General features: G+C 36.1%; 1 long non-coding RNA gene across 1 annotated transcript; it reads right to left on the bottom strand.

Moving 5' to 3' along the window:
- Nucleotides 1-34,942: 34,942 nt before the first annotated feature.
- Nucleotides 34,943-121,189, bottom strand: LOC129642302 (uncharacterized). The gene is made up of 4 exons (XR_008709605.1): nucleotides 121,006-121,189; nucleotides 38,950-39,049; nucleotides 36,096-36,219; nucleotides 34,943-35,063 (listed from the first exon to the last, which is right to left on the bottom strand). It is a non-coding gene; the product is annotated as an uncharacterized LOC129642302 (long non-coding RNA).
- Nucleotides 121,190-144,179: the final 22,990 nt, after the last annotated feature.

Here is a 144,179-nt window from a genome sequence, read left to right as displayed (position 1 = left end):
ATGTATCAGATCAGATCAGATCAGTTGCTCAGTCGTGTCCAACTCTTTGCAACCCCATGAATCGCAGCACGCCAGGCCTCCCTGTCCATCACCAACTCCCGGAGTTCACTCAGACTCACATCCATTGAGTCAATGATGCCATCCAGCCATCTCATCCTCTGTTGTTCCCTTCTCCTCTTGCCCTCAATCCCTCCCAGCGTCAGAGTCTTTTCCAATGAATCAACTCTTCTCATGAGGTGGCCAAAGGACTGGAGTTTCAGCTTTAGCATCATTCCTTCTAAAGAAATCCCAGGGCTGATCTCCTTCAGAATAGACTAGTTGGATCTCCTTGCAGTTCAAGGGAGTCTCAAGAGTCTTCTCCAACACCATAATTCAAAAGCATCAATTCTTCGGCACTCAGCCTTCTTCACAGTCCAACTTTCACATCAATACATGACCACAGGAAAAACCATAGCCTTGACTAGATGGACCTTTGTTGGCAAAGTAATATCTCTGCTTTTCAATATGCTATCTAGGTTGGTCATAACTTTCCTTCCAACGAGTAAGCGTCTTTTAATTTCATGGCTGCAGTCACCATCTGCAGTGATTTTGGAGCCCAGAAAAATAAAGTCTGACACTGTTTCCACTGTTTCCCCATCTATTTCCCATGAAGTGATGGGACTGGATGCCATGATCTTCGTTTTCTGAATGTTGAGCTTTAAGACAAATTTTTCGCTCTCCACTTTCACTTTCATCAAGAGCCTTTTGAGTTCCTCTTCACTTTCTGCCATAAGGGTGGTGTCATCTGCATATCTGAGGTTATTGATATTTCTCCTGGCAATCTTGATTCCAGCCTGTTTTTCTTCCAGTCTAGCGTTTCTCATGCTATACTCTGCATATAAGTTAAATAAACAGGGTGACAATATACAGCCTTGACATACTCCTTTTCCCATTTGGAACCAGTCTGTTGTTCCATGTCCAGTTCTAACTGTTGCTTCCTGACCTGCATACAAATTTCTCAAGAGGCAGATCAGGTGGTCTGGTATTTCCATCTCTTTCAGATTTTTCCACAGTTTATTGTGATCCACACAGTCAAAGGCTTTGGCATAGTCAATAAAGCAGAAATAGATGTTTTTCTGGAATTCTCTTACTTTTTCCATGATCCACCGGATGTTGGCAATTTGATCTCTGGTTCCTCTGCCTTTTCTAAAAGCAGCTTGAACATCAGGAAGTTCACGGTTCACGTATTGCTGAAGCCTGGCTTGGAGAATTTTGAGCATTACTTTACTAGAGTGTGAGATGAGTGCAATTGTGCGGTAGTTTGAGCATTCTTTGGCATTGCCTTTCTTTGGGACTGGAATGAAAATTGACTTTTTCCAGTCCTGTTGCCACTGCTGAGTGTTCCAAATTTGCTGGCATTTTGAGTGCAGCACTTTCACAGCATCATCTTTCAGGATTTGGAATAGTTCAACTGGAATTCTACCACCTCCAGTATATGTATATGTAAATAAATTATTTACAATACATAAAATGAGTGCACAATTTATAATCACACATGAAGTCTGACCTGTTCAAATAGGTTTAATCACTTTAGCAAATGTAAAGAACATCATGTAGGAATGTAGGCTCAAAATAGGAGGATGTAAAATGTGTTTATGTTATGTGAGTGTGGATATGTGAAAGTAGGTATTTATTTGCAAAGAAAGTTTTGAAGCGATAAATAATTTGTCTTGAGGAGCCAGATTTTTAAGTAAAAAGAAGATATTTCTCTCCTTTTTCAAACAACATCATGATGTCTAAAATTTATTTTAGAAAGCTGATGCATTTTAATACTCTTGGGTGATTTAAAATGGGCTGGTGAAGGGGCTAAACCATGAAGCATTTTATTCCAGACATGACAATCTCAGTCTTTTTAGTAGTAGATATCATAAAGATGAATAGGTAAAAAAAATTATATTTGAAACTTTGTTTCTTAAAATTTCATGGGGTAAATAAATCAGGCTAAACTTAAATATGCATTTTCAATATGTATTAGAAATCAGTCTTTTATTTTTTTACTGATAGTTAAATTTAGCTATCAGTTCATTTCAGTTCAGTTGCTCAGTCATGTCCGACTCTTTGCGACCCCATGAATTGCAGCACACCAGGCCTCCCTGTCCATCACCAACTCCCTAGTTCATCCGAACTCTTGTCCATAGAATTAGTGATGCCATTAAGCCATCTCATCCTCTGTCATCCCCTTCTCCTCCTGCCCCCAATCCCTCCCAGCATCAGAGTCTTTTCCAATGAGTCAACTCTTTCCATGAGGTGGCCAAAGTACTGGAGTTTCAGCTTCAGCATTATTCCTTCCAAAGAAATCCCAGGGCTGATCTCCTTCAGAATGGACTGGTTGGATCTCCTTGCAGTCCAAGGGACTCTCAAGAGTCTTCTCTAACACCACAGTTCAAAAGCATCAATTCTTCTGCGCTCAGCTTTCTTCACAGTCCAACTTTCACATCCATACATGACCACTGGAAAAACCATAGCCTTGACTAGACGGACCTTTGTTGGCAAAGTAATGTCTCTGCTTTTCAATATGCTATATAATTTGGTCATAACTTTTCTTCCAAGGAGAAAGCATCTTTTAATTTCATGGCTGCATTTAGCTATAGTAAGTGAAATTATAGTATATGCATGCATATATATATATATATATATATATATATATATATACACACACACACACTAATTTATACATATGGTGGCTTAGAGGTTAAAGCATCTACCTGGAATGAGGGTAGACCTGGGTTTGATCCCTGGGTGGGGAAGATCCCCTGGAGAAAGAAATGGCAACCCACTCCAGTATTCTTGCCTGGAGAATCCCATGGAGGGAGGAGCCTGGTAGGCTACAGTCCGCGGGGTCGCAAAGAGTCAGACAGGACTGAGGGACTTCACTTTCACTTTCATGTGTGTGTGTGTGTGTATGTGTGTGTATGAAAGTGAAGTCGCTCAGTTCTGTTCAACTCTTTGCGACCCGGCAGACTGTAGCCTACCAGGCTCCTCCCTCCATGGGATTCTCCAGGAAAGAATACTGGAGTGGGTTGCCATTTCCTTCTCCAGTGGATCTTCCCAACTCAGGGATTGAACCGGGGTCTCCCGCATTGGAGGCAGACGCTTTAACCTCTGAGCCACCAGGGAAGCCTTATATATATACTAATTTATACATGAACTTATGCGAGTGAAAGAAAATGTTAGTTGCTCAGTCTTGTCTGACTCTTTTTTACCCCTTGGACTGTAGCTCACCAGGCTTCTGGGCAAGAATACTGGAGTGGGTTGCCATTTCATTCTCCAGGGGATCTTCCTGACCCAGGGATTGAACCTGGGTCTCCTGCATTGCAGGCAGATTCTTTATTGTCTGAGCCACCTGGTAAGGCCACTATATATACTTATAGTACAGATTTATATTCATATTTATATTATCTGTGTGTGTGTTAGTAGCTTAGTTATGTCTTACTTTTTGTGACCCCATGAACTGTAGCTCACCAGGCTCCTCTGTCTATGAGATTCTCCAGGCAAGAATACTGGAGTGGGTAGCCATTCCCTTCACCAGGGGGGATCTTCCCAACCTAGGGGTCTCCTGCATTGCAGGAAGATTCTTTACTCTCTGAGTCACCAGGGAGGCCCTATCTTATCTAATATCTTCTATTAGAATATTTATGAATATCATTTACTAGACCCACATATCCTGTATTTTCCGTAGTACAGTACATTGACCCTAGAAGATAGACAATACCATCACAGGGAAGCATATGAATAAGTGAATTAGTGATCAAGCACGGTTACTTGTTGCAAAGAACTAAATGGTCTTGTTTACTTTACGTATATCTTTGTCAGCCAGGATGTATCTCTTAAGCTTACTGCACATATTACTGGGTATGACTAAGAGGGACATCTGTTTTTTAAAAGGGCATATTTAAGGTGAATTTTATTATGGGCAAAAGGTCTTCAACCCACTGAGAGGGCAGATGGGTAAATGCTTGGTTCAAGGTGCCAGAAGGAGATAGGCTTCTGAATTAGAGATTTCAGTTCGTTCTATCTTCAACTGGATAAAACTCCATATGCCTCAAGGTAACACCTTGAAAAGCTCTACTTAGCCTTGTCTTTCCTGCTCATTATTCAACATTGCGCTTCACAAGGTAAACATAGGTGCATCATTTTTGTTCAAGTGATGAATGCAGAAGGTGAATCTTTCATATTGTTACTTTATTTGAATTGCTTTTATTTTTTTTTTTTTTTTTTTTTTTTTTTTTTTATCAAATTAATGTATCTGTAATCATTCATAAAATTGGAATTGAGCTCAGAAATCTCATACATGTTTTACATCACTTAAGAGGTCAATATTATAATGCAGCCTCTAGTTTATAAGCAAGCCCAAGTTATGTAGAAAAAAATATATATATATATACACACGGCTTTAAGAAAACCAAGATAATATACCATGTTCAGATCCTAATAAGAATATTTTTAGACCACATTTTTTCTGAGTTCAAGATCAAAATTCACCCCATACCTTTTTTTGTTTTGTTTTGCTTTGCTTTTTTGTGACTACACACTTCATTGTGCAAAAAGTGAGCTAATACTCAATGAGATGGTGAAAATCTGGATTGTGTGATGTTCATATGGTTTACACAGCAGAGGCAGCTGTTGGTGCCAGTTATGTAGTAATAAGCTTGAGCATCTGCCAAAAGAATAAAACTAAATTTGACTTGATAGCAAGTAAGACGTGCTGCTCAAAAAATTATATCTCCCTGGACAAGTGGTGCCCATTTTCACTGTGTAGATAGAAATTGGAGCCAAACAGTCAAATGGAGAAGGACACACTGCATCACGATTATTTTAGGAATAACAAAATCGTAATCTTAAATTTCTAAATTTTCAAAAATTCTCTGAACTTTGCAAATGACTAGTAAATGATTTAGATGTATAGGTCCATTTATATCAAATCACCATGCTGAATATACACACACAAGAAATAAGCTAAACCTACAGATTGCCTCACTTATAATAAAATGTAGCTACCTCTTTAGGGGAAATTAAGCAGATGTTTAAAATTTTTCAACAAATTTAAAAAGTGACTTAAGGCAGGAAATGAGTAAAATTATATCCAATTTAAGCTCTAGGAAGTCTGTAGACAGACTATAATGAACCATTATTAATGCAACTGGTGTAAATGATACAAAACTTCTATCCAGAAAGATTTCTTCCACTGGCTGGTCCTTTTTAATATCAGCAAGATGAAAAATGATGAATCCTTTTATAGTCTATGGTCATCCATCTCCTTTTGAGCTCTGGTCCTTTCATTGATTAATTTATTTGTACAAATTTAAACTTTTTTTAGATACTGGGAAAAAATTCAGATAATTATCCAAGGAAAGGAGTCTGATTAATAGTTGGTAATCTAAGAAATATTTAGCCAATTGTGTCATATATTCTTATCTGTAAGTTATGAAAAATATTATAAATTTAAAATGTCAAATCCTACTGGATACTGAAGGAAGAGTTTTATGTGTGTGTTTTTTTATTAAATAGGATCTGTAAATTTCCACTTCTTTCATTATTGGGAGTGACAGCCATGTGATGACCTTTGAAATGCCCTTCCTCTTCAGAGATGGATGGCTTTGAGGGCTTGAGTTCTTTACTATTTTAGAATTTTAAAAGTGAAAAAAAAAATTGCTGCAAATATTGAAAAGAGCCTTTCCTCATAGTCTCTCAGAGGACTAACTTTTGGCCCAATGAGTTCTTCATGCTCTACACTTGTCTCCTAAACTGGGAAATCCAATCGTTGCCACTTAGAAGACTCGTTAGAGTTGAGTCTTCCACCTGCAACAGGTACTAACAGCTATTGACTAGTAAATCCACAGGAAAGAGAAATCAATCATCTTTACTATCTTTCAAGTTACCTAAGGATATAAAGCAATGATCAGGTCAAAAAATAAATTAGCAAATTAACATTAATAACAAATCCAAGAAGATACAATAGCAGTGTGCAAAATGCAGCCAAAGCATATGGATTAGGAAACTTCTCAAGACAGACAACAAATGGGGAGAAATATACACTTAAAAGAAAAATAATAAGAGCACTAAAGAAAATTGAACTGTAGCACAAATACAACTGAAACTGAGAAACAAGGACAACAATAATAGCAAGCTAAGATTTGGGAATAAATTCCATTTCAGTACTATGCTTCGCTGTCTGTTTTCAACTTGGATTCATCAATAACATCTAAAGTTTCTTCTGGGCATCCCAGGTGGCACTAGTGGTAAAGAACCTGCCTGTTAATGCAGGAGACATAAGAGATGAGGGTGCATTTCCTGGGTCCAGAAGATCCCCTGGAAGTGGAAATGGAACCCACTCCAGTATTCTTGCCTAGAGAACCCCATGCACAGAGGATGCTGGTGGGCTACAGTCCATAAGATTGCAAAGAGTTGGACATGACTGAAGCGACTTAGCATGCCTGCAGTTTCTTCTAGGTATAGAGGGAAGTTGAAAACTATTTTCCAGAATCCCCTTCCCTATGCAAGACTCAGAAGGGCATGAGATTTGGAAAGTATCAATAGAAGAGGAGAAGCTATGCTTTTTCAGAGGCATTTGCATCCTGAGGTGAAATTCACTTTGGCTTCCTGAACAGTTTCTTGACAACCTACTGCTTTGCTGCCACAGATTAAGGCTGTTGAATAGTCTTCTGTATTAGTTTGCTAGGCTTTCCATAAAGCTGAATGGCTTTGACTACAGAATTTATTTTTCTTATAGTTTTGGAGCCTGGGTGTCCAAGATCAAGGTACTAGGAGGACTGATGTCTTCCAAGGCTTCTCTCTTCTTGCTTTACAGATGACATCCTTCTCACTGAGTCCTAGATGAGAATAGAAGCGCCTGCCAATACCTTAATTTCAGTATACTGATATCTTAAGCAGATAACCCTGCTAACACAGACTGCTGACCAGGGAAAGTGTGATATAAATTTGTGGTGTTTTAAGCCAATAAACTTGTGGTGATCTGTTGCACAGTATTGAAAACTAAAACACTTCTTTTCAGACTAGACCATTTGGGCCATGTTTAGGTAGGTTTTGGATCGTCAAAATTTGAGGGAGGGTCCTGGAATGCTGCTAAGTATCTTACAATGCACAAGGCAGCCCTTCAAAGCACAGGCTTATACAGCCCTATAAATTAATAATGCCTGGCTTGTGAAGCCCTGGATTAGGCTATTAGAATCATCTCCAACTAGAAGAAGAAAACTGCATTTGAGTTAGAACTTTGAGCATATAAATAATTTTTTAAGAAATGCATTAGAGATTTTTAACTAGTTGCACATATTTTCTTGGGGATATCAAGATATCATTAAATACTGCCTAACAGTGACCATTATTTTTAGGGCTTCCAAACTGAATGTGACACTTCTTACAAATAAGGAATAAGTATTATTTTTATATTAATAAGAAATTACCACTTATATGAGAGCATCAAGAATCATATAGGCCTAGACCATTTTTCTCGGGATGTATAAAATGTTTGAACTTTTTATTTTCCTTTGTTGTTTACACTCTGGAAATATTATTGTACATTTTGCATGGTTTTCAGTAGAAGCATTTAATCGGTAGAGATAATTTAATATTTGGCTTCTGTACTCCCTTAGCATTTCATTCCTTTTCTCATCAAGAAAGATTCCTAGGTCCCTGACAGAATACCTAGTTTGAAAAGTCTAATGTATGCCACAGATTCCAAAGTATGTGGGTGGCATGAACCCACCAAGAAGAGATTAGCATATCTCTTATAATCCCAAAGCAAAACATTCTTTAGAAACTTAAAGACTTACATAATATAAAGATTTGTAATAGTAAGTATATAAATAGAAACTAGAGTTGGTGACATGCTTGAGCCACTGGCCACTTATATCCCTTGAACATGATAAATTAAACATTCATATGTTTGGAGTCCATTTTCTTCAGTACTGTCCTTAAGTTCTTGATACTCAGTAAGACTCTAGGATTACCACAGTTTTTTGAGGTGAATTTAAAATAATTTTAAAAGCCCCCAGGAAGCACAGCATTTCTGTAAGTTACTGTCAACTGTCAGTCAATGAGATTCCACAATACAGATCCTCTGTCACTTGGTATGAGTTCCAACACTCACTTTCTGACATGAACCATCAGAACATTTAATAGAGAACAGATAAGTGAGCATGAAGAAGTCATTGTGACAAGACTGCAAAAACATGTTGAATATCAAGGGGATAAAAACAATATAGAAATCCTGATCCTAGTTATTCATAAGTCTCTGTCTTGAATGAGACTCCACTATCAAATTAGTATTATAAAATAAGATCTCCCTTTCTTCTTAGTCATATTCTCAAATCTCTCCAAAGACAAATATCGTATGTTTTGTGGTTATTCTGTTCTATTTATAATTAGAGTGGCTTACAAGGAGAATAGAAAGGCAAATAGCAAAGAAATAAGTAAATGTGAAATTTTATCCAGAAGTGATTTATGATAAGCTCAGCCATCTCAAATTTACTAAGAACCTAAAGTATCAAAAGATTTACCAGAGCAACCAAAACAAATATTAGCATATCCATACATGAATAATATGAACAAGCACATGTAGCATTTATTGTAAGTCATATCCAGTTCAGAGTGCTGTCCTTAGACACTAACTCACTTAATCCTCATTGCAACCTTATAAAATAAGCATTATGTTTATCTTTGTTTGATAAATTAGAGAACAGAATCAGGAAGAGCTTTGGAAACTTTTTGGAGGAGTCCAGACAGCAAAGGGGTAGTAAATTTTCAAAATAGAGTCCTTATTTTTTAATAACTTCAAGTGGTTAATCTCCAAATCTTTATTTAGTCTTTATTCAAGCATGTATTTAGTGTTTAATGTTTATAGTACCCTCAGCTGATTGCTGTGGATAAAGAGAAATAAGACAGGTATATAAACTAATAAAAGCTTCCCTGGTGACTCAGATGGTAAAGAATTTGCCTGCATGCAGGAGACCCAGGTTCAAATCCCCAGGTTGGGAAGATCCCTTGGAGAAGAGAATGGCTACTCACTCTGGTATTCTTGCCCAGACAATTCCATGAACAGGGGAGCCTGAAGGGCTATAGTCCACAGAGTCGCAAGAGACATGACTGAGCAACTAAGACTTTCACTTTCCATAAATCAATAAATCTCAGTATGTGTTATATGAACACAGAGGGAATTATGAACATCTGACAGATAACAAGAGGAAAAACAAGAAGGAAATTAACAGTAAATGGTTCTATATGTTTCAATTTCACATTGTTTTATACCATTTGTTCTTATTTACATCATCAATTATATTCATAATGATGGCCTCAAGTTACCTAGGAAGATTTAATATATGTTTGCAAAGTTTTGGTTAAGAAAGAAGACAGTCCATTTATAAAAGTTTATTTTGTATAGCTTATTCATCCTTTGGCCCAAATACAATATTTATTTTTTTCTTATACTTTGGAATTGTTTTCTTTGTGGTTGCTCCAGGGCCAACCACATATATTTTACTTTATCAGAATCTTCATATTTATATTGTTTTATACTAAGTTCCACTGAGATGTAGAAATGCTACTCATATATAGCTTTATTTTTTCTTTCTACTTTAATCCTATTATCACTATATATATTGCATTTATATATGTTGCAAAATCAGCAATCCACTCATGAACTACTTTGCATAATTTCATGTCAATTATAAAAGCTGAGAAAGGAAACGAGAACAAGTACATATTTATAGATTTTATTTTATTTACCTCCTTAATTACCATTTACATTTCTCTCACATGTTCCTGTGGGTTTGAGTGATCATCTTGCTCTTACCCACCACCTTTGTGCTTCTTTGATAAACATATTACATTTCTATATAATATAAGCTAAACAGTGCAAATATATATATTATACAATATTATGCAATTACTTTTTTAATCCATTAAGAGAAAAAGGACAAAATATGAATTTACATTATATATTTTATAATTATATGGACTTCCCTGGTGGCTCAGACGGTAAAGTGTCTGTCTATAATGTGGGAGACCTGGGTTCGATCCTTGGGTGGGAAAGATTCCCTGGGGAAGGAAATGGCAACCCACTCCAGTGTTCTTGCCTGGAGAATCCCATGGGCGGAGGAGCCTGGTGTCCATGGGGTCGCGAAGAGTCGGACATGACTGAGCGACTTCACTTTCACTTTATAATTACATAATTACCTTCACCAGTACTCTTCATTTCCTCATGTGGATTTGAATTTCCATCTAGATTTTGCTTCCAACACACAAAAAACTTTAATTATTTCTTGCAATTTCTTTGCAATTACAAAAATGGTCTGTTTTATTTATCTGGGAATATATTTTATCTTCATATGTGAAAGGTAGTTTTACTGATTATAAAGGTCTTGGTTGGCAGTTGTACTCAACAGCACTTTGACTATACCTTCCCATATGAACACCATTGTTTCTGATTAGAAGTCAGGTGTTAATATCATTGTAATTGATGAGTGATTTTTCTCCTTCTGCTTTCAAATTTTTCCTCTGTCTTTCAGTATTTTTACTATCATGTATTTTAATATAGATCTCTTTACATTGATCCTATTTGGAATTGGTTGAGATTCTGGGATATATACTTTAGTGCTGCTGCTAAGTCGCTTCAGTCGTGTTCAACTCTGTGTGACCCCATAGATGGCAGCCCAGTAGGCTCCCCCGTCCTTGGGATTCTTCGGGCAAGAACACTGGAGTGGGTTGCCATTTCCTTTTCCAATGCATGAAAGTGAAAAGTGAAAGTGAAGTCGCTCCGTCGTGTCCGACTCTTAGCGACCCCATGGACTGCAGCCTACCAGGCTCCTCCATCCATGGGATTTGCCAGGCAAGAGTACTGGAGTGGGGTGCCATCACCTTCTTCGATATACTTTAGTACTTATCAGCAAATTCAGGAATATTAAGCAAGTTTTTTTTTTTTTAATTTTTCCATTCTTTTCTCCTTTTATTGTAGTACTTTCATTATACTAGGTTGGTCCTGTTAAAGGAGTCTAACATTTTCTCTGTGGCTCTGTTAATTTTTCTTCATTATATTTTCTCTTTATTCTTCAGATTGAATAACTTCCATAGATCTAACGTCAAGTTTGCTGATACTTTCTTCCATTTTAATTCTATTATTTTGTTCCTCTAAAGAATTTTGAATTTTAAAAATTGTACTTTTCAACTCTATAATTTCCCTTCGTTTTTAAAAATTAGCTCTAATTCTTTATTCATGTTTAATGTTTGATGAGGCATTGTCATATCTTTCTATTCTTCCTTAGGCATGGCTTCCTTTCATTCCTTGAATATACTTATAATGATTACTTTGAAGTTGACCCATTAAACCTGACAGGTTTCTGTTGTCTTGTTTTTTTAAGTGTTTGTTTGCTTTATCATAAGTCATAGCTCATGCTTCTTGCCTTTCTCATAATTTCTTGTTGAAAACAGGCCATTTTCAGAAATGTATTTCAGCCACCCTGGAGACTGGTTTCTTTCCTCTCCATGGCTTGATTTCTTGTTATTTGTTTGTGTGTTTTGAAGCTTGGCTATTTTGATAAAATTAATTCCTACTCTACTGTTCAGCTTTGGTGTCCTTGGAGGGTGCAGCCTTGAGAATGTACACAATCACCCTGAGATGGCAGTGTTCTGACACCAGCAGGCCTATTCACAGTTTTATTTTCCTTTTCTCTCTGCTGAACTAGATGGTCTGTGCTTTAATTTGTTGTTCTTAATTAAGCTATTGCTTTCAAGGTCCTTACAAGGGAGCTTCCCCAAACTTTGTTTCAAATAAAGTCATCAACCTTGGCGATGACCTTGGAGCTCTCTATTTCTGTGGATTTCCTCTAGTTTTGGGACGATTCCCTAAGCCACTGCTGAGTGTTGCATGTCACTGTAAACTCTGGTCCCTGCAGCCTGCCTCACCAGCATGGAACATCTCCCTACACAGCCAGCTGGGGTGAAGGCACTCAGCCCTAGTCATTCTGGCTGGCCATGCCTGGTGTAGAACCTCTATCCTATGTGTAGGGGTTTGGTAAAGGAAAGGAGCTCCTAGCTCACTCACCAAGCACTTGGCTCCTTCAACTTGGTGTTAAAGGAGATAAGAAATGTTGGTGACCAGACCTTCACAGATATGGTAACTCTCGACTTGAGAGGTGAGGACAGAAAAATCTGTCTTCTTGACCACCTACCCAAGTATTTGTGCATGTTAGCTGCTCAGTCGTGTCCAACTCCGTGTTGTGACTCCATGGACTGTAGCTTGCCAGGATCCTCTGTCCATAGAATTTTCTAGGCAAGAATACTAGAGTGGGTTGCCATTCCCTTCTCCAGGGGATCTTCCCAACCCAAGGATTAGACTCAGGTCTCATGCATTGCAGGCAGATTCTTTACCATCTGAGCCACCAGGGACTACCTAAGTATAGCCCCCATCAAGTTAACCTGGGTGATGGGAGGGAGGAAGAACGTTGTCACTCAAATGCATAGACTTCCAACTGTTCTTAGAGAATTTTAGGAGACTTTCTTAAATTAATACTTATTTCCTTTAATACAGTGCTCTTAGTGTTTCCCTAGGTCAGTTTTCAGAAAATTTATTTGTATCAATGGTTTTCACCAGATTTTCTTGTTTCTCTAGGAAGAAGTACTGCAGAGCTCTTCACAATGCCATCATTGTTTAAAGGATGCTTTCAGTTATCTGATTATTTCATTAATATGAATAATAATGTCCTTCCTCAAGAATGTGAGGTAAATGAGGTATAACCATAAATGCATAGAATCAATTTAAGAATATTCTAATTTTATTTCTCTTGATCAAAAGACAAAATAAAATGAAAGACATAATAGCTCTCTAATCCAGTTTGCTCTTGCCAGCAGTTGGGTTACATATTTACAATATCATTTATAAGTTCCACACCATATCCCTGAAAATTCATTCCTTATCTATTGTTATAATTTTCACATTACATTGCCTTTATCCCCAACTGCCCACCCCTATCCCTATCATCTCACCAGCCCACAGAGTTTGTTTCTTTCAGAGTACTTTGAGGCATTTTTTAATCATCACCAATATCATAAAAATAATTCTCTTTATCCCTGGAATTTCCTACTCTCAATTAATTTTTCCCCTGGGTTGGGCATGAAGAACATTCTTCCAACTTGTTTGATAAATGAATTAATAAATATTGGTTGGGAATTAATTTATTCTATAAACAGTGATGTTGTTGTTCAGTCACTCAGTCATGTCCTACTCTTCGTGACACCATAGACTGCAGCAGGCCAGGCTTCCCTGTCCTTCCCCATCTCCTGGAGTTTGCTCAAACTCATGTCCTTTGAGCCGGTGATCCCATTCAACTATCATATCCTCTCTGTCGTCCCCTTCTCCTCCTGCCTTCAATCTTTCCCAGCATCAGGGTTTCTCCAGTGACTCAGCTCTTCGCATCAGGTGGCCAAAGTATTGGTGTTTCAGCTTCAGCATCAGTCCTTCTAATGAATATTCCAGGTTGATTTTCTTTAGAATTGACTGTGTTTGATCTCCTTGCTGTCCAAGGGACACAGTTCAAAAGCATCAGTTCTTCAGCTCTCAGCCTCCTTTATGGTCCAGCTCTCACATCTGTACATGACTAATTGAAAAGCCTCAGCTTTGACTATATGGAACTTTGTTGGCAAAGTGACCTCTCTGCTTTTTAATACACTGTCTAGGTTTATCAAAGCTTTTCTGTCAAGGAGCAAGCATCTTTTAATTTTGTGGCTGCAGTCACTGTTCACAATGATTTTGGAACCAAGAGTGACAAACAGTGTATAATTTGGAACCCAAGAGCAGAAATAATAATAGACACTTGCTTCCAGTCAGTTATTATTCTAACCACAGGAATTGAGAAAACTCAATGGGAGATGAGGCATGATTCCAGCTTTCAATGAGCTAATTTTGTGGCCAAAAAAATTCAGATTCTATTATATATAAATGGAAAATTTTTGTAATGAAAAATAAAACATTTTCAAATTTTACAGTTGGTGCAAAAATGAGTGGTCAGTTTTATTTGAACTGGAAAGCTGCTTAAGAGCATAACAGGGTTGGTGGCTTCAGTACTCTAGACATAGTAGCAAAACAGAGGTAGCTTTTGGTGAACAAATAGTTCCATTTGACTGATATCTCAGGCTTATGGAAGTAGCATGTGAAGACAAGAACTCGAGAGTGTTCGGCAGGGACCAGATTTTGATGAACTCTTCATACTTTGCTAAGAATTCTTCACTTTACCTAGCAGGCAACAGGAAACAACTTAATTAATGATTTGAAGTTCACAGACAATGGGGGTCACATTTTTATTGTTGTGGTAAGTTTTAGAGGGGCTTCCAGGTGGTAAAGAATCCACCTGCAATGCAGGAGACCCCGGGTTGATTCCTGGGTCAGGAAGATTTACTGGAGAAAGGATAGACTTCTCTGTCAAATTCTGAGAGAAAATTCATCTAGACTAGTTAATAGACTAGAGTGAAAAATCTATGTAAGAGGTGTTTACCTGAAATAAGGCAGCATCAGCAGAGACAGAGGAGAAAGACATCAAAGTTGTTTAAAAGGTAGAGAAATAGGGCCGTGTTACCATTTATGTACAGACTGAGAGGAATAAAATATTTGAAGACAAATTCTAGGTTTATGATTGTGTAACCCGAATGATGATGGTATAATTAAAGAGTATTGATTTTTGGTGGAAAATTAATGCTTTTAGTTGTAGACACTGTGGTTTTGATATACCCATGGGACATCAGCTTTTCATTTCTGGAAGGCAGTTCAATGTATACGTTTATACTGCAAGGGCAAAGTCTGTGCTAGAGATATATATTTTAAAATATTCACATATAAGAATTCATGATGTTGTGAAAGTGAAGAAAATATCAGTTTAAAAATCTGAGGTCTGAAGAATAGAATGCTGAGGGAAAGCTACATTTAAAGAAAAGCCAAATGAGGACTCATTTGGAGCCTCAAATGAGTAGCCTACCATTCCTACATTAAAAATTATCTGTTTTTTTTTCCTTTAATTCAATAATTTATTAAATGATGACGATCAAGAGATCTAGCCCCTGGTTTATTCTAATGTCCAGAACTATGATGATACATGCTAATGCAAGCAAATAACTCAGAAAACATTTGTATGTAAACTATTCACATTTTATCAGAGAAAAAAATTAATACAAAGTATTATTTTTCAAAGTATAAGTACATGTATGTATCTGTGATTAAACAGTGGCTTCTGAAAGCCATACTTAAGTAAATTAACAGGTGTATCTAGTGCATTTGGAAAGACATCAATTCAAAATGTCTTATTAAATTCTCCTAGACAAATTAAAGCATATGCCAATCTTCATTTATGGCCATTTATTAATTCTTTGAAGACTTATATTCTATTACATTCTTATGAAAATTTTTATTTGTAAGGCAGTATGTATTCAGGAGATTAGATAAGTCATTATATGAGGTCATATAAGCAGACAAAAAATTCTTTTTAATTTTTTAAAATAATCATTTGAGAATCTTAAAGTAATTAAAGTGTTTTGCCTACAAACTAGGCCTTGTGGCATGTGATGTTCCATTCTTGACAATTTGCAGTTCTTTACCATTTACAATGCTTTATTATTATGTGAGCTAGCATTTTTTAACTCATCTAGACTTTGGAATTCATAGAATGCAACTGCTTTGTCTATATTTGACCCATAACAAGAGAGTAGAGGAAATTCTATCTAGTTGTGCTTGACTCCCAGTCCCATCTTTTTCTTCTCTAGTGTCCCAACATCAAACTGGGTGGTCTGGTTATAGATAAGACCAGAAGACACAAAGAGAATGTACCTAAACCATCCTCAAAAAATCCCTTGCGCTGCTCAAACGTTCATTATGTACGGTTTTTCCTTAATAGCATGGTTTCTGAATGATTCTGACATGGCCAAATATTTCTCCACTGTTTGAAGAGCTAGCAGGTCAAAATTTGATTTGTTCTCTGAGACTAGATAGGTAAATATGGGTGTGTACGTATGTGCTAAACCGCTTCAGTCGTATCTGACTCTGGTGTCTCAGATGAATGGAGAGGTGAGAGGGAGATTAATAAGGAGGGGATATATGTATCGACATAGCTGATTCACTTCTTGTACAGGAGAAACTAACAAACATTGTAAAGTAACATCTCAGTAAGTTAGAATATATATTATATAATATGTATGTTTATGTATATACATAAGCAGGTTTCCCTGGTACCTTAGATGGAAAAGAATCTGCCTGCAATGTGGGAGACCCAGGTTCCATCCCTGGGTCAGGGAGATCCCCTGAAGTAGGAGATGCCAACACACTCCAGCATTCCTGCTTGGAGAATTCTTTGGAAAGAGGAACATGGCGGGATACAGTCCATGGGGTCGCAAAGAGTCGAACACGACTGAGCGACTAACACACACGTATACATAAACATAGGCATAGAGGTTTAAAGAGTACCTTTGTTATAGTCTATGCTAAGTACAAATAATTAAATGCACAGAAGTTGACTCCATTATATACTCTGGCAGACTGCTTTTCCTCTGAAGAACTGAAGTTAATGTATTAAATGTTGTTAAAAGGAAGTAACACTCTGTAAAAAGAATTTCTAAGTATTACAATGTAGAAAGTGAATTAGAACAAGAAATGAGAGATAGAAGAGATTATTTTCTGCCAGGCCTATGCTAAAGTCCTTACTCGCCTTACAGCGACACTTTTAAGACTCTAGAGACGTAATCTTGGGACAGTTATTTTGAAAAGATTTATGTTAAAAAGAACACTACCCTTAGTGCATTCATTTTTAAATAAAAGTTTTACTTTCAGCACAAGAATTGGCAAAACTGGATTAGGATAAATTTTGTCCCAGTTATTCTCTTATAGAACTGACTGAATTAAATAGGACTAGACACATTAGGGGGAAAGTGTGTGTGAATGTGTGTGCCTATATGTGTGTTAAAGAAAGAGAGAGAAATACTATAATATATCAACTGTTCCAATACATTTTTAGTGTCTGCAGCTGTAAAAATATAGGTATGACTAATTACCTTTCAAATGTTTGAAATTTTGCTTTTGTATGTAGGTTGTACACTAGAATAATTTTTTAGTTAAAACAGAACTCATGACTGACTAAAGGAAGTGTCATGTTTTGATGAACATTCTGTTTGCACTAAAATACATGATATGATCAAGGATGAAAATTTGAAAGAGCTGAACTTTTAACGATAAAATAAATATACTTGAGTTACAAGACTTAACCTTCTTCCTTTTTGAGTTGGAAGATTTCCATAACTATGCTTGAATTTGAAGACCGCACAACTAGGAACCATTTTCTACAGAGACTTTCCCAGAAATTCTGCACGGAAGAAAAACACTGCATGCCATATAAGGTGATACAGCACATCGCCTATTTTTGAACCAGATAGAGTGGAGATAAAATGATGAAGTGCAATAGTTCTAGTATACTTAGCAATATGTCAAATAAAACTATTAGTATACTTTCATCCAATTATTTCGTGTGTTGAAAATTATTCTTGCTGGGACAAAAGGGTTTGAAAAATGGGACCTGACTATAGAGGTTTATGGAAAGGGAACATTTTTTATAACTAGTGTTATATCCTTTATCTCACCAATGTGAAATGATGACCCTGGGGATTGCAGGCTGCCAAAGTTTTCCCAAACAATAACTGGAAAGTAACGAACAAGGAGCAGCAGTGCTGTGCAGCCAGAAGTATTGTTTCCTCTTCCCAGCAAATGAAGTGTGTGTGTGTGTGTGTGTGTGTGTATGTGTGTGTGTGTTTCCCTCTTTGGAAAATATGACTGTCCTCCTTCACTATGCATATCATATAATTTTTAAAATTACAAGATGAAATAACAACTTTAAAATATCTTGAAAGCTTTGGTAGTATTCCCTTAAGGAGTTTAAAAAAATATATATGTATATTTTTTACTATTGATATGTCATATCTATATTTTCTGTATATAAGTATTCAGTTCAAGAGGACAGCCTGATTCTTTGCACCTAGAAATCCTATTTCATTTCTTGTCCTTCACTTACCCCTGTCGCCTTCAGTTGGTAAAATACTGCTATGATGTCTAAAAATTCATCCTCAGGTCCTCATGATTACTATGTTCATGCCAAATAATTTATGACCCCAGCGTTGTTGCCTGTTGACGCGCTCTAATGTTCCGTAGTTTGGGGCACTTTCACTGGTTATTTTCTTCGCTGAAGTTCTCCTGCTTTTCCTGTCAAGTATTTATCAAAAGCCATTTCCATTATGAGTGACCTCATGAATTGTAGCCCACCAGGCTCCTCTGTCCATGGAGTTTTCCAGACAAGAATGCTGGAGTGGGTAGCCATTCCCTTCTCCAAGGCATCTTCCCAACCCAGAGATTGAACCCAGGTCTCTTGCATTGCAGGTGGATTCTTTACCATCTGAGCCACCAAGTAAGCCCTCTAGTGTGAGGATTTCCAGATTTCCTAGGTGTTCCTCCTCCTGTGTGGTTTTGTAGTCCTTTACACATGCTTCTGTTTTAGCATTTTTATTCTGTGCCATCATTATGTGTCCAGGAGTGTCTAGAACACCTAAGCACCTAGAATGCACAGTCTATTCCAATCACTGAGTATAATTCTGGGTCCAAAACAGGTGGTAAAAACGCTCAGTGAGTGAACGAAAGAGAACAAGATACATGCAAAGAGATAGGATTGGTGTGCTAGGATGAAGACTTGGAGCGCGCTAGCAGAGGAACCACGCTTGAAAAGATGAAGCAAGGGACAACTGAGACCCAGGCCGCTATTGCTATTACCTCACTTGTCTATGGAGAAGAGGCTGCTGTAAAGTAGAAAACACTATTTCCTTCTTACACATGTTGCTTTCTTTACCTTGTGTTCTTTCTTTAATATAAGACAATTCAAGACATATTTCAATCAATGAATAATGTGTATAAGCAATTCATTGAGTTGAAAACATATTTCCCCTTAAAAAAAAGGAAATTAAAAACCTAGATTGGAATTAAAGTACATTTCTATGATAATTTCTAAAGACATAATTTATTAAGAATGAATCATAATTTAGATCCATATGTTTAAATGTGGAATTAAAATGGCATATATATTTTAAAGCCTCAAAACACTGTGCCAAATACACTGCTAACCTAATGGAATATTCAAGAAATATTAATTTAAATAAAAGTAATAAGATTTTGAAAAAACTCAGTGACCCCCAGAAAGACACAGGCTGCGTTTTTCTTTCATTTGGTTATCTAAGTATGCCTCCTGTGTTCTAAACTCTTTGAATACAATCTGACCTAAGCCTATAAAAGAAATAAGAATGCATATAAACAAACTTAATATAATTTGGTAGTTTCAATGCATAAAATCTAGAAAATATGTATTATGTATACCTATATATCTAGTTTCTATGGTGACCTGGTCACTTGGAATATAGTTTTGCATGAACAATAGTACACAGTCATCACTTTGAATTTCCTGACCGATCTTTTCTGCTTAAATGCTGCATTAGCAGATTTTAGTAGCTAGTGTTTAGCATATCTTATAAATTCTATTAATGTTGTCTGTCTGGAGCTCGACAGTTACTTCAAAAAATAAAAGAAGTTTTACTTTACTTGAAAAGTTTTACTTTACTTGAAAAGTTTTACTTTAGCTTTAAATAAACCATGAGACTGCAGAAAAATAAATATGAAAGATACTGTAAATTGCACATTTTATTTAATTGTCCTAGCTTTTAAACTAAAAATGAAGACAAAGCAAGTGTTTCTATACAGTATCGATGAAGTTATGGATTAAAAGGCATTTGAGGTATTCTTTAAAATTAACATGGTGTTTCTATAGCTAACCTTAAGCTTCCATATTTATAATGTCAATATAAAGTTTATAACGTCAGAAAGAACACTGGACCAGAAAACTGGAGTCCTAATGTCAGGCTTGTGCCACTTATATTTTATGCCACAAGACAATAAACTTTCCGAATTCTCAGCTATTTTATCTATAAAATGATGAGTAATAAAATCATAAAACTTTATTTTCTATCTCTCTAATTCTGTAAGTCTAAAGGCCTATATAAACTTCAAGTGAAAATATGTCATGTATTATTAAACATCTTAAAGATTGCATGTTTTAGAATACCAAAACTAGAGTAAAAATAAATATTCCTAGCAACTGATGAATGTTACATGATCTATGACATATGGTGTAATAAATATTTTGTTAGTAAGTGATAAATATGTGGATTGTGTATATAAAAAGAAATGTTTGTATAGAATAGCATGTTAAAATGCTACAAAGATTGATCACACTGAAGACATTTGTGTAAAAAATAAGAGCTCATATACTAAGGTTCAAAGATGTCGAGTTAAAAAAGTGTGTTAAAAGTGTCATTTGCTTTGTACTGCTGTTATCTGTTCTATTAATACTTGATGAATATGTAGTTTAAAACAGAAAGATATAACTGATGTCTTTTTTGCAATATTAATATAACAAGGAATTGAGGCAAAATAAATTGCCAGCAGTTCTTAATTGCTGAAAAAAAAGTACTGTGAGCTGAGTTTATCCTCGATTGGGGTACATGAGTAGGAAAATACAATATCTTTAAGATCATAAAGCAGTTAAGAGATATATGTCTGTGTCAGGCTACACGTCTGACTACATAGGTGAATCCAAACAATTTAGTTAATCACCATAAAGATTGGCTATGTCATATGGAAATGTGTAAAATAACATAAAATGTCCCTCCAAAATCGATTTGAACCTCATAAGTAAATGAATGTGATGTTTTTATCATGAAATAAAAAGTAAATACTAAATATCCAATTAGGCATGTATGCATTCTCGGTCACTAAGTTGTGTAAAACTCTTTGTGACCCCATGGACTGTAGACTGCCAGGCTCCTCCATCCATGGGCTTCTCCAGGCAAGAGTACTGGAGTGGTTGCCATTTCCTTCTCCGGGGATCTTCCTGATCCAGGAATTGAACTTGTGGCTCCTGCCTTGTCTCCTGCATTGCAGGTGGATTATTTACTGCTGAGCTACCCGGGTAGTCCAAATATTCTATATCATACTACAATTTATTGGATAGAAGATAGAGGATACGTGTTCTTGCTTCTAGAGATACAGCAACACAAAGTTTGTGATACCATCCTAATATTAAATAAATCATTCATTTTATTCAGTTTTAGTGGCTTTTGCTATGTAACTTTTAGAGAAGTGAGTGAAGTTAAAGGAGTGGGTGATGTATGTAATGATGTTACATACATCATTTAATGTATGTAACACACAATGAAATCTTCTTGGCTTGGTTTCTCTATATATTGCCAAGATGCATAATGTATTTGAAACTGAAAGTCGCTCGGTCGCGTCCTACTCTTTGCAACCCATGGACTATATACAGTTCAGCAATTCTCCAGGCCAAGATACTGAAGTAGGTAGACCTTCCCTTCTCCAGGAGATCTTCCCAACCCAGGGATCAAACCCAGGTCTCCTGCATTACAGGTAGATTCTTTATCAGCTGATCCACCAGGGAAGGCTTGATTTATGAAGCATTTGCTTCTCTAGTAGCTCAGATGGTATAGAGTCTGCTCACAATGCAAGAGACCTGGGTTCAATCCCTGAGTCTGGAAGATCCCTTGCAGAAGGCAACCCACTCCAGTATTCTTATCTGGAAAATTCCATGGATGGAGAAGCCTAGAGGGCAACAGTCCATGAGGTCACAAGGTATTGGACACAACTGAGCGACTAACACTCTATAATGTATTTATAAGTAGGAAAGTATGTGAATACATTTCTGCATCAGTTAGTCATAAAGAAAGATGCCAGTAACTCTCAGAATTTGAATGATTGCCTTAGGAATATTGGATGAAGTGAAATGGTTATAAATTTCAATAAAGGAGACTTAGTAACAAGAATTACTTGACACCAGAACTCTATAAAAATGTCATGCAGTCATTTAATCCTGAAGTTTTGTTGAAAGGAGTAAATGAAAATAGAAGATTGAGTGACTTAATTTGTTAATGCATTCATTATTCTGGAATGAGATGGTTTATGGGTAGGGAGGTGGAGATGGTTAGGAGAAATAAATAAGATAAACAAAGAATTTCTACCTATACCTGACATTAAACTCCAAGGGATCTAATATCTTTATATTTTTGTTATTTAAACCTTAATAATCAAGAGACATGTGTGTGCATGTGTCTGTGTGTGTGTTTGTAGAATAGAGTCAATTTATTAATTCCTGGAAACCAGCCACTTTGTAGAGGAGAATAGATAAGGTTACAATTTAGTACTTAAAAGTAATCTTCTTGGAAGCATGACTATAGTTTGGGCTCCATTCATCATTCTTTGTGTAAGAGAAGCAAAGGAAGAGAAATAAACACATTGGAGATAAAATGTATGTGATAAGCAGAAAAACAAGAGTGAAGAATTTTATATCTCCTTCCACATGATTCATCTGACAGAATGACATCATTAAATTTTCATCAGGAGTAAAATTTATAAAGCAATTAGGAAAGACAAAGTACATAAGTTAGGTATCTGTATTTTTTCCCCAAAGACAGGGTATTTAATACTTATTTGCTTTGATTCAAGGAAGAAAAAATTAGCTTAGGTAGACATTCCTTGCTTTGATTAATAGTATCTCAAACCTCTGGGGCTCTATATGTGTGCTCAGTCACTCAGCTGTGTCCAACTTCTTGTGACCCCATGGACTGTAGCCCGCCCAGCCTCCTCTGTCCATGGAATTTTCCAGGTGAGAAAAACTGGAGTGGGTTACCAATTCCTGCTCCAGGGGATCTTTCTGACCCAGGAATCAAACTCATGTCTCTTGCCTCTCCTGCACTGGCAGGTGGATTCTTTACCACCGTGGCCCCTGGGAAGACCTGCTGGGGCTCTATGGGTATCTCCAAATTCAGAAGTTACAAAAATGTCCTATTTCCTGTGTAGATAGTCAAAGAAGACATTGCACAGGTCTAAATTCCCATTGCTAACGATGTGTTAGAGTTAAGTGACAGTTTAGGTAATTCAAGTATGTATTATTATTTTTAGATCTTTGAAAATTGAAATTCCAAATCAGCACTGAGTGTTTGTACTCAAGTTAGAGCTATATGCCAACAGACTTAAGATCTCCATTGAAATATTCCTTTTATAAACAAGAGCCAAATCCCATTGATTTATTTGCCAATTATTTTATTCTACTGAATTCTGATGTTAAATATTGCCTTATAATAGCTTAAATTTCCAGGTGGAGAATATAAAAACCCAATTAATAGAAAATCATCATAGTGATTGTGTTGTTAGTATTTGGCTTACTTTTGAATATTGAAGATTTAGTGGTCAAAATGTATAAAACATTTATTTAATGGAGCACTAATACCAATATAGAGGATCAGAAGGAACCATATGTGTTTAGCCTAGAAAGTTCAGAGCACAAGTGAAGTACGCGAAGTCATTTCAGTCACATCTGATTCTTTGCAAGCCTATGGACCATAGCCCGCCAGACTCCTCTGTCCCTGGGATTCTTCAGGCAGGAATACTGCAGTGGATTGCCATGTCCTCCTCCAGGGATCTTCCCAACCCAGGGATTGAACCCATGGCTCTTACATCTCCTACATTAGCAGGAGGTTCTTTATCACTAGCAGCACAAGAGTATAGAAGTATAAATATAACATGTTAATTCCCTGTCTAAACTCTGTATTATTCCCTTCATCCCTTCCAACCCAAAGATGCCACAATCACCAAGAAGATGCATACTGTCGTATCTGTATACATCTGAAGATGTATCCTGCCATACCTTGTTTAGCATTGTGATCACTTCAATAAATGGCACTGTATTGGAAAAACTGGATATTCATATGAAAAAGAATGGAACTAGACCATTATCTTACACCACTCTCAAAATTATCTTGTAAAAGATTAAAAGACTTAAACATAAATCCTGGTACTATAGAATCCTTGGGGAAAACATAGGGAAAAACTCCTTGATATTGGTCTTGTAAATAACTTATTTTTGCTATGTCACCAAAAGTCAGGCAAAAAATCAAAAGTAAACAAATAAAACTATATCAAACTGAAAAACTTCTTCACAGAAAAGAAAACCATCAACAAAATGAAACATCAGCCTACAAAATTGGGGGGGGGGGTGGAATATTTGCAAGCTATATATCTGATGTATTTGAAAGGAAAGACTCATATATTATATATTTTATAGCAGTGATTTATATTTTGGAATTAAATCTAGTGAGAAAAGAAACTGAATGATTCTCTATATGAAGTCACATTAGGATAATTTTGCTTTACAGTATAAATATGAAATAATTCAGTTGTGACTAAGACAGTTCTTTTGAAGTACTCCTCAGTTGAACTAGATGGAAACTGATATCATAAGAGACAACAATATTTGTGGGAGTAAAGTGGGTGGAACACCTCCTTTCTAAACTTTTGTTGCTTGTATTTTTCCATTTTCTAGTTGTCCTGATCTACCTTTTAACCACATTTTAAATAAGTCTGAGTTGTTCTGTTTGTTAATTAGTTTTGCTTCTTTTGAAACACCCACACTTGAGAAAAAAAAATTACAATGTTTATTACTTCATTGTTCATATCTTATTTTAGGCTGAGTAAAATTTATATCAGGCAATATTTTTCCTGAAGGCATTGATTAATTTTCTTCATTAGCTTGCCCTCCTGCCAATAACTAAATGTTCCTATCTGTGATCTTGAAAAATATTGCAATTTGAGCACCAACATTTTCTTTGTGTATATGGAAATTTTAGTTTATTCCAGTTATAAAGTGTTGATGTATTCCAATCTCCTTGGCCTAAATTGTAATATTCAAGTTATGTTCTATTTGGATGACACTGTGAGTGTTTAATTACTCTACTGATGTTTAGCTTATATAATTTTCTTTATATCAAAGAATTATATAATTTAATTATCAGCCATTTTCCTCCAAAATTACAACCTAAACAATTGTCCCTAAGTAACTGTATACTTTATATAGACTGCTTACTGCTATCAAAGCATGAACTTAATTAAAAGCAATATCTCAAAACTATAATGTAAGTGGGTGGGAAAGGATATGAATGACTTTTACAAAAGTTATTTGAACAAACGCATCTCGTTAAATCAAACAAATAGTTCTCAGCATGGAGGGTTATTAAAAAACATCAGATCTAAAGACTAATATTCACTAAATATAAGAAACATGCCTTAGTCAGGTATAGTGGTGAATAATCTAACAACCAAAAAAAGAAATCAAATAATATGACAATTAAAAAGTTAAGAAAACATATGAGCAAGTGCTGAGATGCTTGTCTTATGAAATATTAATCATATCCACTCTTAAGAAAGGACAGGACAGTCATCAGATATGAGTTCTTTTGAAAATTGTCATACTTCATCCCTCTTTCTCTCATCTGTATAATGGGAAAACAAAAATCACGTTTTATAAGAGCCAAACATGTAAATTGGAAATGCAGAAAATAATATCTGACATTTATGAAAGTGAAAGTGAAAGTGAAGTCGCTCAGTCGTGTCCGACTCTTTGTGACCCCATAGACTGTAGCCTACCAGGCTCCTCTGTCCATGGGATTTTGCAGGCAATAGTACTGGAGTGGATTGTCATTTCCTTCGCCAGGGGATCTTCCCAACCCAGGGCTCGAACAAGGGTCTCCCGCATTGTAAACAGACATGTTACCGTCTGAGCCACCAGGGAAATGTATTACTTAAAATTTGGTAATTGCTTTTACAGATATTGTTACTTCCTTTATAACTGCAGCCAAACGTTGCTGTTGTTGATGTCAACTACCACTTTTTTGCACTGAAGAACCAATTCTTGGTAAACTAACAAAATGGATAATTGCTTAAAATTAAAACAGTCAAACATAGTTGTAAGTCTAGACTTCAGCCCTTCTTTTAACTGCTTCCTAAAAAGTGATATAAAATTAGTGGGATAGTTTTTATAGTCCCTTAATGATCTCTGAGTGCTAGATTTAAAGTCATGCAAAGATCTGCTGTGTTAAGATAAATTTTATTCTTCGAATCCATGTAGCTTAAAGTTATATTCTAAATTATGGCTTTGAGAGATACAGAGTAAAGAGTGTAAAATGAACTCCTCTTTCTACTCCTTGATTTTATAAATGAAGGAACAAGATTTAAGGTTTAGTCACTTGAATAAAGTGACTATGTCAGAACCAAGGTCAGAATTAACAACTCCCCTACAAATTGATTCTTTCAGATAATTCAGTGACTGCCTAATAATATGGAATTTTGCTTTTATCCACTTTGCTTTATGATTATGCATTGACTTAGGCTATTTCAACAACCTCAGATATGCAGATGACACCACCCTTATGGCAGAAAGCAAAGAAGAACTAAAGAGTCTCTTGATAAAGGGGAAAGTGGAGAGTGAAAAAGTTGGCTTAAAACTCATTATTCAAATAAGATAATGACATCCACTCCCATCATTTCATAGCAAATAGATGGGGAAACAATGGAAACAGTGTCAGACTTTATTTTCTTGAGCTCTAAAATCACTGCAGATGGTGACTGCAGCCATGGAATTATAAGACACTTGCTCCTTGGAAGAAAAGCTATGACAAACCTAGACAGTATATTAAAAAGCAGAGAGATTTATCTGCTAACAAATGTCAGTATAGCCAAAGCTATGGTTTTTCCAGTAGTCATGTATGGATCTGAGAGTTGGAGAGTTGGACTATAAAGAGAGCTGAGTGCCAAAGAATTGAAGCTTTTCAACTGTGGTGTTGCAGAAGACTCTTGAGAGACCCTTGGACTACGAGGAGATTCAACCAGTCCATCCTAAAGTATATCAGTCCTGAATATTCATTGGAAGGACTGATGCTGAAGCTGAAGCTCTGATACTTTGGCCACCTGATGCGAAGAGCCAACTCATTAGAAAATACCTTGATGCTGGGAAAGATTGAAGGCAGGAGGAGAAGGGGATGACAGAGGATGAGATGGTTGGATGGCACCGCCAACTCAATGGACATGTGTGTGAGCCAGCTGCAGGAAATGGTGAGGGACAGGGCAGTTTGGCATAATGTAGTCCATGGGTCCCAAAGAGCTGAACATGACAACTGCTGAGCAAAAACAAGAGACTATTTCTGACTCATAACTCCCCAGTTAAAGGATAAGATAGCTTTAACTACTGCAGTGAGTAAAAGAGATCAACAATTTTCCTGGAGCTATTTATTTTTCCAGAATACTTGATGATACAGTTACCCATACTTCCCAGAGATGTGGCTTTGAGATATCATCTCAAACAAAAAAAACGCCCTCTAAGTCATTGAATCTTTCAATATTCTCTCATTTTCTAAATTTTAAGACTCTTTTGGATTTCATACTTCCCAAATCCTTAGTATATTTCCAAATGAAAATATAATTTGTATTATTCCAGCCTTCCCTGATAGCTCAGTTGGTGAAGAATCTGCCTGCAATGCATGAGACCCCAGAATGACTCCTGGGTTGGGAAGATTGGCTGGAGTAGGGAAAGGCTAACCACTCCAAGTATTCTTGGGCTTCCTTTGTAGCTCAGCTGGTAAAGAATTGTCCTGCGGATTGGGAGACCTGTGTTCAATCCCTGCTTTGGGAAGATCTCCTGGAGTAGAGAAAGGCTACTCACTACAGTATTCTTGCCTAGAGAATTCCATGGACTATGTTAGTCCATGGGGGTCACAAAGAGTTGAACATGACTGACTTTCATTTAATTACTTACCCACCCAATGAAAAACAAAAAAAGTTGAACTTGTATTTCATTAACATATTATCTGTTTTTCAATTTTTTTTTTCAATTTAAGAGAGGAGGATGTTGGAGATAACTTCAACTATAAATTAATCTTAATCCTAATGAATCACTTTATACATTGTTTATTAACAACAAATGAGACCCATGGTTTTAAAATATTATTTTCAGCCATATATGTGCATTTTAAAAAATATAATACATATATAAACAAAAGCATTATCTGAAATCTCAATAAAAATATAAATGACTATTGTTTTACATTTATGGTATGCCAGTTTGAGGGACCATATGGTTCAAATGAGTCAGATACAACTGGGGGGCTGAACAACAATAATGGTCCAAATAACACTGATGATTTATTATATCCTCATGGTGTGATTGTCAGTTCATGTCCCCCATGACTTGTCTGATTTTTTAAAAGTCCGTAATTAGATAAATATATGACAGGTAGGCGGACAGATAGATACCTTTCATCAGATGCCTCCAAATTCTTCACTTATTTCAACCGCAGAGGTAGAGTTTTCTAATTTTCTCTTGTCTTTGGACTTGTAGAATTTCATAGACTTATATATACGTTGGACACATTCTTCCACACTCAACACATTGGAACAAAATTGTGAAATTTCCTGTCTTACAATCCAGAGAGAAATGTACATCTTTCTACTGTATTACTGTCAAAGTGACAGTAAACAAAATTTCTACTGATATTAACAGAAAATATTTTTAAAGCTGTAGTTTGGGAACTAAAAGCAAGAATGAAGTGTAACTATAGTGGCTAATTAAGAAAAAAAATCCATATTGATCCAGGTTAGAGATCACAATGTTGACAAATTTCATCCTCTTCAGATATATTTCTAATTCCATAATAATATACCTGTGGTGGATTCATTTTGATATTTGGCAAAACGAATACAATTATGTAAAGTTTAAAAATAAAATAAAATTTAAAAAAATAATAAAATCCATAAAATTAATAGGTTTACCTCAAAATTGTTTAACATATGTGACCTTGCACTTCAATAAATATCAGGATTGACTAGATTATGTTGTGGTAAGAATGCCTTTAAGTTGTTTAAAAGACCAAAAGGTAATTCCTTGCTTAAGCTACATGTCTGTCACCAGTCAGTTAGAAAACTGTTATTCATATACTTGTTTTCTTTAGTCTGGGATTCAAGCTGACAGAGTGGCCATTATTTCTTGGGTAGAGCAAAAGAAGGTGGTTGAGCATGCACTGGGTTTTTAAGCTTCTGTCTGGAATGGACACATATCATTTCTGTTTGTGTTCAATTGGCCATATAAAGTCATATACCCTAACTTCAAATGGGTGAGAGATGAATTATTCCATGTGCCTGAAGAGAAAGCCTGAATATTTATATATAGCCACACATGTAGGTAAACAGCAGGTCATATTTAATTTGTTTTTCTCATAGTTTCACTGTTTTATCCCATTGCCATTATTTTTTTTCCTATTCCTTCATGGTATTTTTAAGAATATATACCACAATTTAACAGATTTCTTAGATTTTTTTCTAAACCTCATACATGCTCAGTCACTCAGTCTTGTCTGAGTCTTTACCACCCTTTGGACTGTAGTCTGCTATGGGACTTTAAGATAAGAATACTGGAGTTCCTCCTCCAGGGGAACTTCCTGACCCAGGGATTGAACCCATGTCCCCTGTATTGCACACAGATTCTTTATCACTGAGTCATTACAGTGATAAAACCCTAAATCTCATACACATTCTTATAAGTTATAAACAATACTGCTGCGTACTTTCTCTCATATACATACGACTGTATAAGATTATTCTCTTAGGTGATATAGTTCTAGAAAAAATGCCAAATTAGGGAGTATTTTCCAAATCATTCTTCATCAGTTTCTTCATTTCTTCTCCAAAAATGACCACTATATTTGTGCTATCTTTGTAACTCCAGTTTGTAAGAACTGTGATTTCATTTTTTGATATGTATTTTGTCAATTACTTGGAAGGTTTATATAATGATGTGCATGCAAACTAAGCAGTTTCAGTTGTGTCTGACTCTGTGTAACCCTATGGACTGTAACCCTCCAGATTCCTCTGTCCATGGGATTCTCCAGGCAAGAATACCTCACCGGGTTGCCATGCCCTCCTCTAGGGGATCTACCTGATCCAGGGATTGAACCAGCGTTTCTTGTCTTCTTGTCTCCTGTATTGGCAGGCTTTTTTTTTTTTTTTCCACTAGTGCCACCTGAGAAGCCCTTTATATGATTAGTTTTGTTTTCTTAATTTGGATTTCCTATACTGTGAGTTCTACCAAGTTTAAAAGCTAACATAAACCAAGAATCAAGTTTATATTTTCTTGACATAAAGATAGGTATAAGCAACTTAAAGTATTGAGTGCATACACAGCATATTGAATGTTTTAAACTTTAAATGAAATCACAAGGAAGGATGCATTTTATAACAAAAAAGTAGTAAAAAATCACTTTGAAGTAAAGTTCACTAAAAAATTACCATGAAAATTCACTGTTTCATGTAGATCTAAACTTACTGAAGAAACTTTAAAATTACAAGTGATTCTTGAAAAGCATGAGCTTGAACGATGTGGGTCCAGTTATACATGAATTTTTTTTTTTTTGTTTCCAGTAGTAAATATTTTGGTACTGTGCAATCTTTGGTTGGTTGAAATCACAGAGTAGGAAAAACAGATGTGGAGGAAATGTGTATATAGAGGAACCACATATACAGATGAAAAGTGAAGGTGTTAGCTGCTCAGTCGTGTTTGATTCTTTGCAGCCACGTGTACAATAGTCCGTCAATCTGCTCTGTCCCTGGAATTTTCTAGGCAAGGAAACTGGATTGGGTATTCATTCCCTTCTCCAGGGGATCTTCCTGACCCAGGGTTTGAAACCAGATCTTCTGCATTGCAGGCAGATTCTTTACTATCTGAGCCACCAGGAAAGCCCAAATATACAGACTATAAATTATAAGTGGGTTTTTGACTGAGCAGAAGGTTGGCACCCCAACCCTCCCTTACTTATCTAGATATGACTACCTGAGGATACATTTGGATAAGGGATACAAACGCAGAGAAAACTGTTTTGTTATGCTCATGTGATTGTTTTTGTTCATAATTGTTAAAAATTTGGTTCATGTTAATGTTATAGAAAGATGTTTCATTTTGAAAAACTTGAATGCATACAGTGACATCACAAAAATTTCCTAAGTTTATAAATTTTGTAAGAAAAAGAAAGTGTTAGGTACTCAATTGTTTCTGACTCCTTGCGACCCCATGGACTGTAGCCTACCAGGCTTCTCAGGCCATGGAATTCTCCAGACAAGAATACTGGAGTGGATATGGGTAGCCTTTCCCTTCTCCAGGGGATCTTCCCAGCCCAGGGATCGTGCATTGCAAGCAGATTCTTTACTGTCTGAACCACCAAGAAATCCCAGACATTTTGTAAAATTGGTTTGAAAAGGTGTCCTGTATATTTCCTGAACTTAGTTGAAGTTTAAATAATTGGATATTATCCTAAATATTACAAAACAAGCAACATTTATTGAACCATTATCATGCACATGGTCAACATGCCAGCAAATATTGTTTGTTCAATATTTGATTTGTTTGTTACTTGCCCAATAACTTACTTGCTCATAAGGCCTCACTTCACCATCAAAGCTGAAATTCACAGACCTTTCTCTGAAGCATATGTATATGTGTGTGTATTTGGTGCAACCTCAGGAATATCCAAAACTGGAGTTATAATAACTATCTTCTTAAGAATCATATACATGCTGAAGAAAAAGCTACCATAATTGACCTCCAAAATATCTACATAAGAGTTTTTAGACCACAATCATGTTGCAAAGCAGTGTCAGAAGAAGAAAAACTACATAGCCAAATTGCATACATGATTTTATTATCTTTTTCTAAAAATCTTACAAAAATAAAAGTGTTCTAACAATTTGGGGCTTTGATGATATCACAATTCCCATTCACAAAATTTGTTGAAGTCTGTATAATTACAAAGTACAAAAAATATGCACCATGTTTATAAAAATATTAGCAAAGCTACTGCTGCTGCTAAGTCGCTTTAGTCGTGTCCAACTCTGTGCGACCCCATAGATGGCAGCCCACCAGGCTCCCCCATCCCTGGGATTCTCCAGGCAAGAACACTGGAGTGGTTTGCCATTTCCTTCTCCAATGCTTGAAAGTGAAAAGTGAACGTAAAGTCGCTCAGTCATGTCTGACTCCTAGCGACCCCATGGACTGCAGCCCACAAGGCTCCTCCATCCATGGGATTTTCCAGGCAAGAGTACTGGAGTGGGGTGCCATTGCCTTATCCGATTAGCAAAGCTACATGTGTAAATTCATTTTGAAACATGTGAAGCATAAATATGTGAAATTAATACATTTGTTTGCCTTTTATCATCTTTATATCAAGCTAAAGACTTGCTTGCATTATATCAATCTAAAGTCAAGCTAAAGATATTTGCTATAGACTTAGGTACTTGTGTGGTAGAAACCTGGGGTTTCTTTTTTCTCTCCTTGTCTGGAAATGTTATCTATGAACAACATGAGAAGATTTATCCATATGTTTATATACATTAATGATTTAAAGGAGGAAGTAGACAGTGAGTAAGTGAAATTGGTTCATACTACTAAAGTGGTTTCTACTATTTAAAAATTTCTTATTTATAAGAGGTTGCAAGGAAGTCCAAATAAAGTCAATAGTATAGGCCAGATAATAATACAAAAATCCTAATCTGTACAGATACAGATATGTTGTTAAAATACTTTATTGGTTTCTTCCTACAATTAGATTCTGCTATGTGAAGATCTATTAAAAGAAAAAAAATGGAAAGTCTTTATAAAATGGGTTATGGATATCATAGATGCCTCAATATATGTGTGTGTGTGTATATATATAGATATGTATAAAAGTTGATCTTAATGTAAAAACAAACATGCCTCAGTATATGTGTTTGTATTGATCTTAACTTGATCTTAATGTAAAAACAAACCAAACCAATGCACTGCATTTAATTTGGTGGTTGTAGTGAAGGAATATGTCACCAGGAAAAAAAAATTCTGAAAATGTCAGTACTCATAGTAGCATTTATAAGAAAGTATAGAAATATATTAGAGAGATTCAGTATTTCCCTGTTTTCCAGATTTAGGAAATGAAGTGGAAATTGAATGAGTCATGAAAGTTTAAGAAAGATGTAGTAAAAATTGATTAATATTGTTTCTTTACTGTTTTTACAAAGTATGCATAAACAACTTAGAAGAAATTAATATAAAATGCATTTGAGCAAATAGAAGGAAATACTTCACACAGCATAGTGGAAATATATTGCCTTTAGAAGGTTACAGAGTCAAAAACTGTAACTGATTAATAGGACCAATGATAATATTTGCATTGGCCAACTTGAGGAAGTTGGGGCCAGCTCCACGCTAGCTTCAGGGACTTTTCTCTGAACTCCATCCAAAAGCACTTTCTAGCCTGGGGGCTGACTGTGCTTAATTAACTCCATCTGACCCAGTCACACGGAGAACAGTCATCAATCTATCAGATTTGGCTCACTTTCTTCCAGGGAATTGTAGATGAAGGTCTTCCACCTATTTTTGAACTAGCAAAAGCAAATGTCTCCTCTAACACACACACACACACACACACACACACACACACACACACATGCACACACCCCAAAGAAGAAAGCATGGCACGGTAAATTCAGCACTTTGATCTACACTGATGAGTCCATAGAAGTTTCTGTCCTGACTCTATGAAGACCATGTGGTACAACTGACAATATGTAGAATGAAGAGTCAGAAAATCAGGCAAAAAATCAATGTCTTCCTTCACTGACGGACTATGTGACTGAGGGCAAATCACTGAACTTCTCACAGCCTTCATTTTCTCTACGAAAAACATGGAAACAATCATAATAAAACTCTGCTAGGGATACAAACCCTAAGTCATTAATAAAAATTAATTATTTTGTTGAAAAATCTGTTCATAATTGGGGCATTCTCTAGCATATATGAATATAAGACAAAACTTATTCTGGACACTTCTTGCTTTTTTTTCACTTTTTCATGTATTTTCACTTTCCCTCAACGTTAATGCTACTCGCCAAATGCCAAAGTCTGTACTTACTGCTTCCCGCCCTACCAGTATATATGCACATTTATTCCATGTTATTTTATTTTTGCTCATGCAAAGGAACTGTTGCCTTAATTAATAAAATAAAGTCAAATAAAGGAAGGTAGATAATGGGAAAAATGACCCACCAAGAACAATGCTTAACTTGGCTTCATATTCTAATTTCTCATTCCCAAGATTCACTTCCTCTTTACATATTTCCTTTGTTTTACAATGATGACTTCAAGGGTTGCTTGTCCCAAACATAGGTCATGGGAAACTAAACTATAGGTACTTCTTTTGGTATAGACTGTAAAATGGACAACAAAACCTCATCCCCTCTTCCTTAACGTACGTGAAGCATTTGCCCAATTATCCCTTCTTCTCTTCTGGTTTCCAGACGTCCAAGTGCAGACATGTGATAGAAAAATCATAAAATGAAAAATGTCTCTAAATAACCACATAAAGGAAATATGCTTGCCAACTTTAACATTTATATTGAATTGCTTTACGAGTTAGAAATAAACTTTTATTGTGTTAAGCCACTGAAACCATGGGGTTTACTTTTTAAACCTACAAACATCACTGTAGTAAATACCTGATTATACAGATTATATTAATTTAGACCATGGAATCAGACATTTATAAGTGCTGAGAAAGCAGAACAAAAAGGAGGGGGGAGTTTGAGATAGACCGTGGAAACCTGAACTCCCACAGTTGCATTTTACTAGGGGTTACAGACAGCGCTCAGAGAAGGCAATGGCACCCCACTCCAGTACTCTTGCCTGGAAAGTCCCATGGATGGAGGAGCCTGGTGGGCTGCAGTCTATGAGGTCGCTAAGAGTCGGACACGACCGAGTGACTTCCCTTTCACTTTTCCCTTTCATGCACTGGAGAAGGAAATGGCAACCCACTCCAATGTTCTTGCCTGGAGAATCCCAGGGTTGGGGGAGCCTGGTGGGCTGCTGTCTATGGGGTCGCATAGAGTCGGACACGACTGAAGCGACTTAGCAGCAGCAGCAGCAGCACAGACAGCGCTTGGCATCCTATATGTTGGTTAGCTTTGATAAGAAGAATCCCATCTTAGCGCTTTCTCTTCAGAAGCCAGGTGTCGACCTTCCAAAAGACAAAACCTAAGAGTGAAGGCCAAAGAAGAGTGGCTATTTACCTTGAAATATAAAGCTTACCTTATGCATTTTATCTTATTATCAGCCTCTTCTCAATGCAAATGAAAGAAGAGATGATTACCCCTTAAAGGAAATACTAAGCCTACCCACAATATAATGTCCTAACCTACAGATAATAAGATAATTACTATCAACATCTATAGAAATTCCAACATTCGAATAAGGGAAAAATATAAAATGTGCAATGTCAGGAGTACAATTTCATTACCACTTATTTTTCATTTATTTCTAAAATTTTGTGGTCTATAAGACAAAGGTCAGAAAGCTTTTTTAATTTTTTTTTCTGTAAAGGGCCAGATAGCAACTGCTTTTGGCTTTGTAGGACATACCACCTCTGTCACAGCTCCATCCTAACTGCTCAACCTTTCCAATGTAGCACCAACACAGCTGCGTGCAATCCATAAAAAAATGAGTATGGCTGTATTCTTAAAAAACTTTATTTACAAAAACAGGCAGTGAGCTGAATTTGATTTTCAATCATAATTTACCAACCACTGATTTAAGGTCTTAATATACACAGTGCTCTAATTTTTCATTCCTATTCTTTTCCAGTTGCCACTCTTATAATACAGGTTGATTGCATAAACTCTAATATCTTTCAGTGAGACAAATGATTATGAGTGGGTAGGGCTTGGTATTGTTTAAATTATATAACTGTATGAATCAAATGAAATGTCTTAATAAAATATTTTTTAAATTCTCTTGCTTTGCCTTAGTATTTTTGCATCTAATATTTTAAATCAATGTATAACTAAGAAAAAAAACACTGGAAATAACTCTTGGACACATTTTTTTGGAGTCATTCTTTGGTTTTGGCAAGCTACACATGTAAACTATGAATTTTCATAAATAGTGATACGCAAGATCAGTGGATCTTATACTAGAGAACCTGGCATAGAGTCGGCAGCCTATAGTCTCTTCTAAATCACCCTCACCCAACTCACTCACTGCCCCTAATCAAAAAGTACTCATGCTCACCTCATTGTAACAGTACAGCTGGACCAGAGGTCAGCATCTGACCCAGGAATAGCCAGTCAATATATCAGCCAGCCCCATTTGGTCTGGTCTGCAGAAGAGGCTAAACCAATCAGATGTCCTTTCTCTGAAATGGAAATTCAGCAGTTAGGAATGGGAGTTCAAGGTAAAACTGTTATATAAGCATTCATTCATCAGTCAGTTCAGTTCAGTCGCTCAGTCGTGTCCGACTCTTTGCGACCCCATGAATCGCAGCACACCAGGCCTCCCTGTCCATCACCAACTCCCAGAGTTCACTGAGACTCACGTCCATCAAGTCAGTGATGCCATCCAGCCGTCTCATCCTCTGTCGTCCCCTTCTCCTCCTGCCCCCAATCCCTCCTAGCATCAGAGTCTTTTCCAATGAGTCAATTCTTCGCATGAGGTGGCCGAAGTACTGGAGTTTCAGCTTTAGCATCATTCCTTCCAAAGAAATCCCAGGGCTGATCTCCTTCAGAATGGACTGGTTGGATCTCCTTGCAGTCCAAGGGACTCTCAAGAGTCTTCTCCAACACGACAGTTCAAAAGCATCAATTCTTGGGTGTTCAGCTTTCTGTATGGTCCAACTCTCACATCCATACATGACTACTGGAAAATCATAGCTTTGACTAGATGGACCTTTGTTGGCAAAGTAATGTCTCTGCTTTTGAATATGCTATCTAGGTTGGTCATAACTTTCCTTCCAAGGAGTAAGCGTCTTTTAATTTCATGGCTACAGTCACCATCCGCAGTGATTTTGGAGCCCCCAAAATATAAAGTCTGACACTGTTTCCCCTGTTTCCCCATCTATTTCCTATGAAGTGATGGGACCGGATGCCGTGATCTTCGTTTTCTGAATGGTGAGCTTTAAGTCAACTTTTTCTCTCTCCACTTTTACTTTCATCAAGAGGCTTTTTAGTTCCTCTTCACTTTCTGCCATAAGGGTGGTGTCATCTGCATTCATAGCATCACAATTATTTAAGAAAACATATGTTGCAATTATTAAAAGGCAAAATGTATGCGTGAGCAGAAGCTGTACCTTAAACACATGCCTTGCATGGTGGAGGAATAAAGTAGTAGCACAAGAAAAAGAAGTAAGCATGTAGGGAGTGATGGTGAATGTTAACGGCAGAAATTAAGCTAAAAAACATGCAGCTCTGTTCCCACGCTATTGGTGTCATTCTTGAAGCTAGGATGTTTGGCTCCTTCTTATACATCTGGAATTGTGTTCTTCACAAGCAGATGAATTTAATTACATCAATGACAAGGTATAGATATCTTTGAAGTATAGGATAAACAAAACAAACAAACTTTGCATCTTTAGAACAATGAAGTGAAACAGAGAAACTCTCAAACTAACTAGACAGAAAGTGAAAGTAAAAGTCACTCAATCATGTCTGAATCTTTGCGACCCCATGGACTATACAGTCCATGGAATTCTCCAGGCCAGAATACTGGAGTGGGTAGCCTTCCTTTCTTTAGGGGATCCTCCCAATCCAGGGATCAAACCCAGGTCTCTCGCATTGCAGGCAGGTTCTTTACCAACTGAGCCACAAAGGAAGCCCAATAATGCTGAAGTGGGTAGCCTGTCCCTTCTTCAGCAGATCTTCCCAACCCAGGAATTAAACCGAGGTCTTCTGTATTGCAGGCAGGACTCCCCACCAACTTGAGCCATCAGGGAAGCTCAACTAGATAGAAATAGAAAAGTAAATACAGCTAGTTTTGGTGCCAACCACAAATCCTTCACTTTGTAGCTGTGAGATCTTTAGAAAGCAACTTAACTCCTTTTGCATTTAATTTGACATCTATAAAATAGAGGCAAAACTTGTACTTGTCTCAGAGGGTTAATGTGATGAATAAGTGTTCTTACATCCAGAGTGCTTAGAGGAGTATCTGAGGCACACTAAGATACCAGTGAATGCTGTTTTTATTTATTATGTCATCACATGCTATCACATGCTTTAAAATACTTGTCATCTGTACATTTCACCACAAACACTGTCCTAATTTCTTTTTGTCAGAGGATGATGCTCTTGCAAAGTAGCAGCATAAACACTAATAATGTTGTTTGATTCTATACAAATTTATTCAAAAAAATTATTTGTATAGTTTGAGTGCAAATAGAGTCAAGGTAAACATTCTTTGTTTTTTCTAGTAGAGGTATTTTTCTTCCAGAGGAAGTAACTACTGGCTGTAGTTCAAACCATGAACAGACAGGATGAGTTAAAAAAAAAAAAATGCAGAGTATTGTGTCTCAGGCATTTCACCCTATGGAACAAATGGAATCAAAGGGACCATTTCCATTTACTGTGATATTTTGAACCACTCTGAATTACTGCAAGGAGATCCAACCAGTCCATCATAAAGGAAATCAGTCCTGGGTATTCATTGGAAGGACTAATGTTGAAGCTGCAACTCCAATATGTTGGTCACGTGATACGAAGAACTGACTCATTTGAAAAGACTGTGATGCTGGGAAACATTGAAGGCAGGAGGAGAAGGGGACAACAGAGGATGATGTGGTTGGATGGCATCACCGACTCAATGGAGATGAGTTTGGGTGGACTTCAGGAGTTGGTGATGGACAGAGAGGCCTGGTGTGCTGCAGCTCATGGGGTCTCAAAGAGTTGGACACGACTAAGTGACTGGACTGAACTGAACTGAACTGAATTACTTCCTTCTAGGAAAACTTAGAACTTGAAAGTTAAAAATTTCCAATTTACTGCTGAATGTATGGTTGTTATATAGTTCATAATTTAAAGGTCTAGAATTTATGAGAGTTAGTGAATTGGAAAGAAGAATAAGAAAGGACAATAAACCAGATTTTATATTTGATTACCTTTAATATTTTCCTTTAAGAGATTTCTTCTTTATAGCTCCCGTGTTTTTGTTCTTGGACACATTTTTCTTTCTTTAGTTAAATACATTCAGCAAAGCCACTGGAAGGAAAGCACAATGGTTGTGAAAGACTTCTATTGATAAACATCCTCTCAATTTGTACTAGAATCAGGAGGCATCTTTAATCATTTAGAGTGTTTCATCAATTTAGGGACATTTAAAGAAATTAATTATTTGACAATATGTATAATTTTAGGTTAAAACTCTGGGAAATACATTTATCATGAAGTTTAAATATGATAAATTAGAGCATACTCAATTCTGAATATATTTTTAAAAGGCTATAGCAGTGAACGTGTTCCAGTAAAGTTTTTCATTTGCCCTGTTGTCTGGTTTTACACTCCTACTGGTTAAATTAATCTTCAGATTATTGATTGCCAAGTAACACTGTGAATTGGTCTTCTATAGCGTGAATCTAACTACCACGTTTGCTTTATCATTAATCTTGTTGGTCATTATATCATTTACTGTTCATTATAGCAAGAGACAAATTGCACAAATGCTTAATATTGTTAGTTCAGCTTGGTTGCTTTCTTTAGTGACACTAATTCTACAGAGAAGTTGGGCAAAATCAATGTCTTATGCACCATTTATATTAAATTACGCTTGTTATATGATTGAATCAACACTACATAGAGTTTTCTCAAGTTAATTGATCAACTCCTACAAAACAAATTAATACGATGCATCAAGCTTATGGTATTGTCTTCCAGAAAGAACATAAGAAGCATCAGTGCTGAAAGAAAACTAATATTCCTTCTGGGATATTGCAGTTCTCAACCCTAACCCAATGGCTGGCTAAAAGTAGTAGAAGAGAGAATGCTAATGTAAATTCAGAGGGAGATTTTTTACTTTTCCAGAAGGATTTAAGATATTTATGTCAAGTAATATAATTACATTTGTTGAAACACTGCAGTGTTTGCCCCTCCAACCCGCTGCTCCTAAAAAACGGTATCTAAAATATCACTTACAAAGTTTTTTGTTTACGTTTCTAGTTTAAATAGCTATTGTTTGGCATTATTAATCATCTTCTGAAAGTTGAATCTTAGTAAATATTTTATTAAAACACCTTCCATGGTTTAGCAAATTAACTCAATAGTAATATTCCAAAAATACATTTCTTTTGGAAAACATGAAGTCAAATGTATCCAACTGTGTAAAATACTACTATGTTTTATAATCATTAACATAATCACTGGAGTTCAATGTGGATTAAAGGTTAGTTTAAAATGATAAAAATATAAATAAATATTATGTCAATGTTTAAAATAGTCAGCTGCTGCTGCTGCTGCTAATTCGCTTCAGTCGTGTCCAACTCTGTGCAACCCCGTAGACAGCAGCCACCAGGCTCCGCCGTCCCTGGGATTCTCTAGGCAAGAACACTGGAGTGGGTTGCCATTGCCTTCTCCATAAAATAGTCTAGTTCTTGGATTTTTATAAACTTGGGATTTTGAAATTTTGAGCAAATGCAAAATCCGCACACACACACACACACACACACTAGAACTGTTGAGTCTCATTTAGATACATATTTTATAAAAAAATTTTAAAAGAACATGTAAATTCCATGTGTTTATTATATGTTACTTGAACATATATTTAATTCTACAGAAAATATTTTACTTTACATACAATATTGTTTGACCATCTGGATGTACTTAAAGTAACTAATAAATAAGAGAAGAAATGAAAGCATTTAAAATAAACAGCCAATGGCACCCAGCTAACCATGTGGTTTCTCATCAAGGAAATGAGTTTAAAATCAGAGGAAAACATGTTAGGCTATTTAGCTATGTTTTACAAAGATGAGTACTTGGCTAGTATTATGTTTATCTATGTTTATATAAAGATAGACTGACCTGACTCTATTTATTTATTTAGAGAATGGGTCTCCTTTCCAGTTTTTTCTTCTACTTTATGGTATACCATTTCCAGGCTCCTCCGCCCATAGGATTTTCCAGACAAGAGTACTGGAGTGGGTTGCCATTGCCTTCTCTGCTTTTCTGATTAACATCCAGTTAAAAACTAAGTCTTCTGGGGGAAAACAAACAAACAAGCAAACAAAAAAAAAACAAGAAAATGTCTTCCTTTTAAAATGAATGATGGATTATTAATATGTTCTTTCTGTTAATTGGCATCTGTTGAGTGGGTGTATTAATTCCAAACAATGGTTTTCTGATTGTGTTTTTGGAAATTTTATGGAATTAAATTACCAAAGGACACGGATTAAAATTATTTTGAGCAACTGAGTCATCAAGAAAATATTTTTACTTATTATTTATTTAATAATTTTATTTATGTATGTATTTTTTCACTGTGCCAGGTCTCCATTGCTGTGCAGTTTTTTAGTTTGGAGAGCAGGGGCTCTTCTAGTTGCAATGCCCATACTTCTCACTGCGGGGCTTCTCTTGCTGTGGAGCACCGGGTCTAGGACGCACAGGCTTTGGGAGTTGGAGTTCCCAGGCTCTAGTGCGCAGGCTCAGTAGCGTGGTACACAGGCTTAGTTGCTCCATGGCAGATGGGATAAACTTGGACTGGGGTTCGAACCCATGTCTCTTGGATTGGCAGGCAGATTCTTCACCACTGAGCCATCAGGGAACCCCAAGAAAATAAATTTATACATTTTAACAACTAAAAACCTACCATGATCACCTCGCATCCTACATAGTGTTCAAGGATCTCAGTAAAAGTTGAATGGATATAATCCTTGTAAATTTTGTTTGCAGATTCAAACTTCAATTTATTAGGCAAGTTATCTTTAGTTTATTTTAAAAGTTTAATGATGCTAAGTTGTATTGCATGCAATGTAAAATACAGCTAATGTATTTATCCAAAGAATTGACCAAAATATGTCTATACTGTAAAATTAGTTAACTGAGGATTAAAGATATAAATGAGGAACTCTGTCAATATTGCAAAAACATTATGCTAAAATAATGGTAACTCAATATAATTTTGCTGTGAAATATTGACAGTCTTATTTATATAGTAATGTTTCCGTGAAATTTTATGGAATGTTTGCTCTTAATCCTCACAAAAATTTATTGCAGAAGGTTGAAGTACCATGGCCTTTTACTTTCATGGTACCTGTGACCAGTTGTATCTAACTCATAGACATTCTAGGATGATAGAATAAGTCATTCAGGACCCAAACACTTTTATACCTGTAGTATTTTCATGATTGTTACTAACTTAGGTATATTTCCTAAAATTGGCTTTTTTTCTTTAAGAGGATGAGTAGAAATCTGAGGCAAGGATTAATTACACGATAAAGAACAAATCTTGTGTATATCTTTGTATCATTAAATTCCAGAAATGAAAAAACAGAATTGTTTGGACAAACCTTAAAAAAAAAAAAAGGTGGATGTTTTCTGCCACAAAAACACAGTGATTGAGAGACAATTTTTTGTACATTGACATATAATTAAGAGTTTCATTTTAGTCTATAAATTGAAACTCTGAAAAAAATTTGACTTGGGTAATTAATGTATTGTCTATTTTTGTCCTTGTTGTAAGAAATTTGGCTAAAGGCAGTCTGAGACTGTGGCGACTCCATGGCCCTGTCAGAGATCTAGGCTTTGTGACCATTGATTTGTAGTTGCAAGATGGTTTCTCATCTCTGGGCATTGCGTCAGTTTTCCTGACAGCAAGAAGGGCGAGGGGAAAATGTCCCACAACTTTGGAGTTAATCACCCTCCATCCCTTCACTCCTGCAATTTAAAGAGCTTGTCAACGGTGTAGTCAACAACTTTTCTTTTTCAATAGAAAAGCATTTTATTTTAAATATATCAATGTGCACGTCAATCCCAAACTCCCAATCTATTCCCACCCCGACCTTCCCCCTGGGAACCGTAACTTTGCTCTCTATTTCTGTTTTATAAATAAGTTCATTTGTATCATTTTTTTAAATTTCACATATACATGATATCATATGGAATCACTCGATATTAGTCTTCCTCTGTCTGACTTACTTCACTTAGTACGATAATCTCCAGGTCCACTCATGTTGCTGCAGATGGCATTATGCCATTCTTTTAAATGGCTGACAACTTTCATGTATATTGTATTGATGAGAGCTGTGTTATATGGACATTTCAATATAAAAGGGATTTTAGAAAATACAGGCTTATTACTCTTGGTGAAGGAAAGAATACGCTTGTGGGTGAAAAAGGAAAAACAAAATGGTAAATAGCAATCTTTGCAAAAGTTTATGCTACAGTTTTACAGAATAAATTTATCATCAATATTACTATATAAAATAATTTTCAGGGCATACCCTGTCTGGAAGCCAGAGTAATATCTGTGGGATTTTTGCTTCTGAAGGAAAGTGTTTTATTAGGGTAGAATCAGCATGGATGGGGCTTCCCTGGTGGCTCAGTGGTAAAGAATCCACCTGCGATGAAGGAGATGCAGAAGCCACAGGTTCAATCCCTGGCTCGGGAAGATCCCCTGGAGGAGGGCATGGAAACCCACTCCAGTATTCTTGCCTGGAGAATCCCATGGACAGAGGAGCCTGGTGGGCTATAGAACATGGGGTTGCAAAGAATTGGATTTGACTGAAGTGACTAAGCACAGCACAGCAGAGTGTTGATACTAAGGCCAGACAGATGAATTCGATTCCTTACTTTGTCTCTTAGGGCTTCCCTGGTGGCTCAGCTGGTAAACAACCCGCCTGCAATGTGGTAGACCTGGGTTCGACCCCTGGGTTGGGAAGATCCCCTTGAGAAGGGAACAGCTACTCACTCCAGTATTTTGGCCTGGAGAATTCCATGGACTAGTCCATGGGGTCGCAAAAAGCTGGACACCACTGAGCAACTTTCACTTTTGCCTCTTGCACAGATATGCTAACTGGGGCAATGCCCTGCTCTGAAGTTGCCTCAATGACTGTATACTATTATTGAATTAATTAAATAAGGAATATAATTCATTCAATAATAGTATAATGAGCATGAAACATCCTTGGTACTCAATAACTGTTACTCTCCTCCTATCACCTCTGATTTTCCTTTTTGTCTAGATAAGACTTTTAAAATCTTTACTTCTACAAATCAGTAAAATACTGTTTCCAAAAATGCCTTAAGAATGTAAAATATTCACAGAGACAAATCTTTATTACTTGCCATTATTATTACTGTAAGATTTTTCATCATTACTAACAAATTAACTTTCAAATAAGAACCCAGAGCTGTATGTCAGTTTGCTCATATCTCAAGGCATCATAACTGACAAAATATTTCAAATTCAAAATTAATTTGTAATTATATTTTTAGATATTTTAGTTTCCCAGACAACTTTTGTAGTCTTGAGTCCCAATTTTTCTGGTAGCCATTCTTTATTGTTATCAGGGATATATTTGTTTGTTTTTATAATTATTGTTCTGTTCTCTTTATGAAACTTCCACATACCAAGTCTCCACAGAGACAACTATTAAATTGTTAAAAGAGTTTGTATCTTTAAAAATTAGATCTTAGGGTAAATTTCTTAGAAAGAATATTACTTAAAGAAATGTCTAAAAAATTAGACACATTTCTTAGTGACCCTTAACTTTAAGCCTGTCATACATTTCTAAATTTTGATATATTTGTGCTTAAGTTTTGAAATACTTAATGCTCTAAAAGTAATTTTCTATGATTGTATTTAAAATTGAGAAAGAATTTAGACTTCTTCCCAATATTTTACAAAATTACATTGAAATACGTATTTTCAAATTTAAACTGAGATTAAAGCAAAGTAAGAAAACTTTAAGTACAAAAATGAATATGAATATTCATTTTAATCTCAGAACAAACTAGGAAGACTTTACATTTTATGATAATGAATATGTATGTTACCAGTAGAACAAAATTATTTTATTAAAATTAAGTATCAAAATATCACTCTTAGAAAATTTTGTTATTATTAAGTTTAGAGATTGTTCAATCAGCTGAAAAATGTAAAGTATAAGATAAAATATTTGCCTAATTCTTGAATAAAATGTATCATTTGATGCTTAATCAAGTAGGGCAAAGGAACTATTCTGAAATATATATGGTGCATGTCTATATTTCTTGGCCTTTTTTCTCCCAAAATTTCCCTAGGCTTTTTAGAAGCCAGCCTTACTTAACACTGAGGTCTTGATCACCCTGTTATTCTTCACAAACCCACTGATTTAGGTGGCCTAATCAGCACAGTACGAAAATCTTCCTCTTAAGATATTTTTTTAAAGCACTGCTTCCTACCCTGATATAATCCTTGAGAGGAAGCCTCCCTGAATTCTGCAGTTTGGAGATAATATCCTCAGACTTCATAGACCACTTCTGGCCCCAACCATTCATGTTCTCTACAGAATTTGCTACCTTATAATATTTTTCATTGCATGTCTGTCTCTTCTCTGCAACTAAATCACAAACTATTTATAGGCAGAAGATAATTTCTTATCTTCAAAAAAAAATTGCATGTGATTTATTCATATTTATTGTTTCTTATGATATAAAGAGACATTCCAGCAAGAAAAAAAAATGGATGAACAAAATCTGCAATGGAGAGGCAAAATCATATAGGCTTGATAATATGTAAATGGTTGATAAAAAATAAAATAAAAATATGTATAAATCAACATTGCTTCAAAGATAGTTCATATTAAAAAGATAGATATTAATACATTATCTCTAGCCATTCATGAAAACAAGTACTTCCTCAGATTCCTCGAGCTCCAAACAAATAAAATGAGACTTCGAATCCAAAAGAAACACCAGGCTCCATATCTGCTTAGTTTGGTTTACTTAAGAAGATGCTCTGTAAGATTATATTTTCTGTGGGCAGATAAGATGATTCCTCTTCACATGGAAGACCAGAATGCTGAACTTTGCTTTGGCATAACTTATAAAACAGGAAATTCATCAGCTGTGTAAATTCACATTGATATATTTTTACCCCAGATGGGTTGAATTAACAGAATAGAAAGCAATTCTGCGACATCTCCAGTTTCTTATCTTGTCTCACCTTTATCTGACCATAGAGATGTCCAGGGTTGACCAAGCTTAGCTACAGCATTTGTTACAGTTAAATAGATAAATCAATGAAAATGTCTATAGAAACAGAAGAAGTAGAAAGCTATCTATATCATACCGATATCAAAGTTCCTTATTTTCATATATTCTTAAAGCAAATAAGTGACAGTGATCAGTTGTTGTCCCTTTAAAAGTTGGAACTATACTAATTGATGACTTTTTTGTTGATGGAAAATAGTATTTGGGGATTCCTACGACTAATGGAAGATATTCATGGACCAAATGTAGTTGCTAAAGACTTCTTTGAGAAAACGTACATTCCTTTGTAATGAAGTGATATTTGTGACAATAATTTGGTGGAGGAAAGGGAAAATCCAGCTTTTATCTTTTCACTGTTTTTCCTTCAGTTTTAATTTTGAGCAATTGATTTGGACAGTACTAGAAAGCAGGTGAAGTAAAATATTTTTTTTTTTTTTACTTCAGTTATATTCGTATAGCTTGCTTAGTTTGTCATATATGGAGACGGTTTTCTTTTCATTGGTTTAACTTGTTAATCCTGACAGGTATAACACCTTATTTAAAAACATATTTTCTCATGATGAAATCATATCTATTATGCTTTTTACTGAAATCTCTTTTCTTTTTTTTCTTTTGCTTCTGTAACAGAGATTAAGCAATCTGGAAAATGAAAAAGTAGGTCTGCTAAAGAAAATTGTAGATTTTATTTTCTTCTTCATCTTGAAATGGAATATTATAAAGGGTAGGGAAAAAAAGCAAAAAAAAAATTTGCTTATGCGTTCTCCAAAATCAAACTATATTCATTAAATTTTATCTAGAATCCATATGGATACAAAAATTAAAATGTCTTATCACATTATTATGTGTTATATATAATAATTGGCAAATATTAACCAAAATATCAAATATGTCTTCTTTCATTCCATCCTTAAACATTCTATAATATGCCATTTTTCATAAACTGAATACTATTTTAACTGCTTACACACTAATAACTAACATGGTGTCAAGTATCAATACTAATATAAATATAGACTTCTTAAATGGATTGGGTCTTAAAGACATCATTTTTCTGATGCTCACCCTTTCAAAGTTACCATTCTTCATTTATTTCCTTTAGCCATTCTACCACATTCTGCATCTACTTTAACCATCTTATCACATTCAGTAGGAATCAGACTTGAGCTTCTTCACTTTTCCTTTGATATACAGTGAGAAAGCAGGGAAACCACGTTAGCATCATTGAAATTTTATCACATTTTCCTGTGCCTTATTTCCCTATGTCCAGAAGAAAAGTAACTCTTTGTAAGAAGAGTGCTTCAATCTTTTAAATACCTGTGAAATATTCCTTTTGATTTTGAGTGTTCAAAGTATTGATTCAGAAATCTGGGGATGTACCTTTTCTTTCCTTAATTCTTTTCTATATCTTGTAGATTTTTCCAATATAAAATTTATGTATCTTATCCTTTCTAAAGCAAAACCTCTATTGTTTATTACAAAGTGTATAGCCTTTAATTTTCTGTTTTTGCATCTTCTATTATTTAAAAATCATTTCAGTTCAGTTCAGTCACTCAGTTGTGTCCGACTCTTTGCAACCCCATGAATCGCAGCACGCCAGGCTTCCCTGTCCATCACCAACTCCAGAGTTCACCCAAACTCATGTGCCTCGAGTCGGTGATGGCATCCAGGCATCTCATCCTCAGTTGTCCCCTTCTCCTCCTGCCCTCAATCCCTCCCAGAATCAGGGCCTTTTCCAATGAATCAACTCTTCACATGATGTGGCCAAAGTATTGGAGTTTCAGCCTCAGCATCAGTCCTTCCAATGAACACCCAGGACTGGTCTCCTTTAGGATGGACTGGTTGGATCTCCTTGCAGTCCAAGGGACTCTCAAGAGTCTTCTCCAACACCACAGTTCAAAAGCATCAATTCTTTGGCACTCAGCTTTCTTCACAGTCCAACTTTCACATCCATACATGACCACTGGAAAAACCATAGCCTTGACTAGACGGATCTTTGTTGGCAAAGTAATATCTCTGCTTTTTAATATGCTATCTAGGTTGGTCATAACTTTCCTTCCAAGGAGTAAGCGTCTTTTAATTTCATGGCTGCAATCACTATCTGCAGTGATTTTGGAGCCCCCCAAAATAAAGTCTGACACTGTTTCTGCTAAATAAAAACTGCTAATATGGTATTGTGTGTCTTTATTTTCCTCATATATATAATTAATACATTAACATATGTTAAATAGATTTGCTTTATTTCTTTTATCCATTGATCTGTATTCTTGAATGTTTAACATTGTGTCATAGGATTTTTTTGAATTTATTTCAATCATCATAATTCTGATTGTTTCTTATTTGTTAAAGAGATTTCTCTTAGCATCCTTTTTATCTTTTCAAAGTTATACTGTTACCTATCACAATGATTTAAAAATTGTGAAAGATCTCTTGTTTCATCAAGCATTAAAGGGTTTTTTTGTTTGTTTGTTCAGTCTCTTTCCCACGTTATATGTGCTTTCCTCCTTAAAGTGTGGTTCTTCTTGATGGATCGTTAAGAATGTGGGACCTTGTTAGAGTAGTTAAGAACAAAGAATTATAGATTTTTCTAGTTGGTTTGGGTGTATTCCCCAGTTTTCACATTGCTTTGTTACCTATTAAACCTCCCTTCAGATAAGGAAGCCCACTAGTTTCTCCTGTGGGGATATGAGTGGAGAGGAGAAAATCTGACTTTGTGTACTGGTGGGCTTCCTGACATAATGAAGAAAGGAGGCCAATCAAGAGGAAACTTCAAAAAGGACTTCAAGTTTATATGTAAAAATATTTACATTGTGTGTTTGTTTCATAATGGTAAATAGGTAAGTATCTACAGATGGCCTAAAAGTCCATCACAGGAAATGGGCCTGTTGTTAATGCATGCTATGGAAAGTACTAAAATAGATATATAGTAATAAATATAAAAACATAAAGATAACTCTTAAACATATTTTAATTTCAATAAGGACTAAAAGATAGGTGGTAAATGAATATGATCAGTGTACCCTTTTGAAACATAAATCACTCAAACCTCTATTCCATTCTGTTTTTTTGTGACTTGTACATTCTGCTTGTTAGTATTACAAATTGTATAATCATAAAACTCACACTTCACATTTTGTTTGCAGGTACCACCGATAAAGTGTCACTCTATGAACTCTCTTGACTCCCCTTGTGTATATGCTTGGGGCATCCAGGGTAATCATAGGTTTTGAAATGACTCACAGAGAGGTGCCCTCTCTTAGGCCAAGAAGAAATCCCCCAAACAAACACTGGCTGCCTAAAAACACTTTACATGGAGGTATTATTTACTTTCTTTGGATCTCTGGGACTCTCTACTTATATCCAATGGGCTCCTTCTGTGCAGAATAGTAGCTTATCTAGCCTCAAGCATCTTTCAAAAAGAAAGTCTTCGAGTCTTGTAACATCCTGTAGAGCAAGTGTTTATTGGGAAGTAGCTTAAGTGTCTGGGTTAAGAGGAGCAGCACAATTTGCAACCCCCTTTTCGCCCCAACTGTCAACTTTGGAATTAAAATAAAATTAGATTGTTGCCATTTGACTAATATTTCATAATCAATGACTCCACAAGTACCCAAGGGAAGAATGATTTATTCTGCATACATATTTTTTTTAATTATCTTAAATGACAATATATCTGTCTCTCCTTTGTCTCTCTCTTTATGTTCTAACATAACAGAGTGGAAGATCATACTATTACTAAGAAAAAATGTACTTCTGGATGTTTACTTATGCATCAAGGATTTTTAAATTGGCAAAGCGTGCCGGGGCCACTATTCACCTCATATTTGCACTCTTACACTTCTGGAAAAAGAAACCTATACTATTAAGTAAAATAAACATTAGGTTCAACTTCTATGTGTTTTCCCCTCTTCTCTGATTATCAGAAGCATGTTTTAATTAACAAAACTAACAAAAATATTCTAACTACTCTATGGAATTGACTCCACTTCCTCATTTTCTCTCGTTTATTCGTTTTCAAAGAAATACTTCCATGTGGTAAACTGAATGCCAATGCATGTCACTGGTTAGTCTCAGAGTTAGTAGCTGCTTCTCAGTACTTGCTTTCCCTCTTCTCAAGTTAGGAAGCAGAGGTCCTCATCAAAGTGCAGCCGGGGTTAAGATACAGTAATTTCACTTTGAATAACACCTTTTGTTCTAGCAGCTGAGCTCCATTTACTTCTTTGCCTGCCAAAGACAGCATTTTTGGTAACCAATCCATGGCATACTTTTCTCTTTTTTCTTCTTCACTTACCTTTTTTCTTTTTATGGACTAAATTGTCTCCACATTCTAAGTTTAATGAGTATGTACAGGTTGGCAGGCAAGAAAGAGTCATTTATCTAGAGGGCTGAGCCAGCTGCAAGGTACAGAGCTTTCGTTTCATCTTGAGGAAATAAAACAAACAAACAGAAAAGCTAATATTATATTAATCTTCATGTTCACATGGGAAGCATTTTAGGAATCTTTGGGAAATATGGAATAGATTAGGAACACGATTAAAATTACAGCATACTGCAATGGTTGACACCTATTATGAAGTAGTATTCAGAAAAAGTGAAGGTATTTTGTTTAAATCTGTATCAAATAGAATGTATTAAATAAAAGCTATTGTGGAAGCAATCAGTTTGTAAGTATTGTTCCTCAGCAACTATGCTTTAAATTTTAAATTCAAAAAGGCATTAGGAAAAGAGTTACATGATGATTAGAAATGGGTCTTAGGACTAAGGAAAGCTTATTGAAATCATCTGTTTAGGTACCATAGTGACTTTTGTTTCTTTTAAAATGATGTTTTATGACGTTTTCATTATTAATGATTTAAGAGAAAATATTTTTATTTTATATTAAAAATTGAGAAAGTTGTAAACTAAAGGGAATTAAAGTAATTAATGTGACTAATTTGGAAAATACATTATTAGAAATAGAAGCAAACTCACACAAAATACAGCTGACTCTAGTATTACTTCACATTCATCTTATATAAAAATGATGTAGCTATTACCTATACCCAAGCTGTATGTTTTAGACTTCTTCAAACTAACAATTTTTACAATATCCAACTCAGCAAATAGTTACCCCAAACCTTTCTTCTTTTTGATATTTACATCATGTTCACATGACCCTATAACTAGTTGTTGAGAGATGAAAATGAATCTGTCTTTGGAGACTTGGGAGACGCTGGCTTGCTGTATTTGACTGCGCTCTCCTTCCTACTGTTTTCACTTCTGTGCTCTGAATATAAGGTAAGCTGGACATATAGGGAAGGCTGGCTTAGAGACCAACTGGCACGGCACCTGTATGCATCCCTCTCCACCTCCTGCACCTTTGAGGACGATTTCCTTTCTGTAGTCCACCGCTAGCTCTGTTTCTCCTCCCAGGGTTTGCTTCAGAGAAATCAATTCGTCTCACTCTTATTTCTGAGCACTTAAAACCCACAACATAATTTCTATCCTAATGAAGTGGCATTTTTTTGTATGTCGTGTGACCTAAATAACCACAGTATATATGCCACTGTTACTCTTGCTGATGACTAAGTCATTAGTCATCAGGAGAACAACACATTGATCCATTGCATGTACCAAAGTTAAAAGTAATTATTTTAATCTTCCTAAGATTGCATCAAAGTCAAATATAGGAAATATTTAGATCATTCCTTCTTCTGATTTGTACCAGTTTAGCAGAACATTCAAGTTACTTTTTCAGAGTCCTCCTTAACATAATGTTCCCAGCAGCCAATTAATGTTAATTGTTCGAAACTTCTGATGAGATAAAAACTATTTGACATTCCTGCCATAAACAATGGACAAATTTTTTAATAATACTTGCAATAATAAATAAATTAATGGGGAATTAATATATTTTGGTCAAGGTCTTTGTGGCTCAGCTGGTGAAGAATCCACCTGCAATGTGGGAGACCTAGGTTCGATCTCTGGGTTGGGAAGATCCCCTGGAGAAGGGAAAGGCTACCCACTCCAGTATTCTGGCCTGGAGAATTCCATGGGCTGTATAGTCCATGGGGTCACAAAGAGTTGGACACGACTGAATGACTTTCACTTCCCTACTCTTCCCTTCCTTTCACTTCGCTTCGCTTCACTTCACTTCACGTCAAGGTTACTAAGTCTGAGCTACTCTTCATGACTGTGTTCCCAGATTGCTCTGTATTCCCACTCTCCTCCACGAGACAGTTGCTCCCACAGTGAACTGAAAGAGACTCAGCCACTGTCACCAGGGAGTGGAAATTCAGCTAGATGGGGAATGAAGAAAGGCAGCTTTTCAGGACAAATTCTGCTTGCTAGATCTTTAGCTTTCTCAACTGTTAAAATAATCTATGCTTAATATTTAGTAATCACTGAGTTCCCATTTGAAAGGGTAAAAGTAAAAGTGCAGTCCTGTCTGGCTCTGCAACCCCAAGCTCTCTAGCCTCACAGGCTCTTCTGTCCATGGACTTCTCCATGGACTCTAGCCCACCAGGCTCTTCTACTTCTCCATGGACTGTAGACTGCCAGGCTCCTCTGTCCATGGAATTCGCCAGGCAAGAATACTGGAGTGGGTTGCCATTCCCCTCTCCAGGGGATCTTCCCAACCCAAAGACTGAATTGCAGGCAGATGTTTTACCATCTGAGCCACCAAGGAAGCCCTAATTTAGGTCCACAGTATCACAACCCAGTGCCAACGCAATGACTCCTGGGGGCATTATGAATTAGGCTTCAGGTTTCACACTTTTGAGATTCTAATACTTTACTATATTTTTTATGGCTTTCATAGGAACAACTGTGCAGTTACTACACATCATAATTATAAAGATGATGCCTTTGCTAATGTGATGATCTGTTTGTGTGAAATAGAGTTGCTTTTACTCCTACATGACACCTGAAAGAAACCTATACTTGTGGGTGAAATTACACTATTGGTAATAAAGTATTAGAATAATTCTTGAAATATATGTTCATTTCAAAATCGCTTTTTCTATATTCAAGTAGAAGATAGCAGGGTATTAAAACTACAAAACTGATCAATTCGGGTCCAAAGACCTGTGCTGCCTTCTCGTTTCTTCCTTTTTTGAATCCACAGAAAATAAGCTTTTGTTTTTGAATTCTGAAGCTAAAAGGAAGTGGAAAGGGCTGTCATTTCATTTTGACTAAATATTTCCTGTTATTTGGATTTCTTCAGGGGAAAATATATATGATACACTATCAAAGAAAAAGCAAAGCATAAAAATTCCACCTGTATAAACAAATGCATAGAAAAAAGTTAGAAAGAAAATATATCAGATGTAACAGTAACTGTCATTGTAGTTAACACTGGATATGTTTTTTTTTTTCTTTTTATATAAATTTTAAATTTGCCTTAATATTTTAATACTTTTTCAGCAGCTACACATGATTAGATGTCATAAATAAAGTTTTAATAAATACATTAAAGTGAGTCTTATTTAGAAGGCATACATCTTCTAAAGGAAGAAAGAATGAACAAGGAGGGAAGTTTCTGAGTTCCATTGAGTTCACAACACAGGAGTCCATTTCCTGGCATACACAGCATTCTATTTCCCATCACTCCATGTATGTGGCACTTTCTTTAAGGCTTTTCTTTCTGCCCAACCTTTTCCTGTCTTATTCAGAGACACTTTCCCTTCTCGTGTGTTCCTATAACATTCTTGATTTTCTCTTATGTTTGTTCACAAATTCTTCTGGCTTGTGACTTATTTTTTGTTGTTGTTGGCTTGTCTTATTACTTTCAAGGAGAAAATGTTTTTTTCCAGTTATTGCCCAAGTTTTATTTCCTTTTTACATATCTCCAGTTTGTATAATGTTAACTGTATCATAGCGAATTTTTTATAATTCTTGCTTTACTTGAGGGTTCACTTTTTCTCATTCATAAAATTAAAGAAAAAAAAGAATGAAAAAATCAGCAAAGTTGAAAACATATATTTTCTACTAAATGCACCCTTTGTCATAGGTAGTAGAAATTCGAGCTATATCCCTTGTTTTCTTTAACTGTGTTATTATCATTGTTTCCCCTTGGGTGGGATGTGTGTTACACAACCTGTTTGTCTTACAGAGTTCTTTTAGTAAAACATCTAGATAGTCATTTTAAATATTGATAAAAATCAGCAATATAAATGCTAATAAACCCTTCCCTCAAAAAGTAGCACCAATAAATACTAGCAGTGAGCAAAAAAATTTGGCTAGCAAAGGGAACTCTCTTGATTGGTGACTCTAGGTTTATTCAACCTATGAAAATAAGATGTTATTACCATGCTCTGATTTTGATCAGATCAATGGTGAAAGATCTACTATGGGGAATATTAAAATGATTATGATACAATCACACAACATGTTTAATCTTTAGGAAAGGCAAGTTTTTTGATAACTTTTACTACTTCCTTAGAAACTGTAGCATTGAAATAAAATACCACTTAGCCAAATGTATCCCAGTTATTCAACTACTTGTTTCTGTGTTTTACAACTAATGATATACAATGCTGGAACCATTGGGAAAAAACTTAGAAGATCATAGGAAGTCACTATTTTTTTTTTAAACCTTGATTGGATTTTTTAATAATATGATTGAAATACATCAGGGTTTGGGGGCAATATACAGTACTAAAATCAATCCTTTAATTCCAGTCTTTTTAACTATAATAATATAGGCATTGCTTCACAAACTAATAATGTTTCTGTATTGTTACTGTTTATCTTTATTTTCAATTGGGATTTCATAACCAGGCATTAAAATGTTTAAACTAATTTTCTTTCATATTTTTAGCAAACTAAAAAAAAAAATCCCTCACATTATTTCAATTTCAGCCTATTTGTATTTAAAACAGTTTTCTCAAACTTTAATTTCATCGTTAATTTTTAAAATTTTTACTTAGTAAGCAGTGTAATTTAAAGCATAAAAAGTGTATTTACAATAAAAAATCACAATAATATAATAGAATGACTATATGACTCAAAACAATGTTGTGAAAAAGCTGTTATTTCTAGTCTGACTTTGTAACTAGTCCTTGTTTGCAGGATACTTTTAAACAATGTATGTATAATAAAATTTGCAAGTTTAGACAAATGCATAAAATAACATAACTAACACTAATAATGATATAGAACATATATATCATGCCAAGTGTTTCTCTATACCTCCTTAGAGTTAACCCTCCTCCTCATTTAACAGTTCAGTTCAGTTCAGTTGCTCATTCGTGTCCGACTCTTTGCAAACCCATGAATTGCAGCATGCCAGGCCTCCCTGTCCATCACCAATTCCCAGAGTCCACCCAAACCAATGTCCACTGAGTTGGTATAGCCATCTAACCATCTCATATTCTGTCATCCCCTTCTCCTCCTGACCTCAATGTTTCCCAGCATTCGGGGTCTTTTCAAATGAGTCAGCTCTTCACATAAGGTGGCCAAAGTATTGGAGTTTAGGCTTTAACATCAGTCCCTCCAATGAACACCCAGGACTGATCTTTTTTTTTTTTTTTTTTTTTTAATTTTATTTTATTTTTAAACTTTACATAACTGTATTAGATTTGCCAAATATCAAAATGAATCCGCCACAGGTATACATGACTGATCTTTAAGATGGACTGGTTGGATCTCCTTGCAGTCCAAGGGACTCTCAACAGTCTTCTCCAACACCACAGTTCAAAAGCATCAATTCTTCAGTGCTCAGCTTTCTTTATAGTCCAACTTTCACATTCATACATGACCACTGGAAAAGCCATAGCTTTGACTAGACGGACATTTGTGGACAAAGTACTTTGTTGTCTCTGCTTTTTAATATGCTGTCTAGCTTGGTCATAACTTTCCTTCCAAGGAGTAACCGTCTTTTAATTTCCTGGCTGCAATCACCATCTTCAGTGATTTTGGAGCCCAGAAAAATAAAGTCTGACACTGTTTCCACTGTTTCCCCATCTATTTCCCATGAAGTGATGGGACCGGATGCCATGATCTTAGTTTTCTGAATGTTGAGCTTTAAGCCCACTTTTTCACTCTCCTCTTTCACTTTCATCAAGAGGCTTTTTAGTTCTTCTTCACTTTCTGCCATAAGGGTGGTGTCATCTGCATATCTGAGGTGATTGATATTTCTCCCGGCAAGCTTGATTCCAGCTTGTGCTTAATCTAGCCCAGCGTTTCTCATGATGTACTCTGCATATAAGTTAAAAAAAGCAGGGTGACAATATATAGCCTTGACATACACCTTTTCCTATTTGGAACCAGTCTGTTTTTCCATGTCCAGTTCTAACTGTTGCTTCCTGACCTGCATACAGGTTTAACAAGAGGCAGGTTGGGTGGTCTGGTATTCCCATCTCTTTCAGAATTTTCCACAGTTTATTGTGATCCACACAGTCAAAGGCTCTGGCATAGTCAATAAAGCAGAAATAGATGTTTTTTTTTTGGAACTCTCTTGCTTTTTCGATGATCCAGCGGATGTTGGCAATTTGATCTCTGGTTCCTCTGCCTTTTCTAAAACCAGCTTGAACATCAGGAAGTTCATGGTTCATGTATTGCTGAAGCCTGGCTTGGAGAATTTTGAGCATTACTTTACTAGCATGTGAGATGAGTGCAATTGTGTGGTAGTTTGAGCATTCTTTGGCATTGCCTTTCTTTGGGATCAGAATGAAAACTGACCTTTTCCAGTCCTGTGGCCACTGCTGAGTTTCCCAAATTTGCTGGCATATTGAGTGCAGCACTTTCACAGCATCATCTTTCAGGATTTGGAATAGCTCAACTGGAATTCCATCACCTCCACTAGCTTTGTTCGTAGTGATGCTTTCTAAGGCCCACTTGACTACATTTCAGGATGTCTGGCACTAGGTCAGTGATCACACCATCGTGATTATCTGGGTCGTGAAGATCTTTTTTTGTACAGTTCTTCTGTGTATTCTTGCCACCTCTTCTTAATATCTTCTGCTTCTGTTATGTCCATACCATTTCTGTCCTTTATCGAGCCCATCTTTGCATGAAATGTTCCCTTGGTATCTGTAATTTTCTTGAAGAGATCTCTAGTCTTTCCCATTCTGTTGTTTTCCTCTATTTCTTTGCATTGATCGCTGAAGAAGGCTTTCTTATCTCTTGTTGCTATTCTTTGGAACTCTGCATTCAGATGCTTATATCTTTCCTTTCTCCTTGCTTTTCATGTCTCTTCTTTTTACAGCTATTTGTAAGCCTCCCCAGACAGCCATTTTGCTTTTTCACATTTCTTTTTTTGTGGCTCAGATCATGAACTCCTTATTGCCTCAAATATTAGCCTCTCAAAAACACTGTTATACTCTATAATTTTGTCTTATCATAAATTTCATATAAATAGTATGTTAAAACATATAATATTGTATCTAGTTTCTTTCACTTAGCTTAATGATTTTGAGATTCATTCAAGTTGCTGTGTGTATCTGCAGTTTGGTCTTTTTTGTTGCCAAGAAGCATTCTGTATCGTGGACACAGCAGGCTTGTGTTTCTTATTTTCGGATGAACATTTGGATTGCTTCTGTTTGGAGGTTTTATGAGTAAAGCTGTTATGACTGCATACAAATCTTTCTGTGGACTAATATTTTCATTGACCCTGAGTAGATCAAAAAGAGTGAGATTGCTGAGTTTGCGGGAAGTATATGTTTAAGAGTATGCCAAACTATTTTTCAAATATGTACAAGTTTTCATTCCCTCTATCAACTAGTGAGGCATTTAGTATTGTCAGACTTTCTAATTTTACCACTGTTGCGTGTACTAATATTTTGTCATGTTTTAAGATGTATTTTAATAATAACTGATAATATTAAGTACTGTATGTGTGCTTATTTTTCATTTGTAAATCCTCTTTCAAGTCTATGCAAGTCCTTTGTCCATATTTTTTTTTTAATTAGAGTGATTGTCATCGTATTATCATACTAAAAATTTTTATGGCTCTTTGTATGCTGGACCCATGTCTTTTCTTAAATTTATGTCTACAAATTCTTTCTACCAACAAGTTGCTTGAATATTTAATTTCTTAAATTTGCTATAAAGTGTAAAATTGTTTTCAAGTTGAAAAATCCAATTTGTCATCTAAAATTTTTTATAGTTCATGTTTCTTTTTCTCATCTAAGATTTCTCATCTCTTGCTAAACCAAGATATATAATATTTTCTCTTCTGTTTTCTTCTAGAAGTTTTAAAGTTTTATCTATAATGCTTAAGCTTAAGGTCTCATATTCTGAATTAAGTTTTTGTACACGATGTGTGGTAAAATCAAGTTTTTGTCAATATTTGTCAAATATATATGTAAATATATTTATATGTATATTTGTATTTAGATATTTATTTGTTCCACTGTAATTTGTTGAAAAAATTCTTTCCCAAAGTGAATTATTTACATTGGCATTTTTTCAAAACTAGTTGATCATATATGTGTATATACATATATGTGTGAGTGTGTGCGTTTCAGTCTATTTTTAGAATTATAATCCTTTCTAAATGATTTTATGTCTCTCCTTATTGCAATACCATGCTTTCCTGATTACTGTATCTTTAAGTCACTCTTACATCAGCACATGGGATGCTTTCCCCCCTTAGCTATTGTGAATAATGCTGTTATTAACTTTAGGATAAAATTATCTATTCAAACTCCTGTGTCAATTCTTTTGATTATATACCCCAAAGTAGAATTATGGCAAACATTGTAGTTAAATTTAGTTAATGGTTTTATAACAATTGCATCATCTTACCTTCCCATCCACAGTGCCCAAGGATTCAAGTTTGTCTTGTTCAGTGGCTAAGTTTTGTCTGACTCTTTGAGACTCCAGGTACTGCAGCATGCCAAGCTTCCTGTCCTTCACTGTCTCGTAGACTTTACTTAGATTCATGTCCTTTGAGTCAGTGATACTATCTAACCATCACATTCTTTTGTCACCCTCTTTTCCTTTTGCCCTCAATCTTTCCCAGCATCAGGCTTTTTGCCAATGAGTTAGCTTTTTGCATCAGGTGGCCAAAGTATTGGAGCTTCAGCTTTAGCACCAGTTCTTCCAATGAATATTCAGCTGATTTTATTTAGGATTGACTGGTTTGATCTCCTTGCTGTCTAAGGAACTCTGAAAAATCTTCTTCAGCACTACATTTCTAAAGCATGATTTCCTAGGTGCTCAGCCTTCTTTGTGGTCCAACTCTCACATCTGTATATGACGACTGGTAAAATCATACTTTTGACTCTTCAGACCTTTTTGGCATAGTGATGTCTCTGCTTTTTAATATGCTGTCTAGATTTGTTATAGCTATCCTTCCAAGGTGCAATTGTCTCTTAATTTCGTGACTGCAGTCACCATCCACAATGATTTTGAACCCAAGAAAATAAAATCAGTCACTCTTTCTGCTTTCTTATTTTCTATTTGCCATGAACTGATGGCATTGGATGCCATGATCTTAGTATTTTTCATGGTGAGTTTCAAGTCAGCTTTTTCATGTTCTTCTTTCATCTTCATCAAGAGGCTCTTTAGTTGCTCTTCACTTTCTGTCATCAAAGTGGTGTCATCTGCATATATGAGGTTGTTGATATTTCTCCCAGCAGTCTTGTCTCCAGCCTGTGACTCATCCAGCCTAGCATTTCGCATTATGTACGCTGTATAGAAATTAAATAAGTAGGGTGAAGATATACAGCCTTCTTGTACTTCCTTCCCAATTTCAAACCAGTCAGTTATCCCATGTCCAGTTCTAACTCTTCCTTCTTGATCCACATACAGGTTTCTCAGGAGACAGGTAAGGTGGTCTGGTATTCCCATCTCTTTAAGAATTTCCCACAGTTTGTTGTGATCCACACAGTCTTTAGCATAGTCAATGAAGCAGAAGTACATGTTTTTCTGGAATTGATTTCTCCATGATCCAACTATTCTTGGCAGTTTGATCTCTGTATCTGCTGCTTCTTTTAAACCCAGCTTATACATCTGGAGGTCCTCAATTCACTTGCTGTTAAAGCCTGGCTTGAAGGATTTTGAGCATAACCTTGCTAGCATGTGAAATGAGCTCAATTGTACAGTAATTTGAACATTCTTTTGCATTGCCCTTCTCTGGGATTGGAATAAAAACTGACATTTTCCAGTCCTGTGGCCACTGCTGAGTTTTCCAAATTTGATGACATATTGTGTGCAGCACTTCAGCAGCAGCAGCATCTTTTAGAATTTTAAATAACTCAGCTGGAATTCCTTCAACCTCACTAGTTTCTCTACATCCTTAAATAAACTTGTTATTTTTTACTGCTATATTTTTCTAGATAATAGCCATCCTAATAGGTATGCTGGGTAGTCTCACTGCAGTCTTAATGTATTTGCCTAATGATTAGAGGTGTTTAGAATCTTTTCACACACTTTTTGGTTACATGTGTATCTTCTTTGGAGAAATATCTGCTCAAGTCCTTTGCATATTTTAAGTTGGATAGTTTATTAATGTTGTTGGTTTGTAGGAGTTATTTAAATATTAAATCCTTTTCAGATATATAATTTTCAAATAGTTCTTTCATTTCTTAGGTGGCATTTTTACATTGTTGTTTACATCCTTCAGATGCACAGAAGTTTTAAATTTTGATATAGTCCAATATTTCTATTTTATTGGTTGCCTGTGATTTTGATATCATATCCAGGAAATCATTCCCAGATCCAATGTCATGAAAATTTCCCCTGTGACTTCTTATAAGAATATTTCAATTGTAGTTATCACATTTAGGCCTTTGATAAATTTTGAGTTCATTTCGTATGTAGTATAAGATAAGGGGCAGCTTCCCTTGTAGCTCAGCTGGTAAAGAAACTGCCTGCAATGCAGGAGACACCAGTTGGATTCCTGGGTCAGGAAGATCTGCTGGAGAAGGGAACAGCTACTAACTCCAGTAGTCTGGCCTGGAGAATGTCATGGACTGTATTTCCATGGGATCACAAAGAATCAGACAGGACTGCATGACTTTCGCTCACTCACAAAGGGCCACCTCATTCTTTAGCATGTGCATATTGTTTTCCCAATACTGTTGTTTGAAAACACTATCATTTTTATATTTAATGATCTTGCCCCCCTTGTTGAAACATTTGAATGTATAAGGGTTTATTACTGAGCTCTTATTTTAATCTTTTGATCTAAATGTTTGTCTTTATGCCATTACTATACTGTTTTAAATACTTTAACTATATGCTGCTTCTGCTGCTATGTTGCTTCAGTCGTGTCAGATTCTGTGCGACCCCATAGACGGCAGCCCACCAGGCTTCTCTGTCTCTGGGATTCTCCAGGCAAGAACACTGGAGTGGGTTGCCATTTCCTGCTCCAATGCATGAAAGTGAAAGTGAAGTCACTCAGTTGCGTCCAGCTCTTCACGACCCCGTGGACTACAGCCTACCAGGCTCCTCCGTCCATGGGATTCTAATTTTAAAATCAGGATGTGTGAGAAATTCAACTTTGTTATTTTCCAAGATGGCTTTGGCTATCTGTGGTCCAATGAGATTCCATTTGAAATTTAGAATGAATTTTTATACTTCTGCAAAAAACACTATTGGGAGTCTGATACGCATTGAATTGAATTTGTAAATTGTTTTGGAGTATATCACATTCTAAAGTATTATATTTTCCAATCCATGAACACAGAATGTCTTTCCATTTCTTAAAGTATCTTTAATGTTTTTCAACATTTTGTAGTTTTAGTTGTTATATATATATATATATATATATATATATATATATATATATATATACTTTGTTACATTTATTTTTCAAAGTGAAAATTTTTTGATGCTATTGTAAATAGAATTCCTCTCCTGATATACTTGTGAATAGATTCAAAATTAATGTATAAAAATAGTTGATTTTGTGTTTATTTTGTATTCTGCAACTTTATCACCTTATTAGTTCTAAGAACTTTGGTTTTTGTTTTGTTTCTAAAGTGAAATCTCTAGGCTTTTCTATATATATGATCATGTCACATGAAAACAGATAATTTTACTTTTTCCTTTTTAATTTAAATGCCTTTAAAATTTTTTCTTGCTCAATTGCTCTAGTTAGGACTTCCAGTACTCTGTTGAATAAAACTGTTTAAAGCAGACATCTTAGTTTTATATCCAATCATAGAGGAATTGGAGAAGGAAATGGCAACCCACTCCATTATTTTTGCCTGGATTATCCCAGGGTCAGGGGAGCCTGGTGGGCTGCTGTCTATGGGGTTGCATAGAGTTGGACATGACTGAAGGGACTTAGCAGCATAGAGGAACAGCTTTTAGTCTTCCACTATTGAGTATGATATTAGCTGTGGGAGCTAAAAGAATCATTTTCTGTTGCTTTGTTTTTAAATGATTTGGAACTATTTATTTTTATAACTTTAGGGACTCTTTAAAATTATTTTTACAATGTTTAATATATATTTTTGTTAAGAACATGGAGGAACGTTTCAAACATATACCAGGTGTATGCATGTGCTTAGTCACTCGGTTGTCTCTGTCTAAAAAGGAACAGATTTTGACTAGAGAATCAAACTTTCTTCGGTGGGATTTCCCAGGCAAGAATGCTAATAACTGGAAGTTGGCCTTCACATTAGGCAAATGATCGAAAGCACAGAATACCAGCCACCATTTCTTCAAAGTCTACATGCCCACATGGATTGTACTAATTTTCTTCCTTTTAATAAACGGTTACTTCTGTCTTTCAGATTCCCTAACTTGCCCTATGAAATTGATAAATTCTTGAATGTATTATATTCTGCATTTTGAAATAAGACTTTAAAATAAAATAGACTGCATGGGAATTAAGTTCTTGAAGATTAGAGCTAAGCCTAGTAGTGCTTGCAGTCTTCAACTCAATGCCATTTTGAATCACAAGAAACACAAACCTGCCAGAGATTCACATATTTAATTCCACTGCTCTGTATTGCAGTGCTAAAACCAGGGAGAGGGCATGAGGTGAGGGAGGCCCAAGGAAAACATTAAACTTCAGTGGAAACTTAAGTCATGTGTTTTGTAGCCACACTTGATTACGGAATCCAGAGCATTAAGCTGATGTATTTGAGGCTCTCAAGACAGATAAAAACATTATGATAAAGCAGCCAAGTAGGCAGTTTTCAGAGTTAAATCATGATTGATTTCTAAAATTTTAAATATAATAAGGAACTCCTGGGTCTCTTCTTTTGTCTGACTTAAAGTATACATTCATTGTCATGTTATAAATTATTGATTTTGGAGCAATTTCCAGGATGGTTCTTGCATTGTCTAATAGCTCTTATCAGATCTCTAGGGGAGATTTAGGTAAATACAACCACGTATAAACTCTTAAATTTCGCATTTCCTAGTACACAAAAATAATTGTAGGAGCAGTTTTTCTGCATTCATACATTTTCTTAAGCAGTAGATTAAAAAAATAATAATAATGGGTAAAACATGGGCTCCGATTACAGTAAGATTTTAGAATAGATAGTAAGAATTATACTTTAGTGATTAAGCCTATTAAGTGGGCAGGTTATCCTAAAGAATGCTCAAACTACTGCAAAATTGCATTCATCCCACATGCTAGCAAAGTACTGCTAAAAATTCTCCAAGCCAGGCTTCAGCAATACATGAACCATGAACTTTCAGATGTTCAAGCTGGTTTTAAAAAAGGCAGAGGGACCAGAGATCAAATTGCCAACATCTGCTGGATCATCAAAAAGGCAAGAGAGCGCCAGAAATCATCTGCTTTATTGACTATGCCAAAGCCTTTGACTGTGTGGATCACAATAAACTGTGGAAAATTCTGAAAGAGATGGGAATACCAGATCACCTGACCTGCCTCTTGAGAAATCAGTATGCAGGTCGGGAAGCAACAGTTAGAACTGGACATGGAACAACAGACTGGTTCCAAATAGAAAAAGGAGTACGTCAAGGCTGTATATTGTCACCCTGCTTATTTATCTTATATGCAGAGTACATCATGAGAAACGCTGGGCTGGAAGAAGCACAAACTGGAATCAAGAGTGCCTGGAGAAACATCAATAACCTCAGATATGAAGATGACACCACCCTTATGGCAGAAAATGAAGAAGAACTAAAGAGCCTCTTGATGAAAGTGAAAAAGGAAAGTGAAAAAGTGGGCTTAAAGCTCAACATTCAGAAAACAAAGATCATGGAATCTGATCCCATCATTTCATGGCAAATAGATGGAAAAACAGTGGAAACAGTGGCTGACTATATTTTTAGGCTCCAAAATCACTGCAGATGGTGACTGCAGCCATGAAATAAAAAGACAGTTGCTCCTTGGAAGAAAAGTTATGACCAACCTAGACAGCATATTAAGAAGCAGAGATATCACTTTGTCAACAAAGGTCCATCTAGTCAAGACTATGGTTTTTCCAGTAGTCATGCATGGATGTAAGAGTTGGAGTATAAAGAAAGCTGAGCACCAAAGAATTGATGCTTTTTGACTGTGGTGTTGGAGAAGACTCTTTGAGAGTCCTTTGGACTGCAAGGTGATCAAACCAGTGAATCCTAAAAGAAATCAGTCCTGAATGTTCATTGGAAGGACTAATGTTGAAGCTGAAACTCCTATACTTTGGCCACCTGATGCAAAGAGCTGACTGATTTGAAAAGACCCTGATGCTGGGAAAGATTGAGGGCAGGAAGAGAAGGGGACGACAGAGGATGAGATGATTGGATGGCATCACCAACTCAATGGACATGAGTTTGGGTAAACTCTCGGAGCTGGTGATGGACAGGGAGGCGTGGCGTACTGCAGTCCATGGGGTTGCAAAGAATTGGACACGACTGAACGACTGAACTGAATTATCCCAAATAAAGAATATTTGGTTAGAACAAAAGTTTAGTAGTCATTATCTTAGCAAAACCTTGGAAAATGGAGTAAAATCATTAGCGTCATGAAGGTGTGTTAGATGCCATGCATGAGCTCAACTGTTTTACTCAAGGCATCTTTATACAGAACTGATAACAGCCCTCTTTTACAACCTGATGTGTTTGTCTAAGCATTCTTTTTTTTAAAAAAACAAAATCAATAGTGTATTCAGCGGTAACATATTATTGAATTTAATACATTTTTTTCTTCCATGCAACTGCTGCCAACAAAGTAAAACAGGTTATTTGCTAATCTTTTAAAATTGAATATTTAGTCTAAAATTGAAATTCAGGTAATTAGGAGTCTAGTTTTTTCCTTACAAATAATTAAAACCATATCTCCTGATATTTACATTCTGTAGGTAAACTTACTGGTTTTCCTATCTCTTCCTTTTTTCTCCCTCTCTCTTTTCTTTTCCTCCTTCCTCCCTTTTCCTGTTTCTTCTGCCCTTCTTCATTTTCCGCCTTCCTTCATTTTTTCCATGTTTAATTTTTACATTTAAATAATAGTCTCATATTTAATTAGATTATGAAAAATTATAATCAAATATGTCACGCATTTCTCAATAATTGCAAAAACAAGTACACTGAAGAAAGAACAGAAAGAACACCTCAAGTGAGAGGCGGGCCAAGCCAAGAGAAGCACTGGAACCAGAATGATGAGTTACAGAATTTTTCAAGACAGGGTTTTTACATATTCATTGAGGCAGGCGTGGACGGACAGTTTCGACTAACACTTCCGTGTTACATAACAACAGGCTGTATTGTGCATGTCTTTCCCATAATTCACTCTGCTAAAATTATATATATATATATATATATATATATATGTATGCATAGAATATTTAGGAACCCTTAATAGGCTCCTAGCTGCCTAAAATCACTTGAAGACCCAGCTGTGCATCAGGGGCATGTGTGCCAGCGTTGGAGAAGCCCCTGTGGTTAGTTTCTATCCACTACGTGCCTAGGTTGCACGCATCATTGGAAAAATCTCTATGGTTCTTTTGCAGCATATCTGTGAGCTCTCCTGGGCTGTCTTAGGGCCTGTATGGGGTGGGGTTTAGAGATCATCTAGGCCACTCATCATTGCTCATGCCTAACTTTCTACCTAATGGGTCCCAGTATTTTTCTGGAAGTAACTGTCATCTTGCTCAATGACATAAGAGCCCACCATAACAGCTTCATGGATGCATGCTTAGTTGCTCAGTCCTTTTCCAGTCTTGGTGACTCCATGGGCTCTAGGCCACCAGGGTCCTCTGTCCATGAGATTTCCCAGACAAGAATGCTGGAGTGGGTTGCCATTTCCTCCTCCAGGGGATCTTCCCGACCCAGGGATCAAGCCTGTATCTCCTGTGTCTCCTGCACTGCAGGTGCATGCTTTTCCCACTGAGCCACTGGGGATTCCCAAGTAGCTTCACAGATCTCAGCAACTCTTCTATCGGCATTCCTGTCTTGAAACTTTTAGGTTTGCTTTCCATTCTTCAGCTCTTTAAAGATTTTTCAAACCTCCCATTCCTGGTCCTTCAGCTTGGATGCAGTGTACCTCTCTGCGCAAGTTTTTAACTCTGTCAGACCTTCATCTGCTTTCAGCAGGTTAGTCCATTAAAAATTCCCACCCCAACCTCTCACCAGGCGTCTCGCCCTCTCTGCTAGCCCCACACTGTATTTCCCGGACTCTGGCTCCTGCTTCTTAGTGCCAGCCTTTGTAACACCAGAGATGAAAGCATGTGCCTCTTCTAGGCTCTGTGCCCATCCAGTGAGTCTGCTGTTTTTAATTCGATATTTTAAGTTCCTCATTGTATTGTTTTTTACTTCTTTCTAGATTCTCCTTCTTCTTTGTTTACGAAATGGTTGAGGAATTTGTTTCTCAATTTTCCAAATCTTACTACCTGGACTCCTAATCTCGAAAACTATGATACAACTTTTCAACTCTAACGTGGTATAAGGTATATCTCTCAGGAAAAAAAAAAAAAAAAAGAGGAAATTCAGAGGATCTGGAAAATGGAGGACTTGACTTTTCTTTCTTTTCTTTGCAATTATGATCTCTTTAAGGGGTGTTTAAATTCCATAGACTGCAGAGGGGTTCTGGAGCAACAGAGTCAGATGGGGGTCTTTTTTTATGCAACTGGTTGGTTCTGACTTATGGATAAGTCATCTGTCCACAGGATGAGAGTACATTCCAGGAGAGGATACTGTGACTCTCCACTTAGCAACTGGGCAACATATGAGATATTCAGGTAGTCTGGTGTCATGGTGGAATTGTTGAGTTTTGTATGTAAAAAATAACTAAATTTTGGGAACACTGGTAAAGGAAAAATATTGTGGAATTTGAGTGAGAAAAAACACAGTTTAGGTGGAAGTTGTGTTCCTAGCAACCAGGCATAAATTCATTTGGTTAATTCATTCATTCATTTTACTGAATTTTAGTTTCCTTGTCTTCAAAAAAAAAAAAAATGAAAAAGAATTATGACACTGAAAGGAGAGTGAGGATATTCAGTTCAGTTCAGTTCAGTCGCTCAGTCATGTCCGACTCTTTGCAACCCCATGAATCGCAGCACGCCAGGCCTCCCTGTCCATCACAAACTCCCAGAGTTCACTCAGACTCACATCCATCGAGTCGGTGATGCCATCCAGCCATCTCATCCTCTGTCGTCACCTTCTCCTCCTGCCCTCAATCCCTCCCAGCATCAGAGTCTTTTCCAATGAGTCAACTCTTCACATGAGGTGGCCAAAGTACTGGAGTTTCAGCTTTAGCATCATTCTTTCCAAAGAAATCCCAGGGCTGATCTCCTTCAGAATGGACTGGTTGGATCTCCTAGCAGTCCAAGGGACTCTCAAGAGTCTTCTTCAACACCACAGTTCAAAAGCATCAATTCTTCGGCGTTCAGCTTTCTTCACAGTCCAACTCTGACATCCATACATGACCACAGAAAAAACCATAGCCTTGACTAGACGGACCTTTGTTGAGGATATTAGAAGAGGTAAATAATACCAAGCACCTGAAACATAGCATTCTATACATGTGAGCTCCCTTCTCTCCAGTCCTCTTTCTACCTTATTAAACTCCTTTAATACATGTGTGCAGTATGTAGCTTTCATGAGGAAAGCATTTACTTACTTAGTGAAAGAAAAATTTATTGAGTATTTAAATGGTCTCTGGTGAGGTTTATGTGGAAAAGCTGAAAGCCAGACCTCTTTGTGTGTGTGTGTGTGTGTGTGTGTGTGTAAACAAATCCTAATGCATTGTGAGGAAGGGCATTATGGATGCTTCTGGAGGAAAGCAAATGGATGGCTCACAAGCCTGGGATGGAAGCAAGCATCTTCAGGAGCTCCCAAAAGCAGAGCCCTTTATGACGATCTGTAGTGGCAACTTGGACAGAGGCAGAAGTTTAAGGGAAGCTTTTGTGTGGCACGCTTAGGGAGCTTTGCCAGAACTGTTGCCCACAACCAGGATACCTTCACTAGTATTAGAAAAGGCATCTTTTCCTTTAGGACGCAGTCAGGTACAAGGGCTTGTGTCCTGGTGAGTGGAAGCCTCCGCTCCTTCAGAGCCCAAGCCTCCCACCAATGTAGAGCTACATGGGAGGATTTCTTCAAAACTCCCAGGCCCTCATCTTTCAGGGAATGATTATTGCCACTTCCTGAGGTCACAGAGACTTCAGTAATGACCATGGGAGTCTGACTATTATGCACTGGAGACTTGCAGCTCTTTTCTGATTTTTGACGATCATAAAGCTACCACCCCTGCCCCAGATCCTTGAACAACTTCCCCAATATCTTAAACCAAGTGTTGTCAACATGGTGGATTGATTGGCTGGGGTTCAGATTTAATTTCATTTAAAGTAAATACTGTATTGCAAAATTTCTTGCATGTCTGAGTTTCTAGGATTTGCTTTATAAAGCTGGTAGGTGAGTCTAAACTTTTTTGATAATTAAATTGCATCTTGTTTGTATTTTGGAAAGAGTTTAGGAAGTATGAATGAAATATATATTATTTTTGAAGTAATAACAGGTAGCATTGTATATATTATTGAATTTTGAATTTCAAGGATTGGAGTTTTGAAGCACAGGGAGTCTTATCCAGGAACTACTGCACAATTCAAAACTTTTAGGAAAGACATTATAAAATTATTTATATGCAAATAAAGATGTTTTTACCCTAGTGCCATTAGAGAAAATATATATTAAATAATTATTTTTCATATTATTGGACTGATGAGCTTGTAATCATAAAATAGAAAGCCATTTCATGAAGAAGGACCTACTATATAGAAACTAATTTATAATAGTAATATATAGAGTTCATAATATTAAAAATAATTTTGGTCATTTCCCACTCTTTTGAAATTTTTTACTTTTTTTTCTGTATTATGTTGAATGAAAAATTAAACGAAAAAAGCAAAACAAAATAGGTGTATATATACAGCAACATTGTCACTGAGCTAAGCAAGACAAAACGAACTCCACTCTGTTTATGTTTATGTTATTATTGAAACTACAGCAAACCAAATATTTCACAGGGATGTTTTTCTCTTAGCTCATTTACACAGGCATATTAAGCCTAATTAGTATTTTTTAGTCATAAGTTATTCTTAATAACCTGAGGACTATTGCATTAGTGTTACAGTTTATGGATTTATAAGAAAAGCAAGTTAGAGAAGGGACAATCCCCTAATTTGCATGAGCTAATTAGAAATATATTAATTCTAATTTTTAAATCAGTAATGTAATATTTTGGTAAACTAGGACGAGATAGTAATTCTAATTAGTTATACCAAATTGTTACTAAATGAAACAGATTTAATAGTCCCTTTGAACCTGTTAAGAAAATTTGTTTGTAATAAATATCTCTGTGTATTGTTTTGACCTCTGCTTCAGCTACACAATCCCAATTTGTTTTAAATGTTTACCCAGGTACAGGGCTCTATGATTAATATCTCTTGCTGTGTTATCTCTGCTGCTAATGAAAAACATTGGGTGTTCTTCCACTTCGCAGAATGCAAACGCAGATGAAAAAATTTCACAGGTGAACTCCTTATGAACACTTCTAATTGCTTAGGAACAGTGTTTGAAAATCTCAAGTAATTTGCCATTATTATAATGAATAGCATAAACTGTAATTTTTCATAGTAATTAACTTGTGTCAGCACCATTATTTTTCATTAATTATAAATGAGAAAGAATGAAAGAACACCCACAGGAACAGATGTGCGAAATTGTATCTTGGGTTCTGTTTTAGATTCTGTTTTGTTTTGCTACTCAGTATACTGTTCTGAGTATACTATCAAGCTTGGAGAAAATTTAGATGGTAATGCCTCTTTGGGGCAGAAAGGGACAAAGGGTTTTTAATTAGGCTGTTGCCTGTGAAGTTCAGTGTTTTAATAACAAAAATTTGTTACTGACATGCCAGATTAAACTACAGGGGAAAAATAACATCTTACATTTGGTAAATGCATCTAATTTGAGAAACAGTATTTTGATCATTTTTTTCTTATGTTAGAAAAATAAAAAAGTCACTATATAGTTTTGCCAGATTTTAAGCCTATAGAGTGCTAATTGAATTCATCTTTCCTTTTTAAGAAGAAGGGAAGGAAGGAGAAAGAGAAGTTAAGCCTTATAATTATATTTGGGTGGTCGGATGTCTTTGTTTTATAATTTTATGTGGCAGCTTTCACGCTGTTTCCAGGGGACAGAATACACGAGTGTCTTGGGTATTTTTGTTTTATATCAGTTTCTCCTAATCTTTTATAAAATAATGAACTGTGTTGCCCTTCTTGATTTTTGTACCTTAGTCTTGTTATAGGCATGAAAGCCTTAAAAATAGTTGTACTATAAATTTGCCATGGCTTTGTTTATTAAGATATAACCTGAATAGCAGAAATCTAGAGATATCATGCTCACTTTGGCTTTTTACAACTTCTGGTCAGTACTGTCCTCTGAATCATCTTACTGCATGTTGTCAAAAATGACTGAGCTGCAAATTATATACAATGTGAGTTCCTCTGGAAAACAAATGTTAGATGAAAAGAAGAATACATGGCCAAATACATTTAGGATAAATTGATAAGATTAAACAAGATTTTTTTTTAACCTAACAGATTTCCAGGGCTTATGAATTGCTGATATTCACTGTGACTCTCCAGAAGGAAAGACAGTCATAGATCATTCATTGATTTTCACACATTTTTTGATCCTGTAATCACAGTTTCCATAATTTGTGTATCTCAGAGTATATATTAGAAATACGTACTTATGACTTTCTCTGGAGGAAGTCGTGCTAAAGAAGAAGGATTTTTTTTTCTATTCTGCTGTCAAGGGCTATTTATCCCAATGCTATCAAGTATAATGAGTGCAGAAGCTTGAATATGGGAAAATTTGCTCTTTATTTTATCATACTTCTCAGCTTTAATCCACTTATGTATCCTCAGCTTACTGAATCCGTCTAGATGGGTCCTATGTTTTAGATATCCTTTTACTCACTAAACTCAATTAAAATGTTTCTCTCTGTTATCATGATTTTGAACAGAACTTTAATAGAGGAACTTCAGATAGGGTAGTAATAGTGAGTTTTTTTCAATTGTTAATGCTGAATCAAAATTTACCAACCCAGATAAAATAAATATTTATTTTTAGTCTTATACCAACACTTGCTTACATTTAGGATTATGATAATAATTAAATGAGATGACAACACGTGATATATGAAGGAGTTTAGCAAAGTTCCTATGTTTTAGTGGTTATTTATCAAACCTTATTCTATTTCACCCCATTTCTCTTTATATTCTGAGGAGTATTCTGTATGCTCCTTTATTAACTTAAACTTACAAAAATCAGTTAAAGATATACAACGAGGTAAAATATTTTCCTTCATGCTTTAAATTATGGGGCTTTAACACTTCAGTATCCTACATTTCAAATGTCTCAGCCAAAACATCTTTAATGTGAAAAAATGGAAATCTGTACCCACAGAGATATGTGGGTACTTGCTACAGGTAAAAAAATTTTCTTAACTCTCTTCAGTAATTCTAAAATTATGAAAAAAAATGGATTCCTAAAATCCCACATTAATTATATTTTCTTTAAAATTTCAGGTAAACATGAAAATTTAAAAAAAAATCTGAACAATGTTTATACTATAATTCCGGTAATAGCTTCCTTGGAATGCTATAACAAAATACCACACATCTGGTGAATTAAAGAACGTAAGATTGTTGGCTCACAGTTTTGAAGGTCATTCCGTCACTTAGTCAGAACAGTCACTCGGTCATGTCTGATCTTTGTGACCCCACGAACCTCAGCACGCCAGGCCTCCCTGTCCATCACCAGCTCCGAGAGTTTACTTAAACTCATGTCCATTGAGTCGGTGTGGCCATCCGACCATGTCATCCTCTGTTCCCCTTCTCCTCCTACCTTCAATCACTCCCAGCATCAGGGTCTTTTCAAATGAGTCAGCTCTTCGCATCAGGTGGCCAAAGAAGTATTGGAGTTTCAGCTTCAGCATCAGTCCCTCCACTGAATCTTCAGGACGGATTTCATTTAGGGTGGACTGGTTGGATCTCCTTGCAGTCCAAGGGCCTCCCAAAAGTCTTTTCCAATACCACAGTTCAAAAGCATCAATTCTTCAGTGCTCAGCTTTCTTTATAGTCCAACTCTCACAGCCATACGCGGACTATTGGAGAAACCAGTCTTGACTAGATGGTCCTTTGTTGGCAAAGTAATGTCTCTGCTTTTTAATATGCTGTCTAGTTTGGTCATGACTCCTCTTCCAAGGACTAAACGTCTTTTAATTTCATGGCTGCAATCACCATCTGCAGTGATTTTGGAGCCCCTCAAAATAAAATCTGTCACTGGTTCCACTGTTTCCCCATTTATTTGCCATGAAGTGATGGGACCAGATGCCATGATCTTCATTTTCTGAATGTTGAGCTTTAAGCCAACGGATTCACTCTCCTCTTTCATTATAATCGAGGCTCTTTAGTTCTTCTTCACTTTCTGCCATAAGGATGGTGTCATGTGCATATCTTAGGTTATTGATATTTCTCCTGGCAATCTTGATTCCAGCTTGTGCTTCATCTAGCCCAGCGTTTCTCATGATGTACTCTGCATATAAGTTAAATAAGCAGAGTGACAATATACAGCCTTGACGTACTCCTTTTCCTATTTGGAAACAGTCTGTTGTTCCATGTCAGGTTCAAAATGTTGCTTCTTGACCTGCATACAGTTTTCTCAAGATGAAGGTCAGGTGTTCTGGTATTCCCATGTCTTTCAGAATTTTCCACAGTTTATTGTGATCCACACAGTCAATGGCTTTGGCATAGTTAATAAAGCAGAAATAGATGATTTTCTGAAACTCTCGTGCTTTTTCCATGATCTGGCAGATGTTGCCAATTTGATTTCTGGTTCCTCTGCCTTTTCTAAAACCAGCTTGAACATCTGGAAGTTCACGGTTCTCATATTGCTGAAGCCTGGTTTGGAGAATTTTGAGCATTACTTTACTAGCGTGTGAGATGAGTGCAATTGTGTGGTAGTTTGAGCATTCTTTGGCATTGCCTTTCTTTGGGATTGGAATGAAAACTGACCTTTTCCAGTCCTGTGGCCACTGCTGAGTTTTCAAAATGTGCTAGCATATTGAGTGCAGTACTTTTTTTTTAACTTTTATTTTATTTTTAATATAAATTTATTTTAATTGGAGGCTAATTACTTTACAATATTGTATTGGTTTTGCCATACATCACAGCATCATCTTCTAGGATTTGAAATAGCTCAACTGGAATTCCATCACTTCCACTAGCTTTGTTCCTAGTGATGCTTACTAAGGCCCACTTGACTAGGTGAGTGATCACACCATCATGGTTATCTTGGTCGGAAGATCTCTTTTGTATAGTTTTTCTTTCTATTCTTGCAATTTCTTCTTAATATCTTCTGCTTCTGTTCAGTCCATACCATTTCTGTCCTTTATTGAGCCCATCTTTGCAGGAAACGTTCCCTTGGTATCTCTAATTTTCTTGAAGAGATCTCTAATCTTTCCCATTCTATTGTTTTCCGCTATTTCTTTGCACTGATCACTGAGAAAGGCTTTCTTATCTCTCCTTGCTGTTCTCTGGAACTCTGCATTCAAATGGGTATATCTTTCCTTTTCTCCTTTGCTTTTGGCTTCTCTTCTTTTCACAGCTATTTGTAAGGCCTCCCCAGACAGCCGTTTTGCTTTTTTGCATTCCTTTTCCTTGGGGATGGTCAGGAATTGGAAATTAGGGTGTCTAGGGCAGCCCCTTCTCTGGTGACAAAAGGGCGCTTTCCGTTCTTTGGCTTTTCAAGCTTCTGGTGGTGCCAGACACCCTTGGCCCATGACTGAAGCTCTCCTATACGCCTCCATGGTCAAATTGCCTCTTCCTCCCATGTGTAATCTCTTTCTGTCTCAATCCTCCTTCTGTCTTTCTGCAGTAAGGACACTTGTCATTGGATTTAGGGTTCCCCTGCATAATCCAAAATTAGCACATTTCAGAATCCTCAGATAAATCACATCTGTAAAAGATTTTTTTTTTTTTTCCTTAAATACTGAGACATTCATAGGTTCCAAGGATTTGCCCTGGATAGCTTTAGGCTCATGAGAGGCATTTGCTGACCTACCACAACTTAATGGACCCTCAGCTACTGAAACCTACCTTGGATATAAGGATTACTTGTTATCTTGACATAGTTTTTAAGTAGGATGTGATTGATAACTAACATGGATGCGAAGTAAGAGGAACAGGAATCTTTACTCAAGATTTGATTCCGTGAGGATAAATCTTTATCGTGTCTCTAACATACCCAAAATGGATGGGCAGAGGAAACACAGCTCTTCTCCGATCGTGCTTACCATGGTATACGTAGGAGACTTATAACCATTTAAGAGATTTATACCCATTTATATATGCCTATGTGTTTAAGAAATTTTTACCCGTGTTGGGAATTGCTTAAGGTCAATGTCACTGTACCACAAGTAACAAGCTACCACCTGAGATGTTATTTGTACGGCCTCCTTTGAAACACCTTAATTTCTACAAAATGACATTCACACCAAATTTGTTATAAGCTTATGACAGAAAAGTGACGAGGATTTGAGTGTGATATTTCTGTAAATATATTAATCTCTCTCATTCAACATGCTGATTCAGTTCAGTTCAATTCAGTTCAGTCGCTCAGTCATGTCTGACTCTTTGCGACCCCATGAATCACAGCACGCCAGGCCTCCCTGTCCATCACCAACTCCCGGAGTTCACTCAGACCCATGTCCATTGAGTCGGTGATGCCATCCAACCATCTCATCCTCTGTCATCTCCTTCTCCTGCCCCCAATCCCTCCCAGCATCAGGGTCTTTTCCGATGAGTCAGCTCTTCACATTAGGTGGCCAAAGTATTGGAGTTTCAGCTTCAGCATCAGTCCTTCCAACGAACACCCAGGACTGATCTCCTTTAGGATGGACTGGTTGGATTTCCTTGCAGTCCAAGGGACTCCCAAGAGTCTTCTCCAACACCACAGTTCAAAAGCATCAATAAGTGATAAATATCTGCAGGCTACTTTTGCAATAAACAAACAGTAAAAATGTATCTTTCTTCTGACATAGAATAATAATAGGTTGTTAGAAGCATATATACATTGGTATATAGATATAGTTTTATTTAGCTATGGTTTCTATAGCCCCATTTTTTGGTAAAATATAATTAAATATTCATCTTAAGTTAGTTAAGAAAAGACTTGTATAAATGTTGTTTTACAATCAGTGACATTCCCTCTACCTGGAATGTTCTTTCCCTAAATACTTGCAAAATTTGATCTTTCAAATTCTTCCAGTCTCTGTTCAGATGACACATCCTCAGTCATCCCATATTTAACACTGCAATTTTTCCATCATTGGTACAGGTTTTCCCCATTTATTATATTAATTTTTCCCCATATCATTTACTACTTTCCAATGCAGTACAATATATAACTTATCGTCCATATCTCTGCACTGAAAAAGTTCTCTTTTTGGAGACAAGGCCTTTATTGTTTCTTGTCAAGTTCTCTGATATATGTAAGCACCTAGAACACACTTAGCACTTAGTAGGATCTCAATAAGCATACGCTGAATAAATTTACCAAAAATATCTTATTGAGTCCCTCGATGTTGTGGTTCTTGATACTATTGGTCACACTTTGGCCTTCAACCTCACATTATCTTTCAGTTTCCCCTGGAATGTAGAAATGTTCAATTTGAAATTTTCATGATACATTTTCTATGCTGCTTCTAGCTTAAGTGACATAAACAAATGAATACTTATTTAAATAAATAAATACTTAAATAAAATGACATTCAGCTTAAAATCTTGTACCTTGAGATATGTTTTAAGTTAGCTTGTGCATAAACATGATCGATATTATTTTGAAACACATTTCAAGATCATACCAACCATGATAAAATGCAACTGAGCTTTAACCAATATAATATTGTAAAGTAATTAACCTCCAATTAAAATAAATAAATTTATATTAAAAAAATGCAACTGAGCTGTCAAAGCACAAACTTAGTTTAAACATCTTTCTTTTGTGGAAAATAATATTATAACTTCTGTAGGTTCTCGGGTATATGAATTAGCTCAGAACTGATGTGCAGTAATCTGTCACTGCTTGGGGTATTCATAGTCCTTAGTCTCTGGCTGTTTAGGTAAATGGTTATATGGATTCATAACTTGATGGAATGAAGGTAAAGTCTTGCAGCAGGTACATGCTTGTAATATTTTTAATAAGTTCCTTCCTTAAAATAAGAAAACCATTTATGTACTCTGTGACTCTTAATTAACACACGTCTAAAGAATAGGGCAGACTGCATCTGGCTTAGTACTGTCATTTAGACATCTTGTTATTCATATTTGAGCATTGTACATTTTTATTATCCTTTCTATCATTTTTTGCATGCAAATCATTTAAGATGTCAGTGAAATTCCTAGAGATTTAACTACTACAAATCCCATAATTAATTATTATGGATTTCATTAATTAATATGATTATTTCCAAAGATCCTTGCCCACCCCAACTCCTGTTATGCAGTTTGTCTTGTAATTAACCACTACCTCAGGGGCTTTGCTCCTGGTAAAGCAACTACCTGTGATGCAGGAGACCCGGGTTTGATCCCTGGGCTGGGAAGATCCCCTGGAGAAGGGAATGACTACCCACTCCAGTATTCCTGCCTGGAGAATTCCATGAACAGAGAAGCATGGTGGGCCATAGTTGATGGGGTTGCAACTATTTGGACACAACAGAACAACTGAGACTCACTTTTTTTGTTAGGCACAGTGGACTTTTCTCCTCCTTGGAATGCCATTCAATTGTTGCCTTCTCCCCAGCTTTCCAGGCCTAAAGAAAATTGCAAATTTGGTTTGATCTGTTTATTTGAATTTTGCTACCTTCCTCACCATAGTATATCACAAGGGAAGAAAGAGAGAAAGTGTTATGGGGGTACCTCATGCTGTACCTTACCTGCTCAGTCGGGTCTGATTCTCTGTGACCATGTGGACTGTAACCCACCAGGCTCCTCTGTCCATGGGATTCTCTAGGCAAGAATAATGGAGTGGGTTGCCATTTCCTCCTCCAGGGGAACCCAGGGATCGAACCTGCATCTCTTATGTCTGTTGCAATGGGAGGCAGATTCTTTACCACTAGCACCACCTTGGAAGCCCCTCTTTTATATTATTCAAACTCAAAATCTATTAGAACTTAGGCCAGTTGCCAGAATCTCTGCAGAGTGCTTCAATGTCAATATATCACTTGGGTTTAAACTTCTGGTTCATTTTACATTTTTCGACACTTTCAAAAGTCTATTTCTACAAATATTCTTTCTATTTTTGAGATGCTTTTTAGCCAACTTGAGCAGCTTTTTCTGGTTATACCTTTTCTGTCCTTCAATTTTTCTTTATTTTCCTCCACCTCTTCATGATCAATCATGGTTGAATTTAAATTCTGGCTCCAGGCTAAGAAAAAAAAGTAGAAGATTCAGGGACATAGAACTTGGTTTTATGAAAAAGGAAGGGGCTCTGCAAAAAGAACTATGCAGTGCGCTGTATTTCAAGGAGTTTAGTTATTCTTGTTTCCCAAGTCTATGAAAGCTTTTAATGTTAATATCACAATGACAGTGTGTATGTGTGTAGCTGCTCAGTCATGTCCCACTCTGCAACCCCATGGAATGTAACCCACCAGGCTCCCCTGTCCCTGGGATTTCCCAGACAAGAATACTGGAGTGGGTTGCCATTTCCTCCTCCAGGGGATTTTCCTGACCCGGTAATTGAACCAGATATTTAGATTTCCCTAATTTTCTCCCTAAGTCAGGATGAAATTGTAAATTAAATAGGTAGGCTTATTTGGCAAGAAGCCCGCCAGAATCCTCAGTTCATGGAATTTTCCAAGCAAGAGCAGTGGAGTGGATTAGCATTTCCCTCTCCAGGGGATCTTCCCTATCCAGAGATCTAACCCATGTCTCTTGCATCTCCTGTGTTGGTAGGCAGATTCTTGACCACTCTGCCACCTGGGGATTTGAATTTATCACATTAAGTTATCCAGTGTTCTGGTGTAGCCAAATCATCCAGCCTAATGGACGATATCAGTGTCAGCTTAACTGACAGCATTTGTATTAAACTGGTGGAGAAAACTTTCTAATCCTTGCAAATTTCATTCTCAGTCTGTTTACATGATTTTATGTATGTCAGTGGCTGAAGGCTTCTTATTCCATGTCTTTTATGATTTTTCAATAGTCAAAGTGGTGTATCAGCCTTGCCTGTATCTAGTCTGGTACCACCTTTAATCCAAAAGAGGATTCTTTGATTGCAATCAATAAAATGTGACTTGATTTATTCAAATAATTATAAAATTAAAAAAGAATTACACTTAGGGATGTATCCTGGGTAGCTCCCAGGATTCATGAAAAAGAAAAAAAAAATTCTGATTCAGACATTAAATGAACCAGAGTACTTCTGGCTATCTTAGCAATAGAGACTTACTGGCAGTTCTTAATGTATCATCATCTGAGTAACATAGTCTCAAAAATTATTGGGATACTCTATTTATAAACAAAGATTCAATTTCCCAGATTGAGAACAAGCATATAATAATGCTAAAAGGACTGTTAATTGACTTCACAGCAATTAACCAAATAAAATAATTATATGGGCAAAAAACCCCCAACATTCTAAGCAATTTACACATTTTACTTTGTATTTAAAATAACCTTAGAAGGCAAATATTGCTAACGTCTTTGCATGAATGAAGAGGAAATTGGAGCTCAGAGAGGTAGGGTAAATGTCCCAGGTCATAAGGCTTCATGCACAAATGCTCTCATTCAGCTCTGGTTTCACCAGTCTTCCATATTAGAAATTCATGGACTAGAACTATATTTAGGTTTTTATAACTTTTATTTCTCATTTTATTTTTCTCATTATGTTGGGTAGGATCTCTTACATAGTAACATACATCTTTTTGTATCCAGGAGGTAGTCCAGATTCTGCAAACACAACACTTTGAAAATTATGATAACTTAAGTAACTGACCCAAACTATGGGGAATCATTCTAAGCAAATTTATACTAATAGAAGCTATTTATTTACTTATTAATTTCAAAGGTAGTGGTTTTATTATGGAATCATTTTCATACTGAGGTCTGAGAATGTTTCCTAAACATCTAATTTCATTTTTTATTGAGATTTTTTGTGACCTGAATTTTAATAATAGTATAAATGCCACAAGGGTATTCAAATGAAAACAAAATTTCTCATACTGTAGGATGAGTCTTTGACCTGGGTTTATTGAAATAATTTATTTTAATCAGATCCCGTGGAATTATTCATTTATTCTCTGACAAGTGGTAGAAACATTCTCCAGTCTTATGCAGTCAATTTCTTACACATTTTTTTTATTTATATATTTTGACACTTTTTTTTTTACTGTACTTGTGATGTTTTCAATGTGTCTTATGGTCTATTAAGATAACTGTCATTAATCACTCATGGATGCCTTTCCCAACAAAATCCTGCCTGTTCATTCCTGTTACTGTCAAATCTAGTTTCTCTATTTTTGAATTTTCTGGTTATAACTTTTTAAAATTGGATTTTTATTTTATATCTGTATATATAGAATGTAAATGACCAGTATTTTGGTCATCTAATGCATACATATGACTCATTGGAAAAGTCCCTGATGCTGGGAAAGATTGAGGGCAGAAGGAGAGGGAGGCATCAGAGGATGAGGTGGTTGGATGGCATCACCTATGCACCAAACATTAACTTGGGCAAACTCCAGGAGATGGTGAGAGACAGAGAAGTCTGGTGTGCTGTAGTCCATAGGGTTTCAAAGAGTTGGCCACAGCTAGCTGCCTGAATAACAACTATATGTATATATATATGTCTTTTTAATATTCAGTTTGAAATCTTTGAACATATTATGAAATTTCAAGTCACTTGGGCCATGCTAGACAAGATGATATAGTTGCTCATACTATTTGATTTTATGATTTCTGTTTCATTGCAATGGATTTATTTTATTTTAATGCAGAATTCATTTGCTTTATTGATTTATTTTTGTAGTTATTTGGAAAGTATTCATTTTATTTTATTTATTATTATTTTTTACTGTGCTTTTTTTATGGGGAGGAAGGTGGAAGAGGGGTTCACGATGGGGAACACGGAAGTATTCATTTTAAAAAGTCTTAGAATTCTATGAGATGTTTTAATTTAATTATAAAGATTAATAGTAGAATAGCATTTTATCACATATTACCAATATGCATCAGCTCTATAAAATGTAAGAATTAGTCATCTATACCCTCCCATATTCTTATACTACATTATGCTATATTATGTGATATACATTTAAGATTCCTCCATTTTTTTTATGACTTGTTAGTGCCTTTCTTTTTATATCTGAATGATATTCCATTTTCTGGATGTGGAATACTTTAGCCATTCACCTACTGATGGACATCTTGATTACTTCCAAGTTTCGGCACTTGTGAAGAAGACTGCTGTAAACATCTCTGTACATATTTCTTTAAGGGCATAGATTTTTCACCTCCTTAGTCTAAGTACATGGAGGGGGATGGCTGGGTCTTATAGCAATAGTATGTTTAGTTTGTAAGAAACTACCAAGATGTCTCCCAAAATGATTTACCATTTTGCATTCCCACCATCAGTGAATGAGAATTACTACTGCTGCACATTCTTGCCAGCATTTGATGTCCCCACTGTTTCATATTTTAATGAGTGTGTAGTGATATCCCATTCTAATTTTCATTTTACTGATGACATGAGGTATGGAGCATCTTTTTCACAAGCTTACTTGACATCTATGTGTCTTTGGTGAGTTATCTGTTAAGGTATTTGGCTCCTTTTTTAATTAGTCAAGTTTGACTTTTTTCTTTGTACAGAGCAAATACAATTTATTTTGTCAGTAACGAGTAGATAACAAATACTTTACAAGGTGGTTAAATGGACTTTGACAGGAGTTGGCTGTAAGACTTAGAGCTTTATTTTTTTTTTTTAATTTTTTAAAAAGCTAGTTTTATTTAACTTTAAGAAGAAAACAACTAAAATTGGACTCAATTTTGTTTCCCATTTTTGGTGCCTTTATTATTATGGTTTTTTTTTTAGTAAGATGTAAAAATGTGTCAAATGCAATTATATATTACAATACAATAACGACCATTATTATTTCTTTCTTATGGCAAGAACATGTAACATCTAGGCTCTTAACAAGTCTGCATAAAGTATTGTTGACTATAATAACTATGCTGTGCATTATCTTGTAGGTGTAAGTTTGTGTTGCACCTAACAGCATCTCCTCTATTCTACCAACCCCAGGCCTTGGTAACCACCCTTCTGCTCTAGGAGTTCATCATTTATAGATTCCACATACTAATGTTATCTTATAGTAATTGTCTTTCTTTCTGAATTAACTCAGCATAACACCCTCAAAGTTCATCCATGCTTTTCAAATGGGAGGATTTCCTTCTTTTTCATATGTGTGTATATATATATATATATATATATATATATATATATATATATGAATGTGAGAATATTAGTTGCTCAGTTGTGTCTCTTTGCGACCCCATGGAATGTAGCCCACCAGGCTCCTCTCTGCATGGAATTCTCCAGGCAAGAATACTGGAGTGGTTTGCCATTCACTTCTCCAGAGCATCTTCCCTACCCTGAGATCAAACTTGCCTGCATTTCAGGCAGATTCGTTACAATCTGAGCCACACACACACACACACACACATACAGGGGAGCATGAAAGTATCAATATCTTTTAAATATCCTGTTTTCATTTTCATTGCATATATACCCAGAATTGGGATTGCTGGGTCTTATGTAATTTCTATATGTAATTTTTTTGAGGAATTACCATACTGTTTACCATAGTGACTGAACCAATTTACATTTCCACCAACAGTGCTTAAGATTCTCTCATCTCTAGATCCTTCACAATGTTTGCTATCTCTTGTCTTCTTAATAATTGTCATTCTAACAGATATGAGGTGATAACTCATTGTGATTTTTATTTGCATTTCATTGGTAGTTAGTGTTGGAGAAGGAAATGGCAACCCACTCCAGTGTTCTTGCCTGGAGAATCCCATGGACAGAGAAGCCTGGTAGGCTGCAGTCCATGGGGTCGCACAGAGTTGGACACGACTGAAGCGACTTGGCAGCTGCGGTGGCAGTAATTAGTGATGCTGAAAGTGTTAAGTGAAAATGTTCGTTGCTTAGTCCTGTCCAACTCTTTGCATCCCCATGGACTTTAGCCTGCTAAGATGTTCTGTCCACGGGGTTTTCCAGTCGAGTACTGGAGTAGGTTGCCAAACCCTTCTCTAGGGGATCTTCCTCACCCCAGGGATCAAACCTGGGTCTCCAGCATTGCAGGCAGATGCTTTATAGTCTGAGCCACCAGGGAAGCCCAATTAGTGATGATGAGCATCTTTTGTTTTTGTGGTTGATAAGTTATATGAGTCCCCCTTTGTATATTTTGGTAATAGCTCCGTATTCAATATATGATTTATAGATATTATTTCCTATTTTTTAGTTTGCTTTTTCATTTTGCTGATGGTTTCTTTTTCTGTACAGAAGTTTATTTTATTGTTTGTTTTTAGTTTAATGTAGTCTTGTTTGTAGATTTTTGCTTTTGTTGCTAATGCTTTTGGTATCTTATTGAAAAAAAACAATATTGAACACTAATGTCAGGTATTGTCTTCTCTATGCTCTCTTCTAGAAGTTCTATGATATTAGGACTCACGTTTAAGTCTTTAATCTGCTTCAAGTTAATGTAGATCAGTGGTGTAAGAGAGACATTCAATTTCATTTCTCTTCATATGGTTATCTAATTTTCCTAACATCTTTCGATGAAAAGACTATTCTTTCCCCATTAGGTGTTCTTGACTTCCTTGTGAAATATTTGTTGACCATATAAGCAACAATTTATGTCTAGGTTTTTGATTCTGCTCCATTGGTTTATGTGTCTAATTTTATGCTGCTGCCATACTTTTTTAAATACTAAACTTTTGTAATATAGTTTGGAATCAGGAAGTGTGGTGTCTTTAGCTTCTTTATTCTTTAGTTGGATTACTTTGGTCATTTGGGCTCTTTTGTGGTAACATAAAACTTCATGGTTGCTTTTTTATTTATGTAAAAAATCCCATTTGAATTTTATTAGGGATTGCATTGAATCTATTAATAGTTTTGGGCAATATGCACACTGTAAAAATATCAATTCTTCTGATAGTGAACATGGGATATCTTTTCATTCATTAGTGTTTCCTTCAATTTTATTTCATTAAAGTCTTATAAGTTTCAGTGTACAGGTCTTTCATTTCCTTGGTTAATTTTTTTTTCCTAAGTGTTTTATTGTTGTTGATACTATTGTGAGTGGCATTTTTAATTCTGTCTCAGATTTTTTGTTGTTAGTGTATAGAAATACAACTAACTTCTGTATATTTATTTTATAGATTGACACTTTACTAATTTCATTGATTATTTCCAACAATATTTCAGTTGCGTCTTTAGAATTTACTATATATAAGATGATAGCATCTGTAGATTAAAACAATTTTACTTCATCTTTACAATTTAGACATACTCTATTTTTTTCTTGACTAATACTCTAGCTGGAACTTTCAGTTCTACAGTGAAAAAGAGTAGTGTGAAGAAGTACACTTGTCCTGATCCTAATTTTAGAGGAATAGCTTTTAACCTTTCACCGCTGAGAATATTAACTGTGGATTTGTCCTATATGGGCTTTATTGTGTTGAGGTATGAATTTGAGCAAACTCAGGGAGATCGTCGTGCACAGAGAAGCATGATTTACCAACTGAACAAAAACATGTTCCCTTTACGCCCAATTTAATGAGGATCATTATATGCAAGATATGTTTTGGCACATGCTTTCTATGCATTTACTAGGAAGATTACATGACTTTTATCTCTCATTGTCTAATATGTTATATCACATATATTTACTTGCCTTATGTTGAATCAACTTTACATGCCAGGGATAAATCTTACTTACTCATTCTGTGTAAACCCTTTTAATGTGCACTAGAATTCATTTTGCTAATATTTTGTTGACAATTTATGGATCTATTTTTATCAGGAATGGTGGACAATCATTTTCTTTTCCTGTATTCTTGTCTGACATTGACATCAAGCTAATGCTGACTTCACAAAATCAATCTGGAAGTGTTCTCTTCTTCAATTTGTTGGAAAAATTTGAGAAGGATTGCTGTTAAGTCTTCTTTAAAAGTTGATACAATTCATCAAGAAAACAATCTTTTCAGAAGATTTTCTATGTGGGAAGTTTTTAATTACTGATATAAATTACTGATTATCCTTATTTGATATTGGACTGTTCAGATTTTCTATTTATTCATGATTCAGTCTTGGTAGGATGTAAGCTTCTAGGAATTTATTTGTGTCTTATGTGAGGCTGCTTAGTTGCTAGGTTTTGTCAGACTCTTTGTGACTCCATGCACTGTAGCCCTTCAGGCTCCTCTGTCAGTAGGTACCCAGGCAAGACTTCTGGAGGGGCTGCCATTTCCTCCTCCAGGGGATTTTCCCCACCCTGGGGAAAATGGGATTGAACTTGCATTCCATGTATTGGCAGGCAGACTCCCATCAACTGTGCCACCAGGGAAAATCCTACTCTTTGTTTAAAAGAATAATAATTGGTTTAAGCATTTTCCCAAGCTTTTCATACTGAGTTTTTTGAGACTTAAAGAATCAATTAAAAATTTCTGCAAATGTCTACTTTTATTTCTTAATAATCTGCTCTCTCCCAGGAGTGCAAAATTTAAGATATTAGGTGTCTAACAACATATTTTCCACATAGGTTATAGTAGTCTCCTGAGAGCACAGGTATTAAAGGGCACACTGGTCAAGCCAGTGAATTTAATTATCAGAGAAGGACCTACCTTATGTTGATAACTTCAGTTCAGTCAGTCACACAGTCCTTTCTGATTCTTTGTGACCCCATGGACTGCAGCACGCCAGGCCTCCCTGCCCATCACCAACTCCCAGAGTTTATCCAAACTCATGACCTTTGAGTCGGTGATGCCTCCCAACCATCTCATCCTCTGTTGTCCCCTTCTCCTCCTGCCTTCAATCTTTCCCAGGATCAGTGAGTCAGTTCTTCACATCAGGTGGCCAAAGTATTGGAGTTTCAACTTTAACATCAGTCCTTCCAGTGAACACTCAGGACTGATCTCCTTTAGGATGGACTGGTTGGATCTCCTTGAAGTCCAAGGGACTCTGAAGAGTCTTCTCCAACACCATGGTTCAAAAGCATCCATTCTTTGGTGCTCAGCTTTCTTTAGAGTCCAACTCTCACATCCGTACATGACTACTGGAAAAACCATAGCTTTGACTACATGGACTTTGTTGGCAAAGTAATGTCTCTTTATCTCTCACAAATCTGAATTTTTTTTTTGTATAAAATTTGTATTAAGGGTTCCTCCCTGTAGCTCAGATGATAAAGAATCTTCCCGCAATGCGGGAGACCTGGGTCTGATCCCTGGGTCAGGAACACCCCTGGAGAAGCAAATGGCAACCCACTCCAGTATTCTTGTTTGGAGAATTCCGTGGACAGAGCTAGCGTAGCTGTAGTGCTGTAGCCTGGGAGCTGCAGTCCATGGGATGCTGAGAGCTGGACACGACTAAGTACTAACACCTATTTACTTACTTAATATGTATTGATAGCTGTAAATTTCTTAGATGAAATGATTACAATTTTTACATTATTAAATTGCAGTCTTCTTCATACTTTGTTAGCTTAGCTTTAGTTTTAAAGGGCTAATAGAAGTTTTTTTTCTTTAATTGAAGAAATTAATATACAATATAAGCATCATTTAAAGTAAGATGGCTATAGGTAATTCAAATTGAGAGTTCTTGTTCAATATGAGAGAATTACAGGTGCTAATTATTTGATGTTCTTTTATGCTTCTCTTCCTTTCTCATGTCTGATTTAGTACCAATAATTACTTGATGAGAATGGTATATGATTTCATTGTCTAAGACCTTTAAGAATTGTAGGAAACAATGTCTTCAAGGAACTCATGGTGAGGAATTGATGAATTATGAGAAATATTAACTTGAAAATTCATACAAGTGTAAATCTTACAAGTATAAAGCAGATTATTAAATATTTGAGAAATATAGCAGATACTTCCTATGTGAACCTATAAGGCCAATTAGCCAAACTTATTCTGGAATTGGGGGGAAGAATTCCACTGAAGATATAAGAGATGAACAGAGTTTTAAAGGACAGATAGAAATTTGCAAGGGTAAAAACATAGGTAACTCCATCTTGGGAACAATATCAAAGGCTTGACTATTTGGAGAATAGTGAGAATTAGAGTAATAATGGCAATAATATCTGAGACACAAGTAGCTGGAAAAGAAACTGTGAGAAGCATGTCATGTTTTTCTACTGTAGACTAAAACCTTCTAGCAGAATTTTGCTTTGTTTTGCTTATAATCATTGAACTGATATGAGCTACTGTCAGTATAGAATCTGCAATAAGGTGGTAAAGGAGGGTATTATTTCGGCAATTTAAACGGCAACTGAAGGAGTCCTTACCTAAGAAGAATTGGAATGGTTAGGTATAGTGTTTACACTTAATGTTTAAAATTTTAGAAAATGAGAAAGAAAATCTAAGTTTGACACCAAAAATTATACTACACAAGTATATTGAAACGTTAGTCAATTACAATTATGTAAAGTTTAAAAATAAAATAAAATTAAAAAAAAGAAATAGGTAGTATAGAAAATATTTTTGAAGTAATAAATTCACATTTGTACTTGCTATGAATGAAATTGTGCATTGTTTTCAGGTTGCCAGGTGGCTATGCTAAAGATCAAATATTATAAGTTTCGCACTTTGAAGACAGGCATACAGTAGAGAGATAGATCTAAATTTCATAGACCTAAAGTAATATGGGTTTTTATCTCAATGAGCATACACAATCATGCATACACACCAAAAGTTTCATACCATTCTGGTGATATATGATAATGAATGAAATATATTAATACAACAGATGACCAAAGGAAATATTTTAAGTTAATATATAATAAAACCTTAGATGGAACTTCAATCAAATGTAGGCTGGAGTTCATCAAGTTGAAAGAGAGCAAACAACAAAAATAAAGGATAAATAAATAGTAAGAGTGGTACTGAAGAAAATAAAACAGACAAGCATTTTAAATATTAGTGGGAAGTTCACAATTGCCAAATACTACTGTGCAATCAAAGGAAGTGAAAATTTAAAATGAGTCACTTTACTGCATAGCAGAAATTAGCACAACATTGTAAATTCACAATACTTCAATAAAACAAAAAAAAATAGGGTGTGTGTTATCAATTATAAAATTGTTAGCAATCTTAGTTTGGATAAAGTCTTCTGATGTGGTAAGAGAAGGGAACAAGTAATAATGGATTGAAGCATGAATTTCCATCACAAAAGTTAAAAGATAGTCATTGAAGCTATCATTTTTTTTCATTTGATACTTGAGTACTGTTGATGTACCACATGGTACTGTTAATGTTACAGATTCATATTGATAGCAGGCATTATAACTCTTGACTAAACTCCCATAGTTGTCTTTGTAGTGAATCTGCACCATTCATGGTTTCTGTAAAAGTAAATGGAAATACACTGGGAGATCTCATGTCCGTCATAACTAACTAGAAGATCATCCCTGAATCTGAAGCCTGAGTATTCTGACCACTACTGAGTGTATTGAGATTTCTCTGTGTTTGGTCAATAAATTGCCTTACTTGTTGCTGCTCAGACTCTAAGTCATATCCGACTCTTTGTGATCCCATGCATTACAACACGCCAGGCTTCCCTGTCCTTCACCATCTCCCTGAGTTTGCTCAAATGCATGTCTGTTGAGTCGATGATGCCATTCAACCTACTTATCCCCTGTGCCCCTCTTCTCCTCCTGCCTTCAATCTTTACCAGGAACAGGGGTTTTCCAATGAGTCTCATCAGGTAACCAAAGTATTGGAGCTTCAGCTTCAGCATCAGTCTTTCCAATGAATATTCAGGATTCATTTCCTTTAACATTTACTGGCTTTTATCTCCTTGCTGTCCAAGGGACTCTCAAGAGTCTTCTCCAGCACCATTATTCAAAAGTATCAATTCTTCAATGCTCAATCTTCTTTATGTTCCAACTCTCACATCCATACATGACTACTCAAAGAACCAATAATTTTAAGGTATTTTTCTGTACTTTGAAACTGAAGAAAAAACTACACCAAAATACCTTATCTTGAAAGTCCCTGTATATTCCCCCAGAAATTCCAAGTTACAATGGTGGGGTATAAGGAAAAACTAATAAACTAATAATTATAGGACTTGTGGTTCCCCTGGTGGCTCAGATGTTAAAGCCTGAAATGCGGGATACTCAGGTTTGATTCCTGGGCTGGGAAGATCCCCTGGAGAAGAAAATGGCTCTCCACTTCAGTACTCTTGCTTGGAGAATTCCATGGACAGAGGAGCTTTATGGGCTACAGTCCATGGGGTTGCAGAAAGTTGGATAGGACAGAGCAGGTAGCACACTCAGTACATATTCAACAATAAATGAATACCCGACATAATCAAGCTCCATTTTCATTAATAGTGAACCCCACACTGTCCTGGCCTAAGAAGAGTTGACTCCTATCCCCATCTCTGGCTGAAGAGAAATTAATAGTTCTATTGAGGAAATGACTTGTCTATCGTTGAATTCAATTACCCTGTTTATTTAACCTATATGTTGAGCATATCATGAGAAATGCCGGGCTGGATGAGTTACAAGCTGGAATCAAGATAGGCAGGAGAAACTTCAACAACCTCAGTTATGCAGATGATACCACTCTACTGGCAGAAAGCAAAGAAGAACTAAAAGGCCCCTTGATGAGGATGAAGAAAGAGAGTGGATGAGCCAGCTTAAATCTACATATTAAGAAAACTAAGGTCATGGCATCCGCCCCCATTCCTTCACGGCAAACAACAGGGGAAAAGGTGAAAACAGTGACAGAGTTCCTCTTCTTGGGCTCCAAAATAACTGCAGACGGTGATTGCAGCCATGAAATCGGAGGACAATTGCTTCTTGGCAGGAAACTGATGACGAACCTAGACAGTGTGTTGAAAAGCAGAGACATTGCTCTGCCAACAAAGATCCATATAGTCAAGGCTGTGGTCTCCCCAGTGATCACATACAGCTGTGAGAGCTGGACCGTAATGAAAGCAAAGCATCAAAGAATTGATGGTGTTTGAACTGTGGTGCTGGAGAAGACGCCTGAAAGTCCCTTGGACTGCAAGGAGATCAAACCAGTCAATCTTAAGGGAACTCAATCCTCGATACTCATTGGGAAGACTGATTCTGAAGCTAAAACTCCAGTGATTTGGTCATTTGATACAAACAGCCAACTCATTAGAAAAGTTCCTGAAGCTGGGAAAGATGGAGGGGAGAAGGAGAAGAGGGTATCAGAGGATGAGTTGGCCTGATGGCATCACTGATGCAATGGTCTTGAATTTGGGCAAACTTTGGGAGATGCTGAGAGATGAGGAGACCTGAACTGCTGCAAGTCTATGGGGTCACAAAGAGTTGGACATGGCTGGGTGACTCAACAACAACAGTGACAAGGACAGTAGACATTAGGAAAGCTAATGGTAAACATTTATCAAGAGAAATGAAAGTAATATATTTTAAGTGAATGTATCCTTAAGGAAAACATGTCACATTAATCTTGATAGACTGAAATTATTTAGAAATTTCAAATGAATCTCCACAAGCTTCCATGTACCTCTCTTTTTCTCCTTTAATACAACAACTTCATCCTCTAAGAATTAGAATTCACAGCAAACTTCTGAATTTCCATTCAAAATTTCTCTTTACTATTAATACCATAATATGTTTCCATTGAATTACATTGAAAACACATATGTTTTAGAACCAACGTGGGATAAAACTGATATTTGTTTACTGTGCTCAGAAACATCATCGGTATTCAAAATATTGCTTCTGTGAGTAATCCGCTTGACATTTTTCAAAAGATCTTTTTAAAGTTGGAATTTTTCATTGTTATGAAACATTGCATAAATCAACAGGAAATGGGCATAAAAAGTTTAAAAACAATCTTAAAAATAGGTCAATGAAAAAAAGATACCTGAAATTATATGAACTCACTACTTCCATTTGTAGATCTTTTCTTGGATAATCACCAGTTTGTTCATCAAAGTTAACATTTTACCAGCGGTGAGCAAGTTTTCCCCATGATTAGAAGCATCTAAATCAGAATAGCACTCTTTGGCATAGCACTAAATTATATGCCATTTATTTAGCAGTTACTGTGTAATTAGTGTGTCTTAATTTGAGCATTAAAAATGTATTGAGTTCTACATACAGCATTTATAATTACAAGATCAATTTGTGGTTAACTGATTTCACTGCTAAGATTTTGTATCGGGAATATTTATATGCACTTTCAAAATTGCCAACAGAGAATTTTGTGTTGGAACTTCAATAAAAGTAAATCATTTGTATTTTACACTGGTTTAATATTAAAATATTCAAATTATAAAACCCATGAAAGAACTAATCATATACTAGAAAGAAACAGTTACATAAGCAATCATATATATGTTTATACATTTGCATGTGTACATATATACACACACGTAGAAACACACAAGCACCCATATTGTCATTTCAGGTTAAAATGTCTAATGATGTACATGCACTAGAAAGAAACCAGCATTAAGCAATCGTATATGTGTTCATATGTTTATATGTATACATATATACACAGGCTGTCCAAATACTGGCATAGAAGGTTAGAATGTCTATTTAAGAAGAATAAAAGCTTTATTGGAGCTTGATTTGTATTCCTCCGATACCAGGAATTTTGAGCTAATATGACCTATTAAAATAATTATTTTAGGAACTCAATAAACAATGTTCTGAAAATACTCCTATGTTGTACATTTGTATTGGCAGAACATTTAGTTGTAAAATCTATGTACTTTCCTATGCCACCTAAACTTCACAATGACACAAGCTTGAATTTCTCCCATAACCAAGCATAAAATGGTTGACTTGGTAGATTTTGTCATGATATAGACATGTTTATTCTCTGACTAAATTTGATAAGCCAATTTTTTCAAGGGAAAAAAACATTTCAAAAGGCTATTATTTGGATTTGAAGAACTTCAGAGAACTGTTTAAGAGGATAAATCTGGAGCACAGCAAAATCTGCTACAAGAAAGCATAAATAGATAGGTAGCTTGGGGTGCAAAATTTTGCATGAATGACCCCATTAATTTTTCCCTTTAAGTGATAATAATAATAATAAATCCCAAAGACTCATCTTAAAAATGAGGCTTTGGTAAAGTTGGCATAAACTGTGTGTGAGATTTTAAATGAAACAGTGGGTTAACATTTTAGGCATTAACGAAGAAAGGATATGAGAACAGAAAACAAAAATTGGAAAGGAAAAATAAAGATTTAACTGGAGAGTTTAACAACAAAATATAAACAATTAACATATCTATGGAAACATAAAATACTTAACATTTACCACCGGAGTTACTTTTTTGGAAATTAAATAACATAGAAATTGAAATATAATATAAAATTAATATATAACTTTGAAATTCAGTATAATTTATATACTTTATATTAATATACTAGTATAGTTAATATGTACACTAATAAAATTTGAAAGTGAGTGGGAAATCTGAGGAAGATGTTGAAATATAGATTTCCCACAACACTAGAGACATATGTTTAAGGCGTGGGCCCGGGTGCTTTATCTGCAGAGCAGTCCTTCACTAAGTTTCACTCACCTTTTCTGGGAAATGCTATTATTTGGTCTTCTATCGTAAGAAGCATTTATTTGAAATGAAATGATATTTTCTTTCTGGAATTGTTCTAAGATGGACACCTATCACGATCTGGGCTAATCCTTTTTCCCAGCTTTAAAAGTTTTTAAAAAATGGACTGGAGAGGAAAAATAAATGAGATACACAGGGAGAAGGAAGAGGGGACAGGGAGAGAGAGAAGGAGGAGAGGAGAGCAGAAACAAGAAGGAAGACAGGATGGAAGAAGAGAGAAAGAGACAGAAAGATACAGGGAGGAGTGGGCTGAGAAAGAGAAATCTATCTTTAGTGCCAACAGTTCAATAGAGTACTCCTCAGTGACTCATCTGCCAGCTCTCTAGCTAGCAGAGGATACTTTCCATAGCAAGAGTGAAGAATGAAGCAGAAATGCATAGACTAAAAAAGAAGAAGAAGAAATACTGTCTTGATGAAATTTTAAACCTGGTTCCCAGTAGATTCCAATATGATTTATATCTGCCTTAGCTTCTTTGAGAGTACTACAATCTTTTCTACTCAAGATAATTGAATGGGCTCTTGTTACTTGCACTGCAGAGAGTCCTCATTTTGTGAGATATAGATGAGGGAAGAGTGATAATTATAGAAAATGTTTTAAAAATGAAGTAATTTAGATTTAAGGTTATAGTGAAAGAAGCAATGATGAGTTAGAAAGCACCAAATAGTTATGGCTTAGATATATTCATATAAATATTTCATATTAAGAAAGATTTTATCTATAGAAGAAAACTATAGGTTGAGGCAACAGGCTGGAGAAGACAGGAATGTATTAAATTCAAATATGTTTAGAATTTATGGTTGTTCATCCATCTAACTATCCTTTACTACAGAGAACTCCTGTAAGAAGAATCACTGTTGCAAATTATGATCTGTCAAGAATTGGATTAGTGAGATTCAGCATTTTTTCAATCCATTTTCTCATGACATCCCATCCACTTCTGATTTCAATCTGTAAGTGCTATCTATATTTGTTTTATATTAATGGTCTGGCACAATTTCATGTTGCAATAAAATTCTTTATTGATAACTTCTCTGAAAGAGCTTTTGGATAAGAATGTTATTTTGATTAATAAAGAGCCAAGGTCTCTGTTAAATGCCCCTATTAATAATACACTGGAGGTGCTCTAAAGGTGAATGCCAGTATCTCTTCAGTCAACACTTCATCTTACAACTAACTATGCCTAAACACACACACACACACACGTCAGCTGAGCACAAAGATAGACAGTAGTGGAATATCTGTCCATAGTCACTGAAAAAACAATGAAAAGATACAGATGCAGTTTTTAAGGAATGTACAACTTTTTGTATGATGGGAAAATCAGTAAATCACTGACTGGCAATTTTTAGAATTTATCAGAAAAGCAATCAGAATGGCTCTTTTATTTTTGCTACATTTTTTTAGCTTGATTGAATAGGTACAAAAAAAATGACACCTACTTTAATCTTTGCGCTTTAAGAGTTGAGGAGTGAAATGCTATTACTTCCATTATTTCTGTAAGGCAGAAGGAAAGATCAGCAATCTACTCTCACCTTAATTATTCCTCTTTTCTTTCAACATCCACAGTTCTTATTTAGGTTGAATTTATAAAAGGCTGCAGATAATTAGTTGGTCATTAAATTAATCTAAGTAATCTAAGTAATTCTTAAACAGTGAATGTATATTGATGATCTCTATTGCCTAGTTTCCTGGGTTCAATAAAAACAATCCATCTTTATTAGAAATATGTTTTAAAGTGAACTTTATGCTCTACCATTTGGAGAAGGAAATGGCTATGCACTCCAATATTCTTGCCTGAAAAATCCTATGGCAGAGGAGCCTACCAGGTTCCAGTCCATGGGGTTACAAAGAGTCGGACACGACTGAGCAACTGAACACACATTATTATTTGTAAATAATTCAAAAGTATTTGCAAATGGGAATTTTCTCCAGAAAGGTAAGAATAGATTTTTTTCTTCTAACTACATAAGTGCAATTCGATTTATTAGGGTAGAAAATGAATACAAAGACAACTGACAGAACAACAGCAACAATTATGGAGTAGGGCAAAGACGGAGATTCAGTAGACTGTCTAGAAATCAATAAAATCCATACTTAAAATAACATTTCAACTTCAATTAATTGCAGACTAAAATAGATTATAATAAGTAACATTGAGAGCTCAGAGAGATATTTTATTTTCTCTTTTAGAGCTATTTGACTCTCTATCTCTCTCTCTCTATATATATATATATATATACACACACACACATACACACATATTTAATGAGTATTTTTCTATTAATTTATTTTTTATTCAAGTATAGTTGATTTAGAAGGTTGTGCCAATCTCCACTGTACAGCAAAGTGACTTAGTTATGCACATATATACATTCTTTCTTTACGTTCTTTTCCATTATGGTTTATTTCAAGATATTAAATATCATTCCCTGTGATATACATTAGGACCTTGTTTATCCATCATTTCCCAATTTCTGGTCCATGCCGCCTCCCTTCCCCTTGGCAACCACAAGTCTGTTCTCTATGTGTGTGAGTCTATTTCTGTTTTACAGATAATTTCATTTGTGCTATATTTTAGATTTCACATACAAGTGATACATGCATTTCTCTTTCTGATTTAACTTCACTTGGTATGATAATCTCTAGTTGCATCCATGTGGCTGCAAATGGTATTATTTTGTTCTTTCATATTGCTAAGTAATATTCCATTGTGTATATGTATGTCTTCTTTATCCATTCATCTGTTGATGGACGTTTAGTCTGTTTCCGTGTTTTGCCTATTGTGAATAGTGCTGCTATGAACATAGGCATAATGTATCTTTTTGAGTTACAGTTTTGCCTGGTATATTACCAGGAGTGGGATTGCCGGATTATATGCTAATCCTATTTTTAGTTTTCTGAGTAATCTCCATACTGTTTTCCATAGTGGCTGTACCAACTTACATTCCCACCAGCAGCGTAGCATGCTTTTCTTTTCTTGATACCCTCTCCGGCATTTGTTGTTTGTAGACTTTTTAATGATGGCCATTCTGATCAACATGAGGTGGTATCTCATTGTAGTTTTGACTTACATTTTTGATGAGTATTTTTTTTATTGCATTTGTACTTTTTATTAAGGAATTCTACTGGAAATGTATCTTATGTAAGTAACTTGATATACTCAAATATTTAAACACTACAATATTTAAATCATTTAAAAATCATATAACTGATAGCATACTTTTTACAAATTAATGATTCTGTCTAAGAATAATGCACTAATCATTGTAATGTGTTCGGTGAAAAATAAAATCACTTTCAAAACCATGTGCTTCCATGTCTCCAAGGTATAGAGCTATATAATACCACATACACACACACACACACACATGTTGGGAAAAAAATAAACATATGTGTAGTATTCTGAGAAGTTCTATAAATTTCAACAGATTTCTAAAGGTAATTATAATCTCCCAAACTACAAAAGAACATTATATGATAATCAGGATGGTCATGCAATTTAGAAGATACTCGTAATTTTAAATTTCTTTTTACTGGTTTTTATCCAGTTACTTTTATAATTTTTAAAATTAAGAATTTTTTTTAAATCTCAGTTTTATTTATTTATTTTACTTTACAATATTTATTGGTTTTGCCATACATTAACATGAATCCGCCAAGGGTGTACATGTGTTCCCCACCCTGAACCCACCTCCCTCCTCCATCCCCATCCCATCCCTCTGGGTCATCCCAGTGCACCAGCCCCAAGCACCCTGTAAAATATTCTTAATCTTAATTAATTAACATTAAGAATATTTTATTAAATTATTAAAATATGTCTACAAAAACAATCCATACTTACTGGTACCAAATAGCACTAAAGATAAATTTTAGACCAATGCTAGAGCCATGGAAGAAGAGCTATGACAAATCTAGACAGTATACTAAAAAGCAAAGACATTGCATTGCTGACAAAACTCTGTCTAGTCAAGGCTATGGTTTTCCCAGTGGTCATGCATGGATTGAGAGCTGGACTTTAAAGAAAGCTGAGCACCAAAGAATTGATGCTTTTGAACTGTGGTGTTAGAGAAGATTCTTGAGAGTCCCTTGGACTGGAAGGAGATCAAGCCAGTTAATCCTGAAGAAAATAAACCCTGAATATCCATTGGAAGGACTGATGCTGAGGCTGAAACTCAAATACTTTGGCCACCTGATGTGAAGAACTGACTCACTGGAAAAGACCTTGATGCTGGGAACGATGGAAGGCAGGAGGAGAAGGGGACAACAAAGGATGAGATGGTTGGATGGCATCACAGACCCCATGGATATGAGTTTGAGGAAACTGCAGGAGACGGGGAAGGACAGGGAAGCCTGGCAGGCCACGGGGTCACAAAAAGCCAAACATGACTGAGCAACTAACAACAGAACCTGTTGTAAATTTTCCTTAATTGCACAGTCTTTTTTTTTTGTATTCACAAGTAACTTTTCTGAAATGCATTAAAAACATACTAAGACACATTTACTGATTCTTATACATTTTCTTGGAAGTACCCCAGATTGCGTTTTGATAATGATTAACTTAAGTTAATAGTACATGATAGATTGTACAGTTTGTTTTAGTCTAGTTCCCCTGAGGAGCAAACACCGATGCATGATTAAATACGTTAGAATTTCATTAAAGTAAATGTCTATGTGAAAGAAAATAAAAAGGGAGTTGGACAGGCTGAGAGGGCAATGAAAATCTCATCCTAACTGCCAGAGAAGAAGAGAAAGTTTGCTGGAAACATCCTAGACTTTTGTGACGTCCAAGATATTTTGGTAAACACTCGGGAAGTCTTCAAGCCAGTGTTGGTCACTAGAGAAATTTACTTGTAACTGAATCAGTTCTTCCCTACTATTTCTACTGCACTGAGTCTTCGCTGGGAGAGACTGTGGAACATGTGTGCTTGCAAAACTGTGGTGATGGATTTCAAAGTGCAGTAACTGGGACACCCACTAATTATATTATAAAAGCTGAGGGATGGAATGGGGAGGGAGGAGGGAGGAGGGTTCAGGATGGGGAACACATGTATACCTGTGGCGGATTCATTTTGATATTTGGCAAATCTAATACAGTTATGTTAAGTTTAAAAATAAAATAAAATTAAAAAAAAAAAAAGCTACCATGATTAATGTATCTTATAACTTACTCTAAAATTATTAATATAACTCATTATAGATTTATTACCATTTCCTTTTCTGTTTATTTTACTTAATTGTTCATTTCTACATATTTATGCATGTGGTATATATCTATTTTTGTTGTTTATTCACTAAGTCATGTCTGACACTTTTGCTACCTGATTGACTGTATCCCACCAGGATCCTATGTCCATGGGATTTCCCAGGCAAGAATGTTGCCATTTCCTTCTCCAGGGGATCTTCCTGACCCAGGGATCTAACCTGCTTCTCCTGCATTGGTAGGTAATCATTTACCATCAACTCACCAGAAAAGCCTGATATCTACATATTGTTGTTGCTGTTTAGTCACTAAGTCATGTCAATTCTTTTGTGACACCATGGACTGTAGCCCACCAGACTCCTCGGTCCATAGGATTTCCCAGGGAAGAATACTAGAGTGGGTTGCCATTTGCTTCTATTGAATCCACATCTCTTGCATTGGCAGGTGGATTCTTTACCACTGAGGCACCAGGGAAGCCCATATATCTATAGATACACACATATAAATAAATGCATGCATGATATGCATAAAGAAATACATAGAAGCAATTATATACATGGAGATGAGTGCATTGGTATTTAAATATATACATTATATATATATGTATGTATATATTACACACACACACACACACACACACACACATATACATACAACACTTACTTAAGCTCTGCCTAAAATCTTAAAAGTGCAGTGTATCATTATCTATGGCTAATTACAGGTTTCAGAATATAAAAAGCTTCTTATATACTAGGAAAAATTAAAAATAGAATGGTTATTATTGCACATATTTTAGCAATTCAATTTCTGTTGAAAAAATACTGAGTATAAAGATTAATTATATAAGAAATAGAAAGGAGAGGGGGCCAAGATGATAGATTAGGAAAGCCCTGAAATTACCTCCTACCATGGAAACAGTAAAATTAAAACTACTTATAGTGTAGTAATCTATAAGAATGACCTGAAGACTAACAGAAAATAATTCCACAAATAAGCTCAATGTAAAAAAGGAACCAGAAGAAGAATAAGAGGGGAAAAGATGTGATCTAGTCAGGACCCATTCCCTTGGGTCAGTGACTCTCAAACTGGAAGAATACCACAATCATAGAGGACCCCAACAAAGAATGAGGGGTCCCAAGCCCCACATCCAGCTTTCCAACCTGGGTACATCCTGCACTGGAAGAGAAGTCCTATAACATCTGGGTTTGAAAACCAGTGGGGTTTATGTTTGGGAGAACCATAAGAAGGCTATAGGAAACAGAAGTATGCACACAAGTCTCAAATACTTCCAGCACAGAGGAAATAACTTGAAAGAAATCTGGGTAAGATCAACTTAATGATACTGAAGAGTCTCCCACAGAAGTAAAAGGTAACTGAAAATCTCCCTGGTCATGGTGATACAAAGTGAAGTCGCTCAGTCCTTGTGACCCCATGGATTGTAGCCTACCATGCTCCTCCATCCATGGGATTTTCCAGGCAAGAGTACTGAAGTGGTTGCCATTTCCTTCTCCAGTGATGCAGACAGAAATCAATTTGGAAGGTTGTTCTACTGTGATAACACTAACACAGAGAAGAAGCATTTGGAAATCCTTTTTCTAGCCTATTAGCCTGTTCCCAAATGGACTGATAACAGACACAATTGCCATGAAACTGCAGATGGCTTAAGAGGGTCCCAGTCCTCCCCTCAAGTCGGTGGACACCAGCCTTGAGCCCTGCCAGTCCCTGCATACAGTGTGTGAAAGTATGGCCCTGTCCTCCAGTGGGTGCACACCAGCCCCAAGCCCCCGTGGGCTGTGCAGAGAGCCATATGCACCTGAGCTGCATAGTCAACTGCATGGGGGATCCCCCTACCCTCCAGTGGGCACACAGCCACCCCACAAAGGACAGCCTTGTAATCAGCTGGATAGGAGCTCAGACCTGCCTACCAGCACTCCCACAATAATTAGCCCTTTCACAACAGAAGGGTTGCATGGAACTTGCATATCCGGAATACCTAGAGAATATAGTTCTAGGGAACAGAAGGTATGCTACTGAGCCCTATAGGATGTCTCCTATATTGGGCCATTTCTCTAAGATCAAGAAATATAACCAATTGACCCAACACATAGAAATAAGCACAGAAGTTTGTGCTAATTTACCTTACAACCAGCAATGTATGAATGCCCCTCAAGGCATTTTTTTAAATATAAATTTATTTATTTTAATTGGAGGCTAATTTACAATATTGTAGTGGTTTTGCCATACATTGACATGAATCCGCCATGGGTGTACATGTGTTCCCCATCCTGAACTGCCTGCCCACCTCCGAAAGTAACTTGGCAGTACAAATAAAGAGCTTTATAATGTAAAAATAAGAAAGAAAAAGAAAAATACAAAAGAAATGTATATGGTTGGCAAACTTAAATAAATAAATAAATAAACACAGAACACTAGGTGAAATGTGAAAACAGTGGAATGTGTTCCAAACTAAGAAGCAAGACAAAATTTCAGATGAGAAACCAAATGAAGTGGAGATAAGCAATCTACCTGACAAAAAGTTCAAGGCAATGATCACAAAGATATTAATTGAACTTGAGAGAACAGTGAATGAATATTACGAGAATTTCAGCAAAGAGAAAGCTTGAAGTAGAATCAGAGCTGAAAAATAAAATAACTATAATAAAAATACACTCAAAAGAATTCATAATAGATTAGATCACACAGAGAAACAAATCAGCAACGCAGAAGACAAGAGTATTTGAAAGTACCCAAGCTGAACAGAAAAAAAAGAAAATAGTAGTTTTAAAAAGTAAGAATAATTTAAGATTCATCTGGGAAATTAATGGAACTAAAATTCACATTATAGGAGTTCCACAAGGAAAAAAAAGAGAAAAAGTTACGGCAAAATTATTTGAATAAATAATTGAAAGCTTCTCTAACCTGCTAAAAGAAACAGACATCCATATCCAGAAAGCTGAAAGTCCCCAAAAGATGAACCAGAAAAAATCCTCACCAAGAAAAATTGTAATTAAAATAGAAAAATTAAAGATAAAGAATTTAAATGTAGCAAAGGGAAATTAATTAGTTACATGCAATAAAAATTTCATTGACTTTTCATTGAAAACTTAGTGAGTCAAAAGAGTGGCATAATCCATTCTATATGATGAAAGTAAAATCTCACTACCAAGAATGCACTACCTCAGAAGGTTATAATTCAGATATGAAAGAAGCATAAAGAATTTTACAGATAAATTAAAGCTGAAAGAGTTCATCACCAGTAAACCAACTTTACAAGAAATGATAAAGGATCTTTTCTAGGAAGAAAAGAAAAAAATATGACTTCAGTTCAGTTCAGTCACTCAGTCATGTCCGACTCTTTGCGACCCCATGAATTGGAGCACGCCAGGCCTCCCTGTCCATCACCAACTCCCAGAGTCCACCGAAACCCATGTCCATGAGTTGGTGTTGCCATCCAACCATCTCATCCTCTGTCGTCCCCTTCTCCTCCTGCCTTCAGTCTTTCCCAGCATCAGGGTCTTTTCAAATGAATCAGCTCTTATCAGGTGGCCAAAGTATTGGAGTTTCAGCTTCAACATCAGTTCTTCCAATGAACCCACCCAGGACTGATCTCCTTTAGGATGGACTGGTTGGATCTCCTTGCAGTTCAAGGGACTCTTAAGAGTCTTCTCCAACATTACAGTTCAAATGCATCAATTCTTTGGCACTCAGCCTTCTTCACAGTCCAACTCTCACATCCATACATGACCACTGGAAAAACCATAGCCTTGACTAGACGAACCTTTGTTGGCAAAGTAATGTCTCTGCTTTTTAATATGCTATCTAGGATGGTCATAACTTTCCTTCCAAGGAGTGAGCATCTTTTAATTTCATGGCTGCAATCACCATCTGCAGTGATTTTGGAGCCCCCAAAAATAAAGTCAGCCACTGTTTCCACTGTTTCCCCATCTATTTGCCATGAAGTGATGGGACTGCATGCCATGATCTTCATTTTCTGAATGTTGAGCTTTAAGCCAACTTTTTCACTCTCCTCTCTCACTTTTATCAAGAGGCTCTTTTGTTCTTCTTCACTTCCTGCCATAAGGGTGGTGTCATATGCATATCTGAGGTTATTGGTATTTCTCCCAGCAATCTTGATTTCAGCTTGTGTTTCTCCAGCCCAGTGTTTCTCATGATGTACTCTGCATATAAGTTAAATAAGCAGGGTGACAATATCCAGCCTTGACATACTCCTTTTCCTATTTGGAACCAGTCTGTTGTTCCATGTCTAGTATCACTAGTGATATAATATGACTAGTGATATAAAAATTATGAATGGAAAAATCTCATTGGTAGGATTAAAAGAACAAAAGTAGTAAAATCATATATATTTCCAATACTTAAGAGACACAAAATAAAAATGTAAAATACGATGTCAGATATATTAAATGTGGGGGTGAGTAAAATAAAGTGTTAAAACACATTCAAGCCTAAAATAACCACACATATATAAATTATTATATATAAATCTTATGTTAAACACAAACCAAAAATCTAAAATATAATACATACTCCAAACATAATACTAAAAATATTTATCAGTTCACAAGGGAGAGAGCAAAAGAAGAGGAAAGAAAGAGAAAAGAATTGCAAAAACAAACTGAAAACAAGTAATAAAGTGTCAATGAATATACATCTATCAAAAATTCCTATTTATGTAAATGGACTAAATGATTCAGTCAAAAGACATAGAGTAACTAGTGGGACACATAAACAAGTGAAGAGAAGTGAAGTGGAGAAGAGGATATTCCATACAAATGGAAATGGAAAGAAAGCAATACTTATATAAGACAAAATAGACCTTAACAAAATCTGCTACAAGAGACAAAGAAGGGCATTACATAATGGTGGATGAGTCAATCCAACAAGAATTTAAATATATGTAACTTATAAATATGTAAATTACCATACAAATATGTAAAGAAAATATTAACACAAATATAGGTAGTATGAGGCAATTAACAATAGTTAGGGACTTGAAGCCATGGCAAACCAAGATAGCATATTAAAAAACAGAGACATCACTTTGCTGACAAAGGCCCATATAATCAAAACTATGGTTTTTCCAGTAGACATGTACAATATGAGAACTGGACGTTTAAGAAGACTGAACACCCAAGAATTGATGCTTTCAAATTGTGGTGCTGGGGAAGACTCTTGAGAGTCCTGGGACATCAAGGAGGTCAAAGAAGTCAATGAGAAATGAAATCAACCCTGAATATTCATTGGAAGGACTGATGCTGAAGCTGAAGCTCCAGTACTTTGGTCACCTGATGCAAAGAGCCTATTAAGTGGGAAAGACTGTGATGCTGGGAAAGATTGAGGGCAGGAGGAGAGCTGAACGATAGAGGATGAGATGTTTGGATGGCATCACCGACTCAATGGACTTGTGTTTGAGCAAGCTCCAGGAGACAGTGAAGGAGTCAGACACAATTTAGTGACTGAACAATAGCAAAGAGGCTGTAATCTCACACTTACACCAATGTCAGATCATCTGAACAGAAAATTAATATTGAAACATAGTCACATGTGAGACCAGATACACTTAATAGATATAGAACTTTCTATCCAATAAAAAAGAAAAAAAGAGATTACATGTTCTTTCAAGTGAACATGGAGCATTCTTCATAATAAATAATTATGTTAGGCCAAAAACCAAGTCTTAATATATTTAAGGTTGCAATCACATTAAGCATCTTTTCCAATTATAATATTGTGAGACCTGAAGTCAGCTACAAGAAAGAAATCTACAAAAAAACAAAAACAAGTCTTGTCTAAACAACACAACAATCAATGGATCATTGGAAAAAAATCAAAGAGGAAATTTAAAAATATGGAGATAAATGAAAATGGAAAAAAAAAATTCAGAATCTGTTGGATATAACAAAAGCAGTTTTAAGAGGGACTTCATAGCCATGCAAGTCTACCTCAGGAAACAAGAAAAGTCTAAAGCAACCTAAATTTACTTTTAAAGGGACTAGAAAAAGAACAAATAGGTCCCCAAATTAGTAGATGGAAAAGAATAAGGACCAGAGTACAAAAAAAAATTAATATAGAGACAAAATAGAAAATATCAATGAAACTAGTTTACAGTTTGAAAAAATAAACAGGTGATAAACCTTTAGTCACAGTCATAAGAGAGCCCAAGTTACTGAAGTCAGAAAGAGAAGTCATAACCAACACTGCAGAAAAACAAAGGATCATGATAGATTCTACAAACAACTATATTATATGGTAACAAAATGGAAACCCAGAAAAAAAAATGGATAAATTCCTGGAAAGACACAATCTCCTAGGGCTGAATTGGGGGGAAAAAAATAGAAAATATGAACAGACTGATTATCAATAAGTAAACTGAATCAGTGATAAAACAAACTCCAAAAAATCCAAAAGTCCAGCACTGTTAGATAGCTTCACAGTGAATTCCACAAAACATTTAAAGAGGGGTGAGACCCTATCCTTCTCACTATCCCAAATTCTCTCACTATGTAGAGACCAGAAGTAAACCCATGCTTGTGTAGCAACCAATCTATGACAAAGGAGGCATGCATATTCGATGGAGAAGAGATGGCATCTTCAATAAATGGTGTTGGGAAAACGGGGCAGCTACTTGTGAAAGAGACAAATGGACTGTTTTTCCACACCATACACAAGAAAACTCAAAATGGATTAAAAACTCAAACATGACACCTGAAATCATAGACATCTGAGAAGAAAACATGCACAGTAAGGTTTTTTTACATTAGTCTTAGCAACATTTTTGGGTCTGTTTCCTCAGGCAAGGGCTATGAAACATAAACAAATGGAACCACAGCAAACTAAACAGGATGGGGAACACGTGTACACCCGTGGCGGGTTCATGTTGTTGTGTGGCCAAACCAATACAATATTGTAATTAGCCTCCAATGAAAATAAATAAATTTAAATTAAAAACAAAACTTTTGTGCACCAAAGGAAAATGTTAACAAAATGAATAGGCAGCCTACTGAATGGGAGAAGATACTTGCAAGCAGTCTCTCTGGTAAATGGTTAATATCCAGAATATACAAAGAATTTGCACAACTCAATATAAAAAACAGTCTCAGTTTAAAAATGGATGATGGGCCTCAAAAGACATTTTTCATAAGATATACAGATGGACAACAGAAGCATTAAAAATATTCAATATCAGTAATCATCAGGGAAATGTAAATCAAAACCATAATGAGATGCTATCTCACACCTGTCGAATGACTATCATCATCAAGAAAACAAATATCAAGAGTTGGCCAACTTTAGGAGAAAATATGGGATTGTAAATTGGTGCAGCCCATATGTAAAATGGTGTAGATGTGCTTCTGGAAATTAAAAATAGATCGGGCAACGTCATATGTGCATGTTTATGCAAAAAAAAAAGGGAAACATTTATTTGAAAAGAAAATGCACATTAGTGTTTAATGCAGCATTGTTCAGTATGGCCAAGATGTGGAATCAACCTAAGTATCTATTGATAGTTGAATGAATATAGATGATGTGGTGTGTGTATGTATATATATATATATATATATATATATATATATATATATATTCAGCAGAATATCCCTCTGCTGTAAAAAATGAAACCTTGCCATTTGCAACAATGTGCATGGCTCTAACGAGTATCATGCTAAGTGAAATAAGTAAAACGGAGAAATAAAAATGCTGTGTAATCTCACTTATATGTGGAATCTGAAAGGCAAAACAAAAGAAAGCAAAAGAAAAACAGGTTTGTAGTTAAAGAGAACAGAGTGATTGCCAGAGAAGAGGAGGGTGAGGGAGCAAAACAGGTTAAGGATATTAAGAGGTATAAATCACCAGTTAGAAAATAAGTAATCCACAACGTTGGAATACAGCATAAGGAATATGGTCAATAATACTGTACTGTGTATGGGAACAGATGGTTCCTAGCTTTATCACAGTGATCATTTCATAATGCATGTAAATGTCAAATCAACACAAAATACTCATAAAAGTAAAATAATATTGTATATCAACTGTAGCTTAATTTTTAAAACAAAATAGAAAAATATGCCCACATTAGCATATGGAATAGTATTAATACATTTCAAAGAGAAGTCTTAAATAACTAAGAAAATTTATTGCCATATAAGACCATGATTACAAGTTTCTCTTTATTATTCCTGTAGTTTTGGTCTTTCTTGTGCAAGAAATTTATCCATTGCCATTAACTATATAAATTTGTTAGTGCTGTATTTTAAATCTCCAATATAATAACAATTTTATCTTTGGTCTGTATATTTCATCAGTCTTGTCAAAATGACTCAAAATCTTGAGCAATCTTTGACAACATTTATTTCTTTTTAATCTTGGCTGTTTTTGTTTTCTATCTTATTGCTTTCCATCCTAATATCCTCTCGTTTCTTTGATTTTATTCTGCTGTTTTCCAGTTTCTTTAGGTTTTTTAATTCTTTTTTTCTTGTGTTCTAATATATTGGAGGTTGTGTCTTCTGAGTATTAAGATGTTCATATTTTTTTTTTTATCATCACTGTGTGGTTGCATGTTCAGAGCCTAGAGTTATAAAAATATGTCTAGCTGAATATTTATTTTAGTCTTTTTAGAGGATATAAAATAGAATATGGACCATTGCCAGCTTTTAGGTGCCTCTTACTGACCTGTCTCAACTCATAAGCAGCAATTTAGAGAAAGTGTATGACTTTTATGGGAACTGGAACTAGACAGTTTTCATCATCCTTGTTGCAATTAAGAGGTCAATCTGTTCAGAGTAGATACCAGGAATAATTAAAATCAATAAGGAGAACATTTTTAAAATTTTTCTTTTTATTTTTAGCATGCTCAGCATATGCAAAACAGTCAATGTGTTCAAACTATTCCATATTTTCAGTGTTCAGATAGGTTTTATTACCGAAGTCATGAAAATGGGAAAGCTCCCCAAGCTAGAATAAACAAATATTCAATTAATGAATTTGAAGTGTTCGTATTTGGATATGTATCTATATTGCACAGTCATAAATTCAAAATCTATTTCTATTTTGTAATCTGACATTTTTATTTTGGTGGTAAATGTAAATGTCTTTAAAATTAAGAGTTTATTGACTCAATTTGTGGGAAAGCTTCTGGCTCAAAAACAATTCAGAAATAATATATTTATCTTAGTTTTTTCTTAAAACTTGTTTCTCGAGCTTAACAAGTTCCTTCTCATCTTGTGCTTCAAGGAGTCAAGGCAAATGCAGCATGTGGTTGCCAGGATACATGGGCAGACCTTGCCTGATGATAGTATAATGTAACAGCTTGATTTGTCATCAAAATGGAGAAATCTTGAAGGAAAGGTGATTTGGTGAGTGGCAACTAGAATTTGAAAATGCTGATTTTCCCGTAAGTTAACAAAACAAAAATTTTAGAAAGTTGGCACCAGGCACACATTTGTGTGTGTTATCTGTATACTTAAAGTTGCATAGATATATATTCCTTATGTGAAAACCACATGAGAAGAAATAATGATTTATTATTAATATTTGTTAAAGAGTTTGTGTTTCTTATATAAAATCAGTAGGTAATAAAATTGCATCATTTCCAGGATTAGCTTATCATACCTTCTTAGTCTTACAGTGTAAGTACTGTGGCAACAATTGACTTTTCATTTATTTTTTATTGATATAAAGTTGGTATTTAATGTTATATGTCTCATGTGTACAATATTATATTTCCACTTCTGTATATGCAACATTTGTGACAACCACGAAAAATTTAGATTCTATATTTATTTTTCATAGTTAGTAAATATTGCCCTCACAGAATTTCCAGAAAAATATTAAATAAACTGTGATTACTGAGTTTACCATTTGCTATTTACACATTTCCAAAATAAGCATCATTTAAAAAAATTAATAAAGGGAGTATCTGAGTTAATTTTAGCATTGTGACCATATAACTATGTTGTTTGAAGTGTTCAACAGCTAGAATTTGTTAGGAGATGGAGTTCTGCAGCCCTAAGAGATATTCAGAGTTGCATGATATTTATTTATATAAGGAAGATATTTAGAGAAATTTTTATTTATTTTCACAACACTGAAGCTATACATAAAGTGTTATATAACGAGCTATTGATAAAATATCAATTATGTACTTTCTTATTACAATTTGATACATTTTCTCCCATAGAATCCTTCTTAATTTTGTGATTATATTTAGCTATATTTTTAACTTAACTTTTATTTTTTATTTTTTAACTTTACAATATTGTATTGGTTTTGCCATATATCAACATGAATCTGCCCCAGGTATACACATGTTCCCCATCCTGAACCCTCCTCCCTCCCCGTGCCATCCCTCTGGGCTTATTAACTTTTAATGGAATCAAAGTGGCTAAAGATGATTGATAAAGAGGACTAAAAATGAAGGGGAAAAAAGATTAAACTTCTAGGTGTACTAGGAAATGAAAATTTTAAAAGAGCTGTGAAGTGACTTATGAGTCATTTACTGTTTAAAAATTGCAGAATTTCTGTAAATTAAATTTTCTCACTCCTCCAACCTTACCATGTTTTTAGAAAGTGCAAATATACAGATATAATCATTTTTAAGATAGAAAAACTCTTAAAGGAATATCAAGTTGTAAGAAATATCTGTGTCAAAATCTTACATAACATATAGAAATTTAATTGAGGATATTAATTTCTGTGCTCTAGATGCTGACACATAGCCGTTTAACATCCGTGTCATTGACAGATATTCATTTCACCACTGCAAGATATAACATATCAAAATTTAATTATGGATATTCATTTCCTTCTTTAGCCTTGATGTATACCCATTTAATATCATATCATAGATACATATTTTTTCATCACTGCAAGCTGTGAAATGTTAAAATTAAACTGCAAATATCCATTGCTTTGTTGTAGTTCCATGCACATAAGAACCAATCACCAAAATGTAGACAGATATTTTGCTCTCAAATACTTGTAATAAAATGATATTTTCAATCATTAGTAAGTGAATATTTAATCTTTTAAAGGATTACTGTAACTATAAATTTAGATATGACCAATTTTCAAACAATAAATAATATGAAGCTAAAGTCATTTAATACAACTTCAAAAATAAGACTTTGGTTTTTGTAAAAACGAAGGATGTGTGTTAAACATTGTCAAACTAGAAAGAAACAAACTTAAAAATTTGCACAAAATTCCTAACACTTGAAGACAGTCTCTGACAAGATTCATCTATGCTATAGACAGTATCTCTTTACTGTATATAAAGATATACAAAGATCGAAATACATAGGCAGGTAAATAAAGTAACAGAAAGAATACCACTTTAGAAAGACATGTTTAAAATGCCATTGCATTTAAATGAAGAAAATGAAGCTAAAGTCAACGTGAAGAAATTAATGAAAATGAATTTCAGATGAAGTTTGTTTTACCACAGAGATACAGTTACTAAAAATGGATTTAAATTTAGAAATACACCCAGAATTGATTAGCTCTACACTGGATCAACAGAGAGGTCTCATCAATACTGATATCTGAGTCTCCTCCTCAAAGGTTTTGATTTAGGATGTGGTTGGATTATCAAGAGCTTTAAATATGATTACAGTGTAAAGTCAGAGTGAGAATCATGGATTTAAAGCAAGGAACATTATAGTGAAAATCCTAAGTTATGTAAAATTATACAATGTTAATTTTGTAACGTTAAATATCCTTTAACTATATAAAAGTACACATAGAAAAAAGAGAAGAAATTAGCAGACTCACGATTCTATTATTAGTCTCTCATCTCCCTTTTTTTTTTTTTGGTTGTTGTTACTTTAACGTCTAGGAGTGAAATGTATTTTTTATAATCAGATAATTCTCACTCTTGTTGAATTGGTTTGATGACCAGGATACCCTCGGCTAGCCCCACCTTTTTTTATTGAATATATTTTACTTACAATAGTGTATTAGCATACTATTGACTGGGGGATTTTTGCAGAAACTAATGTCTGTGGCCAGTGATGTAAATGAATATTGAAATACTCCAGTTAATAACATTCAGGTAACAAAAGACTTATTAATAAGCCTCTGGTCAATAAATTGTTAGTTTCAAGTATGTGGATGCTGTGTGCTAAGTCACTTCAGTCACGTCCGACTCTTTGCGACCCCATGGACTGTAGCTTATCGGGCTCGTCTGTGCCTGGGATTCTCCAGGCAAGAATATTGGAATGCGTTCCCTTGCCCTCCTTTAGAGGATCTTCCTGACCCAGGGATCGAACCTAAGTCTTGAGTGCAGTCTAAGTGCAGAGGCTCCTGCACTGCAGGCAGATTCTTTACCACTGAGCCACCAGGGAAGCCCAGTTTCAAGCAAACAACATAGCCATTCATTTTTTTTTTTAATATAAATTACACTCCATTTAAAATTATTATAAAATATGGGTGATATTCCTTTTGCTGCACATTGCAACCTTATTTGTTTTATACGTAGTTTTTGTACCTCTTAACCCCTACCCTTATCTTGCTCATCTCCCCTCCCACTGGTAACGCCTAGTCTGTTCTCTGTATCTGTGAGTCTCTTTCTGTCTCATAATACTCAATCACTGATTAATTTTAGAATCCACATATAACTGAAAGCATATGTATTGGCCTTTCTCTGTCTGCCTTATTTCACTAAGCACAGAACTCTCCATATCCATCCATGTTCTAGCAAAAGACAAAATTTCATTTTAGTGGTTGAGTAATATTCCATTGGAGAAGGCAATGGTACCCCACTCCCGTACTGTTGCCTGGAAATCCCATGGACGGAAGAGCCTGGTAGGCTGCAGTCCATGGGGTCGCGCAGAGTTGGACACAACTGAAGTGACTTAGCAGCAGTAAATATTCCATTCCATACACAAATACCACATCTTTATGCATTCTGTTAATGGATACTTAACTGCTTCCATATTCTGCTGCTGTAATTAATGCTGCTATAAACACTGAGCAGCATGTATTTTTACAATTAGTGTTTTAACTTTATTCTTTCATTCCATTCCTACATACTTAGGATGGGAGTTGTTGAATAATATGATAGTTCTATTTTTTTAATTTTTTTTGATAGTTATATTTTTAATTTTTTGAGAAATCTCTATACTGTTTTCAGCAGAATCTATACCAATGTACATTAAAACCATCAGTATACTAATGTTCCCTTTGATCCACTTCTTTCATCAACCTTTGTTATTTGTTGTCTTTTTGAGCATAGCCATTCTGACAACTGTGAGATGATATATTATTATGGCTTTGATTTGGATTTTCTTGGTGACAAGTTTTCATTGAGCATGTTTTCATGTGTCCATTGGATATCTGTGTCTTCTTTGAAAAAAAAAATGTCTATTAGGGACTTTTGCCCCCATTTTTTTCTTTTCTTTTTTTTAAGATTTTATTGAAGTATACTTGATCTATAATATTGTGTTAATTTCTTAGAAGAAATAAACACAATATTATAGATCAAGTATACTTCATTATATATATATATATATATACACATACATATATATATATATAAGTACCTATGTATATGTATCAGAGAAGGCAATGGCACACCACTCCAGTACTCTTGCCTGGAAAATCCCATGGATGGAGGAGCCTGGTAGACTACAGTCCATGGGGTCGCTAGGAGTCGGACACGACTGAGCGACTTCCCTTTCACTTTTCACTTTCATGCATTGGAGAAGGAAATGTCAACCCACTCCAGTGTTCTTGCCTGGAGAATCCCAGGGGCGGGGGAGCCTGGTGGGCTGCCGTCTATGGGGTTGCAGAGTCGGACACAACTGAAGCGACTTAGCAGCAGCAGCAGCAGCATGTATATATATATATTATTTTTCACATTCTTTTCCATTGTGGTTTGTCACGGGATACCGAAAACGGTTCCCTGTGCTATAGAGTAGGACCTTGTTGCTTATTCATCCTATATATAATAGGCTGCCTCTGCTAATCCCAAACTTCTATTCCTTTCCCTCTGGTACCCCACCTCCCCATTAATGACTATAAACCTGTTTTCATGTCTGTAAGTCTGTTTTTGTTTTATAGATATATTAATTTCCTAAATCAAGTTCTTTGTTCCTTTTATATTGACTTGTATGAGCTATTTATATATTTTGAATATTAACCACTTATCATACATATCATTTGCAAATAGTTTCTCCCATTCAGTAAGTTGTCTTCTCTCTTTTTTTTTTTTTTTGATAGTTCCATTTACTGTGGTAAAAGATTTTATATAATTATGTTCTATTTGTTTATTTTTACTTTTGTTTACTTTGCCTGTGTTGACAAATTAAAAAAAAAATGTTTCTAAGCCTTCTATAAATGAGTGTATTGATTATGCAGCAATTTTCTCTAGGAGTTTTATGATTTCCAGTCTTATATCCAGGACTTTCATTCATTTTGAATTTATTTTGTGTATGGTGTGAAAAAATGTTCTAATTTTATATAGGGTTGTGAAGATTTCACCAAACCACTTATTGAATCAAATGTATTTTACCCATTGTATATTTTTGCTTTTTTTTTTTTTGCAATAGATTAGTTGACTGTATATGTTAGGGTTTGTTTCTGGGATCTCTATTATGTTTCGCTGATCTATGTATCTGTTTTTTGTCAACATTATGATGCTTTAATGACCATATATTTGCAGTGTAATCGAACTCAGGGAGCATGATACCTCCAATTTTATTATTTTTTTTCTCAATATTTCATTAGCTATTTGGGAGCTTTTCTTTCCTCTTTTTTATTCCAAAAAAAAAAAAAAAAAAAAAAAGAAGAAGAAGAAGAAGCAGCAGCTATCTGTTTCCATATAAATTTTAAGATTATTTGTTCTAGTTTCATGAAAATGTCATGGGTATTTTGATAGGAATCACATTAAATCTGTAAATGGCTTTCAGTAGTATGAAGTCTTTCACAATATTTATGCTTCCTATCAATTAACTGGGATATCTTTTCATTTATTTGTATCATCTTCAATTTCTTTCATCAATGCCTTGCAGTTTTAAAGAGTATATCTTGTTGCCCTCCTTGGTTAAATTTATTCTTAGGTATTTCATTCTTTTGGAAGATTTTCTCTTTCTGACAGAGAGTTCATTATTAATGTATAGAGAAGCAATAGGTTTTTGTATATTAACCTTGTATCCTGAAAATTTACTGATTCATTTTTTAGTTCTAATAGTTTTTTTGGTGGACACTTCAGAGTTTTTTATGCCCAGTATCATGTCATCTGCAAGTATACTTTTATGTCTTCCCTTCTAATTTGGAAGCCCTTTAATTTACTTTTCTGATTGCTATGACTTGCACTTCCAATACTATATTAAATAAAAGTGGTGATATTGGGAATTCTTTTTTTCCTGATTTTAGAGGAAAAGATTTCAGCATTTGAGCACTGAGAATGATATTATCTGTAGGTTTGCCCTAAAGAAGTAAAGTGAAATTTGCTCAGTAATGTCGAACTCTTTGCCATCCCATGGACTATACAATCCATGGAATTCTTCAGGCCAGAATATTGGAGTGGGCAGCCTTTTCCTTCACCAGGGGATCTTCCCAACCAAGGGCTCGAACCCAGGTCTCCCACATTACAGCCAGATTCTTTACCAACTGAGCCACAAGGGAAGCCCAATAATACAGGAGTGGGTAGCCTGTCCTTTCTCCAGCAGAAATTCCTGACCCAGGAATCAAACTGGGGTCTCCTGCATTGCAGGTGGATTCTTTATCAACTTAGCTATGAGGTAAGCCCAGTGGTTTTTATTGTATTGAAATAAATTCCTTCTATACCAACTTTGCTAAGAGTTTTTTTTTTTTTTTATCATAAATGGATGTTTAATTTTGCTAAATGCTTTACAACATCTATTGAGATGATCACATTATTTTTATTCTGCATTTTATTAATATACTATATATCATACTGATTTTTTGCATATACTGAACCACCTTTATGTTCCTGGAAGAAATCCTACTTGCTCATGGTATATGATACTTTTTTATATATTGTTGAGTTCAGTTTGTTAATATTTTCTTAACAAATGATATCTACATCTATATTTCTCAGAGATATTAACCTATAACTTTTATTTTTCAGTTTTAATTTTTGCAGTATCTGTCTGATTTTGGTTCCAGGATAATAGTGGCTCTATAGATTGAATTTGGAAGTGTTCCCACCTCTCCAGTTTTTGGAAATGGTTTAGGAAGTATAGGGATTAACACTTTTTTGTATGGTTTGTATAATTCCCCTGTGAAGTCATCTGGGACTGTACTGTTGTTTGTTGAGAGTTTTTTTGACTAGTGATTCAGTTTCAATACTACTGATCTGTACTATTCAAATCTTTCTTCCTTATTCATTTTGCAAGACTGAATGTTTCCAGAAATTCATCTACTTCTAGGTTTTCCAATTTGTTGGTATGGAACTAGTCATAATATTCACTTATAATTGTTTATATTTCAGTGATATCAATTATAATTACTCTTTTATTTCATGTTTTGTTTATTTGTGTTGGGGGAGTGTGTAATTTCCTTGGTTCTGTCTCACCCCAGCCAAGATGTGAAATGCAGTCAAGTGTTACAGCTCAGAATTTTATTCAGCAAGAGAAGGAAAGTACACCCTCACGAGTGCAGGTCGACCCCAAAGGAGAGGCCTTTATTTTTCAGGGCTCCAAAATTAAAATCAGTCTTGGCTTCCTCTTTTTATATATTTGTCTACTGCTCCCTGAAGCCACCCTATGTAAATTGGGCTAGCCAGGAGGAGTGTGTGTTTCACCTGAAGTTCTCACTCCAGCCCTCAGATTTTCTTTTGTTCCATTTTTGAGGGCTTTTCCTTTCTTTGTCTTTTAGCCACAGCCATTTTGGACTCCTTTTTCCTATTCTAACTACCTAAACAATAATATGGCTTCAACAATATGTGAACCTTGAACTTCCAGATGTTCAAGCTGGTTTTAGAAAAGGCAGAGGAACCAGAGATCAAATTGACAACATCCACTGGATTATCGAAAAAGCAAGAGAGTTCCAGAAAAACATCTACTTCTGCTTTGTTGACTATGCCTAAACCTTTGACTATGTGGATCACAGTAATCCGTGAAAAATTCTTCAAGAGAAGGAATACCAGACCACCTAACCTGCCTCTTGAGAAAACTGTATGCAGGTCAGGAAGCAACAGTTAGAACTGGACACGGAACAACAGACTGGTTTCAAATAGGAAAAGTAATACGTCAAGACTGTATATTGTCACCCTGCTTATTTAACTTACATGCAGAGTACATCATGAGATACACTGGGCTGGATGAAACACAAGCTGGGATCAAGATTGCCAGGAGAAATATCAATAACCTCAGATATGCAGATGACACCACCCTTATGGCAGAAAGTGAAGAAGAACTAAAAAGCCTCTTGATGAAATGGAAAGAGGAGAGTGAAAAAGTTGGCTTAAAGCTCAACATTCAGAAAACAAAGATCATGGCATCTGGTCCCATCACTTCAAGGCAAATAGATGGAGAAAAAGTGGCAGACTTTATTTTTGTGGGCTCCAAAATCACTGCAGATGGTAACTACAGCCATGAAATTAAAAGACGCTTACTCCTTGGAAGAAAAGTTATGACCAACTTAGACAGCATATTAAAAAGCAGAGACATAACTTTGCCAACAAGGTCCGTTTAGTCAAGGCTATAGTTTTTCCAGTGGTCATGTATGGATGTGAAAGTTGGACTATAAAAAAAGCTGAGTGCTGAAGAATTGATGCTTTTGAACTGTGGTGTTGGAGAAGACTCTTGAGAGTCCCTCAGACTGCAAGGAGATCCAACCAGTCCATCCTAAAGGAAATCAGATGGGCATTCCATCTCTTAAGGGGGGAACTTTAGATAATTCATTCAGTTCAGTTCAGTCACTCAGTTGTGTCCAACTCTTTGTGACTCCATGGACTGCAGCACGCCAGGCCACTGAATATTCACTGGAAGGACTGATGCTGAAGCTGAAATTTCAATACTTGGCCACTTGATGGGAAGAGCTGACTCATTTGAAAAGACCCTGATGCTGGGAAAGACTGAAGGCAGGAGGAGAAGGGGATGACAGAGGATGAGATGGTTGGATGGCATTATCAACTCAATGGACATGAGTTTGAGAAAACTCTGGGAGTTGATGATGGACAGGGTGGCCTGGCGTGCTGCAGTCCATGGGGTTGCAAAGAGTTGGACATGACTTGAGTGACTGAACTGAACTGAAATGAATTATCTAAAGTTCCCCCCTTAAGAGATGGGATGCCCAATTTTGGGGAGTAGGGGGCAGGAAGTCTCTCTGCATAGTTCCAGCAGAGCTGGGATAGCGAGGGGGCATTGGGCCTCCAATACATGTAGCAATCAAAAGCAGCATCAATATGGTGGAAACAGGGATTAGTAGAGGAATTAACCAACTCCAAATTACCCCCTCGCCAGGAAAAGGATCCCCCCAAAAGAGGTTGTAGCCACCCTGAGATCTCTTCAGCTTGTTCTTTGAGACCCCATAGGATCTGAATGGTTTTCCTGAGTACTGTGAGACTTTCTTTAACTTCATTCAGTTCAGTTCAGTCACTCAGTCGTGTCCGACACTTTGTGACCCCAGGAACTGCAGCACGCCAGGCCTCCCTGTCCATCACCAAGCCCCAGAGTCCACGCAAACCCATGTCCACTGGATCCATGATGACATCCAACCATCTCATCCTCTGTCGTCCCCTTCTTCTCCTGCCTTCAATCTTTCCCAGCATCAGGGTCTTTTCAAATGAGTCAGCTCTTCGCATCAGGTGGCCAAAGTATTGGAGTTTCAGCTTCAGCATCATTCCTTCCAATGAACACCCAGGACTGATCTCCTTTAGAATGGACTGGTTGGATCTCCTTGCAGTCCAAGTGACTCTCAAGAGTCTTCTCCAACACCACAGTTCAAAAGCATCAATTCTTCAGCGCTCAGCTTTCTTCACAGTCCAACTCTCACATCCATACATGACCACTGGAAAAACCATACCCTTGACTATACGGACATTTGTGGACAAAGTAATGTCTCTGCTTTTTAGTATGCTGTCAAAGTTGGTCATAACTTAGCTGGAGGTATTTACCCAGAAACAACATGTCTCATTCAAGATGGCTAAAGTCCCTCTTTATTCAGGGATCAGGAGATCTAGCTCCTGTCTATTTTGGAGTATAATCCCTGCCAATCTGTGTTGGCTAATTAGAACTATTCTGAACAATCTTATCTCCAGAAACTTAATTTTGGGGGTGTTCATTAGAATGGCACTCACTTGTAGTCCTGAATAAGTATCTGAGATCTCCCAGGGGCTCACAGGTATATTGAGTGTCCTCTTATGTTTTCTTCCATGGCTTGACCCATGAGTAGTGAATCCAGGGGTCCTGTCCTGGAACCTTGACTGCTCTGGGGATAGAAAGTATTACAGGGTAGGGACTCTTCCATGTGGGCTGAAATTGAGCCTTTGGGGATCCATCTTACCAGATTTTAATGAGGACGCATGTTCTTAGAGCATAGAGTGGTGGCTTTTTAGAATTCTTAGGATCCTGGTTGACACTCCACAAGCGTATATCTTGGTTTTTTTTTTTTTTTTTTTTTTTTACCACCTCCTCAGCCTTCTCAATCTAGGTGGGAAAGCCTTCAATCCATCTGGTGAATGTATCTATCATGACTAGTAGATATTTGTGCCCTTGAAGAACTGGCATCTGGATGAAGTCCATCTGCCAGTCCTCTCCTGGGTTGGCCCCACTCTGTTGGATGGGCTGGGCCAGCTGGGGTATTTGAGCTTCTTGGGGGCTGTTTAATTGGCAAGTGGACAAGAGGAGACTATAAGACTTGCCTTATAGTCGTTTGGAGGCCTATTCCTCTGAAAAACCTTTTTAGTCATCTTTGGAGGGCCTTCTCCCCTAAATGAGTAGTGGCTTTTAAGGAGTTAACCAACTTCCACTGAGGTTCCCAGGCAGAAAAAGGAGTCCGTCCTTTTGGAACCACCCCATATGATCATCTTGAAAGCCTTAACTCTTAGCTTTAAGAGTCTCACCTTTAGTATATGAAGGAGTTTTTGGCTAATTAAATCTGAGGAACTAAGGCGGCAACCCCTATTAGGTCATTTTTCTGAAATGCTGCTCTCTTAGCTGCCTGATCAGCTGCTTGGTTCCCTCATGACACTTCTGTGCTCCCTTTTTGGTGTCCTTTACAGTGGGAGACTGAAACCTCAGCGGGTTAGTGGACTGCCTCCAAGAGCCTAAGGGTTTGGTCACCATATTTGATTGGGGACCCTCGAGTGGTCAAATGGCCTCTTTCTTTCCAAATAGCAGCATGTGCATGTAGCACCAGAAAGGCATACTTGGAGTTGGTGTAAATGGCTACTCTTTCCCCCTTGCCCAGCTCTAGAGCTTGAGTCAGGGCTATGGGCTCAACCAATTGGGCTGGAGTACCTGGTGGCAAAGTGTTAGCTTGTATTTATCATCTCTAAGTTGGAGACTACTGCATATCCCAGCTCTTCTTTTTCCATCTAAGACAAAGCTGCTTCCATCACTATAACAGATTTCCTCAGGATTGGTCAGAGGATCTTCTGACAATCCCTCTCAGGGTTTTGTCCAGTGGTCCAAAGTTTCTAGGCAAGAGTGAAAGGGGAGAGAGCCCTTGGGAGTAGGCAGGAGGGTAGTTGGGTTAAGAATCTCACAAGAGGATATAGTGAAGCCTGGATTTTCCATTAGCACTATTTGGTATTTGAGGATCCTTTGATCAGACATCCATAAACGGCCTCCCCCATTCAGGAGTTGTTTCACTTGGTGGCTGGTAAAAATAGTTTGCCCCCAAGAGAGATTTTTAAAGCATCTTCTATCAGGAATGCAATAACTGCAAGATTTTGAAAGCAGGGAAAGATCTCTTCCATGTAAGGGGTAGGACACTCAGGGACTACCCGAAACTGGTGGGAAAATATTTGTCCATCCCAGCAACAAAGGAGTGCCTGGGTGAATATTTTGTAATTGTTTTTCCTGAAACACCCCAAAATGGAACAGATTTGGGAGGAGAAGGCTCTGGAATAGGAGGTCAGGAAAAAGTGGGTAGCCCCTGTGTCAACCAAGAAGTTCTTGGACCTACCTGCCACATCCAGTTTCACCCTTGGCTCCAGCCCCGTGATGGTTATCTGTGACAGGTGGGCTGGCTGGAGTGGGCCACTTCACTCCTGTTGAACCATTGTGAGGGCAGGCTTGGTGCTTGACCATGAGGCTCTTGGGTCCCAAAGGCAGAGTGCCGCCCAATGTCTCATGTGATGGCATTTGTAGCAAGCCATTTTAGGAGACTTGTCACAGTTTAGACACTCTCTGGCCCAACATCCCACGTGTCTACAGATTAGGCATTTGCCTCGTGCCTTGTCCTTCAAGGACTCAGGGTTTGCCATAGGGCTTCCCTGGAGGGCAACCAGCTTCTGGGCATGACTTGTCTCTTTCCTTCTCTCCCTTTCCTGGGCATTGACCTCCCTCCCCTGTTCTCTTTTATAAAAGGTATTGGAAGATGTCTGCACCATCTCATCTACAGAGGAAGCAGGGTCCTGCTGCTGTAGCTATTGTAACTTTATCCTGATTTCTGATGCACATTGGGACAGGAATTTGTCCTTTAAAATCATCTGTCCTTTGTAAGAGTCTAAGTCTAGATTGGTAAACTTTTGGAGGGCCTCCTTTAGGCTTGCCAGAAAGGCAGTGGGGTTCTCGTTGGAATCTTGAGTTATTGATGAGACTGGGCACGGTCCCAAAACTAATAGGCTTCCTTCTGTTTCCATGGGTTGATGTCCTTAGGGGTGTGTCTTCCTGAAGCTTTTGCTACCCAGTACCGTTGCAACCTGAGAGTCGGCATCTCCAGGTCAGGGTGCAGATCCCCAGACAGGTTGAGGCATGACAACTTCCTGGAGATCCAATACCCAAGCAGGATGAGGCATGTCAGCCTTCTAAGAATTGGGTCCCTGGGCATGTCGAGGCAGGCCGACCTCCTGGGAGCCCTGGACTGGTGGGTCCCTGGGCAGATTGAGGTGTGATAACCTGCTGAGGATGATATCCATAGGCAGGTCAAGGCAGGTTGACCTCCTGGGATCCCCAGGCTGGAGTTGGGTGTCCCCAGGGCTCCAGAGTGACTAGTGCTGGGTAGGATTAAGGGGTTGTAATCTTAACTCATTGCCAGTTTGTCCACCGTGGATGGGAATAGATACCATGATGTAAAGCAATCCAAGCCTGTGCCCTGAGACTGGGAACCTGGCAAAACAGCCATAAGGCTTATCCTCTTATTGCTCTGAGGGAATGTAAATCACTGATTTCTTCCCTCATCCTCCATAAGAGCAGTTTAGGGTGTTTCCAATAGTCAATCTAAATGACACACCCAGAGGTGCCATGACAGTTCCAAGTCACTATTAAAAGACCATGGAGTGGGTGGTTCTCCAGTTGTTGGAATGATTCTCCCACTCATTAGCATATGAAATCACCCAGCTCACAAAAACTAACCACACCACATTTCATGGCCACTGCATACACCCTCTGTGATGGCCCACACTCTGTGGAGTGTGCATCTCTCTGAGTCTGAACACATCTAACTCTTACCTATCACTGTGTATCTCACTGAAATCTTTTTGCAATAAGAGGTCAAGAACCTGAGCTTCATTAGGTCCTGAAACCAGGCACCATGGGTTTTGGCCAGGTTGCTGCTGCTGCTGCTGCTAAGTTGCTTCAGTCGTGTCTGACTCGGTGCAACCCCATAGATGGCAGCCCACCAGGCTCCCCCGTCCCTGGGATTCTCCAGGCAAGAACACTGGAGTGGGTTGCCATTTCCTTCTCCAATGCATGAAAGTGAAAAGGGAAAGTGAAGTGGCTCAGTCGTGTCCAACTCTTAGCGACCCCATGGACTGCAGCCTACCAGGCTGTTCCGTCCATGAGATTTTCCAGGCAAGAGTACTGGAGTGGGGTGCCATTGGCCAGGTTAAAGTTCTGGTTTGACACGACTGAGTGACTAAGCATAGCACGGAGTCCCTGCCATATGGGTTTGCATCCCAATTGGGTAAACAGTTTCAAACACAACTTTCAGAAATGCAAAGATGATGGCCTGCCCAGTGCTTTGTAAACAGTGGCATAGATGGAGAGAGGAACTGAAGGACAGGAGGAAAAAGCAGTGGAAATCGTGCTGAGGAACTCCTTTCATAACTTGCTGGAAAAACTGCTGAATGCATGACCTGTGTCTACAATTTTCATTGGCCTGATCCTTGGCACAAAGGAGATTAAGGACAGCAGAACCCTCACCCCCTTGGGCAACAGCTACTAAGGCGCAGCAGATAGTGGAGCCTTCAGGACACACGGGGGAGTAGCCCCTGCCAGAGTCCCTCAGTTGCACCCACTGCTGCTCGCCTGTTCACAGGGAGTTTGAGGAAACAAGAAACAAGAAATTGTAAAGGAATTAAGATTTTGTTAGCCGTATGTCCTTCCAGCCATAGGGGTGAGGACCTCCTACCTTAATGGAAGGTCTTCTGGAATCTGAGACTAAGCTGCATGAGCTTACTGCTGAGTTCCTTTTTGTCCTGGTTTCCAGCACGCTGGGCTTCTTGTCACTTCCACTGCACTGGGTGTCCTTCGCCTTCCGCTTCCACAGCATGAGCTTTCACCGAGTTGGACTTCTGCTGTGCTTGGTGTCTGCCTCACTGAGGCCAAGCTGAAGTTGTTTCAGCCAGGTTAAATCTGAGACACAGCACCAGATATGTCCTGGGAGTGTGTAATTTCCTTGGCTCTGTCTCACTAGAGCAAAGATTTGATATGGTGGGCCAGTGTTACAGCTTGGTTACAGCTCAGAGTTTTATCCCACAAGCAAAGGAAAGTACACCCTTGAGGTGTGAGGGTGGGCCAACCCCAAAGGAGAGGTCTGAATCAGTCTTGGCTTCCTCCGTTTATATGTTTGTCTCCTCCCTGCTGAGCCTCCCATATGTAAATTGGGCTAGCCTGGAGGGCTGTTTGTTTTACCTAAGGTTCTCTCTCACTCTGGTCCTCTGATTTTCTTTTGTTCCATTTTCATGGTTTTTTTTTTTTTTTTCCCCTTTCTTTGTCTTTTAGCCACCACCATTTTGGACTCCTTTTTCCTATTCTAACTACCTAAAGTTTGGATCCTTAATCTTTTTCCTTGATGAATCTGGCTAAAAGTTTATCAATATTTTATCCTTTTATAAAACCATTTCTTGGTTTCACTAATCTTTTCTGTTGTTTTTCTTTTCATTTCTGTTTTATTTATCCCTTCTCTGGCCTTTATTATTTCCTTCACTATGTTGACTCTGAGTTTTACTTGCTCTTCTTTATCTAATATTCTTGCCTGGAAAATCCCATGGAGGGAGAAACCTGACAGGCTACAGTCCATGGGGTCACAAAGAGTAGGACACGACTGAGCAACTTTGTTTTATTTTATTTTCTTCTTTTCTTTATCGAATACCTCCAGACATCAAGTTAAACTGTATATTTGAATTTTTTCTACTTTTCTGAGGTACTGTTTTATTTATAAAATTATCTCTTAGAGTTAGCTTTGCTGTATCCCATAAATTTTGCAATGTTGTGTTGTCATTTGTATTTGTCTTAAGGCTAGTTATAATTTCCTCTTTCATTTCTTCATTGACCCATTCGTTTCTTGGTAGCATGTTGTTTAATATTCACATTTTTGTACTTTGCCCATTTTTCTTCATAAAGTTGATTTCTAGTTTCATATCGTTGTAGTTAGAAAAGTTCTTGACTTAACTTTTATCTTTTGTAATTTGTTTGGACTGCTTTTGTAGCCAGCATATGATCTATTCTGGAGAAAGTTTCATGCGTAGTTGAAAAGAATGTGTATTCTTGTGTTTCTGTATGGAAACCTGTAGATTTCAATTAAATCCAACTGGTTTGTCATTTATGGCCACTATTTCCTTATTAAATTTCTGATCTTGATGATGTAAATGGGATGTTAAAATCCCCTATGCTTAATTATGGGCTTCCCTGATAGCTCCATTGGCAAAGAATCCACCTGCAATGCAAGAGACCGTGGTTTGATTCCTGGGTTGGGAAGCTCTGCTGGAGAAGGGAAAGGCTACCCACTCCAGTATTCTAGCCAGGAGAATTTCATGGACTGTATAGTCCATGGGATCACAAAGAGTGAGACACGACTGAATGACTTTCACTTTCATTATTCATTATGGTATTATTATCAATTTCTCCCTATATATTTCTTAATATTAGCTGTCTGTATTTAGGTTCTTCCACTAATAGGTATATAACTAAAGGACTTGAAGACTTAATCCATTACAATGAACAAATGAACAAATAAACAAACTTGAATATGAATATTCATAGAAGCATTATTTATAATTAAGGCTTCCTTGGTGACTCAGATGGTAATAAATCTGCCTGCAATGTGGGAGACCTAGGTTCTATCTCTGGGTCAGGAAGATCCACTGGAGAAAGAACTGGCAAGTCCCTCCATATCCTTGCCTGGAGAATCACATGTTCAGAGGAACCTGGTTGGCTACAGTCCATGGGTTCACAAAGAGTTGGACACGACTGAGCAACTGACACACAAAAGTTTGAAACTACTCAAATGTTTGCCATCAACTGACTAATAAATAAGCAAACTGTGATATATTCCTTAAATGGAATATTTATCAATCATCAAAGTGAATAAAGTATTGATACATGTAACAATATGGGTGAATATTATGCTAAATTAAAAAGGCGCAAAAGACCATGTGTTTCACAATTCCACTTATGTGAAATGCTCAGAATAGGTGAGTTCATAGAGACACTGAGCAAATTAGTGGTTGCTAGGGGATGGAGAAAGGAGATAATTGAGAATGACTACAAATGGATATAGATTTTCTGTTTGGATGATAGAAGTGTTCTAGAATTAGATAGTGGGGTGATTACACAACCCTACAAATATACTAAAAACCATTGGAGTGTACACTTTAAAATGGTGAATTTTATGGGATGTGAATTATATCTCAAAAAACAATGACATTATGCATCTAGATAAAGTCATCCATTGACATTAAAACTATTAGGTGAAAGATTGATGAAGAATTTATAATATGTGAATCTATCTGACAGGCAGTGAACTTATTCAAAATTGGACTTTTAAAGTGCCTTCTGATATTATACAGTGGGAAGAACACACCATATAGAGAGTATTCTTTCTAAAAAATTGAACGTGGATTTATCAAGTCTATAAGATTGTAGGAAATATGAAGGATAGATAAACATATTAAATTATGTTTATGTCTATATATATATACCACAAGAATATAAGAAATCAAGTCAAGAAGGTGGGAAATTCAATAAGAAAGCAATTCAATCTTTTTGATAGCAAGTGTTCTGGAAAGAAAAAAAATGTAAGGAATGGTAATGCAGATTCAAGGAGACTTAAAACATAAGAGATAAAAATTTGAACAAGAAAAAAGATATTTTTCTAAAAATTTAGGAAAATGTACATGGCAGATATTAGGAGATATTAAAAATTATTATACCCCTTAAAGTTCATAATTCATTAATATCATCTAACACTAAACCTGTATAACTTTGCATATTGTTGACTATGGGTGATAACTGGCACTTGCAATTCATAGTACTATTTCTTCTCTTTTGTGTATGTTTGAAAATTTCCCCGTAATACAAAATTAAAAAACAATAGGTCTAATATTCAGTGGCAATTGATCAGTATTAATAAATTCACCTTCTGATCTACAATTGCTTTGCTGGAGCAGGCAAAGTTGAGTCAATGAGATCTTAGGCCTTAGAATTAGAAACACTTTGGTTTGCATATGGCTTTGCTATGTTTAAGCACTATTACCTTGGACAAGTAATATACTTTTCTGGATCAATTTTCCCATTTATGAACAAGAATAATATTACCTACTTAAGAAACTTTTGGAGAAACATGTGTAATATATTTGACATAGAATAAATGCTCTATCAGTGTCAGTTATCTTAAAACTTGACACAAAGTACTCTCTATTGAATAGGACTCCCAAATAAATGAAAAAAGTATATATTTTTTCAATTTTAAGTTAATTCTCATAAAGGTCAATCAATGATCATTCCCTAACTCTTCATGAATCTCCATAATGTATTAGGGAAACCAAAATAGGCAACTCATAATACGTGAAAATTATTTGACAGTTTCTTATTTTTTAAGGAGCTGCCTGATACAAGGTGTCCCTATTTTGAAAAAAATCATGAATACTAAAAATGCCAAGAAGCTTATTTCTGAAGAAAAAAACCCCCAAAAACCTGTTTTAAGATATTGGAGGGGGAAAAAATAATAAAAGCCAAACTATTCTAGCCATTAACAGTAAATTCAAGGCAAGGTTTTGAAACTGTCTTCCTTCATGAGATTAGCCATCTTTAAGCTAAATTCAAGATACTATACAGAGTATAGTATTCTTACTTTACTTTAGCTTACTTGTCTGTCGCCAACTTTGAATCATTTATCACCTCATTCCCAAGAGCCAGAAGCTATTCAGATAGCTTGTATTTCAAGCCTATTAATCACTTTTGTATGTATAGATTGCTTTCCTCATTGAAGAGGATAAAGAAAAGGAACATGACCTCAAGATTTAAATTGTTTAATCTCCTTTATGACTTCCTATTACCTTTGTCAATTGTTGTCACTTTATTGTCTTCATAATCAATAACATATATAGTTTTTATATTTTTGGGGTCCTTATAGTTCTATTTACATCTAATAGGAAACTGGTATATGTTCTTTTTATAATTTAAATTTATTTGTTTTTAATTGGAGGATAATTGCTTTACAATGCTGTGTTGCTTTATGCCATGTACCAGCCACAGCTATACATATGTCCCTTCCCCTTGAGCCTCCCTCCAAACCTCCACGCATCCCACACCTCTAGGTTGTCATACAGCACCAGATTTGAGCTTCCTGTGGCTTGGAGTAAATTTCCACTGGCTGTCTAATTCTATATAAGGTAATATATATGTTTCTATGCTACTCTCTCAATCTGTCCCTTCTTCTTCCCCCACTGTGTCTCTTCTCTATGTCTACCTCTCCATTGCTGCCCAGCAGATAGGCTCATTAGTATGAGCTTTCTAGATTCCATATATATGTGTTAATATATGATACTTGTTTTACTCTTTATGAGTTACATCACTCTGTATAATAGGCTCTAGGTTCATCCACCTCGTTAGAACTGACCCAAATGTGTTCCTTTTAATGGCTGAGTAATATTCCATTGTGTAGATGTACCAAACTTCTTTATCCATTCATCTGTCAGTGGACATATAGGCTGCTTCTGTGTCCTAGCTATCGTAAATAGTGCTGCAGTGAACACTGGGGAATGTGTCTTTTTCATATTCTTTATGAAGAAAAACCCAGAGTCTCTGAAAATCTCCTATGTACATATTTTCTTTATATTTGCATATTTGAAAGTTCAGCTCACGAACTTGGAGAGTAAATTAATTTAAACATTTTATTAGTCCTTTTTCTGAGCCTGAAATTACATAGTAATATAACATTAAATATATTTAAATTAAATAATTTGAATTTAATGTAGTCTATATTAAATGCACATTTTTCTGTTTATTTTTAAATTAATAGGAGCAAATAGTAAAAAGTGGAAATGAAATAAAGCAGTTTACTCTAAAACAACAAAAAAATAGAATGAAATCTACATTTCCCTTATATACTTACCAATCTTTTCAATCAGAAATGTGTACATTATTTTAAAACAAAATACTCTCCATATTATTGTGACACCTTCTTTCTAGTTAACAACATATTTTAGTGACATTTCCAAATCAGGAGAAATAGGTGTGTCATTTGCCTTAAAGAATACACAGTATTTCAATTTAAAACTGTACCAAGATTAATTGTAATTACCCTATTTAGATAATTTATTTTTATTTATAGATTGATGATATTGAAAACAATGCTATGGTAAATATCCTTCCATTTGTATCATGGCAAAGTACCGCAGCTCCTTAGAGAGCTGGTTGCTAGTGTAACTGGTACATTTACACCCAAATCAGTTTCTGAAATATTTGCATTAATTGGCAATGATAGCAAAAAGGATACTTGTGTCTAATTTTTTCAAATCCTTTGTTTTTACCAAATAAATGCAAGTTTTATTTTACTACAGTGGGTAAAACATAATAGTTTGCAATTTTACTTCTCATATTTTTCAGGCTATGTGTGATACACAGCATTTTCAAATATTTGGGAGACTTTATTTTATTTTGTTTAATTTTGTTTTATTTCATATTCTTGTGTCAAGCTAATGGTATCTTTTCCCCAATTTTTTTCTTTTTTAATAATTGATTTCTATAAGAACAAATTTGAAGAGATTAGCCTTTTGTCTCTAGGAGGTACTGCAATTATTTCCTCAAGACTGTCATTTCAGTATTGAATTTATTTACGATATTTTTTTCATATTTGAAGTCTATTTTTGCTTTTAAAAATATTTTCTATTTTGTTGTGTCCAAGCTTTTCGTTTTTCCTAATTTATTAAAACTATTAGGTTCTATGTAGAATAAATGACTTTTCTCTTGAATGATTTCTTTTTAATTAAAAGCTCTGTTAGAACAGTCTTATGGACTCTGTGAGAGAGGGAGAGGGTGGGAAGATTTGGGAGAATGGCATTGAAACATGTAAAATATCATGTATGAAAGGAGTTGCCAGTCCAGGTTCGATGCACGATACTGGATGCTTGGGGCTGGTGCACTGGGACGACCCAGAGGGATGGAATGGGGAGGGAGGAGGGAGGGGGGTTCAGGATGGGGAACACATGTATACCTGTGGCGGATTCATTTTGATATTTGGCAAAACTAAGACAGTTATGTAAAGTTTAAAAATAAAATAAAATTAAAAAAAAAAAAGCTCTGTTAGATTTAATCCTTTTACTTTTATGGCTTCATTTAAATGTTTTTTCCAAATGTTCCTCATTACAAGAATATTTTAAAATGCTGCCATATTAATTTTGGAGATTTTCTACCTTTTTATTTGTAAAAAAAAATTCCAAGGAAGTAAGTATTTTCTTTAAATTGCTTTAGTTAATGTGTTTATGTCTAGTTTGGTATTTGGTATTCTATTCAGTATATTGTTTCATTTAGCTATATGTCTGTTGTGTACAGATATTGAGAGTCAGCAGTTTTAATCACTAGGACTTTAGAAAAACTTTTAATATTTTCTGATGCTTGTTTGTTTGCATTGCCTTTCTTTTATGTACTTTACTTGACTTTTCAATCATGCTTGTATTTTCAGAGAAGCTAAACCAAGAGTCTATAAATTTGAGACAAAACTTGGAAAATAATTGACCAGGGCAGCCCTGGATTTTGTGAACAAAATTACAGAGAGAAGAAAGCCCATTCAGGTGAGTCTCAAATTCACAATTGTTTTTAATATGGAGGCACTTTTCTGATTTGTAAATGGCTCGGGCTAAAGGCTAAGCATATGAAAAGAAAGCAGGGATTGCTAAGAGGTAAGAACTCAAGCAAAATGGCTTTGGGAGCCTCATGAGGCCAGGGCGAGAAATATTTAAGTAGGAAGTCATTTCAGGGGGAAAACAAAAAAACAAAAACAGAAAAACTCCTATTAGCTGCAGACTATTGGTAGGATGAGCCATTTCTTTTTTGGAGAAGGGAATGGCAACCCACTCCAGTGTTCTTGCCTGGAGAATCCCAGGGACCGGGGAGCCTCATGGGCTTCCGTCTATGGGGTCACACAGAGTCAGATAGGACTGAAGTGACTTAGCAGCTATTGGTAGGATGAGCCATTTTTAGCAAAAGGCTTCAGCTTCAGATGCCACTGACTAGCAAGGGCAGATGTGGTTCCAAGTGAGTGGCACAACTGTTGAAGATTGATCAAAATAAAAAATACTCTGTATCTAAGAAAGCACAAGTAGAAAACAAAGGTATACTTGAAAGCACTTTTCTCTAACCTGACTTTTTGCTAATTTGATCAGTTTACTTAAACTGGAGGGATTTTACACAATCAGAATTTCTCCTCTGATCAATCACATATCCTCCTTCTATCTTGAAAAATGATGATCACCCAACCTGGAAAGCATATGTAGTGGGAAATGATTGTGTGCATGCATGCTCAATCACTTCAGTCGTGTCTGATGCTTTGCGAACTTATGGACTATATGTAGCCCAGCCGTCTCCTCAGTCCATGGGATTCTCCAGGCGAGAGTACTGGAGTGGGTTACTATTTCCTCCTCCAGGGGATCTTCCCAACCCAGGGATCAAACCCACATGTCTTGCATTGCTGGTGGGTTCTTTACCGCTGAGCCACCTGGGAAGAGCAGGGAATCTGGTACTTGGGGTCATATTCAGGCATGTTTACCTATTAGGTGAGCTTTGATCCACCCACGTGCCTTCAGCTTTCCATGCCACTATTATTCTTTTCACTTGAAAATAAATATACTATTATTTACTTAATGGGCTTCCCTGGTAGCTCAGTCGGTAATGAATCTGCCTGCAGTGCAGGAGACCCGGATTAGATCCCCGCTTCAGGAAGATTCCCTGGAGAAGGAAATTGCAAACCACTCCAGTATTTTTCTCTAGAAAATCCCATGGACAGAGGGGCCTGGCTGGCCACAGTCCATGGGGTTGGAAGAGTCATACAGGACTTAGTGACTAAACCACTTATTTACTTTCCACAATTGTTAGGATGATTAAATAATTTAATAGAGAAAAAGTCTTTAGTACTAAACACATAGAAAAGCTCATTAAGTAAGTTGTCATTATTATCAGGAAAAATAAAGAAATATAACCATTGTGTAGATAGGCCTGGTAATTTAATGAAATCAAATCTGTTAGGAAACGAAGAGCTAAATTACAAAGCAAGTATATTACTCTAAATGTAGATTTCTCCTAGTAAATATTAGATATCAAAGTGAAATAAAATAGCCATAGAGTTTGAGAGTTATCAATGGTTATATAATGACTGCATACCAAGTAATATGCAATTTATATATAATATAATATTCAATGGACGTGAGTTTGAGTAAAATTCGGGAGTTGGTGATGGACAGGGAGGCCTGGTGTGCTGCAGTCCATGGGTTCGCAAACAGTCGGATATGACTGAGTGACTGAACTAAACTGATAATATAAAACATATTCAGATATTTCTAAAAAAATCATATATATGTCTCATAAACTGGTGAAAGGGATAAGACTCCCTAAAGAACATATTAAAAGTCTTATGAAATAATCAAAGTGAAAGACTCAGGATTATTTGAAAATCATACTAGTTTTCATATGATAATATTTGAATTAATTATATCATGAGTAGAAATGTACTCTAAATTTTCAAGAGTAAGATTTAATATATGTAACAATAGTAAGAAAACAAAGGAAGAAGAAAAAATCAGCTTATAAAATAGTAATCAACCAATCTATAATGAAATAAAGATTAATGAGATCTTTTAGTTTGAAAACCCTACTCAAATGCTTTCATATTACAAACTACTCAATATAAGCAAAGGTGAGAAGAGTTGACTCATTGGAAAAGACTCTGATGCTGGGAAGGATTGGGGGCAGGAGGAGAAGGGGACGGCAGAGGATGAGATGGCTGGATGGCATCACGGAGTCGATGGACGGAGTTTGAGTGAACTCTGGGGGTTGGTGATGGACAGGGAGGCCTGGCGTGCTGCAATTCATGGGGTCGCAAAGAGTCGGACACGACTGAGCGACTGAACTGAACTGAACTGAAGCCCGGAAAATGTAAACATAAAATGAGCAGAGATTTTAGTATCAACATAAAATATGCAATAGAATGTAATAGCATAGCTGAAAACTAATGTCTTTTTAATGAAAAAGTGTTCAATATGTAATGGAAAAGTTTATTCAGTATCAATTTATATAAAACATATATCGCTAATTACAGTGGAAAAGTAGAATAAAAATATAGTTGAGTTTTTTAAACATTTTTCTCAATTTGAATGTATCAGATTCAGGAATAAATAAAAACATGGAGAATGAAGCATTTCAATTAAAGATTGATGTCAAAATTCATATCATATAAATAACTTTATTAAAACTCATGTAATAATTATAAATGTTACCATGTGTAAGAAAAGTTTAAGTGGTGGTAAGTTTAAAATAAGTGTTTGACAAGGATATAGACAAAACTGTAACCATATTCTACTAATAAATGTATGAATGGATCAAATTTTGTGGAGAAATAGGATCATGATAATATATATGTATATATTTACCCATATCAGAGTTATTTTCAAAGCATGTACCATTTGACCAGAAAATATTACCTTAGGAGTCCATCCTTAATGTAAAAACTGAAAATTACATAAAAACTTAGATACAAAGATAACTATGACTACAAATTTATAATAGCAGCAAATTATTACAGAAGCAGTCTTTGTCTGCCTATGTGTATTTCTTAAATAACTCTCATACACTTTTCATAATGAAGCCCAGATAAAGAAAGTGAATAGTCAATACCTATTTGAACATGCAGAAGAGAAAATATCTGTCATTGGTTCCTTTATTTTTTATATTTAAAATTGTGACTTAAATTGAATAGCTTTCAACAGAGATGGAATTTTAAAATAAACAGCTATTTGAGGTGTATTAGAATATAGCATTGTCATGTCTTACTTGTGAAAAATAGTTTCAACCTTATTGCAGTCAGCTGTACATATATAAATTACAGATATTTTCCCTGAGCATTCCAGTTCTTAAAACTTTTTCTCAGAGTGATATTTGAATAAATTATTACAGATATACAAGGATATACAATATGTAATAGTTTACAATAGAAGCAGCCTATAGGACTATCAAATAAGGTTTGGTTTAGTATTATTTTATATCCTATACTTAAAAAGTATGATGTATTTTAAAATTCACACCTATATAGAATCATCTGAATTAGTATGTACTTAGCATCAAATTCATAGTAATTTAGCTCCATATTTAGTCAATAAATTAAAAACATGTTGGTAAATAGTATCAACAGCGTCATATTTGAGAGAGAAGGAGAATGAGAAAGAAAGAAGGGAGGATGGGAGGAAGGTGGAATTAGTAAGCCTGTATACTAAAACATCAGTGATGTGTCCTTTGACATAGGATCTGTAGAGATCTTTCCTTTATATCTAAAGTGAAAAATGGAAGAGATTTTTACTTATTTCCTTATGTATAAAACAGTTATTTTATACTATTTTACTATAAAATAAGAAAATATTCTATACTATTTTACTATAAAATAGTATAAAATAATAATATTTTATTTTTATTTTTCTGTGAAACATATATTATTTTTAATTTAAACAATTTTAAAGGGAAAATAAAAGCATCTTTGCATGTCTTCAAAGTATATTGTATATTTTTATTTTCTAACTGATGTGCAATAAGAAAATATCTTTGTCATTTAACAAATCACGGTACTGTGAACTATTTTTTAGAAATGTATTATCCAGGCTAAAAATATGTTTCAACATAAAACTTTTCCCGATGAGTTTGTTTTGATACTTTTTATTAGTTCTCAATAGAATATAATATTTATCTTACAAGGAATGGAAGGCATATCACTGTGGCAATAGGGTACTATACAAGATGCACTTTCTCCTATTCCCCTTTTTCCAAGCATTAATATTTTTAATACTGCTAATAATTTAACATTTTAAATGACACCACCAATTCCAAAAGAAATAATTAAAAGATAAATCTCAAAGGATCTGGATGTGTAGAAAATTAATGTAACTCACTGCCATGTATTTAGTACCATTTGTTCCATTAGGCCTTATGATCTTGAACATATATATGAACAAAATTTATTTGATTAGAAAAACCATTACCCCTTCTGTGTGTAGTTATATCAATTCTTCTGTAGTTTTATTCATTTACATATATGGAAAATTTTGGTATGAAAAGGAAACATCCTAGAGTACTAACCTATGGTGATAATACGTTTTATGGAACAGTATTATAGTGATTTGTAATTATGGGAAGATCATTACTTGTCATATTCTCTGAATGAGGAAACCAACCTATGGTGAATTTGCCACTTTTACCCCCAAATACCACAAATAGTTATTCCTATCTCTAGCTGAAATCACATTTCATAAAATATCCAGAACTTTAATTCTACTTATTTTGGAAAACGTCATCATCATAATATATTTATTTTTAGTGTACTTTATAGGAAATTATGTCTTATATATGATAGAACTTACATGTAAATTTAAAAAATGAATGTAACATAAATAATAACAACAGACTGGTTCCAAATAGGAAAAGGAGTTCATCAAGGCTGCATATTGTCACCCTGCTTATTTAACTTCTATGCAGAGTACATCATGAGAAATGCTGGGCTGGAAGAAGCACAAGCTGGAATCAAGATTGCCAGGAGAAATATCAATAACCTCAGATATGGAGATGACACCACCCTCATGGCAGAATGTGAAGAGGAATGAAAAAGCGTCATGATTAAAGTGAAAGAGGAGAGTGAAAAAGTTGGCTTAAAGCTCAACATTCAGAAAACTAAGATCATGGCACCTGGTCCCATCATTTCATGGGAAATAGATGGGGAAACAGTGGAAACAGTGGCTGACTTTATTTTTCTCGGCTTCAAAATCACTGCAGATGGTGATTGCAGCCATGAAATTAAAAGACACTTACTCCTTGGAAGGAAAGTTATGACCAACCTAGATAGCATATTGAAAAGCAGAGACATTACTTTGCCAACAAAGGTCCATCTAGTCAAGGCTATGGTTTTTCCAGTGGTGATATATGGATGTGAGAGTTGGACTGTGAAGAAAGCTGAGTGCTGAAGAATTGATGCTTTTGAACTGTAATGTTGGAGAAGACTCTTGAGAGTCCCTTAGACTGCAAGAAGGTCCAACCAGTCCATCCTAAAGAAGACCAGTCCTGGGTGTACTTTGGAAGGACTGATGTTGAAGCTGAAACTCCAATACTTTGGCCACCTCATGCGAAGTGTTGACTCATTGGAAAAGACCCTGATGCTGGGAGGAATTGGGGGCAGGAGGAGAAGAGGACAACAGAGGATGAGATGGCTCGATGGCATCACCAACTCAACGGACATGAGTTTGAGTAAACTCCAGGAGTTGGTGATGGACAGGGAGGCCTTGTGTGCTGCAATTCATGGGGTTGCAAAGAGTCAGACACGACTGAATGACTGAACTGAACTGGACTGAACTGCACTGAACATAAATAATATATAATTATTAAGCTGAGATAGGATAGGCATTTAGTCTCTAAATCATGCCTGACTCTTTGCAACTCCATGGGCTGTAGCCAAACAGGTTCCTGCATCCGTGGAATCCTCCTGGCAAGAAAACTGGAGTGGGTTGTCATTTCCTTCTCCATGAGATAGGATATTGGTTATTAAAATAGATATTTAAACATGTTATAACTTCCTATCCAACAGTCCAGATACAGTCACTTCAAAGCACCACAACCATGAAACTCCCCTCATTTTCATAAGAAGAGAGAAACTTGGAAATATGGGCATAGAAGTACTAAAATGCAAACAAAAATGAGCCAAAATAGCAATATCATTTTACATAATTACAAAATAGAATTTAAGAAGAAAAGGAGCAAAAGAACTGAGAATAATGTAAAGCTCTTTTAATTTTAGAGTCATAGTAGTTTTGTAGTTTAAACTCCTGCTTTGGCAATAGTAATAGTGATAGACTCGTCCAATCTTGTCCAGTTAAGAATCCCTCTTGGTCTCAGTATTTTTGATCTATAAAAAGTATCACAGCTCCATCTCCATTGTATATTTGAGATAAATGAGTTAATCTGACACAAATCTCACAGAAAATTGCAGTTGACATATATTGAGCAGTATGGATAAACTTTTACAATAATAATTGTGTTTATGCGCAGTCACAAAGTCATGTCTGACTCTTGTGACCCCATGGACTGCAGCATGCCAGGATCCTCTCTCCTCCACAATATTCTAGAGTTTGCTCAAATTCATGTCCATTGAGGAGGTGATGGTGTATAACCATCTAACCCTCTGCTGCCCCCTTCACTTTTTGCCTTCCAACTTTCCCAGCATCAGAGCTTTTCCAATTTGTCTACTCCTCACATCAAGTGGCCAAAGTATTGGTTCTTCAGCTTCAGCAACAGTCCTTCCAATGAATATTTAGGGTTGATTTCCTTTAGGATGGACTGGTTGGTCTCCTTGCAGTCCACGGGACTCTCAAGACTCTTCTCCAACACCACAGTTCAAAACCATCAGTTCCTCGGCACTCAGGCTTGTTTATGATCCAACTCTCACATCCATACATGACTGCTGGAAAAAAATATAGCTTGGACTAAACGGACCTTTGTGAGAAAAGTGATATCTTTACTTTTTAATACACTGTCTAGGTTTGTCATAGCTTTCCTACCAAGGAGTAAACATCTTTTAATTTCATGGCTGCAGTCACCATCCACAGTGATTTTGGATACCAAGAAAATAAAATCTGTCACTGCTTCTACTTTTCCTCCATCTATTTACCACTGACTCGATGGACGTGAGTCTCAGTGAACTCTGGGAGTTGGTGATGGACAGGGAGGCCTGGCGTGCTGCGATTCATGGGGTTGCAAAGAGTCAGACACGACTGAGCGACTGATCTGATCTGATGGGACCAGATCCTATGATCTTAGTTTTTTTTTGAATGTTGACTTTCAAGCCAGATTTTGAATTCTCCTGTTCACTTTTATCAAGAAGCTCTTTAGTTCCTCTTCACTTTCTTCCACTAGAGTGGTATTATCTGTATATGTGAGGTTGCTGATATTTTTCCCAGCAACCTTGATTCCAGATTGTGCTTGATTCAACCTGGCATTTCACATGATATACACTGCATAAGTAAAGTGGACTGGAATGGGTGAATTTAACTCAGATGACCATTATATCTACTACTGTGGGGAAGAATCCATTAGAAGAAATGGAGTAGCCATCATAGTCAACAAAAGAGTCTGAAATGGAGTACTTGGATGCAATCTCAAAAATGACAGAATGTTCTCTGTTTATTTCCAAGGCAAACCAGTCAATATTACCATAATCCAAGCCTATGCCCTAACCAGTAATGCTGAAGAAGCTGAAGTTGAATGGTTCCATGAAGACCTACAAGACCTTTTAGAACTAACACCCAAAAAAGATGTCCTTTTCATTATAGGGGACTGGAATGCAAAAGTAGGGAGTCAAGAAACACTTGGCATAACAGGCAAATTTGTCCTTGGAGTACAGAATGAAGTAGGACAAAGCCTAATAGTTTTGCCAAGAGAATGCACTGGTCATAACCAGGCATCATTTTCCAACAACATAAGAGAAGATTCTACACATGGACATCACCAGATGGTCAACACTGGAATCAGATTGATTATATTCTTTGCAGCCAAAGGTGGAGAAGCTCTATGAAGTCAGCAAAAACAAGACTGGGAGCTGACTGTGACTCAGATCATGAACTCATTATTGCCAAATTCAGATCGAAATTGAAGAAAATGGAGAAAACCACTAGACCATTCAGGTATGACCTCAAGCAAATCTCTTATGATTATACAGTGGAAGTGAGAAATAGATTTAATTTAAGGGACTAGATCTGATAGACAGAGTGTCTGATGAACTATGGATGGGGGTTCATGACACTGTAAAGGAGACAGGGATCAAGACCATCAACAAGAAAAAGAAATGCAAAAAAAAAAAAGGCTGTCTGAGGAAACCTTGCAAATAACTGTGAAAAGAAGAGAAGTGAAAAGCAAAGGTGAAAAGAAAAGCTATACACATTTGAATTCAGATTCCAAAGAATAGCAAGGAGAGATGAGAAAGGCTTCCTCAGGAATCAGTGCAAGGAAATGGAGGAAAATAATAGAATGGGAAAAATTAGAGATCTCTTCAAGAAAATTAGAGATAACAAGGGAACTTTTCATGCAAAGATGGGCTCAATCTCTTTAACAAGTGGTGCTGGGAAATCTGGTCAACCACTTGTAAAAGAATTAAACTAGAACACATTCTAACACCATACACAAAAATAAACTCAAAATGGTTTAAAGATCTAAACATAAGACCAGAAACTATAAAACTCCTAGAGGAGAACATAGGCAAAACACTCTCTGACATACATCACAGCAGGATCCTCTATGACCCACCTCCCAGAATATTGGAAATAAAAGCAAAAATAAACAAATGGGATCTAATTAACCTTAAAAGCTTCTGCACATCAAAGGAAACTATTAGCAAGGTGAAAAGACAGCCTTCAGAATGGGAGAAGATAATAGCAAATGAAGCAATTGACAAACAACTAATCTCAAAAATATACAGGCAACTCCTACAGCTCAATTCCAGAAAAATAAATGACCCAATCAAAAAATGGGCCAAAGAACTAAATAGACATTTCTCCAAAGAAGACATACACATGGCTAACAAACACATGAAAAGATGCTCAACATCACTCATTATCAGAGAAATGCAAATCAAAACCACTATGAGGTACCATTTCACACCAGTCAGAATGGCTGCGATCCAAAAGTCTACAAATAATAAATGCTGGAGAGGGTGTGGAGAAAAGGGAACCCTCTTTCACTGTTGGTGGGAATGCAATACAGCCACTATGGAGAACAGTGTGGAGATTCCTTAAACAACTGGAAAGAGAACTGCCTTATGATCCAGCAATCCCACTGCTGAGCATACACACTGAGGAAACCAGAAGGGCAAGAGACACGTGTACCCCAATGTTCATCGCAGCACTGTTTATAATAGCCAGGACATGGAAGCAACCTAGATGTCCATCAGCAGATGAATGGATAAGAGAGCTGTGGTACATATACACAATGGAGTATTACTCAGCCATTAAAAAGAATACATTTGAATCAGTTCTAATGAGGTGGATGAAACTGGAGCCTATTATACAGAGTGAAGTAAGCCAGAAAGAAAAACACCAATACAGTATACTAACGCATATATATGGAATTTAGAAAGATGGTAAGAATAACCCTGTGTACGAGACAGCTAAAGAGACACTGAGGTATAGAACAGTCTTATGGACTCTGTGGGAGAGGGAGAGGGTGGGAAGATTTGGGAGAATGGCATTGAAACATGTAAAATATCATGTATGAAACGAGTTGCCAGTCTAGGTTCAATGCACGATACTGGATGCTTGGGGCTAGTATGCTGGGACGACCCAGAGGGAGGGTATGGGGAGGGAGGAGGGAGGAGGGTTCAGGATGGGGAACACATGTATACCTGTGGCGGATTCATTTTGATATTTGGCAAAACTAATACAATTATGTAAAGTTTAAAAATAAAATAAAATTTAAAAAAAAATGGGCTCAATAAAGGACAGAAATTGTACAGACATACAGAAGCAGAAGATATTAAGAAGGGTTTTAAGAATACACAGAAGAACTATACAAAAAAGATCTTCATGACCCAGATAATCACGATGGTGTGATCACTCACCTAGAGCCAGACATCCTGGAATGGATGTCTGTGGGCCTTAGAAAGCATCACTATGAACAAAGCTAGTGGAGGTGATGGAATTCCAGTTGCAAATCCTAAAAGATGATGCTGTGAAAGTGTTGCAATCAATATGCCAGCAAATTTGGAATACTCAGCAGTGGCCACAGAACTGGAAAAAATCAGTTTTCATTCCAATCCCAAAGAATGGCAATGCCAAAGTATGTTTAATCTACTGCACAATTGCAATCATTTCCTGCCAGTGAGGTAATGCTCAAAATCCTTCATGATAGTCTTCAAAAGTATGTGAGCCTAGAATTTGCACATGTTCAAACTTGATAAAGAAAAGGCAGAGAAACCAGAGAACTAATTGCCAACATACGTTGGATCATAGAAAAAACACAAAAATTAAATAAAAAATCTACTTCTGCTTCATTGACTATGTTAAAGTCTTGGACAGTGTGGATCACAACAAACTGTGGAAAATTCTTAAAGAAATGGGAATAACAGACCACTTGACCTGCCTCCTGAGAAATCTGTATGGAGGTAAAGAAGCAACAGTTAGAACTGCACATGGAACAACAGACTGGTTCTAAATAGGAAAAGGTGTACATCAAGGATGTATATTGTCACCCTGCTTGTTTAACTTATATTTAGAGTACATCATGAGAAATGCTGGACTGGATGAAGTACATGCTGGAATCAAGATTACTGGGAGATATATCAATAACCTTAGATATGCAGATGACACTTTCCTTCTGGCAGAAAGTGAAGAACTAAGGAGCCTCTTGATGAAAGTGAAAGAGGAGAGTGAAAAAGCTGGCTTAAAACTCAACATTCAGGAAATTAAAATCATAGCATCTAGTTCCATCACTTCATGGCAAATAGATGGGGAAACAGTGGAAATATTGGCACACTTTATTTATTTATTTGGCTCCAAAATCACCGCAGATGGTGACTGCAGCCATGAAATTAAAAGACGCTTTCTCATTGGAAGAAAAGTTATGACCAACCTAGACAGCATATTAAAAAGCAGAGGCATCACTTTACCAACAAAGGTCTGTCTAGTCAAGGCTATGGTTTTTCCAGTAGTCATATATGGATGTGAGAGTTGGACTATAAAGAAAGCTGAACACTGAAGAATTGAAGCTTTTGAACTGTAGTGTTGGAGAAGACTCTTGAGAGTCCCTTGGACTGCAAGGAGATCCAACCAGTCCATCCTAAGGGTGATCAATTCTGAATATTCATTGGAAGGACTGATTTCATGTTGAAACTCCAATACTTTGGCCACCTGATGCAAAGAACTGACTCACTGGAAAAAACTTTGATGCTGGGAAAGATTGAAGACAGGAGGAGAAGGGGACAACAGAGGATGAGATGGTTGGATGGCATCACTGACTCAATGGACATGAATTTGAGTAATATCCAGGAGTTGGTGATGGACAGGGAGGCTTGGTTTGCTGCAGTCCGTGGGGTCACTAAGAGTCGGACATGACTGAGCGACTGAACTGAACTGAACTGAACACTGCATAGGAGTTACACAAACAGAGTGACAATATATAGCCTTGTCATTCTCTTTTCCCAATTTTCCCAACTTTGAACCGGTCAAGTTCCATGTCCCTGTGAAGTCTTTCAGTCGTGTCTGACTTTTTGAGACTGCATGGACTGTAGTCTGCAAGGCTCCTCAGTCTATGGGATTTCCCAGGGAAGTATAATGGCTTGGGCTTCCATTTCCTTCTCCAGGAGATCTTCCCTACCCACAGATCAAACCCTGGTCTCCCACGTTGCAGGCAGACTCCTTACCATCTGAGCCACCAGAGCTCTAAGTTTTCCTTCTTTACCTGCATACAGGTATTCAGGGGACAGATAAGGTTGTCTGATATTCCCATCTGTTTAAGAATTTTCCTCAGTTTGTTGTGATGCTCACAATCAGAGGCTTTAGTGTAGTCAATGAAGCATAAGTAGATGCTTTTTCTGGAATTTCCTTCCTTTGTCTATGATTCAATGAATGTTGGCAGTTTGATTTCTGTTTCCTCTCTCTCTTTGAAACCCACCATGTATATGTGGAATTTCTCAGTTCACATACTTTTGAAGCCTATTTTGAAGGATTTTGAGCATAACCTTGCTAGCATGTAAAATGAGCTCAATTGTTTGGTAGTTTGAACACTCTTGGATATTGTCTTACTTTGGAATTGGAATGAAAAGTAACCTTTTCTACTAGTCCTGTGACCAACGCTGAGTTTTCCCCATTTGCTGACATGTTGAGTGCAGCCCTTTAATTGCATCATATTTTATCATTTTAAATAGCTCAGCTGGATTTCCTTCACCTCCATTACCTTTGTTCATAGTAATACTTCCTTCCTAAGGCTCACTTCACTCCATACTCAAGGATGTCCAGCTCTAGGTGAATGTGCACACCATTGTGGTATCTGGGTCACTAAGCCCTTTCTTGTATAGTTCTGTGTATTCTTGCCACCTCTTCTTAATCTCTTCTTCTGTTAGGTTCTTAACATTTCTGTTCTATATCATGCCTATCATTGAATGAAATGTTCCCTTGATGTCATCAATTTTCTTGAAGAGATCTCTCGTCTTTCCCATTCCATGGTTTTCCTCAATTTTTTTTTTTTTTTTTTACATTGTTCATTTAAGAGGGTCTTTTTATGTCTCCTTGCTCTTCTCTGGAATGCTGCATTCAGTTGGGTATATCTTTCCCTTTCTCCCTTGCTTTTGCTCCTCTTCTTTCTTCAACTGTTTGTAAGGCCTCCTCAGACAACCACTCTGCCTTTTTGCATTTCTATTCCTTTGGGATTGTTTTGGTCACTGCCTCCTGTAAAATGTTACATATCTTCATCCATAATTGTGTTATTACTTATTATACATTATAATATATTATTTTGTTATCATATAATATAGTAGAAAATAAAAGATTATTATAGGTACTATGTCATATTTATCATTATATTTTATAAAAATAAAATTTACTTGAAATATTATAAATCCAATGTGTACTAAAAATGCATCAGTGGAATACTTATGGCAAATATTCTGTAAGTAGACAAAAGCCTCATTTTCTATGTATGTTTATGTTTATAATTCGTTACTATCTTATTATCCTACAAACAGAAAAAAATATATATGTTCCTAAATATTCACAAAATGTACATTGAAATACAGGTGCAAAATTTCTCAACAACTCTTATCAAGTAGAATCCGACTATGTATAAAAAGAATTATACACCATGACCAAGTGGGATTTAGCCCAGATATTCAAGGGTGATTCAATGTTTAAAATCAATTACTGTAATCCATCACAACAGACTTAAAAAGAAAATCACATTTTCACATCAGTAGCTGAAGAAAAAGCATCTGACAAAATTCAACACTCATTCATGATAGAAACTCTCAGTAAACTATGAATAGAAGAAAATTTCCTCAACCTAGTGATGAACAGCTACAAAAACCTATAGCTAGCATTATTCTTAATGTTGAGACTAGAAGCTTCCCCCCAAGGATCTAAGGTACAAGGCATCCTTACATCTTCTCTTTAATATTGTACTGGAAGTTTTAACTGATATAATGTTTTAGCTAATGTAACAGGAGAAGAAAAGGAAATAAAAGGAATACAGATTGGGAAGAAAGACAGAAAGTTGTTATTGTTCATAGATGACATATTCATCTATGTGAAAATTCCAAAAATATTGACCAAAAAACCTCCTTGGGACTAAAAAGTTTTGTAGCAGGGCTGTAGTACAGCCCTGTAGTCAATTGTTTTCCTATATATCAGCAATGAACAAGTATAATTTGAAATTAAAAACACAATACAGTTTACGTTACCACCTTCAAAGATAAATATTTCAGTGCATACCTAACAAAATAAGTATAAGATCTATATCAAGAAAACTACAATACTCTGATAAATCAAAGAACTCTATAGATAAATATTTCATATTCACTGATAAAGAGTCTCAGTATTATCAAGACGTTAATTATTCTTAACTTGATTAATAGATTCAATGCAATCTCAACAAAAGTTCCAGCAAGTTACTTTGAGAATATCTCTAAACTGCTCCTGAAGTTAACACGAAGGGGCAAAGACCTGATATGACAGCCCAGGACTGGAGTAGAGGAACAAAGTTGGATGCCTGATACTACCTGACTTCAAGACTTAATATTTTGCTATATGATGCAGGGAGCTCAAACCACTGCTCTGTGATATCCTAGAGGGGTGAGATAGGGTTGGGGGGGAGGTTTAAGAGAAAGGTAATACATGTATTCCTTGACTGATTGACTGATTCATGTTGACATGTGGCAGAAACCAACACGATATTGCAAAGCAATTATCATCCAATTAAAAAATATTAAAAAAGACAATATATAATTAAGCAATACAGCATTGTATTGGTGAAAGAATCCACATATAGATCAGCAGAACAGAATAGAGAGCCAGAATAGACCCACATTAACATAGTCAGCTGATCTTTGACAGAGCATCATACAAGGATATTGCATTATTATTGACTGTCTTCCCCCTGCCGTACATTTTATCCACATGGCTCACTTATTTCATAACTGGAAGTTTGCACATCTTTATTTTCCTCCCCTTTCTCACACATTCCATACCTGCATTCCTTCTAGCAACAACCTGTTTACTTTTTCAATATGAAACCTGTTCCTTTTTTTGTGTTTGTTGTTTTTTATATTTCCTGTAAGTGAAATAATATGATATTTGTCTGATTTATGTCACTTAGCATAATATCCCCTGGGTACATTCATGTTGTCTCAAGTGGTTGCATTTCCTTCCTTCTCATGGTTGAAGAAAATTGCAAGTATCCAATGGAATATTATTTCACATCTTTATCTAATGTTCAGCTATGACTGTCCATCTTGATTATGTTGATATTAATATAAAATAATTTGGCAGTAATGAGGGGAAAATTAATAGAAAATACTTCATGTTTATATATAAACTTTGATATACAATTATTCAAAACTATTGGAAGTTATCTTATTCATAATGGGAATGACAGGGAAACACATTTGAAAATCTGGCAGTGGTGGTGAGTTTTAATATCAGGAAATAAATTAAAAACATAACTATTTTTACTCTAAGAAACAAGTAAACTTATTCTATGTAAAACACATATTTATTGGGTTGAGGCTATCCCTTGTTTGTGGTTGCATTATTTTTTCCTCTGCTCAGTTTTTTACACCACCCAGTAATTTTATATTATCCTTTTGGTTCAGAAAAACTTTTCCCTAGGAGTTGCTGTTTGCTTATATACTTTGTTTTAACTCCTCAAATGTGACATTTATCTAGAATACACTTAGATGGACAGTGAAAATATAGCTTATTTGTTAAAATTGCTTTGATTTTCTTCATGAGTTGAAGAAGCAAACAGGAAACAAAAAACATAATATTTCCAGTAAGATATTATTGGGTTAATCCCTTGCCTCTTTAGATTACTTAATACGTTTTGGTTAAGCTTTTGAGATATTCTGTGTAAGATCTTTCTCTTGTCCAAAACACTATCTGCGTTCCTAAAGAATTGTGGCCAATTTTAAGCTACAGATGTGAACTTATGAACAAGAAGTTAGAAAAACATACCTATAGTTAGCTCCAACCTAGTAAAATGTAAATGTCAGAGAAGAGTAGGTTTAGTTCAGAATCATAAGCTTAACAGTTAAAGTAAGCCACTATCTTTTGAAAATAGTCTCAAAATTTCAGACTTCATTGTATTCCCTGCTCTTCCCCTAGCTGATAGCTAAGGAAATAAAGGAAGGTTTGCCAATTTCCTTTCAAATCCCCAAATTTATTGTCTAGTGATGAGGATGGAAGGTGGAGAACTGCAAGGTTAAGTTTAATTTTTTCATGTCATCCTATCCTCAAAATGCAAACATTTAAATAAAAAAGACCTTTTAATACAAATGCCTTGGTTTTCGTACCTGAGAGTGCCCTGCTTCTGGATGCTGAAGTCACAACAAGGCCCCTTGATCAAAAGGTCATTCTTTATTCTGATGGCATTCATATAATGACTTTTAATGCTGTGTTAATAATTTAGCTTGATTATTAGGAAATAAATCAGAATTGAGATGTACATTATGCAGTCTGATCTCTCTTCAGACTTGGTCAAGGTGTATGCAACTCTGATATAAGATACAAAAGTTGGTTCCCTTTTATATCTTACTAGAAATATGGTCACCTATGAGTCTTGATCATGTTCTCCATCGAGCCACTG

Source organism: Bubalus kerabau, chromosome 1 (assembly GCF_029407905.1).
Source record: "Bubalus kerabau isolate K-KA32 ecotype Philippines breed swamp buffalo chromosome 1, PCC_UOA_SB_1v2, whole genome shotgun sequence".
Classification (NCBI taxonomy): domain Eukaryota; kingdom Metazoa; phylum Chordata; class Mammalia; order Artiodactyla; family Bovidae; genus Bubalus; species Bubalus kerabau.
Note: the sequence above shows the minus strand (reverse complement) of the source record. Positions and strands in the feature narration are given on the sequence as shown.